This window comes from Ipomoea triloba, chromosome 4 (genome assembly GCF_003576645.1).
Source record: "Ipomoea triloba cultivar NCNSP0323 chromosome 4, ASM357664v1".
Classification (NCBI taxonomy): domain Eukaryota; kingdom Viridiplantae; phylum Streptophyta; class Magnoliopsida; order Solanales; family Convolvulaceae; genus Ipomoea; species Ipomoea triloba.
Genome location: NC_044919.1, coordinates 10,818,037 through 10,962,215, shown reverse-complemented (window position 1 = coordinate 10,962,215; position 144,179 = coordinate 10,818,037). Strand labels below are relative to the sequence as shown.

At 32.6% G+C, this 144,179-nt stretch overlaps 8 protein-coding genes, 1 long non-coding RNA gene and 1 pseudogene across 19 annotated transcripts; 7 read left to right on the top strand and 3 right to left on the bottom strand.

Annotated features, from left to right (window-relative positions):
• The first annotated feature begins 23,885 nt into the window (after positions 1–23,885).
• Positions 23,886–26,824, top strand: LOC116016508 (serine hydroxymethyltransferase 4). Of its 2 annotated transcripts, XM_031256811.1 has the most exons (4): positions 23,888–24,637; positions 25,480–25,870; positions 25,958–26,059; positions 26,264–26,824. In XM_031256811.1, exons 1-4 carry the CDS (start codon positions 23,960–23,962, stop codon positions 26,506–26,508), a joined length of 1,416 nt encoding a protein of 471 aa, XP_031112671.1. In that variant the 5' UTR covers positions 23,888–23,959; the 3' UTR covers positions 26,509–26,824. The 2 variants fall into 2 exon arrangements, with proteins under 2 accessions (XP_031112670.1, XP_031112671.1); XM_031256810.1 differs by having other exon boundaries at positions 23,886–24,637; positions 25,480–26,059.
• A 36,422-nt stretch (positions 26,825–63,246) lies between these two features.
• Positions 63,247–65,159, top strand: LOC116016719 (UDP-glucuronate 4-epimerase 6-like). The gene has a single exon (XM_031257094.1). It carries the CDS (start codon positions 63,357–63,359, stop codon positions 64,719–64,721), a length of 1,365 nt encoding a protein of 454 aa, XP_031112954.1. The 5' UTR covers positions 63,247–63,356; the 3' UTR covers positions 64,722–65,159.
• Positions 65,160–79,393: 14,234 nt separating this feature from the next.
• On the bottom strand, positions 79,394–84,134 carry LOC116017263. Of its 3 annotated transcripts, none has more exons than XR_004097866.1 (3): positions 83,948–84,134; positions 83,204–83,315; positions 79,394–80,312 (listed from the first exon to the last, which is right to left on the bottom strand). It is a non-coding gene; the product is annotated as an uncharacterized LOC116017263 (long non-coding RNA). The 3 variants fall into 3 exon arrangements; XR_004097864.1 differs by lacking the exon at positions 79,394–80,312 and adding an exon at positions 80,451–80,775; XR_004097865.1 differs by lacking the exon at positions 79,394–80,312 and adding an exon at positions 81,630–82,318.
• An 814-nt stretch (positions 84,135–84,948) lies between these two features.
• On the top strand, positions 84,949–90,050 carry LOC116016539 (putative pentatricopeptide repeat-containing protein At4g17915). Of its 7 annotated transcripts, none has more exons than XM_031256855.1 (4): positions 84,949–85,192; positions 85,873–85,982; positions 87,836–87,875; positions 88,477–90,050. In XM_031256855.1, exon 4 carries the CDS (start codon positions 88,501–88,503, stop codon positions 89,884–89,886), a length of 1,386 nt encoding a protein of 461 aa, XP_031112715.1. In that variant the 5' UTR covers positions 84,949–85,192; positions 85,873–85,982; positions 87,836–87,875; positions 88,477–88,500; the 3' UTR covers positions 89,887–90,050. The 7 variants fall into 7 exon arrangements, with proteins under 7 accessions (XP_031112715.1, XP_031112714.1, XP_031112713.1 ...); XM_031256854.1 differs by having other exon boundaries at positions 85,854–85,982; XM_031256853.1 differs by having other exon boundaries at positions 84,949–85,197.
• A 3,249-nt stretch (positions 90,051–93,299) lies between these two features.
• LOC116015782 (putative pentatricopeptide repeat-containing protein At4g17915) lies at positions 93,300–94,576 on the top strand. Its single transcript, XM_031255955.1, has 2 exons — positions 93,300–93,749; positions 94,478–94,576. Exons 1-2 carry the CDS (start codon positions 93,300–93,302, stop codon positions 94,574–94,576), a joined length of 549 nt encoding a protein of 182 aa, XP_031111815.1.
• LOC116016540 lies at positions 93,949–96,490 on the top strand (annotated as a pseudogene).
• A 2,058-nt stretch (positions 96,491–98,548) lies between these two features.
• LOC116015625 (putative pentatricopeptide repeat-containing protein At4g17915) lies at positions 98,549–100,419 on the bottom strand. Its single transcript, XM_031255748.1, has one exon. The coding sequence runs from the start codon at positions 100,096–100,098 to the stop codon at positions 98,713–98,715; it is 1,386 nt and encodes a 461-aa protein (XP_031111608.1). The 5' UTR covers positions 100,099–100,419; the 3' UTR covers positions 98,549–98,712.
• Positions 100,420–104,567: 4,148 nt separating this feature from the next.
• LOC116015337 (glycine-rich RNA-binding protein 4, mitochondrial-like) lies at positions 104,568–107,209 on the bottom strand. Its single transcript, XM_031255376.1, has 5 exons — positions 107,082–107,209; positions 106,210–106,350; positions 106,041–106,109; positions 105,082–105,188; positions 104,568–104,928 (listed from the first exon to the last, which is right to left on the bottom strand). Exons 2-5 carry the CDS (start codon positions 106,340–106,342, stop codon positions 104,779–104,781), a joined length of 459 nt encoding a protein of 152 aa, XP_031111236.1. The 5' UTR covers positions 106,343–106,350; positions 107,082–107,209; the 3' UTR covers positions 104,568–104,778.
• Positions 107,210–115,054: 7,845 nt separating this feature from the next.
• On the top strand, positions 115,055–116,321 carry LOC116015781. Its single transcript, XM_031255954.1, has 2 exons — positions 115,055–115,508; positions 115,618–116,321. The coding sequence occupies exons 1-2, from the start codon at positions 115,055–115,057 to the stop codon at positions 116,319–116,321; spliced, it is 1,158 nt and encodes a 385-aa protein (XP_031111814.1).
• Positions 116,322–125,849: 9,528 nt separating this feature from the next.
• On the top strand, positions 125,850–133,930 carry LOC116016401 (myb-like protein X). Of its 2 annotated transcripts, XM_031256647.1 has the most exons (5): positions 125,850–126,236; positions 126,542–126,728; positions 127,088–127,360; positions 131,287–132,529; positions 132,803–133,930. In XM_031256647.1, exons 3-5 carry the CDS (start codon positions 127,283–127,285, stop codon positions 133,432–133,434), a joined length of 1,953 nt encoding a protein of 650 aa, XP_031112507.1. In that variant the 5' UTR covers positions 125,850–126,236; positions 126,542–126,728; positions 127,088–127,282; the 3' UTR covers positions 133,435–133,930. The 2 variants fall into 2 exon arrangements, with proteins under 2 accessions (XP_031112507.1, XP_031112506.1); XM_031256646.1 differs by having other exon boundaries at positions 126,542–127,360.
• Positions 133,931–144,179: the final 10,249 nt, after the last annotated feature.

Genomic DNA, 144,179 nt, shown 5'->3' with positions numbered 1-144,179 from the left:
TTTGAAAAATAAATGCAAGTGTTCCAATGAAGAAAACATTTATCAATGCAATCTATACTACTATCACATTTTTTTTTTTAAATTTCAGTTAAGATTTAACTAGATTGGTTTTTAATATATTTGTATAGGGACCGTTCAAATGAAAACAAAGACAATGATGATTAATCTGATCCATCCATTTTGGTAGCAGATCAACACTTGAAGGTTGTTGAAAATAAGTGGAAAATGGGCAAAGTTAATTTTACAAATATTGTAAATTTGAAATTTTTTAATAATTATACAATTGACTTAGTACTTTTTTTTTTTTTTACTAAAACCATCAATCATTGATGAACCTTGATGGACGACAACGATCAATCCTAACTTTTACAAGAGAAGTTGTTCTCATATTCTCATACTTCCATGAGAATATGCAGACTAATCTCATATTCTCATCTGTTCATCTATAATTCTAATTCTATTACATTATATGTTTTTTAAATATTCCTAACTGACTCTGTATTCTATGATTGATCATTAATATACAACCAAAGTATTATCCGCTCTCATTGATCAAATACTGAAAAAAAAAAGTATGACATTTTCATAATTATTACAGTGCATTGAGAAACATTTGATAGTGCATATGCAAATAACTAATAATAAACACACTTGAATGCATTAGTTAACTTTTAAATATTTATACTTTTTGGCTCCTTTTATATTTAATTAGTAAGCAATTTTTTTTTTAAACAGTAAGTCTAATCAACCAATTCACAATAGCTACTGAATAAAAATAATTTTATGGCAATGTTTCGATGTTAATTAATATTAGATGGTAATATTGAGAGAAGAAAATAGTATTATTTATTTTTTAACCAATATTCAAGACACTAGTTAAAATAATAGTTAAGTTATTACTATCATGCATGTTATCTAGTGCAGTAGTGTCGGATCAAAAGATGAAAAAGTAATCTAGTCTTATAAGTTCTCTCTTTTTCTTTTTCTTTTTTTCTTTTTCATAATATAAGTCGAAAGAAATACAAATTTAGAAACCGAAAGATGTGTATGATACAATGATTAAACGGATAGGTTAAGGGTCAACATGAAAATAAGGTTGGTTGGTTAGTACTCCGTTTGTTTTTTTTCTTGTACACCTTAAATATTTTGAGATATTTGTTGTGCAGAATGTGGTTGGTAAGAGACGGGGACATCATCATTTTAAGTTTTAAAAAATCAAATAATGTGAAAAGTGCACTTGTAGTGGACTTCAATGTATATCTCTCTTCACCAACCATAAGATAATTAAAGAAGTGAATGGGAGAGCAGCGTGTAAACAGAAAATACTTGTTATTATTCGGGAGAAAGAAGAAAATAGTTGTTATTATTTGGGAGAAAATGACACTTTTTCTCCCTAAGTTATATGTTTATAGCAGTTTTTCCATTTGAATTGTTCAAGTATCTATATTTCCCTTAGTTATATTAAAAGTGACAATTTTTTCTCCTTTTATGATAGACAAACATTTTTACCCTTAAAACAAAGTATTTCATTTATTTTTCTTCTCTAACAAATTATTATTTATATATATATACGGATGACCATGGTTCGGTTCGACCTAATCGGACACTGTAGCAACCGAATCGAAACAGTAGGGACGGTTCTGATTACGATTCAGAATCGAAAAAAGTAAAATGTATTTATTTATTTATTTATTTATTTTTGTAAATTCTATTTCTTATTTTTAAAAAAATCTAGATTCAACAATTTATTTATTTTATTTTTTTCCTATTCTGAATCGTAACTAGAACCGTCCAACTATTTCGATTCTATTGCTACAATGTTCGGTTAGGTTCGATCCAAATGTCGTGTGGGAATTTTAGCATAAAATGACATGTATATATGTAGCTATTTTGTGGTATAAATATATGTGGGTCCATTTCCAATTTAGGTCAGGTCAAACTAGATTCGCACTCTTCCTCCAAAACTTGGATGGCCTTGCAGACTAAGTTGTGCTAATATTTCAAGTAGTAAATCCAAAGAGTAAACTTGTTTACCATTCGAACTAATTTTGTTAACTCTTCGGTTTGACCGAACAGTTGACTATTCGTACGTAACCTTTTGACAACTCTTCGTGGGTACTGCTCGAAGTACTCTTTGAAGTACTGTTCTGGACAGTATTAATTCTGATTCGTTAAAAATAATTTTGAATTAATTTCAATTTATATTTTAAATTATTAATTTTTTTCTTTCTGTTAGATTTTTTTTCTTTTTCTGCTCTTTTTTTCTCTCCCCCTCACCTCTCTACAAATTATTGTGTGAACCATGGTCCACATAGTTGTTTGTACCATTGATGTAATCTACACTTTTAATATACTAAAAGCACATTATTTGTGTACTGAATGTACATTATTTGATAATATATAAAAAATCATGTACTTTCAAATAATATGCTTTATGTATACAAATAATGTACTTTTAATATATTAAAAATGTACTTTTTATTTATGGTTCACAATGCACCATGCTCTATGGAATAATGATTGCTACTCTCCCAATTAGCCTACAAAAACCAAGAAAAATTATAATCCATTGAGAAGTAAAATCAACTAATTCATGAGCATCTTATTAAAAATTAATTTTAAACAGATATTAACTTGTGATATGCGAATAAAAAAAATTCAGAATCTCCATACCAATTAAACTATCACCATCTAAATCTTGGTACCGATTGAACTAACATGCATTCTCAAGTTATTTAAATGTGTGGTACACCAAGAAATGGATGATTATTCTTTTTCTTTTTCTTTTTCTTTTTTTTTGTTTAAAAAAAAATTGGGAAAGCGACCTTAAACCAGTGAGATTCGAGTTGGCAGTTGGTCAATAGACAAGCCCATGATCGCAAGGTGTGGCTTACCATTTCAATCTTTTCTACGTGCCTTAATTAATATATATATATGTGCACTCTTTTACATTACACTTTGGCTTTGATTTTTTTTTTTTTTAACTTATGTATTTACCTAACAATTTTGAACAACAATGGAAGCTTGGTATACTATATTTTAAATGCATACTAATTAATATAATAAATGTTTGGGGCCATTTGCAAATATAAGTAAAAAAAAAATGTTTTTTTTTATTCTTTCCATCTTGTATTGTGGCAGCGCTGGATTTTAGGGCGTACAAGATGTGCAACAGGACCCCAAAATTTTGGGGGCCCCTAGTCCAACCCTGACCTAATAGTTAGTATATGTATTTGTGATTATATTGGCCCAAAATTAAGTTTTTTGCATTTTTTTTCTTTGCAATTTTTCTTCAATTCGCATTTTATTTATACTTTGATAGGGCCTCATTTATTTACCAGCACAGGTTCACGCAAATAATAATAAAATAAAATAAAAAAAAAAAACAAAACAAAACCGGCCCTGTATTGTGGCTGATTCCGTCGTCACAACTAGAAAATCTCAAATTTTCATACAATTTCAGACAATTTTTTGTCTTCTTTACGACTATTGTCACAATATGTTTGAATTTGTATAAAAAATAACGTTAGATGAGAGATGCCATTCCACTAGTCCATGGTGAACAAAAAAATCTCAAGAAACAAAAATATCAAACAATTTCGAGTGGAAATTTTTTTATTTCTCTGACTGCGATCCCTTTCCTTCCATGTAAGTGGATGAATATTTGAAAATGAAGTCTGGCAAATTTTTGTAGATAAGTTCTGAAATATTTTAAAAAACATTGGTGTGTTCGATCTATATATACCATGTGGAAAATGAAGGAAAAGAAAAAGGAAGGAAAGGAATAAAAGAGAAAGGAGAAGAAGAATATTGAGGTGTTGGGTGCTGTTAATTGATTGGGTTAGTGGATTTAAGTAGTTGATAACATTACTGATTGTAAAAAGATGTTTGGTAATTAGTTGTTAGCCGATAGCTGATTACATGCAAAATGACTTTCTCAAAAAGTTAATCGAAAAAGCTACTTTGAGCGACTTTTTAATTGTTAGCATTTTGGAACAATAAGTTATTACAAAAAAATTTAATTAATCAAATACTCATATTGACTATTTAACCAAGTCAAACAACTAATTGTAGTCAAACAAGTCAAAACTGACTGATAAGTTAATTACGTTACCAAACAAGGCCATAATATATGTATTGGATTTTGGGTTTCTACTTTCAGAAAAGTTTTTATCAATATAATATTAATATAAGGGAAAATGGTCATATAAGCCTTCAAACTTCACCCAAAAGTGCAATTAATCCCTCCAAGATTTAAAAGGTTCAATTAAACACTCAAACTTGTTAAAATAGATCAAATAAATCATATTTACCGGTAACCAATAGGTTACCAGTTATTAACTGTCCAGAAAACTCAAATTACGGCCACTTTAGCCGGAAAAGCCACTGTCGGGAAGACCACCACCGGCGGCCGTCTTCTACGCAACGGCGACAGGAATGGTTGTCTTCTCCACTGGAGAAGACGACTACACTATCGCCTTCTCCATCGGAAAAGATGACCAGTACGGTCGTCTTCTCCATTGGAAAAGACGACCGTCTGTGTTTGTCTTCCCCATTGAGAAGACAAGCAGGCGCGGGTAGCATTGAGTTTGGAAGGCCGCCGGAATGAAGTTCGATTACCACCAGAAAATTAATGATCGGTTGTTTTGGGTAAACAACCGGTCATGTGGATTTAAATGCATTAAAATTACAAGTTTAAGTATTTAATTGAACTTTTTCAATGTTGGAGTGGTTAATTGCACTTTTGGGTGAAATTTGAAGGCTTATTTGACCCTTTTCACTTAATATAATGGTTGTCTAAAAATTTTCGGAGTAATCATGTTATTTATTTTAAAATTTATATCCATGGAAGTTTTTGTTAAAAAAAAAGAGTTAAATGTCAAATAATCAAGTTAAATTTCTATCCACTTTATGATTTATTGAAGTTTTCATCGATTTGCTTACCTCAAAAGTGGTGTTTTGTTTCGCTACCTAACCCTTGAGAAGCTTATATATGTTTGCACTAACTTATTCTAAATGACTCACACTTTGTATTCCTTTTGGGCGACTCACTCTAAACCTTATAATTTGCCCCTATGCTAAAATGATACTTAGATGAACCACGGTCTCATTTTGACAACTTTCACTTTTGTCCCTTTCTTGGTACCAAGTACTTCGTAGTTCTCTTCTTTGTATTTCTTTCCTATCATACATTGACTCTCAATGAAAACAATAAATGATAGACACTTAGATCAAAGATAAGAGCATGTCCCAAAATATTAGTTCAATATGTGAGAGATCTCATCCCAAGACTATGTTTGTTCAAGTTATATAACATTATCTAGGCAATGTAGCCTTATTTTGGTTAAGTTGTGTAGTTACCTTGGTAATCTTATATTACTGGAGCAAATTCCACTTTTAGTCCTCGACTATTAGGACACATTTAGTCATATTCTTTTAATTTTGTCATATTACATCCCTGACTTTGAACAACTCTCACTTTTAGTCCTCGACTATTATTGCATTATCACATTTAGTCCTATTCTTTTAATTTTGACATATTACATCTATGACTTTCATTTGATTGCCACCATTAATCTTCCATTAAAAAATTCATTATTTTACCGTTAGAATTGACAAATAACAAATGAAAAATCCTTACACATATCGTAACTCATATTTCAAACACATTAGAAACATCGTAAGTATCAAATGATGTAGTATCGTAACTCATAGAAATATGAGTTACAATATGTATAAGAATTTTTTTTATTTGTTATATGCCAATTTAAGGATATCACTATGTTTCAATATCGTAAATCATATTTCGAACATATTTCTAATGTGTTCGAAATATGAGTTACGATATGTATAAGAAATTTTCCTTTGTTATTTGTCAATTGTAACAGTAAAATAATTGAATTTTTAAGGGAAGATTAATGTTGGCAATCAAATTAAAGTCATAGATGTAATATGACAAAATTAAACGCATAGGACTAAATGTGGCAATGCCATAATACTCGAGGACTAAATGTGGAGGTTGCCCAAAGTAATGGATGTAATATGGCAAAATTCAAAATAATGGGACTAAATGTGGCAATGCTACAATAGTCAAGGACTAAAAGTGGAAGTTGTTCAAAGTCAGAGATGTAATATGGCAAAATTAAAAGAATATGACTAAATGTGGCAATGCCACAATAACCGAGGACTAAAAGTTGAATTCTTACATAAGGATGGTAATTTTAATCCACCATGTCGATATCTACTTGAATCCACCTTGCATGGATCAAGTTCTTTTGAATGATAGTGGGTGGTGGGTCGGGATAGGTCTTAAAAAATTAAACTCGCAATGGGTCAGGTTGGATGCAAATTTTATATACAAAAAAGATAGATTATTTTTTAGAATTTGATTTGCATCCACCTACGCCTAAGATAATGTCTATATACTATATAATTCAAACTTCTTAAATAAGAGAATTTTATATATAGTAGTGCAACCAAAGACTTTGTGGTCTAGTGGCACCCGATGTCTCAATTAACATTCCTACATGGATGATGGGAGTGAGTTTGAGCTTCAGTGGAGGCATAGGTTGAGAAAGTAGTTATGAACAGATACTACATTGTAACAGAGTCAGTAGTACTCAAAAAAAACATTTTGTGCGTATGGCTACTTACAAGCCTTCCTAACTCAAATGGTTACACTTTGAGAATCAATTTGTTATTCACACGTTATCCATTTTGTGCGTATAATATATCAAATTAAAATGCTCACTTAAGAGAATCCAAGTCAATTTGACCCTGATCCAAATTTGAAGTGAATTCAACTAAAAATTATACCACAATATGATCACTTTAAATGTCATTTTAAGTCAATTTTTAACAGTGAGTACCCATAATGGGAACTTACATTCAGTGGGGTGGGATAATTTTGAAAAAATCCACCCGCTACAGGACAAGGTAGCGGTGGGCGGAGAAAGTATAAAAAATTTCTTTTATATCCAATTCAAATGTCTAAAATACTCTTACATGCATAAATGTGAAGTTTGGTGAAATTTTGATGGCATTTCAATAATTTTGGACTAAATTTAAAACAATTAAAAATAGATAATAAAATACTCTTTTATGTCAAAATTAAAAGCTATTGAATATACTTGAAGTTGACACTCTACTCAATGATTTAAAAATAAAATATTGTTATTTCCTCTCATTAATTCATCTCATAAGTCATAATGTTTACCTATATTAGGTAATGAAAATTTGTGTATCCATCAATTCTTCATAAATTAATCACTTTTACCATGAATTTACAAAAATCACATCACTTAGTAATCAAATATAAAAAAAAAAAAAGAAAAAAAAAAAGAAAAGAGACAATCAATTAATATCATATAGAAAAGTAAATATTAGTGTTGAGCATATAATATATAAATATAAATGTGCAATCCAACTATCAATTAGTTGAGATAGTGCATATGCTTCAATTGGGTATTAGAGCCAACCCATACTAAAGGTCATAACATAAGTCAAAATAAAATTAAAATTATGTTATTTTCACCCCTAATGTGGTAGTAAAAATTTATTTTACTCAATGATTGTGAATTGATTGACCCACACCGAATTAGGAATTGTATTTACTTATTAATCAAATAAAAAAACTCATCACATATTACTATGTAAGAAATTAAAGTAAACATTAAGGGGGTGTTTGGTTGGATGGAAAATATTTTCCATGGAAAATGTTTTCCTAAAAGGGAAGGAAAATGTTGTTTGGTTGGATGAAAAACATTTTCCATTAGAAAATGAATTCCTTGCAAAGAGGTGAGATTTTGTTTTCCACAAGACTTGGGAAAAATAACATGCTTGGACTATTTTACCCTTATAAAAGTTTCTTAATTACATAGGCACCTATTTATTCATTCATCTTTTTAGGGGCATATTGGTCTTTATATTCATAAGTCTTTATCATTCGAAACCCAACCAAACAATGTAATTCATCTTCCAAGTAATTTCTTTTCCACCAACCAAACAATGAAATTTATTTTCCTGGTAATTTGTTTTTCATAGAATTTAAATTTCATTTCCTTCAAATATTTTCCAGTGAACTAATTAAACGGGCTGTAAAAAAGTAAAATCAAGAAGGAATATATACTAAGGATGACCCCAACCAAGTTAGTCAGACTATTGACTTAGTAATCGCAAGGTCAGAAGTTTGACTCTTTATGGGAGCAGTCTATTAACCTTTTTGCTTTGAGGATGTCAACCTAGTTTGCTTTACCTCCTTGTGATCCTTTGCTGTTAGAATCACAGAATGAAATTTACACAATATACACCTTCAAATAGTGGTTGCGTTCCTCTTCGGCACTCAAAAGAAGAAATATAGCAGCACTCATAAAATTAAACGTAATAATAAATTCTCTAATTATGGCCAAAAGCCTAAAACTGTAATTGTGCATATATGTTGTTGCACTATCATGTTTGGCATATGTGTTGCTGCCTTATGTGTGGTCCAGCGATCGACTATTCCATCTAACCCTTTTCATTTGCTAGCTAACTAATATGAACCACGTGTTTTTTTATTTATTTTTTATCTTTTATTTTTTTTATTTTAAGTAATGAAACCTATAGGTATACTCTTGCATAATAATCGGTAAATAAAAATATGCATTTCTTTAAAAAAAAATCAGTTTTAGTTCCCAGCTATTGAACTCTACTCACATATCATCTTGACTATTAAAATTGTCAATTTTGAGGCACGACTATGTAATTTTTGTCACATTTAACCCCGTCGATTAATTTGTCGGTCAAATCTCACCAAAATCTCATAAATAATATCACCTGAGACTTTTAAGATGACATTTATATCTTTTTAATCTTCTCGCATCCTAATCACCTTATTACTTATCAACATGCACTCTAGCTAGCATGCCTTTAACTTACATGGCTTGGAGCCCTGATCATCGGGAAACCTATGGCTATAATTTGTGTGCAAACACCGGTAAGCCACAATGAATACAAACAGGCAGATGCCATAGCTATGATCCAAACAATTGTCTCTGCCGCCTTCTTCGACTACAACTTAACCTCCATGTTGAAGGTAAATTCAGGGTGACGAGGTCTTTAAATTGCATTGCTGCAAAGCCCTTCATTTTTTTTGGCAAACAATGATGGGTGAAAACTTGAGAATATTGAGTTTGAAGAAGGCAACAAACCAATGATTTGATTGTACGAGACGGTGAAACTGTCTAGGGTCCGACAACTATCAAAATTCGAAAAAATAGTACTAATAAGACGATTATGCCACAAGTTAATGGGGATACTCATTTTATGAGATTAACAAGATAGAAATATATTCTTAAAAGTCTCAGGTGATACTCATTTATGAAATTCTATAGAGATTTGGCCTACAAATTGATCAACGAGACTAAACGTGACAAGAATTGCATAACCATACACCAAATTTAACAATTTTAATAGTCAATGATAAAATGTGAGTGAGTAATAATCAGGGTTTTAAAAGTCTAAAAGTTTTCTATTTCTTAACTCAAGGATCAAATGTGGGTGGTTAATAGTTAAGGTTTCGAAAGTTGAAAGTTTTCTATTTCTTAACTCTTAGGCTGACTGCAATCATGCAATTTCTTTGAATTGCAATACTATGTACGTGTAGTTGAGTAATAACATTTTTTTAAAATCAGCTTAGCAAATCAGTTTTGAAATATTACAACAAATGTAATTCTGACAAGTCAATTGTAAGTCAGATCAATTGCGGGTTATTTATTCACACTTTTTTTTTTTTGTAGCAATACATACAATATGATTGAGTAGAATATAGTCTCCAAATTTAACATAGTTTGTAAATGTGTGACTCATAGGTGGTAAGTAATCAAACACTCACTCAAGTAGAAGTAATGGTTTTGATCCGTTTTAAGCTTTATGATGTTCGTACTATACGCGGCGCATGGATTTATTGATCTGATGAACACCGCCGACAGCGCACGGTGGATGTTGGGCCACCACCGCCACATTGATTGTGTCGGTGGATTCGACCCCGCGATATAAAACGGCAAACCCAATAAAAAGCTCAGATCTTGATCGAAGCTGTTGGACGTGTTTAACGCTTTAACGGTGTTTATAGTGGGCCCCATGACAGAATTGCCTGAGCTAAAGCAGATCTGATCTGGTAGATGCTGCACTGCAAGTTGCTGAGGCTGTCGTATTGTGCAACCCACGACCAACTTATATAATTTTTAATTTAAATATTGAATACTCAATTTATGTGTTTAGTTTAATTAGCCAAATTTGATTGAAGTTATTTTTAATTTAAAATTTGATAATTCAAATTTATTATTATTAGTGTATATAATTTATATATTTATAAACTAAAGGAAAAAGTATTAAATAGACCACTAAACTTATCGCTTTTGTGCAATTGAGCCATTGAACTTAGAAAATGTGCAATTCAACCATCAAACAAGCAAAATTTGTGCAATGGGACCATTTTTACAAAAAATTTTAATTCAATTTGAGTTAAAAACATTTCAATATTGACTCCCAACTAGTATGGTAGAAGAAAATGCCACTCTTAATACATATATGTTAGTAATATAATTGGATTTTACTAGAAAATTTTTGCAAAAATGTTTCAATTGCACAAATTTTGCTTGTTTTATGGTTGAATTGCACACTTTTTAAGTTCAATGGTCCAATTGCACAAAAATGATAAGTTCAGTAGCCTATTTGACACTTTTTTAAAACTAAATTAAAAGTATAATTAAACACGAAAATTAAATTTAAAATATTAAAGAAAATAAGCAAAAAAGAAAGAATTGTTTGATCCATATGAATAGTAACATGACAGGTAAAATGAAAAAGACTGAGGGAGTAATAATTTTTGTTGCATTTGATTTCACAAGTTTGAAGACATTTCAGGACACAATGGTAAAAAGTGTCACTAATATAGTCGTCATGTATTATTTTTGATATTTTTTTCAACTCTTAGGTGATTTTGGCAATAAATAGGGTGAGGTTTTTTAAAATTTTTATCACATTACTTGTGAATAACTAAAGTTTATGAGTAAAAATAATATATTTTCTATAAGAGCATGTCACGCAAATGAATATTTTTGTCCAAATATTTAGTTATTCACCAATTATATAACAAGATTTAATAGATTTTCACTAAAAGGACTACGAATAGAATAAAATAAATGTGATGCATTTATAATAGCAATTTTTATACTCATACAAGAGTGGAATATGGAAATGACACCAAACTCGGAAACCAAAAATGATAATAATTATATTATATTATAACAAAATGCAACGATGAAATACCCATACGTTTTCTATTTATAGAAAGATGTACAAGGTATTGTAATAAAAGACATATGAAAACTTTTTGTAATATATTATAAAATGATGATTCATATATTATATATTATTATAGAATAAATGTATAATAATTTAAAATTTTTAAAACTTTAATAGAATTATCAATTATTATATTATGGAAAATTGAATATTTTTAAATGAAAATGATAGGATATCTAAGTTTGGAATTATGCCAAATAACATTTAAGATTAAATTCGTAAATGGTGTACAAAACAGATTGTTAGAGCCCGTACAGACAGCTTAATTAGTTTCTGAAACCAGAGCAGATATGCCTTGGAGCCGAAACTAGAGCAGTCCAAGATTGCTCTGGTTAATGGACCCTAAAGTGGTCGGAAGAATAAGGTCTGGAGCCGAAACCAAAAGAAGAAGGTGCGAACCCTAAAGTGGTTGGAAGAAGAAGGTCTTTTCTTTTTATTTTGTGTTTTTGTAGTACTGATGATTCTATTCCAATATAGTATTTGTTCACCCCCATTGAGATTCGAACATGTGACTTCCCATTTGGAAAAGTCACAGTTATGTCGTTGGAACACAAATTTTTTTTCTTCTTTCCTTTTCCTTTTTGTTTTTGTTTTTGTCCATCTCTTCATATCTTCTTTCTCCTCTTCACTATACATAAAAATTTTGAGAATAATTCAAATTTCGAATTGCTTATCAAAAGTTTCTGATCACCTATTACCTGTGGTAAAAAATTTCAACTACCACTGACGCTAACATCACGTTTATTTCACAGAATGAATTTAGAGAATATGAATGTTATTCCACAGGGAATGAAATAGGTAAGGAATAAAATATGAATTGTATTAATTCTAAAAATTCTTGGTCAAACCCAAGTCGTAGCCAATTTTAATTGCACCCCATGTGCGCGAGCGCGAAAAAGAGCATCTATTGCACATGGACCCAAATCGCTGCACCCCATGCGCGCGTGATGACATAAGTCAAGCCTTTTTCAACCATTTTTTTCGGATAACACAAGTCAAGTCTTTTTCAGGTTATGTTTACACCCCTTGCGCGCGAAAGAGAGCCTCTAAACTATACAATTCATACTCCCTTTAAAAGGGTATCGTATATATAGTGATGCAAATCTACTTCTTTTTCTAATGTAAGACAAAGCTACTTACAAGCATTTTTATCTTCATTTTCCAACTCAAATGGGTCTACGACTTTGAGAATCAATTTATCATTCGCATTCACCCATTATCCGTTTTGAGTGAACAATATATCGATCTTTTCGTCTCACTACAAAAAACTCGAATCACTTTGATCCGACCCAAATCAAATGGAAGTGGACCCCACATATATTTGTAGGCTATTTTTATCCAACAATGGCTGCTCTCATTGAAAGTCAAACTTGTAACCTTATAATATCAACTTAGCTAGGATTGCCCCTATCCATCCCTATTAGTAATTCACACTAGAGGATGTACATTTAATAAATCAATTGCAAATTCAATAATTTTAAAGGCTGTTAAAAATAGGAATAAGAGTCAAATAGACCACTCAACTATACACCAAACTGCAATTAGGCTATCGAACTAAAAAATACAATTGGATTCCTGAACAACACAAACTCATGCAATTCAACCCAAAATGACCTGTTTACTTGAAAATAAGCTGACGTGACGTTTACCGAATTTAAAAACAAAATTTTAAAATAATTATTTAAAATTAAAAAAAAAAACAAAAAAGAACCGTCGAAGACGGTCTCCATGGCGGGAGACGAAGGGATCGTCTCTGGCCATGGAGACGAAGAGATCTTCGTCTCCATGGCCAGGGGGACGAAGGAACCTTTGTCTCTTGGCCATGGAGACAAAGTTGGCCGAAGACAATTCGTCTCTGGCATTTTATTGTTTTTTTTCTTTAAATTAATTATTTTATTTAAAATTATTTTTAAATTTGGTAACCACCACATCAACATACTTTCAAGTAAACATGTCATTTTGAATTGAATTACATGAATTTGTGTTGTTCAAGGATCCAATTACATTTTTTAGTTCGATGGCCTAATTGCAGGAAATTGAGTGGCCTATTTGACCCTTATTCCTTAAAAGTATAAATAAAGATAAAGCATCTTTAAACAAGAAATACTAACATGACATTTAAAGATATATAATATATTGGGTCACACTTGTGTGAGACCGTCTCACGGATCTTAGATTTGTGAGACGGGTCGGGTCTTTTGTTATATGGATCAATCACATGCCACCTACAATCTCACGCTGCTCCCTACTTCACTTTCTGTTTCTGCCACATGCGATTTCTTCTTCAGAATCTATCAACCTTGGCCTTCATTCTTCGATCTCATCCTCTGGTTCCACTTCCTGCGATCGCATCTTCTGCCACCACTTCCTTCGACCTCATTGATCTTCTGAGCTTGTCCTCCTCCATCTCCTCCGACCTCATCGATCTTCTGCCTCCGACCTCATCCTCCGATTCCATCTCTTTTGAATTTCTCATCCTCCCATACCCTCCGCCTCCTCGTACCATGTTTCCGTAACAATGATGAAAGTGATGAAGCAAATCCTTTCCACAAACATTATTTTCATCATCTTCAATTCCTTGTTAGTAATGATGACTAAAATAGGACATTGAGATTACATTAAAACTCATCTAGCGTATCCTCACAATACAAATGTAAATTTTTAATACATTCATATTTAAACATTTTTATTACATTTTACATTTAGACTATACAGTATTGTGTTTAATATTTAAAGTATTAAATATATCTACCTTAAATAGTGTACTAGATTAGTTCTATAAAGTATTACATTTAGACTATAAAGTATTCTATTTAAGGCTTAAATTATTAAATATATCTACCTTCAACTGTGTACTAGATCATATTAGTGCTATAAGTATTACATTTCAGCTATAAAGTATTGTGTTTAAGGTTTAAAGTAATAAATATATCTACCTTAAACCGTGTACTAGATTAGTGCTATGAAGTATTACATTTAGTTTATAAAGTATTATTTTTAAGGCTTAAAGTATTAAATATATATTCACCTTAAACTGTATACTATATTTGAGCTATAAAGTATTACATTTAGGCTATAAAGTATTGCATTTAAGCTTTAAAGTATTGATTATATCTACCTTAAATTGTGTATTAGATTTATGATATAAAGTATTACATTTAGATTATAAAGTATTATTTTTAAGGCTTAAAGTATTAATTATGTCTACCTTAAACTATATACTAGATTATAGCTATGAAGTATTACATTTAGGCTATAAACTATTGTGTTTAAGGTTTAAAGTATTGATTATATCTACCTTAAATTGTGTATTAGATTTATGATATAAAGTATTACATTTAGGTTATAAAGTATTGTGTTTAAGGCTTAAAGTATTAAATATGTCTACCTTAAACTGTATACTAGATTATAGCTATGAAGTATTACATTTAGGCTATAAAGTACTGATTATATCTATTTTAAACTGTGTATTAGATTTCTGTTATGATGTTTTATTTATATTTAGGCTATAAAGTACTTCATGTGTTTAAGACTTAAAGTATTAAATATATCAACTGTGTATTAGATTTGTGCTATGAAGTATTACATTTAGACTATAAAGTATTGTGTTTCAGGCTTAAAGTATTAAATATATCTATCTTAAACTGTGTACTAGATAAGTGCTATGAAGTATTACAGTTAGACTATAAAGTATAATTTTTAAGGCTTAAAGTATTAAATATATCAACTGTGTATTAGATTTGTGCTATGAAGTATTACATTTAGACTAAAAAGTATTATGTTTAAGGCTTAAAGTATTAAACATATCTATCTTAAACTGTGTACTAGATTAGTGCTAAGAAGTATTACATTTGGGCTATAAAGTATTGTGTTTAAGGCTTAAAGTATTAAATATATCTACCTTAAACTGTGTACTAGATAAGTGCTATGAAGTATTACATTTAGACTATATAGTATTGTGTTTAAGGCTTAAAGTATTAAATATGTCTACCTTAAACTGTATACTAGATTATAGCTATGAAGTATTACATTTAGGCTATAAAGTAATGTGTTTAAGGTTTAAAGTATTGATTATATCTAGCTTAAATTGTGTATTAGATTTATGATAGGAATTATTACATTTGGGCTATAAAGTATTGTGTTTAAAGCTTAAAATATTAAATATATCTACCTTAAACTGTATACTAGATAAGTGCTATGAAGTATTACATTTAGACTATAAAGTATTGTTTTTAAGGCTTAAAGTATTAAATATATTCACCTTTTAAACTGTATACTGGATTTGAACTATAAAGTATTACATTTAGGCTATAAAGTAATGTGTTTAAGGTTTAAAGTATTGATTATATCTAGCTTAAATTGTGTATTAGATTTATGATATGAAGTATTACATTTAGGCTATAAAGTATTGTGTTTAAGGATTAAAGTATTAAATATATCTACCTTGAATTGTATACTAGATTAGAGCTATAACGTATTACATTTATGCTATAAAGTAGGGTATTTAAGACTTAAAGTATTGATTATACCATTAGAGCATAGCTTGTTGAAAAACCACGTCCTTGTTTGATTCTTCTTCATGATACACAAATAATCATAGGATTTTTATATGACAAGCTACGGCTGGTGCAAACCTATCTACAACAAGCTTAAGAACCAAAGGGAAAAAAGGTTTTGCATTTTGGAATCATAAATATTGCAATGAGTGAAGAAGATGAAATCGAGTACAAACTGGTGAAATTCATTTGGCGGCAACTCGTAACTAGCATAGTGAGGGTGAGGTAAAGTGCACAGAAGGAGTAGAGGCAACTTTTCAACATCTTCATCGGACCTTGCAACTAGTAGCAGAGGGTGAGGGGGATACTATAATTTCTTTTTATAATTTCTAACTAAACTTCATTTAGGATTGAGCCAGGGGAGGCTGGGGAACAAGCAAAATCACATTCATCTCAAAGCACTAATTATGAATCCTAAAATTTGCATTTCGGATGCACTACTGTACATGGATATAATCACATTGAAAGTTCTCACAATGATCAACCTCATGGAGCTCCAATAAAATTCAAACACACAAAGAAATGGAGACCAATTATCTCTCAAATCTACAACAACCCTCTACAATTAACCTCCAATGAAGAAATGCAGGAAAAAAAAAACTCGCAAAAACAACCGGCGCCATTGCATTTGAGAAATTACCGCGCAGAATTTGACAAAAACTCTTGTTGTTGTTGTTGTTTACCGGAGGAATTTGACAAAAACTCTTGTTGTTGTTGTTGTTTACCGGAGTTGAAGGATGCGGACTCTTGTTGTTGTTGTTGTTTACCGGAGTTGAAGGATGCGGAAAAAATGGAGGCGGAGTAGATGTGAGGAGGCGGAGAGCTTGAGCGGAAGAGATGGGAGGAAATGGAGAGGGCGAGCGGCGGAGATACGAGGAGGCAGAAAGCAGCGCAGATATGATGATATGGGAAATCAATCTTGCGGCAAAAACAAAGAGGGATAATCGATGAGGTAGAAAAAGCGGAGGGTGAGAAGCACATGGTGACCCGAATAATAAGCGACCCGACCCGTCTCACGGATCGAGATCCGTGAGACGGTCTCACACAAGTTTTTGCCTAATATATTTAATCTATATTTTTACATTATAAATTAAAGGTATTTTAAAACCAATGCCCTCTTAATATTATCCACTTATTTGGCAAATATTATTCTATATATATAATCGTCTTTTTTTTAAACACTCAAACGGTCAAACTAATTTTGATCGCTGTAAATGTAATTAAAAAAAAAAAAAAGTCTCAACGACTATTTCGGCTGTTGAGGCTAAATTTTATTTTATTTTAATTTAAAAATAAAGCAAAGGGTGCATGACAACTATCCCCGCCCGCAAATTATATCGTGGACCGCGCATTAAAACGACGTCGTTTTGATTAATGAAAACAGACGAATGAATTCGCGCCACTCACTTTCAGTTCATATACACTGTAGTTACATTTCAACATAACTGCAGTTACATTTCAAAACAACTGCAGTTATATTTTAATATAATTACAGTTTCATTCGATAAAATAAAAACACAAATGTGAAACTGTTATTCAGTATCAGTTCATATACACTGCAGTTACATTTCAACACAACTACAGTTACATTTTGATATAACTACAGTTTCATTCGATAATATAAAACACAAATGTGAAACTGTTATTCAGTATCAGTTCATATACACTGCAGATACATTTCAACACAACTACAGTTACATTTCGATATAACTACAGTTTCATTCGATAAAATAAAACACAAATGTGAAACTGTTATTCAGTATCAGTTCATATACACTGCAGATACATTTCAACACAACTACAGTTACATTTCGATATAACTACAGTTTCATTCGATAAAATAAAACACAAATGTGAAACTGTTATTCAGTATCAGTTCATATACACTGCAGATACATTTCAACACAACTACAGTTACATTTCGATATAACTACAGTTTCATTCGATAAAATAAAACACAAATGTGAAACTGTTATTCAGTATCAGTTCATATACACTGCAGATACATTTCAACACAACTACAGTTACATTTCGATATAACTACAGTTTCATTCGATAAAATAAAACACAAATGTGAAACTGTTATTCAGTATCAGTTCATATACACTGCAGATACATTTCAACACAACTACAGTTACATTTCGATATAACTACAGTTTCATTCGATAAAATAAAACACAAATGTGAAACTGTTATTCAGTATCAGTTCATATACACTGCAGTTACATTTCAACACAACTACAATTACATTTCGATATAACTACAGTTTCATTCGATAATATCAAAACAAATGTAAGACAGTATCTTTTGAGATGAACTATAGTGTCAATTACGGGTTCCGTCTCCCACTTACTGAAACGACGTCGTTTTGGAACCACGGTCCACGATATAAGAACTGATCCTGCCCGTGTGAGATTTTTTCGTACATTATCATCTCTCCAAAGAAACCCAACCTCCCCCAACTTTCTTCCCTTTAATTCTTCTCCCCTCCCCCTTTTTAATTCTTACCACAAAATTTCGATGCATTCTAGGTATTTTCTTATCGAAATTTCTTTTGTTTTGTTTTTGTTTTTTTGTTTTTTTTCAAATATCAAGCATGTATAATTAAAAGCAAGTAGTCCCAAGTAGTTGACCTATTAACGTATTTACCAACCACGAAGGCAGCAAGTCAGACCATCTCCTATAGACTTGGATTATTCCCATGGTTGGTAGTGTTTGGTAGAGGGCAACCACAAATACTTAGGAATACAACAATTCCCACCATTTTCTTTTCAGAAACACTATGGAATATATTCCAATCTACTAACTTCCTAACTAAAATTGTGTAAATCTCACTATTATTGTACTTTTATGTGAATTATGAATTTAGTTAGGTCATGCTGCGCTGCCTAGTCCATCTCTTGATATCCAAAACTCTTCCCACCACTATCTTTTTTAATTCTATAGTATCGCATATTTCAAATTTCACTGTTAATTTATGTAATAAGTTGTGCTTAGAACTATATGTAATGTTTAGGAGTCCAAAAATTAACATTTGGATTTCACATAGGCGCTAATAATAGTGTAAATTGACTCAATCAACTAGCCCAATTATGTACTTATGTGGGCATGGGCTAGACCACTAGTGGATAGTATACCTAGCAAACAAGCAAGAAGTATGGTTATAGTATAGTTGTTAGACCTGACAAGGAATGGTATATTCTATTATTAACGACAAGAGGAGGTATCAAGACCTTGTGGTCTAGTGGCACCCGATTGTACTCTCATATAAGAGGTTGTAGGTTTGAGCCTCAGTGAATGCGCCATTGACTTGTTGTGCTTAAAAAATAAAAACAACAACAAGAGGAGGTGTAGGTAAGATTAATGCGAAATAATATGAAAAATATCAATTTCATTCTTAAAAGTCTGTGGGGGTTGGTGACAACCAAAAGACAAAATTGCCCTTCAACAAACCATAAACCAACCCCCAAATTTGGTCCACTTTCACGGCTAATTTAACACCATGATGACATCTTCTGCTCCAAGCCAAGTTTTGTGCTTACCCTTTTTTTCTTTTAATAATTTTTTAAAATCCATAGATCCACCAACTTTTTGACAGTGTATGATTATTATATTATGATGTGACACATATGATATCATACTATTTTTCGTAGCACAATCCAACTTTGTTTCCATCTTAATATTAAAAATGCTACTCTTCAATTCTTGATCGAGAAAATAAACACTTTATATCATAATCTTTTGTCATATGTTGTGTAATGTGTAAATACTTTAACATAACGATTCTTATTAAGGAAAGTCTATGGTGTTGATTAAGCAAATTATTCTGTAGGCTCGAGTCCCTATACACAATTTACATACTAAATAGTAAATATTCATAATTTACCTTTTAAAAATTCACAATTTGTATACTACGAACACACAATGTTAACATATATGTAATTGATTACCATGTTTTGTATTTATAAATTCCTTTCGAATACTGCAGTCGATCCCAATACTTGAATTACACAATTTAATCTTTTTAAAATTTAGTACAACCGTTATATGTTTTGACTTAGAAACACAATTTATATTATGAAAGCTCACAATTCCAATACTAAAAAAATATACAATTCAACGTTATTTAGAACTAAGGTAGATCCTGATCCATGGTATAACACTTGTGTTGATTAATACCAATACCTCTTGCACTATATGCAACTTAAAAAAGTCTTGAAGAAAGCTTTAAGTTTCTATTAGGTACTATGGCTATAGATAATATATACTACAAACTCAAAACATTTTTCACACTTTTGTAGTTGCAATTGATATTTATAAGTGTTATAATTTTCTTTATTGTTTATGACCATGGGCTGACTTTGAAAAGAATAATATGCCAATATGGTGACAACACCTACCTTACATTTGTCTATAGTTGCTTATTGCAACATGCATGCCATTTGAATGTTTACAAATAATAATTTTTAATTTCGCATTTATGACAATATATGTGTATGTAGATGAAATAATGCTATATGCATTTCTAATCATTCAAATCAAATGTTATGGTTGAGGGCTCAAACCTCTCTACAAATTCACTAAATTTATTATGCCCCTTTGCATATATAATAGTTTATACTTGATCTAGCTTCTTTATAAATAAGATATCTGTTTCAATTTTGTATTTAATGAAGATTGAATTTTTAATGAAAAAAATATGGAAAATTCTCCTATGAGATCGTCTTAGGTCCTCATTCGTGAGATGAATGGAGTTTTTTTCATAAGTATTACATTTTTTTTTTACATAAGTAGTATTATAGTTTTCATCATAAGTAACTCTTCAATTCTTAATATTACATTTTGATTTAAAAGTATTACATTTTTTATCATAAGTATTACACTTTCTCTTATAAATAACAATTATACAATTTATCCATGATTAGTATTATTTTTGTTTTCTCAAAAGTAACTATTAAACTCTAAATATTACATTTCGATTTAAAAGTATTACATTTCACCCCCAAAAGTATAATACTTTTCCTTATAAGTAACAAATAATTTATTCCTGATTAATATTATATTTTTTCAACATAAGTATTATATTTTCATCATGACCCAAACTGTTCACTATATAAAAATATGTGAGACGGTTTCAAAGGAAACTTAGTCAAAAAATATTTTATGGTTATGATATCCAATGATCTCCATTATAAAGAGAGTTTATGAGACAAATTAAACAAATGCACTTGGTTTCGAACTTGGTTGAAGTGTACAACCCAAAGTCATTGTTCATTTGTTCATTCCTTTACATTTTCACAATTAAAAAAAATTATTATGAAAATCTATAAAAAAAAAAAAACTAAGATATTGTATCTAAAATTATACATGTACAAAAGAATATCATAACATTCTTTGAATTCGGCATGAAGAGAATTGCAAGAATAGATATTAAAAAGGGAATCCATTTACTCAAAATCATAACTTTTATGAGATTTACAAAAGTACTAATAGAAAATAGATCATTAGCAACCAAAGAATTACAAATGGCTATAAAAAGAATTGATCTATGTGAGTAAAAAGGTTAATAACATTGCTACGAGGGAATTAGAGGAAAAGTAATTGTAATTCCGTAAGAAAAGAATAAGGCGAAAATTAAAATTACATTATTTGGTAGGCAGAAATAAAATGACTAGGGATTGAAAACGAAGAAGTGTAAAGACTAAAAATCCTTATATAATACGGAATAATAATAATAAGGACAAAATAGTAATTCGTTGTTGAATTATAATTCCATAGAATTGCTGTTCCCATCAACCAAATCATTTTCCGTTAAGTCTGTCCACGTGGCGTTGAAATTGCCATGTCACAATTTTATGATGTGGTATAAAACTATAAAATTCGGCTCAAAATGAAGCAAGGTTTCCAACGCAAGACCTCTTGTCTAAACAAAGGACACACTACCACTACACCACACATTCCACTTGTTTTATATTTGTTTAATATATATAGTAATACTTTTCTTTGAAAGTACTAAAGTTTCAAAAAGGAAAATGGATTCACAGAATCAGGTCACAAAAGGTAAGATTTAGCATCCTCTTTTTTGTTTCTCTGGTACGAAATTACACAGAAACTCAACCTAAAAATTACAGGTGAGTGGCAATTTTAGTTTTCCAAACAAAGTGAATGTGCTCATAAGTTTTGTATAGCTTAACATTTTCTTTACTTATGATATAGGAAATAAAGCGTGAAAAAGCTAAGGGCAAACTACAGTCTTCAATTCGTGCAAGAGATTCTACACCATTTTCAGCCCAAGAAAGCATCAATTACTCATTGGATTCATGAATTATTTTTTCATTATTGTGTATTAGTATTTAATATGGTTTGGGTACATGTGTTTTTAGACTATCAAAAATTTGGTGTCTTGTTTAAAATCAGTACATTGTGATGCTATTTAAGATGTTATGTGATGAACGAAAAGATGACAAATTTGCAAGATAATTTAATTTGACTAATAATTGAAACACACCTATAGTAGCAATCTAACAAAGAGGGATATTAATCCTTATCTTCTGTGATCTGATTCTGTGAATCCATTTTCCTTTTTGAAACTTTAGTACTTTAAAAAGAAAGTATTACTATACATATTAAACAAATATAAAACAAGTGGAATGTGTGGTGTAGTGGTAGAGTGTTCTTTGTTTTGACAAGACATCTTAGGTTCGAAACCTTGCTTCATTTTGGGCCTAGTTTTATGCCACATCACAAAATTGTGACATGGACAGACTTAAAGTATAGGGATCAATTTGACCAAAATTGATGTACATGGACTAAATTGAACAAAACAAAACACTATATAGGGACCTCACAGGTAATATAAATTTCATGGAGTTTGGTAGGAATAGAATTACAATTCCATCTTACCAAACACCCCTTATAGTCTAAAAATTAGAAATAAAGTTTGTATTAATTACAATTAGTGACATACAATCTTTTGATAACATTAATACCATGCTTTAAAAAAAAATTTGAATTGAATACCTTAAATTTTTTTAAATCTGTAAAAATTAACCAAATTCTTCATAGTATTTGTTTTGGAAAAAATTTGTTTGAGTGTCTCACATATCCTTGTTCGTAAGACAGATCGGGAATTTGTGTGAGACTGTCTCATGTAATACTTGTACTGAAAAATGTAACACTAATCATGAATAAATTGTTTATTGTTTATATGGGAAAGTGTAATACTTTTGAATAAAAATGTAATACTTTTATATTTTGATTTAAAAGTATTACATTTTTTTCAAGTATTATATTTTCCCTTATAAGTAACAAACACTTGCCAACATTAATTATAAGATAAAATGTAATACTTTTATGTTTTATGTAAAAGTATTGCTTTTTCCTAAAAATATTACAGTTTACCTTATAAGTAACAAACATTTTATTCATTATTAGTATTATATTTTTCAATATAAGTATTAAATTTCAATATTAACACAACATGTCTTACGGATAAAGATCTATGAGATTGTCTCACACAAGTGTGCCCTTATATTTTTGGTGAGGTAAGAGAGGCTAAATTTTATAAATAATTTTTTAAAATTTTAATAAATAAAAACAAATTTTGTTTTTAAAAAATAAAATAAAATAAAAAGAACACGTGTCAACACGGCATAGATTTGATTTGCTAAACAAGTTAATTTGGACTTAATTGAACAATTTTATTGATTTATGAGACTTAATGAAGTTTTTTTTTACTTTAGAAGATCCAATTACACTATCCAATTGATTTAGGGGTCAATTTGACACTTTTTCATTTTTTAAGTGTTAATGTGTGAAAATGTGTAATTATACAAGAAAAGAGTGTCGATTTGATAATTTAAAAAACTCTGTTAATTTTGCCCAGTGGCAGGAGAGGAGTTGGTAAGATGACGAAGTGAAGGGCAACACAGTAATTTCCCACGACACTTCACTGGCTTTAAAGCTCCCACCTCGTCTTCCTCCACTTCCTGCGCTACTCTCAATCTCCACTCTTTCTCCGACTCATTTCCCAGCCTTAACCCCCAAAACCCTCCGCCATGGATCCCGTCTCAGACTGGGGAAACACTCCGCTCGCCGCAGTTGACCCGGAGATCCACGACCTGATCGAGAAGGAGAAGCGGCGCCAGTGCCGCGGGATCGAGCTGATCGCCTCCGAGAATTTCACCTCCTTCGCCGTCATCGAGGCCCTCGGGAGCGCCCTCACCAACAAGTACTCCGAGGGCATGCCGGGGAACCGCTACTACGGCGGCAACGAGTACATCGACGAAATCGAGAACCTCACCCGCAGCCGCGCGCTCCAGGCCTACCGCCTGGACCCCACCAAGTGGGGCGTCAACGTGCAGCCCTACTCCGGCAGCCCCGCCAACTTTGCGGCCTACACGGCCGTGCTCAACCCGCATGACCGGATCATGGGGCTCGATTTGCCCTCCGGCGGGCATTTGACTCACGGATACTATACCTCCGGCGGGAAGAAGATCTCCGCTACCTCGATTTACTTCGAGAGCTTGCCCTACAAGGTGAATTCCACCACCGGGTATATTGATTACGATAGATTGGAGGAGAAGGCCCTGGATTTCAGGCCGAAATTGATCATCTGTGGTGGCAGTGCTTACCCTAGAGATTGGGACTACAAGAGATTCAGAGAGATTGCTGATAAATGTGGGGCGCTTTTGCTCTGTGATATGGCTCACATTAGTGGCCTCGTTGCCGCTCAGGTATTAAATCAAACCTTGAACGCATGCATTCTCAATTTTGGTGTTGATTAGATCTGCATGTTTAGTTTGAATCATAGATCTACACGTGATCTGTGTTTTTATTGGATCTTACATTGCTACATTATTGTTCCTTTGCCGTCAATTCTGGATCAGTGTGCAAGGTAAGGTTTTGTTTCTTAATCAGATTAGATTTGAATGCATGTGAGTTTAAATCTGGGATTTGTGTTCTATAATGAGCTGCATTTTGTAGGGAAAATTGGTGTTATTTGATCTGATAATGGAAACTGGAACCTCACATTTGTATGTTCTGTTTGGTTTGATATTAATACAATAGTACTTCTGGTAATGGTGTCATCAAAGGCATGATCTCTTGTTACACTGTAAAACACTAATTTAATATGGATCTAGGATCTTGAATATTCCAGTGCAATATGTTGAGCATATAATATATTAAACATAAATCTGTAACAATCAGCTTTTCCATTCAATATTGTAAGAAAATTTTAAGGTTGCCCACACGGGTTTAGCTCACGAGTTCAGAACTCGGCAGTGGCAGCGTGGGGATTATGCCCAAAGTGGGCAGATCCCTTTTGCGCACCGGCATTTGGCCCTGCCTCAGCTATTGAGTTACCGTGATTTACATCCTGGCCCATGGTGTGGGGCCCTTGAGGTTGGAGATTCAACCTTTTGGGTGAAGAAAATTTTAAGGTTGCATACCTAGTATAGTGTTAGTGAAAATTTTAACATGATGTATTTGCAATGACATTTTGTGGTTTCCTTATCACTACTGTTATATTAGGCAACATCTGATCGGAACTTGTGGTTGTGATTTGTCTGTGTAGGAAGCAGCTGATCCTTTTGAGTACTGTGACATAGTCACCACCACAACTCACAAGAGCTTGAGGGGTCCTAGGGCTGGGATGATTTTTTACCGCAAGGGCCCCAAGCCACCGAAGAAGGGACAACCGGAGGGTGCAGTGTATGACTTTGAAGACAAGATCAACTTTGCGGTTTTCCCATCACTACAAGGCGGTCCCCACAACCACCAAATCGGTGCTTTGGCTGTTGCCCTCAAGCAGGCCATGTCTCCGGGCTTTAAGGCCTATGCTAAGCAAGTCAGGGCCAATGCAGTTGCTCTCGGAAACTACTTGATGAACAAAGGGTACAAGCTCGTCACTGGTGGAACTGAGAACCACCTTGTTCTATGGGACCTTCGTCCTCTTGGTTTGACTGGTAATGCAATTGGGCACTCAATCTTTCGGGACTCTGCATTCCGGGGATTAGCAATCATTGATGGGTGTATCTTGATTCTCTTTGCAGGTAACAAGGTCGAGAAACTCTGTGACCTGTGCAACATTACCGTGAACAAGAATGCTGTATTTGGTGACAGCAGCGCTCTTGCCCCTGGAGGAGTTCGCATTGGTAAGACTAATTGATTGTTGTTATATGCATCACTCTATACGAGATTTCTGGTTGATCTTCAGATAAATTTTGCTTGGCTATCCCTATTAAAACACTTACTAAGAAATGTAAGACGGTGATCATTTGGAGACTAGATTTCTTGTAGTATTTCCCCGCCCTGTTTTCCTTGTATGATATGAGTGAATGAGAATCTTGTGTGGTCAGGTGCTCCTGCCATGACATCAAGGGGTTTGGTCGAGAAGGACTTTGAGCAGATTGCCGAGTTCCTCCACAGGGCTGTGACCCTCACCTTGAGCATCCAAAAGGAGCACGGGAAACTCTTGAAGGACTTCAACAAGGGTCTCGTCAACAACAAGGAAATCGAGCAGCTCAAGGCCGATGTTGAGAAGTTCTCGGCCTCCTTTGACATGCCCGGATTCAAAACATCCGAAATGAAGTACAAGGACTAGGCAAAATCACACCTCAAGTTTTCGCGTTTGCAACATTTTCCTTATGTATGCATCATATGCTCCAAAGAAGAATTTCCCTTGTGTTAATTCAATTCATGGCTTATGCTGAAGAACAATAACGTTGGCACTGTATCATTCTACTTGATGTTTTAGGATTAGTGTTTGAATTGTCGCATGAAGTTGTAGTAGTTGCTCCAAAGTTGATAAAACTTTGAAATGATTTCCATGTCTCAAATGATTTTGTAAGTCATACTATTTTCTGTGTGTTTTACTAATTCAATCAAATATACAGTGATTGGCAAAAATGAAAACTACACTTCTCTGCCTCAATCAATTATTTGTTTTTAAAAAGATTACTTTTTTTTTTCATTATTCTTTATTGGAAAAAATGTAATTTTATAAGCGAAGTCAAATTAGCTTCTAAATTTTTGAAAGTTACAATTAAGCTCATCAATATGACTTGTCAACTTATGATGGCCTAATAAGTGACTTGTAATAATTGATCACTAACTCCTTTCGAGTGGAGGAGGAAACTTGTTGGTACCTTCATTCCGCCAAAGACCTTGTGGTCTAGTGACACCTGGTGTCCTGGAACTGTTGACTCTTTGTGCTTCAGGCTATGAACAGATACTACATTGTAACAGAGTCAGTAGTACTCAAAAAAAAAGGATACTACATTGTAACAGAGTCAGTAGTACTCAAAAAGAAAATCTCTAATTCATTTTTGAGTTCCGATACAAATATAGCATGCTGAAAAGTTCAATTACAACTTTTAAAAATTTAAGCTCTAGTAAGTTCAATTACAACTTTTAAAAATTTAGGAGTATAATTAACTTGTTCCGTAAAGTTTAGAGGGTTGAATCTGCTACTTTTCCCTTCTTTATTCTACCATTAAAATGATTTCAGAAATGACAACTAAGCCGCAATCGAGCTACCATTTCTTCCAAGATCCAAGTGGGGGCGTTTGGTCTTTGACTGACAACCATTTCGGCCCACATTTGCTAAGGATAATAAATGATTGTGAATGTTCAAACCCGTGTGGTACTCATTTGGATTTTGCACAAAAAAGTAGTTGTGGTCGGAGGCCCATTCTATGTTAATATAATTAGAGGCCCAATTTGATATTGACCAATAGACCCAGAAGTTATATCTAGGGCAAATTATTAGGTATACACAGCTGTGTGGACTACGGTACAAAAATGACGTCAATAAATTTTATGAGTTAAAATAATGTACTTTATGTGTTAAATAATGAAATTTTTAAAGTAGGATAATGTACTTTATGAATTAGAATAATGTATATTATGCGTTATAAAAATGTATAGATTGCAATGGGTAGTGTGAAAAGAAATTTGCACGAAATGATGTCAATTTTGGACCATGGTCCACAAAACTGTGGATCATGGTCCACGCAATACTATTGTTATATCTAGACTAAGGTACTGTAGACCATGTAATATTCAATTAACAAATTCTGTTACATTATGTTAATTGGAGATACAACAAATTTTAATTGCAAGTACATATGTGGACTAGGCTTTACAACGCCAATGGTCGACCATAGTCATGAGTCTCAATTCAAGGCTGGAGAATACAACTATCCTCATAAGGAAATGTTTTTCACATTTGAGATCTTATTTAACACAAATAAAATTAAAGAAAATTGTACTTTTCGTCCCTAAGTAAGAATTCATCCTTAAGTATTGATCGTGTTCACTTTTTGCCTCTAAGTTATCATTGGCATTCATCATTTTATTAACTTTTTGTGTTTATTTTTTGTCAATGAGGTATAGTAAATTTGCAAATTTTGTCCCTAATGTTTGTTAGTAAATGAATGAAAAGTGCAACAATAATTTATGGACGAAAAGTGATAATGACCCACACTTAAAAACGAATTTTAAAATCGTATAACTTAGGAAAGAAAAGTACAATTTTTCTTAAAATTAATGTACAACGTGTTATACGGAGGTACTAATATACTTGATTCTCAGACATCACTGTTTTTCTGTTTACCCTCGAATTAAACATGTGAATATGTGATACTAGGCTCTGTAATTCTGGCTCAACTAACAGTCATATCAGTGTCTGTCTGAACCATTATATTCTGCAGAAGAGAGAGAGAACGTGGGTAGTACTATGATGGAGCTGTACGTGCATGGCCACATGGTTTAGGACAAAACAATGTTTTATTTTGGGTGAAAACTCAGTACATACATACAAAACAGAGTAGATGATTGTCGTGAACTAACTAATGGAGTGCAGTCGGTCGGTGGATACTATTATCTTGCCCTCCTCTCCCCTAACCTATACCAATGTCAATACCAAAGAAGATCAATAAATGCTGCCCCGCCCACGGCTCAACTTATTGGAATTCATCAATTTAAACAGAACTTAGGATGTTTTTGTTCATGGTGTTAGATACAAAAAAAATGTTCGAGAATGAAAGTTATACATATTATTTGGCTGATGATAACTTTTTAAAATACATGTATGTGATTTAATTATCCATATAATTACAAGATCTATTACTTAATTTAAATTATGTATGTATTATTCCATTAATTTAGCATTATCCTTCCTCATTTCATGTCATGGCCTCCTCATTTCATCAACCTGACTGCATTGCTTACTTACTCGGTCGCCACTTTTAAGATCAATTGTCTTAATTTTGTATTTTTTAAAACCCTTATTTCGATTATAGATTCATATATAACCAAATATCAATATTGTCAATCATTACAATTCCACCCTATAACCAAACATGCAAAATACTTTCACAAAACTCATTCCAATTATCAAGTATTGATTCTCATTCTGATTCCGGAATCCCATGTTTAAACGAAACACACCCTTAAGATCTTCGTTTTTCTAATAATCACGTAGATAAAGCTAGTCTGATTCTAAGTACTTGATGGATGATGTACTAGGCCTGTGCCACATGGAATGGACCAAGAGATCGAGTAACTGAATCAAGAAAACCAAGAAGAAAACCCAGTACCGAGCTAGATCCATGATTCTTATTTTTTGTAGGGCTCTAGGCCCAAAATATGTATAAATAGAACCTCTCTACATAGAGAGGGGGAAGCAATTCTGAGAAATACAATGCATATATTCTCTCCATATATTTTCTTACCTTCTTCCTATATTCTCATTATTCTAATGATAGTGTTGACCTGCCATTGAGAACTTTTTCCTATATTCTCGCTATTCTAATGGTAGTGTTAGCCTGCCATTGAGAACTACTTGTAAACGACATTTAATTTACTTCTTATATTTAGAAAAAGGACATGTGATACTTTTGAGATTAGAATACAAGACAATGAGTGTTGTGTACTTGTGTGGACAAATGAGAGATGGAGTAGGGTGGGGGTACTCGGCCCCAACCAATTCAAGACAGACATTTAAGGGTACAAATTTTTAATCACAATGTCACGAGTTCATATCCTAGCATTTTTAGTTTGAGTTGGGAATAATCTAGACTTATTTACCTCTTAGTGATTTTTTGCCCACTAGCTAGTGTTACAAGACGGGATTTACTCAACACGCCTTTAGACAGTGGCTACGGGTAATCACCAAAAAAAGAGATGGAGGGTGTGCATGTGAGTGTGGGGCTTGTGTCTAATAAAAATTGTCTTTAAAACCCTATGTATCAATCACCCACCCACCCACATGCAGCTAGCTTTATGTGAGGGGTGATTAGTGATGAATTGCGTATTGGTAATGGATGGGAGCGTGACAACAACGTTTGGCAACGCTCCCGACCAGAGGTAGTTGCGATTTACATCACACTTTAATTATCTAAATTCATGAACCATTGCCTCATGGTTCGTTAAAACCTCTTCTCTTGTCTTCTAGCTTCTCTGCCACTGTTCTTTCATTTCAGGTATTTTAAGTTTTACGATAAAATCCATCCCTCATTACGTACGTCCCATTAGAGTTTCTAGAAACGGGACCTATATAAATGAACTTGTGATCTGATAGATTGACTTTTTCTAATGGGAGGTTAAGGGTTTGAGTTTTAGTGAGGGCAATATTGTCCCTTTATATAGTAATAACAATAGACACTACATTGTAACAGACAATTGGCATACACTGATACAAGGAATAGCTTCTTTTTTCTTTTTCTTTTTTTTTTTTTTAAATTTTATAATAAAAATATGAAAAATTTTATTTTCTAAAGTTTGAACCTTAAACCTAAAGGTCCTTCGTGTCCCTTGAGGAGTTTGTGAGAGAAGGTAAATCGTGTGCCGTGTCTCCGTGGCACAGTGGTTTAAGTATTTTCTTATTTCTCAATATAATATCTTATCCCATGCAGGGTTCGGGTATTTACATGCCACCACAGCCAATTTCGTTTTTCTAAACATATAATATATGTTGTTATATGTATGTGTATATGTATATATATATATATAGCAGTGAAGCCCCAAAAAGTGTCAGTGTTTTACAGCCCCAGTTGCCATATGCTGGACTGGCACGCCGGTTAGCTATGGATAGATTTCAGAACAAAAATTGAGTACTGTTCCGACCAAAATTTGAAGTTCAGAATTAAATATTGAAGCTCAAAATGATATGAGATTATCCATGGTTGATTTGAACTTGTTTTGGAAGTTATATATAACAAACTTCATTCTCTTTAACTTGCATGGAAATTTCATTTCATATAAGATAGATAGATAGATGAGGATGTATGCATAATGCGCATGCATGAAAGGCAGATCAAACTCTATTTTAATACTGAGAATCATGGTTACGTAAGTAACTTACATATTTTTTTTTTTTGTTTATTAAATGTTCATTTTTAGTAAAATGAAGATTCATTTATATATATTTTTTTACATAAAAGTAAAAATTCAATAAATTAAAAAGGGAAAAGAAGCAAATAAACCCTACAAGTCTACAACTATATACCAAAATGCAATTAAATCATCGAACAAAAAAATAACTTTCAAGTGAACCCTTAAATTTGTTAAAATTGTATAATTAACACATTTTGACTTGTAATAGTTTGTTACCCCTAAGCTAAGTCACCCGTCACAGAATTTCACGTAAATTATTATTATTTTTTAAAAATTCAAATCGACATGGACGAAGAAGTTTGGTAGGCTTCTCCATCCAGATCTGGATGGAGAAGTCCCCCGACTTCTTTGTCTAATCTAGATGAAGAAATCGATGGTGACATTATTTTTAATTATTTTTAGTTTTTTTTTTGAATAAGATGCCATATTAGATGTCATGCAAGTAAAATTAAACGGTTGATTTTTGGTAACCTATTAAAAAATATTTCAATTAGAATTTTCTTTTTAGTTTGAGAATTTAATTACATTTTGTTATATAGTTAAAGAGTCTATTTAATCATTATCAAAATTAAAAATAAATTTTCACTATACTAATAATTAACATTTGTCATTCAATTCGTCCATAATATAATTTGCCAAGTTTATAGTCCCCTTAGCTAAAATAAGATACTGGGCTAACCTTATTGTGTTTAACCTTGGGCCTTCATCTCCCTACTTAAAAAAAAATAAAAAATAAAAAATAAACTAACTGAAAAATATACTCCGTATATAATAATTTGTAATGAATTTTTTTTCTAATACTTTTTGGGGATTGTAGTAATATAGTTTTGTGAAACGGATAAGATTGCATTGACCATGACGTAGGATTACACGAACTTAATTAATTGTGTATACAAATTATTATTGTAGATTAAGAAAGTGACACACATTTAACTACTTAGTAATTAAGCCACTTGTAAAAAAAATTATATATATATTCCTATTTTTATTTTAGAAAAATTATAATTTGAGGTACAATATTTGAAATTTCAATACTTTTTAATGCTTGGAGTTTTATAAAATTAAAATAAAAAATTCCTTGGTCAACAAAAATAAGAACGCGCAATAAATCGTCGTCTTCTACCGACTAGATTGCTCCTCATGATGCTAGGCCAGCAATGAGTCCAAGATAACGAATTGTTTCAATCCTCGATTGTCTTATTTCATAGTTTGACCCATTTTATTTATTAAAATAAAAATCAGAAAATTTTGATTTAATAAAATAGAAATGAAATTATAGTCAATATTGTAATTTGGTAGCTAGGGCCGTGCATTACGCATTTTAAGGAGGAAGTTTGACAACAATTTTTTTTTTTAAAAAAAAAAAAGACAATTGAATTTAGCTATTAAAAAATTAGTGCATTATTTAATATTACATTTTTGAAATCCATCTCAAAATAAATGGTTAGACACATTTTATATTGAAAGAATTGAGATTTTTGACTAGTTGATAGCATTAGCTGATGGTAGAAAGATGTTTGGTGAATTAATTATTAGTTGATAGTTGATACATGCAAAATGACTTTCTCAAAAAGCTGATCGAAAAAGCTGCTTTGAGCAATTTTTTGAATTTTAACATTTTTGAGCTCACCTGTTACAAAAAATTAATTAATCAAGCACTTATATTAGTTGTTTATCCAAGTCAAACAACTAATAGTGGTCAAATAAGTCAAAATTAACTGATAAGTTAATTATGTTACCAAACAGATTCAATGTAAAAAATGAATAATTGAAATGTAGCAAGGGATCAAAAAGGTCAAATTGATAGTTAAAAATCAAAAGTGAAAAATCATTGTAGTTAAAGGAGTCAAAGTAAAATAATTTTTGTTACTTTTATTTCCATAACTATTACGCATTTCTTACATTTAGAGTAAGTTTTTTGGGGGTTTATGTCAGATTAAATACCACATGAAAGATAGAGAAAATAAAAGAGAGAAAGTTGTGGATCTTCTGCAAATGAAAGGGTATTTATATTCCCAAGAAAAAAATTAAATGAAGTAACAACGGCTGTGCACGCGCCTGCGGGACGCGTTAGATGCGCCTGACAGGTGTTTATTTTTTATTTTTTAAATCAGTTTGCGTGACTTTACTATTTTGTCAGTTTTGGTGTTTTTCTTTATTTCTATTTTTGGCCAATTATTGAGTCACTTGTGAAAACACTTAATAATCAAGTAAAAAATCACTATAATATATAAAAGAAATAAAAATAATTCAAAAAAATTATGAAAAGACATCATTGTTTATAAATTTATCATTATATATATAAAACTTCACATCCAAGTAACATTTCTCTCTTCAAATTTAATCTCAATCTCTATCAAAGAACCATGTTTTTCTTATGATTGACAAATGACAAGTTTACCATCACATATATAACAACTATACGATTTTAAAATGGGTGTATCAAGACGTATATATTTTTCAAAGACTTTGTAGTTAAACGGTATAACAGTGCTCTCCCAAATCGGAGGTCACATGTTTGAACTTCACTGGATGCATTGACTCTTTATTCTTTAATAGGTTGAAAAAATATGTATGAACAGATACTATATTATAAAAAGTCAATAGTACTCAAAAAATGTATATATATTTTAAAATAATAATAATTATTATTATTATTATTATAATAATTATTATTATTATATATACACTATTAAATACAGAAGAAGAAAGAAAGCGAAGGTGAAGATATTGTAAATAGGAAATGACAAAAAAGCCCCTGGTGTGTCACGTAATTACAGAAAGAGGGAGGGCTCTGCCGACAGATTTTTGGAAAGGGCTGAAAGGGAAAAGATAGGGAGGGACGTAGTGTGCATGAAATGGTGAAAACGACATCAATTTGCTGAGTGTTTTGTGCTAAAGAAAACGACATTTAGCTTCTACCCATGATGATGCATCATGCATGTAATAACCTCGTAATTTACAAATCATTTGGGGAGTAAAAAGTTTTCAAATTAAAAAAAAAAAACAAACAAAACAAGTGGAAAGTTGTTTCACTTTTATTTCTCAAATTATAGAGTATTCATTCTTGAGTTACTAACGAAGTGATGAGGCTTATATACTTTCATTATTAATTTTGAATTTATTAAAATTTACGTTATTCTTTAGAAATCATAATTAATTAGGACTATTAATCATAATTAAATGTCACCTTCTATTTATCTTTTCTCTGCATCTCTTTTCTCATCCCAAATCACACTCTAAACATATATAATTAATCATTTAGTGGCAATTCAAGAAATGTAAGTTACTGACCTTCTTTAAATTAATTCAAAAAAGTCCACACATCAATATGTGAGGGGGTGGTGATCTACGTTTTTGCATTTTTAACAACTAAATTGTGTTTTTCAAAAAAAAAAAATCAACTAAATTGTGAAGTTGGAGAACGGTTTAGAGGAGAGAAGATAAATAAGAGATAAAAATTTCATCATTAACATTAATCAACTAGGATTTTTTTAAAGAATAATAGTAGATTTTAATATAATCATTATGTTAGATGATAAAAATGACATTTTATTGATAATTCAAATATTAAAAGTGATGGGGTAATTCCAATTAAGTTGGTCAGACTGCTGAGGTTTACTCAATGTACATTTTCGGGTAATGATTGTGGATTTTCTCAGTCACTTAAAAAAAGGATTAACATTGATAGTATTTATAAAATGAGATTGAATATGCTATTACTCTATAACATGGGGAGTAAATGTGTAATATTTTCCAAATAGAAAAAAAGAACAAAACAAAGGTAAAATGAAAAACAGGATAAGCTTGACAAAATTAAAGTTTCCCCTTTTCTTTGGGCACATCGGATAAGTGGGGTAAAATTTTTATTCCCTTATAAGAAACAATCTTTTGTTTTGCTTTTGTTTGTTTGTTTGTTTTGTGTGTGTGTGTTTTGCTGTGTGGTGTTTTTTTTCTTTGTTTTAAGTAGCTTATAATTCGATGGCATCTCTGTAACTCTCCTAAATGAGAGGTCACATGTTCGAACTGCAGTGTGACATTGACTCTTTGTGTTTCAATATGTTGAGAAAATCTGTATAAATATATACTACATTGTAATAGATTCAGTAATACTCAAAAAAAAAAATACGTGAGTCACTTATCTTAGTGTACTTTATTACGAGATATACATTTTAATGTATTTGAGGAAAAGAAAAAAAAAAGGGACTATAACATGTCAATATCAACTTATTATATTTGATAATGTTAATTTAATTTTTATATGTATAAGTTAATTGGTTTCTTGTTGGAATTAGTGTTTTATGTTTAAGTTTTATACTCACAATCCATCTTATCTAATCTAAAAATATCTATAACATGCATTGAATCCATGTTAGTACCCCTGATTTATGTCTGTATTTCTATACTTATTAAGTTAAATTATTACATTGCACTATAATATTATATTATTATTTTTATCAAACGAAATTACCTTCACACCGTTAAATTTTTTACTTTAACAATTATTAATTATACGATAACTATTACCTAAATGTGATTGGAAAATAGCTTGACTTTAAATTCATCAAGACTTTAAATTTCTTACTTTAATGTGAGGATTAAAATAGATAAGAATACCATAATTAAGAATTTTATTAAATGAAATTAAAATTTATTAATTAAAGTGGTAAAATAAAAAATAACATTACACAAATAAATTATTATTAGATGTCAGAGGGCATGGTAATAACAAAAAAAAAAAAAAAAAAAAACAGCTAGATACCGTGTGCATTTCATCTCCAACAAGTGCAATGTATAGGTCAAATATAATAAATATTTAGTTAAACATTATAACAATATTATAGTACTAAATATATTTAGATAAAATCAATGAACTTTACAGTTGCAAATTCAACTAAATTTAATGAGTATATTCCACTCAAGTATACATACCACTGCTTTTCCTCAATCATTTAATTAAGTGAATACGAATACTCTATGTTTTAGGACAATTTAGGTGGTTCAATTCAACCTAGATAGCTAGCTAGATAGCTTTTGCGTGTAATCCCAAAATTACTTGACCAATGGAGAGATTGTTTAGCATGTAACATATAAACATAAATGTGATACTATCAGCTTAAGCTTAATAGAATTAAACAAATTAAAATATAACCTTCATTTAATTGACTGACTTTTAATTTACCCGCCAATTAAGTCCACTAAGACAACATATACATATGCACGTGACATATAAAATTTTAAAGGGTGTTAAAACTTTTCTCATAAATTTTAAGATAATTGCATTTTAAATTTCAAAACTAAATTTTTTGTTAAAACGAAAAAGACTTATGTCATGAAAGATTTTTCATTAAAAAAGTTAATTTAATAGTACATGGTGTTCCTTACCAAGGACAAATCAGCAATGAATTAAACAGTACGTATGTAGACCCATAGATAAAACGTATAGTAGAATATTAAAGTAAGGATAAACACATGGATCATAGTCAAAGCGTGTGGCTCCATTCACACCAGCCAAGAGCTTCTTTTTTTGTGGTAAGATGTTTCTCTCTCTAGAAAGATATTCTTCCATTTCTCTCTAGAGAGCTCCACCCAAAATGGGTCTTCGTCTTCTGTATTAATCCTTGGTTCATTCTGGGTTTTGGTATTACGTACTTGTGTTTTTCTCTACATTGATTTTAACTTCTGGCTTTGGTGTGGATGTTGGCTACTTGTTTTTGGATGCCGAGAGCCGGGTCAGGTATGCTCTACTCTTATCTGACCTTGTTAGTGTGAAGCCTATGGGCATCTATGCTTTGGTTTTTTTCCGTTGAATTTGTTTGTGGAAATCGTCTCTGCCTCTACGACGTATATCTTGTCAGTGGTTTCCGGCAGTTATCTTTCTCTTCTTAGAACCTTAGTAAGTATGGGAACGTATGGCCTCCCCTCTTCTCAAGGTTCTATTGACCTAAATATTGCTGCCAAAGATGTGGGTCTTATTTTATCACAAGAAATTCAGTTTGGAAGTCTAGTACCTGCTTTATCTAGAACTCATGAGTCAAGAGATTCTCTGTCTGATAATGGAGAAAATGGAGAAAGTGAGGGGAATGAGGTGGTTGATAAGAGAAATATGAAAGTGACCAAGAATCTTTTCTCCAACCAGAATAATAGTAGGCCTTCCTTCTCTATCCGAGAGCCTGAAGGAGATGATTGTTTATTGGAAATGTTAGAGTCGGATAGTGATATTATTGATCTGGGGGAGGATGAAGTCTTCAACATTGAAGAGGAAAAATTCTTTTGCTTGTTAGGAAGGTTTGCAGGAAGGTTTCCAGGAGCTTTTGCTATCTATCAACTTATTAATTACTGGAAAGTTAATTGTAAGTTGGAGAAAGTAGCGAATGGTCATGTTATCTTCTGGTTTAAGAATGAAGCAGATAGAGATAAAGTAGCAGGAGAAGGCCCCTACTTTGTTTATGGTAAAAGATTATTTCTTGATTTCCTTCCGGATGGTTTTGTGCTTAAAAATGAGGATTTTTGTGTGTTACCAATATGGATTCGTCTGCCTGGATTACCTAAAAAGTGTTGGCATGTCAAAGCTTTAAGTAAAATTGCAACCAGAATTGGTAAACCTATTTTTATGGACAGACACACGAAAGAAATGAAGAAATCTGATTTTGCTAGAATCCTTGTTGATGTGGATTGCTCGTTCAAGCCTTGTGACTCCATCACTTTCAGAATGCCAGATGGATCTTTATGGACTCAAAAAGTCTTTTATGAATACCTACCTCTATTCTGTTCTAGATGTGGAGGGGAAAAACATGTTAATGCTAGCTGTCCTTTGAGTCGAGTGGAAAGAAATTTGCTTCACAGAGAGAAAGATAAAGCCTTGCATAGTCCGGTAAAAGACGCCCAAAATCTGGAAGATGATGTGATACCATATGAAATTCAAAATAGTTTGAATATTCCAAGTGGAACTGATGCTCTAGAGATGAGACCTGAAAAGTCTGACTCAATCCCTCTTACCTTTGAAAAAGGAGAGACATCACATGCTAATCTTAAGGGTGTTTTTGGGGATAAGGAAAGCTTGTCTAATGAAGGTGAACATTGTTTAGTGGGAAATAGTGGTGAGGACCACGTGAATCAGCAAGGCCTTTGTGATAAAGACTCTAACATTTGCAATGAGGTGGCTGATCCTTTTGGAGTGCTTTGTGACTCGGACCATCTTAATTTGCCCCCAGATGGTCCAAATTATAAATCCTCAAAATATTCGAAAGATTTAGCCACTGGTGGGAATGTGAAGCAAAAGAGAAAGAAGAAAGAAAAGGACCAGCTTAATTCTCTTAAGGATTTCTTTGCTGACCTGGAAGATACTCCCGTGCCACCAAGGGACAATTTGGTGGCTGGCGGCGGTGGTAGGCGAGTACCCACCTCGGTTGACCAATGATTATTGGATGCTGGAATGTGAGGGGTATGAATGCCCCTCACAAAGCAGGGGGAGTGGCTGACTTCATCAAGCTTAATAAATTTGCTGTTTGTGCTCTGTTAGAAACAAAATTAAATCTTGACAGAGCTAGAAGATTTATGAACAATAGATTGAATGGTTGGAGTTTCTCTACTAATTTTCTTGAAACAAGAGGAGGTAGGATTTTTGTTGTTTGGGACAGTAATCTGGTTGACTGCATTATTTTGGACACAACCCCGCAATGCATCCATTGTTCCATTACCTGTAAAGTCTCTCAAAAGAGAATTCTTTGTACCTTTGTTTATGGTTTTTTCAATGTGCCGACTAGAAGACCTCTATGGAGCAAATTGGAGGATTATGGTACTCAAGCTATGGAGCCATGGTTGATTACAGGCGACTTTAACACTGTGCTTTCTTCTTTGGAAAGGAGGGGTAGTGTGGAGCCTTCTAGATATGATATTGGGGACTTTGAGTACTGCTGCATGAACTTGGGTCTTAGGGATGCTTTTTCAACTGGAAATCACTTCACGTGGAGTAATGGGTCTAAAGAAGCTAAACTGGACAGATGCCTGATCAATGAATATTGGTTACTAAACAATCTAGCTTGTCATGCAGAATTTAAGAACATGGTTAGCACGTCGGATCATTCCCAGATCATCATTAAAGTTTTTGGTCAACATAAGTCTGGCAACAGGCCGTTCAAATTCATGAATATGTGGCTCAAGCATCCTAATTTCAAGAAAGTGGTTGAAGATACTTGGTCTAATCCGGTGGAAGGTACTAAGCAGTTCATCCTTGCTTCCTATCTTAAAGCTTTAAAGGCACCGCTGAAATCTCTGAATAAAATGGAGTATGGATATATCTCTGAGAGGGTTAAGAGAGCAAATGAGGAGTTCACAATAGCTCATGAATCTTTGGATGTGATCTCTGCTACTGAGTTTGAGCGTGAGCAGGTGAGAATATTAAGGGAAAAAGCTCTATTCCTTATGGAAGCTGAAAGAATGTATTTCTCCCAAAAGCTGAATACAAAACACCTCTTGGAGTCGGATAGGAGTTCTCGTTATTTTCATAACCTAGTGAATAAAAGAAATTCAGCAAAGGTTATACCATCTATTTTGGATAATAATGGAGTGCCTACTACTTCTTTGGAGCAAGTAGGGGAGTTATTGGTGAAATACTACTCTAATATGATTGGTAAGGCTAAGGAACGAGTTCAAACCGTGGACTCGTATTTCAGCCAAGGTCCCTGTGTTTCTTCACAACAAGCAGATGATCTTTTAAAACCTATCTCTCAGGAGGAAATTATACAAGCTCTTTTTTCAATGGGAGATGAAAAAGCTCCGGGACCGGATGGATTCAATGCAGCTTTCTTCAAAGCTAATTGGGATATTACTGGTTCAATTGTATCAGGGGCAGTGAAGGAATTCTTCTCATCAGGGATGCTACTTAAAGAATGGAATAGCACGTGTCTGGCTCTCATTCCGAAGAAAACACATGATCTGAGAGTGGAGGATTTTCGGCCAATTGCTTGTTGTACGGTGTTCTACAAGATCATCACAAAAATCATTGCGACTAGGATGAGTTGTATTCTCCCGAAAATCGTAAGCTTGTCACAAGGTGCCTTTGTTGTAGGAAGAAGCATTTCTGACAACATCATGCTTGCTCAAGAAATCATCCGTGGGTATTCTCGAAAAAGAATTTCCCCAAGATGCACCATTATGGTCGATATATGTAAAGCCTACGACACAGTTGATTGGGGTTTTCTGAAAGAAGTTTTGATAGGACTAGGATTTCCGGGAAAATTTGTAGAGTGGATCATGGAATGTGTTCGGACTCCCTCTTTTTCGCTGTCAATTAATGGTGCTTTACATGGTTACTTCCAGGGTAAGAGGGGTCTGAGACAAGGAGACCCAATGTCTCCTATGCTTTTTACCCTCTGTATGGAATATCTGGCTAGGATGCTTATGGTTAAGACAGCGGATGTAAATTTCTCTTTCCACCCGAGGTGTAAAGGTACAAAATTAAGTCATTTGGCTTTTGCAGATGACTTAATGCTGTTCTGCAGGGGAGATGCCAAGTCTGTTAACATTATTATGAAGGCTCTTAATGAATTTGAGAAGACCGCTGGGTTAGCTATTAGCCCTAATAAATCAAAGATGTTTTGTGCAGGTGTTGTGGAGGATCTAAGTTTCTCTCGCATTCCAGTTGTATCTTTACCTGTAAAATATCTGGGAATTCCTCTGGATTCACAAAAACTTAAAGTGGATAAGTTTGCTCCACTTATTGATTCAATTAATAATTTCTTATCTGCTTGGAAAGGATCCTCCATGTCTTATGCAGGGAGACTGGAGCTGATTAGATCAGTGATTCAAGGTGTGGTGGCCTACTGGATACAGAATTTCCATATTCCAACAACAGTGATTGACCATATCAACTCACTGTGTAGGAATTTCCTTTGGAATGGTAAAAAAGCGTATGTAGCTTGGGATAAAATCTGCTTGCCTAAGGAGGAAGGGGGTCTTGGAATTAGAAGCTTACAAATGTGGAATGCAGCATTCTTGACTAAAGTTATCTGGGACATCCACAAAAACAAAAACTCTATGTGGATAAAATGGATTCATAACTTTTATTTGCAGGATAAAGATTTTTGGAGTTGGACACCAACAAGAAACGATTCAGCCCTTATGAGAAGTCTTACTCGTATTAGGGACTTGTTGGTCCGGAAGTGTGGCGGACAGTCAGAATGTATTCTATCTTTATCTAAATGCGTAGGCCCAGGTGGTTTGTCTTCGTCTGAGGTGTTTGAGATCATCCGACCTAGAGCTCATAAAAGCTTTGTATTCAAAACTATTTGGAGATGCTTTATTCCACCGAAATTTGCCTTTACTTCTTGGCTTTGTCTTAGGAATCGTCTTCCAACTAAAGACAACCTCAAATTCTTGGATATTGAGGATAAATGCACCTTATGTGGGAAGGAACCGGAGAATGTTAACCACCTCTTCTTCTCTTGTGATTTCTCAAAACAGGTTTGGGAAGAGATTAGAGCAAGACTTGGGATCACTAGAAAGACATGCTCAATCAAAGGGGCTATCAAGTGGGCATATAGAGATGCACGTGGATCTCGAATGCATTCAAAAATTGGTCTATTGGCTATTTTATGCTCTGTTTATTATATTTGGCAAGCCAGGAATGCAATGATTTTTGAGGGAAGCCAAGCTGTGGTGACAAAAACCATATCCATTATTCTTCTTCAGGTGTTCAAGATTTTTCATAATCTTGCTCCATGATCCTGAGATCACTCTTGAATGTTTCTGTTAGCAGAAGGGATCTTGGGGTGATATTTTTCTGCCAGTATTGTATTGTATCTCTTGTTTGTGGTCTTTGTGTTTTGAAAATTCCTATTTGGATGGGAGCAGATTTGTATTTTAGGCTCCTTTGCCTAAGTAGTTGCTTTTCAGATTTACTCAAGGGTTGTATTCAGATTACAACCATCATTGTTTTTTACTAGGGTATGCCCTAGTGTAGTTTGTACATTCTTGTTTCCTTTTTGGAATATATTTTCTCATTTACCCAAAAAAAAAAAAAAAAAAAAGAGCTTCTTTTTTTTTTTTTTTAAATTTAATTTTTGGGTGGGGTGGGGTGGGGGGATTGGCCAATGGCATTTGGAATATATAGGAAGTGCATATGGCCAAAGGGAAAACCATGACTAATCTGCTAGCTGCCCATTGTTTTGTACTATGCATGTGTGTTTAATTTGGGCACCTATAGTACTTCTTCTTCAATTCCTCACATCATTTGTCACATTGCATATCTCATTGGGAACTGTCACATTATATTATTATTATTGTATTCTTTAATTTCTCATTTATTACTTGCCATATGGACGACTCTCCTCTCATGTTGGCCCCTCAATTGGTTTACCCATTATTGACATTCCCCATCATCACTCTTCCCAATGAACAATAACATGATTGTAGAGAACATGGGAAGTATATAAATGCATGATAAGATATATACAAGAAGTAATAGTAATATGATAGCATAATTCAAGATAAGAATTATTTATGGTTTTGATCTCATCAGTCACTTTCATGCCTCTTTAAGTATCGGACAGAATTATATTTTTCGTCTCTAAGTTATAAGGTAATTGTAGAATTTATCCATAAATATTGGTCATGTTCACTTTGTCCCTAAATTAACATGACTTTGCACTTTTTGTTCTTTCGTGTTTACTTTTCGTCCCTAAGTTGTACTAAAGTTGTAAGTTTCATCCTAATATTTTATTAGTAAAGTAATGAAAAGTGCAACATTAATATAACTTAGGGACGAAAAGTAAGCATGACGAATACTTAGTGACAAAAAATGTAATTTTCTCCAAGTAGTATTGTCTTTATCACATTTGATATACAATTGTCTCGTTGGTCATTATCTTTCTTTTTTATTCACTAAAAATGTCTAAGTATTCTGGTACGGTGTATTTTAACATTTAAGTTTTTTCTCCTCAACGTGTAATATATGCATATTGACATAACATCCCCAATGTCTCATATTGGAATGCCCTATGATAATAACATATGTAATTGAGGATAACATGAAAGCAAATACGTACTCTGTAAGTCTATTATGTAATTTTTATATAGCTAAAGACCTTGTGGTCTAGTGGCATCCGGTGTCCCGGTTAACACTCCCACATGGATGATGGGTTTGAGCCTCAGTGGAGGCAACTGTTGACTCTTTGTGTTTCATTAGGTTACATTGTAACAGAGTCAGTAGTACTCAAAAAAAAATGTAATTTTTATATAAAAAAATCTTATTGTATTTTCAAAGATTTGTATTATGCCGTGATCTGATTAAAATTAAAGAATATATGTATGTGAGAGAGAGAGAGAGATCCCTTTGTTAGTAGTTGGGACTTGGGAGTGATAGAGTATGGGGGTAGCATAGGTATTTCAAGCTGGAAATAGATATAGCTAGGCATAGACCTTATGGTGATATTGATTGATGATTGGAATGATGATTAAAAATGAATATTTAAATATTTACATTTGAAAACATATTTTTATGCAAAGCACATCGTGCTCAGATGGCATGTAGTATTATCACATATTCATTTTTTGTCTTTTTTATTAGAACATATTCATTTGGTCTTAGTATTATCATGACATGACCAATTTTAGTCATCCAACAACAAAATAGTTGAAATATCATTAAATATAAAGATATTTCAATCTTTTTTTATACAAAGTAACTTGAACCGCTATATTTTTTTATGTTTATTTTTCTGAAAATATTCATAATTGAAGACCGAAATGTCCCTGTATTTAACGATATTTAAATTGATTTGTTGATAAAAAATCAAAAATAGTCAGACCACAATAATACTATGACCAAAAGTGAATGTTCTAATAAAAAAGGACTAAAAGTGGATTGTCACCCATAAATCTTTAATTAAAAATGGAATTAACTCTTCCTTAATATTACACTAATACATTTTTTTTTTTTTTGTAGTTCAAGTGAAAAAGGTTTAGCTCCAAATAAGATATGTCATATTTAATTTAAAATGAATCAAAGTATCAATGAAATGGCCAGCTTAGCTAGTCACAATGGTGAAATTTGGACAGAAAGATCAATGATCGAGTCTTACAAGCAGCAAAAAGCAAAGAGCAACTGTTCAGCTAAGTCAATTTCAAATGCTCCATCGGGCGATGTTTAAAACCGTTTGGTTCACTTAAAGAAAACTTTTATTTAAACATTGTAAATGATGAAATACAATATAATAGCCAATCAACTTCAAAGTAATCAAAACCAAACTACCAAATCAAGGGGTGTATGGTACCAAATAGCATAAAAAGGGAAAGGGGACCAAAGAATAAAGGAAAGGGAAAGTAAAGAAAAGAGGAGTTAGATGTTGAATATATAGTACTGTGGAAGAATCACTGTTTCTTTGTTGGATAAGGAAAATCTAAAGCACAAAGCCACAGCCAAAGACCTTGTGGTCTAGTAGCATCCGGTGTCCTGGTTTACACTCCTACATTGATGATGGGCACTCCCGGTCACATGGATGATGGGAGTGTGTTCGAGCCTCAGTGGAGGCAACTTGTGTTTCAGTAGGTTGAGAAAGTAGCTATGTATACTACATTGTAACGGAGTTAGTAGTACTCAAACACAAGCACAAAGCCACAAAGTATAAAATCAAGATTTAAAAAAAAAAAAAATTTGTTGTAGACATCTTGAGCCCACAAAGTCAACTCATCCTAATTCTTGCATATATTTCAACCACAACAATTAAAGAAATCTGAAGATATTTGATAATAAAATTGGCTAAATAAAAATGTATTTGCTTTAGAATAGACAAGAGGGAAATTGCATTGTTATTCAATATATGTTTGTTTTATAGTATTTATTAATTTATATATAATGAAATTTGATTCAATTAATGTATTTAAATTACTTGAAGTTGATGTGGTTTCATTTTTATTATATTGTTAGATTTATAGGATAAAATGGGCTTTATTATATTATGCCCTAGACTCTAGTGAAAAAAACAACGTGTAAGTCCCTTTCATATTGAAAAGTTTGGTAATGTGGGGTTTGTCCCTAACAATTTTATTTTTTTAAAAACAAATCTTTCTAACGTTTATATTTACAATGAATAGGACAACCATATTAAGAAAAAGTAAGCAAAATTAAATAAAAAATGGTCAAATAGAGAAAGTATATTGAACCGATACTACTTTGTAATAGAGTCGATAGTACTAAAAAAATAAAAAATTGTCAACTAAATCTTTTAATTATATACCAAAATTCAATTAGACGTACTCTTGAACTTAAAAAAAAATCCTAATAATTTAACTCTTAAACTTGTTAAAACAGCTTAAGTAACATTTTAAACATGTTACTAAAATGTAACCAATTAAATTTTACCTATTATCATGGTTGAAAAATAGCTAGGCATTCCTCGGGCACTCGGTGGCGCCTAGCGCCTGGGGTGTCTAGGTGGTGATTAATCGGCGATTAGGCGTCCGTGTATTTTTTATTTTATTTTATTTAAATCTGTTTAAAATTTTTAAATTTTTAAGACTTGATAATATAAATTATTTAACACTTTAATAGTTAATACTAAAATATTAAATATTAACCTAAAAACACCTAGAGTTTGAACAATTTAGAGTTATTTTGCTCAAAACGATGTCGTTTTGTGTGAAATAACCCATTTAAAAAATAAGGGAAGAATAGCTAATCGGCTGACTAGGCGACCTAGTCGGTTAGGCGGCCCGCCTAGACCACTAATTATGGTGATACGCTAGGCGGCCGGCCAGTGCTAAATCGGATTTTTGCAACAATGCCTATTATAGGTCAAAATGGGTTGATTACATTGTTTTAAAAAGTTTAAAGATTAAGTTTATTATACTAAAATAAATAACCCACACAAGTATCTACATTTTATTGACTATATACACTTCACGTTGGATGGGGTGAATGTAAATTTTTCTTTTTATATGTACAATGGGTTAAATGAGTAATAAATGTTTATAAAATGAGTAATAAATGTTTATAAGGCAGTTACTTTATATCTTACTCGCTAAATGAGTAATAAATGTTTATAAAATAAATCAAAATGGTGAGCAACAGGACAGTTCATACTTCATATTAAATCCCCCATCATCATCATCATTGATAATTGTTTCCCAAAATATCAATGGAGGACAGACCCTATCGCTCTCAATTTCTCCACCATAAGAAATGGAAGTCCATTTCAATCATATTCTTGTTTGCTGCTAAATCACATGGCATTTAATACACAACATTATTATGCTGTTCAATAATAATTTTTTTTATTAATTCTTTCCATTATTTTAAGGACGGTCCATATTTTTAAATTTGATCTCTCAATTGTTTAGAGTGTTGTTAATTTAAGGGAAAATCATAATTTTAGTTTATTATTAATTGCTATCGATTATGCAATTTGGCTCCCAAAAAAAATTAGTACGTTATTGTCAATTTAAAAAAAATCTATATTTGTCCCTCAATTGTTTGAATAGTTGTAAATGTAATCCCTCTACAAATAGAATTAATGAATAATGTTCAAAATTAGGATTTCTGTATTGCCGTTTAAAGGTTTTAGGAGTGAATAAACTGCTGTAAAATTGTGGATTTTAGGTGTTGTGACAATGAAATTTCAAAATAGCTCTTTAAAAATTCTAGTTTCAAACGGTTTCCGTGACTTTTGTTAGTAAGGTGATTGGATTTAAAACTCTTCAAACATTTGAGAGACTAAATTTTTTAAATTGACAATATATAATAGACTAAATTGCATAACTAACAATAGTTGGAGAATAAAAAATGTAAAATTTTCATAATTTAATAATTTATAACATAGTTCACTCAAAATCCGTTAGTAGTAAAATTTATAATAGAAAACCAGTATGGGAACATGTGTCCTAGTGAGTTTTGAAAAATATTACATTTTTAACAATTTAGGAACTAAATTTGTTCAAATTAAAATATAGTGACCAAATTTAATAAATGATAACAGTTGAGGGATTAATGGTAAATTTTATCTTAAATAAAAATTCACCAATATCTTTTTTTGACACTCATGATTTTTTAAAAGATAGTATCCGCCAAAAAAAACAACCACCATTTATAATGATAACAGATGCACCATCACAATACATGATAGTTCACAAATTCACCAATATCTAATTATTGTAAGAATGCCAACTAATATAAATAAAAAGGGAGTTCATGGCATTGTTGTAAATAAAATAATAATTTTATTTTTTTTGTATTTACAAAAATGCCACAATTCCTTTCTATTTATAATATAATAGTTATTCCGTAATATTCTTACTATTCATATTGTAAAAGTTTTTATTACATCTATTTTGAATGATCTTTTTTTGGATCATGAATGTTATTAATGTACTTTTGAATTTAAGAGTAGTAAATTGTTATCCGGTCCAATGTTGCCTCAACTTCTCATTTTTCAAACGTCAGCAACAAGTTGTGGCAAAAATTAATTGGATACATTAAGGCATTTAAGCCTAGTTAATATGATGTGATTCTATTGTGACCACTTATATGGAGTTAGCCTCATAAGTCAAAATCAGTTTTTATAGTGTTACTATAATTGACGTACATGCATGCATGTGTAGCTCTATCATTGATGTAGAACTATTTTTCTAAAGTGTAATTCGTTGTCCGTGCGTTTAGTCTCTAAAATTAATAATAAAGAAAAAAGAATAAAAAGACTTTGAGTTTATATCAAAATATATCAATAGTACTTGGTATAAATCTAAAACTCTTCAAAACTTTTTGATCTAGTATAAACCTAAAACTTTTCAAAAAATTTGACCGTTGTTGATCAACACAAAAATGTTTCCAAAACTTTTCACCCTACAAAATTCACTACATTTTAGTTACTCATTGACGTGGCAATTTTTGTATGGCTAGCTAGTTTTTCCACTTTTTTTTTTTTTTTTTTTAAATTTGAAACCTTAACTTATTAAAAACTATTGTGAGAGTGGCAAAAGTGTGAGAAAATGATCAAATAGACCCCTAAACTTTACAACAAAAGTTAATTAGGCACCTAAACTTTCAAAAAGTGCAATTAAACTCTCAAACATGCTATTTTTGGTCAAATAAGTCAAATTTATTGGTAACCAACATGTTACTGGTAAAAATTGCCAGAAAACATCACCATCAAGGAAAAGGCCTTTTCCGGCGAAGGAGACCTTTACTGGTCACCGTCGCCGGAGAAGGCGACTGGCGACGATTAGTTGCCGGAAATTGTTGATGGTCGCCGGACTGATACAAATGACCTGTAATAACAGGTCATTTACCTATTTTTGGACTTTATTGCCTCAATTTAGCATGTTTGAGGGTTTAATTGTACTTTTTCAAAGTTTAGGTGCCTAATTGACTTTTGGTCTAAAGTTTAGGGGCTTATTTGACCATTTTTATCAAAAGTGTTGTATTTTGTCGAGGCCTCTAGCATGGTACACACACGCACTGGTTTTGTTATATTTTACATCATTACATGTCATGTTTAATATTCATTAATTAAATAAATGCTTTCTTTTTTACTTTTTTTTTATTAAAATTTTCTCATTATTTATAAGTTCATTTTTTGTATTTAGTATTACTTTAATTGTAATTTCTAAATATATAAATTTTAAATGCTAATACTAATTTAATGTTATAAAAAATTGAATTGTAAATACTTTTGTTATAGTTTTGTTAACTGAACCAAATACATAAAATGAGATGCAGAGAGAGAGAGTGTGTGTGTGACTCTGTGTGTGTGTGTGTGTATATATATATATAGTGATCTAACGGCTATGAATGCAATTGCACAACAAAATGGGAGAAATGCACGACAATCACACTATAATAACTATAACAACTATATATATATATATATATATATATATATATATATATATATATAGTCCCCATCAGATGCGGCCAGTCTCCCCCGTGCGGCTCTGTGGCCTTATTTGCACCATTAGATCCCATGATCTAAGGCTTCATATTAATCCAAACAATACAGGCGTCGATCTTTAGCTACGCGAACGGGAAGGTTAATGTTGACAATTCACTACAATTTCAGAACCAAATCAGATCAGACGACGACGGAGACTTGAAGTCGACGAGCACTGAGCAACAAACACCAGACGAGCGTAGAAGGGACTACATCACCAGCAACGAGCGCTCCGTTCTGAACAAAACGCATAGGTCGACTCCAACAGAGAAACGAGAATGGAGTAATTCGCAATACTCTGTGCATTATCAACATTAATCTGGTTCATATTTGAGATAATGTTGGTGTAATTCGCAATAGTAAGTGTATTTGGTGTGTGGTGTGTTTTAATCTGAGAACTGATGCATTTTATAACATATAATGGTGTGTTTTAATTTTGTTGGTGCATTTGAATTGAGTGGTGTATTTCGGTATGGTGGGGAATGGTGTGTTTTAATTTGTCTAGTGGTGCATTTTATAACGTATAATGGTGTGTTTTAATTTTGTTGGTGCATTTGAGTTGAGTGGTGTATTTCAGTATGGTGGGGAATGGAGTGTTTTAATTTCTCTAGTGGTGCATTTTATAACGTAGAATGGTGTGTTTTAATACACATGGTGGTGAATTTTACGAGTAGTTGCATTTGGTGTGTGGTTCCGTAGTGGTTATGTGGTGTGTTTTAATTTAAGAACTGGTGCATTTTAGTATGTTGAATGGTGTGTTTTAATAATACGTTTGTTGGTGTATTCTGTACTCTAAAATTACCTTCCCACTTACAATTACCATAAAGCCCCCACTTAAGTTACGCGAATTAAACTTTCTAAATCTTAATATATAACCTCCACTGTCAGATCACCTCCATCCAGTGGCATATCTTGGGCCACGTGACCGCACCTAATGCACAGGCCGCATTTGATTAATTTTCTATATATATATATGAAATTCTTAGCTTGGGGGCGATGATGTGGGAACCCTTAAGGTGAGGAATTTTACCTTTTGTAAATAAGGAACTCTAAGCTTTGAATTCTTTTTTTTTTTTTTCAATAAATACTTCACAACTACTTTGAATGCAATTTTTTGAATTAAAGAATGGTAAATTGTTATCCAGTGTTGCCTCATCTTCTCATTTTTCAAACATGAGCAAATAGTCCTGGTAAATTTTAATTGGATAGATTAAGGTATTTAAGCCTAGTTAAAATGATGTGATTTTGTTGTGACCACCTATAAGGAGTTAGTCTCATACGTCAAAATCAGTGTTTGATAGTGTTCCTACTACTGATGTAAATGTATGGCTCTAACATGCATGACTCTGATAGATGATAGATCCGTCCGCTCGTTCAAAATGAAGATTGAGATTATATTATTTTACATCTTTTTTTTTAAATAGAAAATCTATTTTTACAAGGGTCATACTTGTGTGACACCGCCTCACGGATTCTTATTTGTGAGACGAGTCGTGCCAGGTTGAATCAACATGCAAATGTCATGCTTATATACGCAAATGTCATACTTATATTGCAAATGTCATACTTATATGCTCAAATATAATACTAATCAGGATTATTTATAAGAGAAAATGTAATACTTTTGAAGAAAAATGTATAGTAATAATTTTGTATTTTGATGTAAAAGTATTATATTTTCCATCAAAAGTCTTACATTTTTCATAATAAGTAATGTTCCCCTTACTTAAAAGGAAGAATATAATACGTTTGAGGAAAAAAATGTAATACTCTTATTCTCTTAAATCGAAATATAAAAGTATTACATTTTCCCTTAAAAGTATTACATTTACCATTATAAGTAACAAAAATTTTATTCATAATTAATATTATATTTGAGCATATAAGTATCACATTTTTACTTTGACCCGACTTGATTCGACCCGTCTCACGGTGAGACGGTTTCACACAAATTTTTGCCTTCTTACATTATTTTTAACTTCAAATATGCACGTACATGCGCATTCACATAATACAATTTGTTGCTTCTTTGGAGTTGAATAAATATCTTTAGGACCCTCTTTCTCAAATTTCAAAAAAAAAAAAAAAACACTTTTATGAGGGAGAAGAGGCCGCCAACCATAACTAAGGGGGTGTATTCAATCATGACTTTTGTAGATTTTTAAAAACTTTTAAAACGATAGATTTTAATAAACTTTTATTGATTTTCATAGAGTCTTTCAAAACTTTTTAAAACTTTGTAAGATTCTATAAAAGTCTGTATAAAAAACTTGCATAAACTTTTATCAACTCTTTTATTTTAAAAAGTTTACAAAAGTCATTAAAATTCTAAATTGAATACATCCTTACAAATTTTCATAAGCAATTCATAACAAATTAATAATATTAAACACTAAAATTTATAGTTATAGAATTGTTCAAATAAAATATTTAAAAATATAATTACTTTTTCTTGAGAAATTAATATTTAAAAAAATATATATATATATATATAATTACTAGTTGCATAAAATAAAAAAAATTAATAATATATATAAAAATTATATTTGATATACTGCTAGGTATCAAGAAAAGAGCTATTATTTGCAATAACAATATATGACTGCTAACAACAACAAGGTGCTTCTCTTTGTAGCCTCAAATTGCTATTGCGAACAATAGTTCACTATTCGTAATAACATGTTGTTAAAAAGAAAACAATAGTTCACTATTCGTAATAACATGTTGTTAAAAAGAAAAAAGAAAAAATATATTCGTAATAACATGTTGTTAAAAAGAAAAAAGAAAAAATATATTACGAATAAACATATGAATATTATGAAACATATAAAATATATTACGAATAAACATATGAATATTATGAAACATATAATAAAAGTTGACGGTGATAGATAAAAAAATTTACTTGTTCATGTATTTAGGAGAAAAAGTTTAGAAGTTAGGAATAAAAAGTTCATAGAAAAAAATCAAAATATACAAGTAACAATGAAATAAAAATAATATTATTTTGAATTTTTAGAGGAATATTGTAAAGTTTAGGAGAGAGAAAAAAATTGGTAGAGTTTAGGTATGTAGAAAATATAGGATAATGAAGAAAAAATAATTTATTGAATTTAGGTATAAGGTTTATAAAGTTTAAAATTTTAAATAAGGAGAAAAAAAATAGAGTTTAAATAGAGAGAGGGAGAAAAAAAAACTCTTCAGTGTTGGTAGAAAGAAAATTTTGAAATCTTGGGGTTGAGGGTTGGATTTCAACTATTTATATTTGAGAAGGAAAAGTATATAAAAGTCTACAAAAGTTCTAAAATTTAAAAATCTTTACAAATTCATATTGAATACCACGTGACTTTTAAAGATTCTTTAAAAGTTTTAATTGAATACCACATGACTTTTAAAAACTCTTTAAAAATCTTGATCGAATACCGCATGACTTTTAAATACTCTCTAAAAGTTTGAATTGAATACCTCCAAACTTTTAAAGTTTATAAAAGTCTTTAAAATTCTATGAAAGTCATGATTGAATACACCCACCTAAATTTTAAGCTTCCATGTTTTTTTTTTTTAAAACAAGAAAAAAAAATCTCGATAGCTATTTTGAATGCCAATTATTTTAGATCATAAATCAAGTTCATCAACCGTTAAGATTTTACCACTTTGATCCTCGACTATCAAAGTTGTTCAATTTAGTCCTTAACTATGCAACTTTTATCTAAAATGATCTATCGGCTATTAAGATTTCACTATTTTAGTCATCGACTGCCAAAGTTAGTTGCTCAATTTAGTCCCTAATAATATGAAATATTTGCCTAAAATAGTCACTTGACTATTAGGATTTTACTAATTTGGTCTTCGACTATTAGGATTTCACCACTTTGGTCATCTACTCTTCAAAAAAGTTCCCCAATGCACAATAAACTTACATTTTAGGTTAACATTTGCATATATAGTTGGGACTAAATTGAACAACTTTGATAGTCAAGGACCAAAGTGGTGAAATCCTAATAGTTGAGCGACCATTTTAGGTAAAAATTGCATAGTTAGTGACTAATAAATTGAGTAACTTTGGAAGTCGAGGGCCAAAGTGGTAAAATCTTAATAGTCGAGAGACCATTTTAAGTAAAAATACATAGTTAGGGACTAAATTGAGCAACTTTGGTAGTCAATGACCAAAATGGTGAAATCCTAATAGTCAAGGACCAAATTGTGTATTAACTCTAAATCAATTATTGATATAATTTATAATTGAAGAATAGTAAATTGTTATTAAATTGCCTCAACTTCTCATTTTACAAACATGTTCAAATAATCACGGCAATATTTGCCAAGGACCTTGTGGTCCAGTGGCGTCAAACCCTTCCCTTTATAACTGTATCCATTTTTAGTCTCTCTGTTATAAACGAAGTGGTGCATTTGGTCCCCGACCGTTAAAACTAACGGAAAAATTTAAAAATATTTAAAATTTGAGGGGTAAAGTAGGAAATTCACATTTTATTCTCCTTCTTATATAAAAACCAATTTCACAACATTATTTTTTACTTCTTAGCCTCTTATTTCAAGATTCTTAAATTCTAAAAGCATTTCAATAACTTTAATATGACTTGTTAGGAACATGACTCTCGTATAACAAACTTAAGACTTAGTACAAATAAAGAAACACTTGATCATTGTTTTCCGGCGTGTGAAACACACTATCCTAACAATTTTCAATTTTCTTCACTAAGCAACAAAGGTAATCAAATCAAAACTTTTGAGATGCATAATGATGTCAAATTTCTCAAGTTGCGTTTAATGAGAAATTCACTAACGGAATAACTTGAGATTTTTAGTATGTAAAGTTTTTTTCGTATGTATGCAGTAGTTTAGTCAATAATCATTTTTAGAAGTTACAAAAGTTTTTAGAATTTTCATAACTAAGTCTTATGTTTTTCATTCATTACTCTGATTTTTAAGAAGACAAAGGAGGTGATGGATATATATATATATATATATATATATATATATATATATATATATATATATATATATATATATATATATATAATATAATTTTTATATATTGTCAGGATATACGATTCTTGATTTAGTTACTGCAGAGCTTACGAAAGAATTTTACGTACTAAAAATCTCAAGTTACTTCCTTGATGAATTTAGAAAGGGAAGTCAGAAGCTTTTAGGATGGTGTGTTTCACATGCTTGAAGGCAATGATCAAATGTTCTCTTGTTTGTACTGAATCTCAAGTTTCTTATAGGAGACTCAGGTTACTAACAACTTAACAAGTCATACGAGGATTATTGAATTGCTTTAGGAATTGAAGAACATTGAAATAGAAAGCTAGTAAGTTGAAAATAATGGTGCAAAAGTGATTTCATTATAAGAAAGTGAATAAAATGTGCATTTTCTACTTTACTCTAAAATTTTAAATATTTTTAAAATTTTCCGTCAATTTTAACGATCGGAGAGACAGAGACCAAATGCGCCACTTCACTCGTAACTGGCGGACTAAAAATGGATATAGTCATAACTTAATGACTGAATCGTCACTATCATTATAACTCAGGGACCAAACTCACCATTTTCCTTTAAATTTATTCAAAATTATAAATGATTGAGTTAAACCATTTAAGATGTTACAAATGTTATATCTTATACCCACTAGGAGAGTTAGGTGTTATAAATTGAGTATGAAGCTTCTTTGATTCACACAAAAATTGATAGTCGCTATTCAAAAGTGCACTTTGAGTAAATCTCATCTTGTGATCATAGCCGATAAATGATCACAAGAAAGTAAACTAGTCTATGCTATATTGGCATATTGCTATCCATTAATTACTGGTTGAAACCATAAAGGCTAATAGGTTGAGTATGAAACTTGTGATACAGGTTGGAAAATTTCTTCAAATTTTCTGTTTCTATTTTTTTTTCCCACTTTTTTCAATTCTCCATTTTTATTCCATTCTCCAAAAGAAAGTGGTTCCCACTTGATTTTTTTTTTTTAAACATCACCAACTACTAAAATGGAAAGATAGACATCCCCTACGTACTATTCATCAGCCTTAAACCGAAATTCTTTTTCCAAAATTTTCAAATTTCTTATTAAAAAAAGAAAGAATTAAAAAAAAGCTAGTAAATATTTTCCATTTATTATATTATTTTTCCATTTCAATGCATTTTTTTTTTAATTTTCCTATGTTTCTTCTCTAATTTCTGAAAGAATGAACATGTTTTCAACTTCACGAGTGTGATTGTCCATCACATATCTATGGTGAAACTTCCATAAATAAAGTAATGAATAAACATGCACATAAATTTGGAGTTATGATATAGTTTTATGGGAAAATAGTCAAATTAGCCCTTAAACTATATTGTATAGTACAATTAGTTCCAGAACTTCAAAAAACTACATAAGACCCTCAAACTTACCTAAATGTGCATGCCTTTCAAATACGGGCCGCAGCTAACAGCTATTGCCCGGGAGCAGAGCACCGTCGTTGACACTCTTGCTTGATTATCTAAGCAATATTCAAAAGACATGCACATTTTGGTTCAACCACCTGATGAAGTTGTTAGGCTCTTGGAGGATGACCTGTTTTGCGCAATGTTTAGTTGTTTACACTAGGTCTGTGTTCATGTACTTAAACATATTGGGTACCCCTTCCATGCAAAAAAAAAAAAAAAAACCTACTTCATAACTAGATTATAATTTTTTTTTTTTTCTGATTTGGCAAGTTAATATGGACTCCACGTTTATTTTTAAAGTAATAATAATAATAATAATTATTATTATTATCATAAGTTTATTGTGACATCATATTAGCATACTTTATATATATATATATATATATATATATATATATATATATATATATATATATCATCTTACGTGACTGGTTAACATGATATTTACTTGCAATAGTAGGTAAGAAGGATTCAACTGTGTACCTTTTGGTGATTTTGATGGTCTAATTGATGGGTTTTGAAGTTCAAGAGTTTTTTTAGTACTGTTGACTTTGTTACATTGCAATATCTGCACAAAGAGTCACTCCACTAAGGCTAGAATTCATCCCTTTCATATGACAGTGCAACCGGGAGCCACTAGACCACAAGGTCTTGGCGAAGTTCAAGAGTTTAATTGCACAATAATCTAATATAATTTGAAATCTCATTTCATCATTTCTCATATTATTTTAATTAGTACTTTCTATCCGTCAAAATAAATGCCAAATATTAATACTTTATATTAAAATTTTAAATTTATTTAGATTTTAGATATTTATATTATTGTATAATAATAATAAGAAGAAGAAGAAGAATAATAATAATAATAATGTAAACCATTATATAAATTTATATTTATATTTATATTTTATAAATAACTTTTACACACACACACACACGTACATATACATACTATGCTATAAGATTTGTATTATATACAATATTTTCGTTAAAAATATCTATATCGTTATAACTCCCGTTATACTACGTATTTTTCAACTATTGTTACCATGCACATGCATCCAATATATATTTTTCTTATCATCTTCAATGATAATACTATAATAGTATATAGACATTATATTATAGTATTATCATTGAAGATGATAAAAAAATATATAGTGGATGCATGTGCATGGTAACAATAGTTGAAAAAGATAATGGAAGTTATAACGATATGAATATTCTTTACGAAAATATTGTATAATACAACTCTATAACATTATATATATATATATATAAACAAACATAAATGAAATGTGTACTCAAAAAGCATAAATGAAATGTATAATCTTTATTCACATCTATTACTTTTTAGAGTTGAAAATCTCATGGTTTTCTTAAGAATATTATTACTTGATTCCAAAATGTATTTATGAACAATATATTCTAATATATGCTCCCACACAATACCCAATTGTAAATTGAACTACATACCTCTTGCATGATTAGTGTTGGTCCACCACCTATGCATATATATAGGCCGGCATGATCCTACTACATAGAGCATTATTATTATTGTCCCTAAAATAATGAACAATCATAGATCACTCTAGAATCATGTAACTTAGCTTATTGTAATGAGTTAATTTCATTTTTTCCTATATTTATATGTATCAATCAATTTTTAGGTTTTTATATTTAAATATCTTTCTTTAGTCCTAGTATTATTGTGGCATGATCATTTTTTATCAACCGTCAACAAAATTGTTTAAATGGGGTTAAATACAATGAAATTTTGGTATCTATATATATATTCAATTCTAAGTGTTAAGTCATTTTCCTTTTGGTCCTATATTTATATGTTGCATTTTACTTTTAGTATTTTTTATCAAAACATCTCTGTTAGTCATAGTTTTATTGTAGCATGATCTTTTTTTGTCCTCCGTGAACAAATATGTTTAAATGACTTTTTTAACTACTCAAAATCCTCATTTTTTATTGGTAATAAAATTATTATCAATACATAAGTATATTGCAAAATCTAAAAAAGTACAATTGAAAAAAATCACAAGTCTACTTTATGGCAAACCTTAAGTCTAGTGCATAAGCTTACTTCATAAAAATTCACAAGATTTGTGATTCTATTACCATGAAGAAAGAATGAGGATTTTGAGTAGTTATAACATCATTTTAATGTCATTTAAACATATTTGTTGACGGATGCGGAAGACAAAAAATTGTCATGTCACAATAATGTTAAGACCAACAAGAATGTTTGAAAAAAAAATACTAAAAGTGGAATGACACATAAATCTAGGACAAAAAAAAAAAGAATTAACATTTAGAAATGAATAGACCAAAATGTCATTGTATTTAACACCGTTTAAACGATTTTATTAATGGAGAACTAAAAATAGTCATGCCACAATAATAGTAGGACCAAACGGAGATTGTTTTTCTTCTTAAGGTGCATTGTTTTCCTGCTTAAGGTGCGCCATTTTTTATAGTTTGTTTCTTTAATTGAATGACGCTTTTTTTTTTTTAAATAAAAAAAAATCATTGATTTGAGCTGTTGATCTAGATTTGATCAACGGCTCAGATCTAATCACATCTTTCACCTGGGAGCATCTATGCACTTGAACTGTCCCCTATATATATATATATATATATATATATATATATATATATATATATATATATATACACACACACATATATAATACAAAATTTTTAATAACATAATCCCTTCTTTTAAATAATTTGATACAATAAAAATATTCACTTCTTTTTAATTTCTAAAAAGAAATATTGAAATAAGATGCAATTCAAGAAAGAATTTAATCAACTTTTATTTATGTGTAACTAGCTTGGTTGGCGTGAGTGGCCGAGTATTCTTATCTCTTAAGAGAGGTTAGATGGAAAAATCAATTTGACCAGCACTTTGCCCCTTAATTGGGCCAGCTTAGGCTGAGTATGGTACGGGCTTAAAGTTGCCTCTTATGAGTTAAGGCCTGCTCAGGACACCGTATGGTCTAAAAAAAAAAACTTTTATTTATATGTATTTATTTATATAGGTGAGCTGAAGTATGATAGAGGGAAGCTTCGAGGAAGCATGGCTCCGACATTAATTTCCCGTCAAAGGCACCGACGAAGAAGGCACTGTTTTGGTCCCACTTTTGAGACCACCTTAACATGCATTCATGTGACTTTTCATATTCCTATTTAATGGATCGGAATATATTTTCCCATAAATTTAAGAAATGCAATTCTATTTCCATACGTACGTACAACTGGATCGATCTGCTTCTCACTTCTCACCTCCAATTGTGGTTATAGTGTTGCACTCACGCTTCTTAGTGCGCAAAATAATGGAAATTTCCCATTCAAATAATATATAATGATAGCTTATACTAACAAACATAAAATCCAAGTATAAGATATACTAATTAACACCCCTCATCATTAAGGCCACATCTATATACCAATGCTTCCTTTTTAACCTTTGTAACCCTTTTAACCATTAATCCTTCCCCCACCAACCCCACCTATATATCCCATGGCACACGCAGTTGCCTGACCAAAAAAAAAAAAGAAAGACTTTAGAGCAAAATTAGTAGTTTAAAATTTTGAGTTTTTTGTCCGATTACTTAGAGCGTCCATAATTGTGGTAGATTTGACACAATTAAAAAATCTGAGATGAAAATCAGAAAAAAGAAAAATAAAATAAAATAAAAAGTAGCAGTTAATGCGCCAACAGGATAGCACGTGCCCACTGGGCGCTCGCTGACACCCGTACACGGCTACTCTCTACTCTTTTTTTTTCTTTCTCAAATTGTGGGCCCCACAAAAATTTAGCTCTGGCCGGGAGAAGAAATGAGAAAAAATCATACTTCCACATCAGTTTAAAAACCAAGAACAATCTGAAAAAAATAATAATAAAAAACTCACATGTATGGATGCTCTTAGTTAGATGTAGAGAGAAAAAGAAAAAATAAATAAATAAGAAAGAAGAAAGGTTGTTGCCAATGGGTGATCACCAAACGCTCCCACTCGCTTTCAAGGCAACGAAGTTAGTGTGCACAACACACACCAATTGCATTTTTAGAAACTATTTTTAAAAATTTTGAGATAAATTAAAACCAACACTTATTGTATAATCTTATTTTTGGCTCTCCCCTCCCTCCTATATTCTCTCTCCTTCACATCATAAAAATTTTGACGAAAAACTTCTTTTCTAGAACCAATAAGGATGCTTTTTAACATGTTGTGATCACTTATGTACACATATTTTGGTCTTTGAGGGCCGTATGAAGTACATCTTGATTAATTTCATATTTTTTTCATCAAGTCTTCACGGTTGGAGGTGTAAGTCCGCGGGACTAAGGTGCAATTCTTTTATAAAATGATTTTTTTTCTCTCAAAATGCTAATTAAATCAATTTGATTAGGAGCCCAATAAATTAACTTGATTATATAATAAAATTATAAATATTTTTAATTAAAATATTAAATTATAAATCAAACTCTAAATAATAAATTGAAATTAACACCTACATATAATAATAGAGGTAGTCAAGAGTTGATTTTACCTAAAATTTTGATTGGACCAGAGTTCTCCTAAAGAGGAGTCGACCTAGATCACTAAGTCAAAATTAGTACCCCATAGTACAAATCTAAATCGACATAATGGCCACACTAAAGAATTGAAGGTTTAGGATGCAACGTAACCAGCGGGTTGAATCATTATTGACATAAAGATGAAACAAGTTGAAATCTTATTAATGTATATTAAAACTATTTAAAAAATTATGATATGTATAATTGTATAAATATACATCTTTCTTGCCACTCGATCTACTTACAAAATTTAAATTTCAAACATTATTTAAGATTAGTCAAACCCTTAACACGTTTACTTAATAAAATTAAAGTAAATTAATCAGTAGAATGATGCAGGGTTAAGAAGCTTTAAATGACAACATAATAAATAAAGAAGCTCAGTAGAATTGCCATGAAACATCGCAATTAAGAAGCATGATTCATAGTATGGCTGGCGGTTGCTTTTATATTCTGCCATTAACACCGACTTCAATTCCATGGGAATATAACCTATTATTATACTAAATAATTATTAAAATAAATTAATTATCAGTCTGAACTCTGAACTGATCTGAAGTAGATCTACTAAAATTAAGAGCCCTTGGAAATAGTATAGAATATCAGAGTCAAGGGTTGTCTTTTCTGTAAAACAATATGTCGACTGTCGGTGACAAAACTGTCTCTCACCTTAAACAAATGTTCGGAAACGGTAATTGTTGTTAATTATGCACTAAGCAAAAGTAATTAGTAATCATAAAATAATTGGAGGGGGGTGGGGTAGGGGTAAAAAGCTAAAGATAACGACACAATATATTTTTGGAATATATCTTTAAGCTCCATTTTGACCCATTTTACGTACGATGTTGTTTTTTCTGTTTTGGATTAATTTTTTTTTTGTTTAATTCTAAAACTCTAAAATACTTTTATTTTGAGAAAAATTAACCAAATTTTACTACACTAGACATTTTGATATAGTAATGCTATAAACTCTGTTTGTATTTTCCTTAAAAACTTCTCTCTCAACGTAGCATTATTTAATTGGTACTTTTTTTAAAAAAAAAAATTAGTGGTGGGATAAGACAATTCATTGGTCAAGCAATAGGAGAAAATCAGGAGGGAAAAAGAACATTTTTCTTTTGATAATTTGAGACTAAAAAGATGCAAAATTAAGTGACTAAAACCAACTTAACCAGAGGTCTCGAGTTCAAGTCTTGAGAATGCAGCTATTTTGTTGGTGGCACTGGCGACTGACGAGGGAAAATCCATAACTATTATCTGAAGGTGTACTTAGGGTAAACCATGTAATAGGAAATGTAGTTATTTTAAAACTTATAAGGGAGTGTTTTATTACTCTTTGAAGTCCTACTTTTTATTTGCGTGATTAGTTTTGGTGTGTTTGTAATTGACCGATTGAGAAAACTTTGTGATTAAATTAAACAAAAATTTAGTGATTAAATGCGAAATAAACTTGTGTTGGACACTTCTAATTTTACTCAATTTGGTTAAATTCCTTGCCTACAATTTTGTGTACCTTCTTAGTTAAATACAAATATCGTTCTTAGTAACCCTGCAGGATTTCCTAAGACATCTAATACCACTTGTTTCTTATATACGTTATACCATTTTCAGTTAAACTCAAATTACCATTCGATCTTATCCATAACAAATTCATTATTAACGTGTAAGTTAAGGTGTATCCAATTTTAATTCTTTAAGTTGTTTGTCTCTCAATTATTCCCTATATAAATATATACAATTTTGATCCCTGAATTCTTAACAAAATAGTAACTTTAGTACAAAAATAATCTGATCAAATGCTATAATCCTAACATTAGTACAAATTAAAATTAATCTAACCACATGTTTTTTGGCAAGGATCCGGATAAAATTTAATAGGGTGTTTCTAGCCTAAAGAGTTTGAACTTTTTTGAGAATTTAAAATGTGATAAAATTATTCTTATTACGGATTTACGGGGTGAGTGGCAATGCGTGTGTCTATATGTGTGTGTGTGTGTGTGTGTGAGGTTCAGTTGAGAACCACTTCTTGGGTGTGAACATGTGAACTTCTATGCACCATTGAGATGTGAGATTGGACGGTCAAGATCTAAGTAGTGGTGCATCTGGTGCAGTTCTGCAGTGGTGCAGCGATGTATATATATTTACAGGTCAAAATCATTATAAACCACAAGATCTTTATAAACCATACTACAAATGCACAAGGTTATACTACATGTGCACAAAAATGTTATCATTTATTTAGAGCCGTTGATTTGGACATATCAACGACCTTTAATAGTAAAAAACACTCCCTCATTAGTTTTAAGGTGAATTCATTCTTCAAACTCAAATATGAAACTTTTAATTAAAGAGATCCAAAATTTAATTCAATTAAAACAATATTTTGCATATACAATAAAAATTTGAATTGAAGTATAACTCAATCAACAAAATCTATACGGTCCACCGGAGCATGTTCACCAACAGATGCAAAAACAATGGCAAATCAGAATTATGCATACTTCCATATTAAACAGATGCTCTCCATGTCTTGTTATTACATGATGATGTTAAAGATTGTTTTGTATTTTTTTCAAATATGTGTATCTTATTTGCTAAACGATCAATGAATATGACTCTTCATGTTTTAAATAGGAAAGCTCTTTCTTTGTTTGATTGTAAGAAGTGACTTTTATCCACCTCTCCTTTAATATGTTGTCTTTGGAACTTAGGTTAGATGAAAAAAAAAAAAAAAAAAAAAAGTATACTACCTATAACTCAATCATCTTTGATATACAATTAAATTATACGAAGGGTGAAGTGACTTGAGTAGTTAAAATACTGCTACTTAAAGAAGAAAGTGGCCTCCAACCAATACCTCCCCAAAATTTCTTTCCCATTGGTCCACCTGGACCACCTGTTTTCCATTTTTGCCCCCGCCCTCCCTCCCTTCTCTCTGCTTTATAATCCCTTTCTTCTACTCCCTTCTTTTTCTCAGGGGATAGCTCTACGCCGATCAGCTTTCCTCGCTTTTCTTCTCCTCCTCTAATCTCTCAATACTTTCTTTCATCTCAAATCTTTCTTTCTTTCATCAATGGCGTTCCCGCCGGATTCCAGCAAGAACTCCAAGCTTGAGCGGTACAATAGTTATATAAGGAGAGTGAATAGCTCGAAGCTCATTGCGGCTTCGTCTAAGCTGCTTTTTAGAGCCACTCTTATGGTGGCTTTGATTCTAATCTTCTTTTTTACTATCAATTACCCGCCGCTCGCGGAGAGCTCCGGCGGGGGGCACCGCCGCGCGCTGCACACGACCAGTCATAATTTGCTGGCGTCGACGTTCTCCGGCGGCGGCGCGGCGTGGGAGAAGCAGGTGCAGCACTCCGCTACGCCGCGCCGGCCGAACGGGATGTCGGTGTTGGTTACCGGCGCGGCGGGGTTCGTGGGGTCCCATTGTTCACTGGCGCTGAAAAAGCGGGGGGATGGGGTGTTGGGGCTGGATAATTTCAACGCGTATTATGATCCGTCGTTGAAACGCGCCCGACAGAAGCTTCTGGAGAAGCACCAGATCTTCATCGTGGAGGGAGATTTGAACGACGCGCCGTTGCTGTCGAAGCTTTTCGACATTGTCCCCTTCACGCATATCCTCCACCTCGCCGCACAAGCCGGAGTCCGTTACGCAATGCAGAATCCTCTCTCTTACGTCAGCTCCAACATCGCCGGGTTCGTGAACCTTCTAGAAGTCGCCAAGAACGCCGACCCGCAGCCCGCGATTGTCTGGGCGAGTTCGAGCTCCGTATACGGGCTCAACACCAAAGTCCCCTTCTCCGAGAATCACCGCACCGATCAACCCGCGAGTCTCTACGCCGCCACTAAAAAAGCCGGCGAGGAGATTGCTCATACCTATAACCACATTTACGGTCTCTCCCTAACCGGGCTGAGATTCTTCACGGTCTACGGCCCGTGGGGTCGGCCCGACATGGCGTATTTCTTCTTCACGAAAGATATACTCCAGGGGAAACCGATCAACGTGTACGTGACGCAGGAGGACAAGGAGGTGGCGCGTGACTTCACGTACATCGACGACGTGGTAAAAGGGTGCGTGGGAGCGCTGGACACGGCGGAGAAGAGCACCGGCAGCGGCGGAAAGAAGAAAGGGCCGGCGCAGTTGAGGGTGTACAATTTAGGGAACACGTCGCCGGTGTCGGTGAGGAAGCTCGTGTCGATTCTTGAAAATCTGTTGAGCATCAAGGCTAAAAAGAACGTGGTCAAGATGCCCCGAAACGGCGACGTTCCGTTCACCCATGCTAACGTGAGCCTGGCGTACAAGGACTTCGGGTACAAGCCCACCACGGATCTATCCTCCGGGTTAAGAAAATTCGTCAAGTGGTACGTTAGTTATTACGGGATTCAATCAAGGGTAAAAAAGGAATTAGACCCTACCCAGCAGTCCGATGATTAAGCTATGTGGGGCCCAACAAGACGTGGTGCTGCCTTTCTGGCTTTCTTTTCCCCTTTTTTTTTTTTATAACTTATTTTTCCCACTCAAATATAATATATTTTTTAAAACTATTGTTCATGTATTTTGAATCTTATAGGGATAGAATTTTATGTACAAAATGAAAAAAAAATGTCATATCATATAAAGTAAGAAATATGAGAAGGAAAGGGGGAGCAAGTGTAGATTTGAAAAGTGGAGTGGCAAATAATGTGAATACACCTTAAATGAAGGGGTGTAAGGGTAATTTCAAATTTCAATTATACATAATTTTCTGTACAAAAAAGATGGTGCAGATGGACTACTTTTCATGTGAAATCTCAATGTTTGTAAGTTTCCTTTTGGTACACCAATGATTATTACAACAAGATTCTTCTCCCAATGTATTGCTATACTTCATTATTTTGAGTTGTTTAATTGGTTTTGTTTTTTTCCCCTTATAGAATAGGTACTTTGTTATTTATTTATTTATATATAAATGTTTTCTTGTGGGCAAATTTTAAAATAGTTTTTCCGTTTTGATTGCAACTTGCAAGTGGAGGCAATCACATCTTCACCTCACTTTTATAGATGCCTTCAATGATTGAGGACAATGGTGTTCGAAATTGGTAAATTTGTCAACAAATTTGAATGGAACTTCTAACGTCTATTTACATATACCAATTTATACACCGACAACAAATGATTGAGATAAAAATTAACTAAGGTTATAGTAATTTTTATTGGCCCTGCAGAAAAACAAAGAAAAAGAATAAACATGAGTTGTCGTGCGTTGGGATGGCTGCTAGTTGAGCGAATTAAAGTGCTCGCCAACTGCTAGTTGAGCGTATCAAGGTGCTCACCAACTAGTGACCACCGTTAAGATTTTTACTTTTTTCTTTTCTTTCCTTTTTCCTTTCCGGCCCACCAAAAAAAGGTTTGATTGTTAAGATTACTCTATTTTGACTTTCGTTCATTGAATGTCTATGAATTGTCTAACTCTTACCCATAACTCCATAAGAATAATGTATATTATTGCAAACAATCGAGTCATATATTATTCAATTAATTGGTAATACTTTTACACTAATCTTATAATCAAATAACTGTACACTTCTAAATATTAGAATTATTTATATTTCCATCTTTAATTTTATAATTTAAATATATACTGTAATAAAATTTGTATCTGTATATTGCACAAGTAATTTACTAGTCATATAATATATTATAATTAAAATTTAATATCAAGGGAAAATTTGAAAATATAGAAATATTTTTTAAGTTTATAAATGAAAGATTTATTTGGAAAAGGAATTTATTATCCATAACATTAAAAGACTCAAATAACTTTGAAACTAAAATTTCCTTTTCTTGAAAAAAGAATACCCCAAATGAGCATCTATTCTTACATTTTTATATAGTACTGTAGCTCTTAATCCTTATCCAAAATATGAATGAAGTTGCTAGCAAGTATAAGTGCTAGACGGTCTAGAACCTTTTGTGGTTGATGACACGTCTTGACATTGAGATGAAAGTGCCTTACATCTCTTTCTTAATTAATTATAATTTAATAATATATATAATTATAATGTCATGAAGTGTATCTTATACCCTCATAATCTTTTGGTATGAGAAGGATGTTTTACTTATTCAGTCATTTCTTTCGAGACTTTTGCAATATATTTTTGACAAATTTTAAGATATAAATTTATTTAGTTCAAAAAATTATTTTGTGCACTAATTTATTTTACCACTAATTCATGTTTATATAATAATAAAAAATTATTAATTTATATCTATATAACAATTAAAAATATAAAACTTAAAACATATTTAGTCCATATTTTCATTATAATAATGGCAATATCGCATTGTAAGTGCGCAAATTTCTTTTTGAGTTATTAGCCGAGTTCACAAGATGACAAGAACAACAATAACAAACTTAACCTATTATGAAATTTATATTTTAAAATATAAAATTATAACTGCGGATTTGGATTCGGTCAAAGTAGATTCTAAATCTCTTAATTGAGAGAATGAATTTGATATATTATTATAAGCACAAAATAGATAATACGTCAATGAAAAATTTTCTCATAGTGCATTGAACTGTGAAAAATGAAGTTTGAGATTTGACACTGTGATAGCAAGTCATTACATCATTTTCGATCAAAAACAACCGCCGGCGACTAGGGGTGTAAACGAATCGAATCGAGTCAAATACTTCAGTATTCGATTCGAATTCGATTATTTTGATGAGTATTCGAATTCGAATTCGTTTAGTGTTCGAATCCAAAATTCCGATTCGTATTCAATTCGACCAATTTATTCGAATATATTCGATTCGACTCGAATATTCGAATTCGAAATGACTATCTTAATTTTTTTTTTCTAAATTTTTCAATAAATTAAGATAAAATATAACAAAAATTTCGATTATTGGGAAGACTGAAGGGTGAAGCACTGAAGCGACTGCTCTCACTTTTATTTTAACTTAGGGGTTATGCCTTTACTAATTTAGTTTCTTTATATATATATATATATATATATATATATATATATATATATTCGAATATTCGAATACTATTCGAATCGAATCTATCCTGATTTGTATTTGGATTTGAATAACATTCGAATCAAAATGTGTATTCGAATTCGGATTCGTATTCAAAATATTCGAATTCGAATAATATAACTATTCGAATTCGAATCACGAATCGAATCAAAATTATTTGATTTGTTTACACCCCTACCGGCGACCAAAACTGGCCGCCTCTCCAGAGGAGGCGACCATTTTCTGGTCGCCTTCCCGGAGGAGGCGACTGGTCACCTCTTCTGGAGATGCAACCAGATTTGGTCGCTGGTCGCCTTCTCCGGCAACGGGTGTCGTCGCGACGGTTGTTTTTTATCAGAAATGATGCAAGGACATGCTATCACATGTCACTAACCTGTTTTTGGACTTTATTGTACAAAAATAAAATGTTAAAAGGTTTAATTGCACCTTTAAAAAATTTTGGTACCTAATTGACTTTTCAGATAAAGTTTGAGGACTTATTTGACCTTTTTCCTTACCATTTTTATTAAACCTCTACACATTTAAACCAAAATTTTTACAATTAAAGCATTACATACCATATTAATCATTGCAAGTGCAATTTATTCCAATTGTTATTTTATATTATTATATTTTTAATAACTCAGATTTTTCAATTTCGTTAGGCCATATCATGGACTCCATGAACCTGTCCTCAAGTCTATGAAGAGATAAATAATCGGGTCAATATAATTTCGAGGTTCAATACTAAACTGTACATTTTCATAAACAAGGAGTCCAACCCAAACCCATACCTCTAATATTTATGACAATTACGAATTGAACCTTTAATATTTAGAAGTAAATTTTAAGTGAAACTTTTCATTCACTAAATCAATAATGTCTTAGAGGATTAAAGGGTTATTTTGAAAACAACAAAAATATATAACGAAATGTTGTCTTAAACATCACCAAAATTCCCCATTTGCACAAACAACACAAAGTGTACACTTGAATTCAGTACTTTAGAGGTACAAGTCATTTTTACAAACACTTGGTGCATGTGTCACTTTATATGTTGTCAACTATTTATATATACATATATGTCACGGTTCATGTCCCTACCACGGCAATGTAAAATAAGACAAAATTAATATTATCATGTACGCTTTTGTAAACAAAATCATTAACACAGATAAGTAAAGTAGAATGGACTTAAGATTACGGCAAAGAAGACGCCACATTTTAATCTCCAAATGATGATGTTGCCTTCTTAATCATTTTTTAGAATGGACTTTAACACGTACATGTCTTCTTTTACTAAAGAAGAAGTAATAAATTGCGATAATTTATGACATGTCGACTAATTCATATTCAACTAGTAATAAATATGAAAAAGAAATGTTATTATCACAAAAAGAAAAAAGAAAAAAAAGTATCCATGTAAAAGTAGAGAAAGATCAGCTTTTCATATGACAATGCTTCATATGACAATGAATTAACTAACTTCACTATAGTAAAGTAATAAAATGTAGTCTCTCTTAGTAAGCATGTAGAAATTAATTTGTATGTATACATAATATTAATTAATCAAATAAAAAGTGTTTTTTTTGGTGAAATTAGTTAATTTTCTAAGAACATAACAACTTGTAAGACCATTCTAATTAATGTCAAATACCTTGTGCTTTGATGTCATCATTGTTGCTTTTCATATGGAGCTATGGAATGTCTCAGGTTCGAGTCCCAACTCAATAAAAGATATTTTTATTGTTTTATATTTCATGCTTAACAATGCATTCCTTTACACATTTCACCCTACAAGGTTAATATATACTTATAGGTAAAGTGTTGAATTTTGCTTTCCATTTGTTCTCTCTCTCTCTCTCTTTTTCTTTTTTTTCTTTTTTTTTCCAACGGTCTTTATATCTGTGTAGTAGCTAGTCATAATATATATCAAATTAAACAGTGTAAAGGCTAACCTACATTAAATGAGAACCAATAGCCTTGTGAGAATGTACAGACAAATCGTATCCGTCCATACAAGAAGATCAACATATGAAAATTAAGAAATAAATGCGATGATACTTTTATAATTATGAAGAGTATTTGAAGATAACCGATAGTTCAATTCACTCATTATCTATCTATAATATAATAGTGCATTCACATGTATGTGTGTGCACTATAAGTTATTCATCAATGTATTATCAAGTGTTTCTCAATGTACATTTATAATTAAAGAAATGCCACCACATTTTTCTCATTTTTCCTTGATTTTCAATCATTGATCATCCTAAATAGACAGATGAGATTAGCTTACATGTTATCATGAGGCTAATAGTTTTATATATATATATATATATATATATATATATATATATATATATATATATATATGACATTGTATTTTCTTCTTAGGGTTTATACATCTAAAATAAGTGAAACACCTAATTACACATTGATGGACATTTCCTTCTCTAGTCATTTAAATTACTGGTCGTTGAATTAACTAATATCAGTATATATCTTTTATTAATTTATATTTGTGTATGTGGATGCTAGTCAAGTTCATCAAATCCTCTGTTCGTATAGAATGTCAGGATCAAATATTTAATATTACGTCAAAAGTTATAATTAGTAATAAAAGTGCATGCAACATTATTTTATTATACTTGAATTGCGTAGTAAGAGGCTAAGAGCATCCTCAATAGCAAAGTTTTGCATAAATTTTTAGATGCCAAATAGGAGAGGAGAGAGAGAAAAATAAATAAATAAATAAATAACAAAAACCAAGAGTTGTCATAAAAAGAAAAAAAAAACTATGGTTAACACTTCCAGCGGGCGCGTGTCTGTGCAGCTCACGCAATTGAGTAGCAGTTTTTCTTTGTAAAAAGAAGAGTTCAGGTAAAAAGATTTCGCCCATATTCATTTTCGGCCCACTTTTGGAGACAAAAATCTAGTCTTTCTGCAAGAATCTCAAACATTCTCTCTCCTTCTCTCTTCTTCACTTCAGCAAAAACCTTCCCGATCAAAAACCATCTCAAAAACTCTATTGTGGATGGTCTAACATACACTATATTCTACATATATATCAACGACAGGATGTTGTACTTGACTCTCCAAACCTCGGCCCAACATATGTATTTTATATTGTTAAATAATTAATTAAGTTGAATTGGGAAGTCATATCTCTAAACCCACAATAATCACATTTGCCAGCAGAAGTTACCTTACCAGGCTGGCATGTAAGTTGATGTGAACAATATAATGTCACGCGTGCAGATATCAAGTCAAATGCTTATTTTGCATGTATATATACAATTAGGCAATACTAAATGTAAACAAAGTTTCAAAAGTAACTAATAAATATAATTCATAGTTAACAAAATCACATCAATATGCATAAATTTGTATATATAATTTTGTGTATAATATTTTTCCTGTGATATAATCTAAACATCATATTTTTCGACCATGAGTGTGTGGAGCATAATTTTTGTATCTAAAGATCACGAATTCGATTTTTATCCAACATCTTCTCTGATTTGTAAAGTCAATTGTATAAGGTCTTTCTAGTGTACTTTATTTTTTTAGTACAGTGTGATTTGCAAGTTATTATGCAGAACGAGGTTTATACAAGAGGCAACAACTAACAAGAACAAATGTGAGAGTAACGAATGGTTCATAATTTTGTATGAACTACGCAACGTTCACATGGGGATGTAAATCTTGACGTTGACTTTCTAAAATGTAATTAATTATATTACATATGTATGTATTTGCCAAAGTTTGCATGCTGTTTTTACTAATGGTGTTGTGTTTCTTCATTGTCGGGAAATTAAAATTAAAGTAACCAACGATCGAGAAGATTGATTATCCGAGATTAGCGTCGTAGGTTGCTGTCGCAGTAATCTTGGAGGTAGATAGGGTTAATGAGAAACCAAGGCTTTATTTAGCTTGTACATCAAAACTTAATTTACTTTACATATCTTACACGTGATACTATTAGATTTCGATAATGTTGTACATAATAAATTTGTACACATAAAACTTTTGTACACATCCTGTTGTAAATTGACTTAAAATGTGTGGGCTCCAGTATTTGGTGTAATTTATTAAATTGGTACATACGTTCTATTTCTTTTAATTATATAATGAATTTGAATTTGAATAATCTTGTCATCCTTAGTATGTATTGTATTATTTAGATGTACGTAAAAATAAGTAACTCAATTTTATTAATTCATATTGTACAAGAGAATGAAGATTATTATCAAAAAAAAAAAAAAAGAGAATGAAGATTATTTGGGCAAACAATCACTTGAGAGACTAAGATTTTGGAGAATTCAATTCACCTGACGGGATTAATGAGCTTCTTCATGTTGATGCATGAGGAACAAGATTTAGAAGGATTAGATAGTTGATGCCTGGGCGGTACGTTTCTCACAAAAAAAAACATGGAGAAATTAGGTTCAATTCAAACCAAACTTACAAGTTTAATTTGATTACCCACTTTCGTGGTTCAAGCTGGTAAACACAAAAAATACTCATTTTTGTAAGTTAACTCGTGTAAATATGTTTCACTAAATATATTACTAACAACACAAATTAAAGATCCATATATACTACAATAAAATATATAAAATTAAAACAAAAAAAAAAAAAACACCTTAGGGTTTAAGAATACTTCAAACGTACACAATTGCTTAAAAAAAATAATATTGTGGCATTATTATCTATGATACCGGCCAAGAAGCAACCCTACATCTTCTTCAAAGATATTAACAAGACGTATGAATGAATTTATATGGCCATATATTTTGGACGTAAAAACAAAAGACATGTGGACAATATTTCAATGATAGAGGCAATAATATATAAATCATTAAAGCAATATATGTTAAGACATTATTGAATCAGTTCTTCTGTTTTTTTTTAAATAAAAATAATATTAAAACAACAAAGGTAATTAGTGTTGCTGATGCTGCCTTCTATGTTCCATTAACCTTATTTTTTACAGAAGAAAATTGTGAAATTGCCGCGTAATCAATTATTGGGCCGACAACAAGATCAACGTTTGATTTCGAGCTTAGCGGTTCTTCAATAATTCGATGCCAAGAGGAATATTTGTTTTGAATATAGTACAAGTAGGATAGGCCATAGTGTCAAATAAAATATTGAGTTATTTTATTTTACACAATTTTTATTAGAAAAATTGAGCTTAAAACATTTGTGGACGCAACGAAGTGTCAAGATTACGTACTAACAGCCATATATTGAATAGTGTAATTTAAGTGGTCTACAGATCTTAAACCATTGACACATTGGATTCATTCATGTGTCTGTGTATTAGTGCATGTGTATATCTATTATTTGAATTGCCTTTTCAATTATTTTCCAAGCAAATAACTCTCTTTATCTTTAATTTATTCATAAATGAGTGTATTTGTTACCCAAAAGGTTGAACTCCCTACCCAAACTCGATAAAGTATTTGGAAGAATGTAAATAAATCACGATAACTCAGTGGCTCAATTGACAGGGTGAAAATGATAGTAAGCTTCGGGCATAATTCCTATTGTCGTTGTCAATTTTCAAATCCTGATCTTTTGTCCCAAATACTGCTTCCTGAACTAGTGAGCTAAGTCTGTGTGGGCAAAATGAATGTATTCCTTATGTGTTTAGGTTTGTTTCAATTCAGATTATCAACTATTGCATTTTTTATGATTGATTATTAAGTTTAAAATTGTTCAAATTTAACCCTAATAATTTTTAAAAGTGAATGCCACTTTACTATTATAAAACAATGTCGTCATCACACTCCTTTGAACCAAACAAAAGCGTGCATATAACATTTCAAGAATAATATATAGTTTGCCCGAACAGCTTAATTGATTCATGAGTGACAGATTGTGGGCATTGAAAAAAATTATATATATAATATAATTGATTCAATAAATTCCCCTGGAGTTCAATTAATTAACTTCATTAATTATAAACAATTTTGTATAAAATATTTAAATCTCTTGGTATGGATTATAGAAGGGCCGGAGTATGAGTTATATCTCTGCAATACGTATGAAATATTTGGTTCAATTTTAAAAGGATTCATTATTTATTAATTAAATAATGCGTATCTTTTCATGGATACAAATGTACGTAGCTCAAATAATGGATTTTAAAGATTTTATATGATCTAATAATTAAAGGTTCGAAGCACGACCGTGTCGACTCTGACTGGGTTGACCTTTTATTATTATTATTATTATTTTAAAAAAAAAGAAGATATTTTCCCACTTGCAGTATATTTTGAAATGTGGTTTTATTTAAGCCGACCATATTTTCTTATATTTTAATAATTTTAGCTAAATTCCGTACGTCGTTGTCACTATTATTATTATTCATTTTTGGTTTGATGTAAAGAAAAAAAAAAATTGGAGCAATATAATAGCTTTAATTGACGAACAATATCAAAGCTCTAGTTTTGGTTCTTGTGACCATTGCATGTGGTTTTTAAAGAAATGATTAACCGGAACTAAATTCAACAAGCAATATATATATGCATTTGAGCATGATGGATGGTGCAAATTGACTCACTCATCAACAAAAGCTAGGTAAACGCTTCCGTAGATTAGGGTTTTGAGTACTATTACGAACAAGTATTGCCTTTGTGTATTAGCTTAGTATAAGTGAGATTCGAATCTTGGCCATGGGAAGTCTTCAATTTCAATATATGGTAGATGGTATATAGAAATATAGAATGATTAGTATATGGGAATATTTATATTAGTGTTGGTCTACGAGTTACATTATGGTACCCAGTAAATATCAGGTAAACTGATGTGACATTTTTTAATTGGCCATGGCAAACAGTGCAACGAAGTGATATGGCTAGCAATGTTATAGCGTGGTAGTAGGTTAAGTGTTAGAGGGCTATTGGCGTCTCATAATGACACTTTGTAAGTTTACAAATTATGTTGTCTTCTTGAGTCTGACCTACTAAGTTAAAGAGATTGTTAGCATCAAATTTGGCTGAATGGAGAGTTGATGGCGCTAAAGTGGAGTTCACCATATCGGCATTATACCCAACCTAATTGCCCTTGGTCACTAGGTCATGAGTGGATTGTTACGTTGCAGATAACCTTAGTACCACGTATGTTTGCAGAAATCTGGTATTTCACTCCCGAATGAGCACCTTGCACTTGATTATTTCTTCGTTCGTGAACAAGTCATGAGTGGGTCGTTACGTGTTGCGCATATACCCTCTTCTACTCAGGTTGCTGACTTGCTTACGAAATTGCTTGGGCGAAGACTGTTCACGCTTTTCAGAGACAAGATTGGAGTCTTTAATTTAATGGTGCCTCCTTCTTGCGGGGGCATATTAAAGATCCTTATGGTGTCCGACCTTTTCTTTAGATTTAATTGTTGTATCATAGACTATTTCTATTTTTGTTATAATTGTAGTCTATTTCATTGGAATTTTGTACAATATATTGTAATAATTCTCCTGAGCAATGTACATAAGAGTTTTTGTTCCTCTTCCATATGTGTGAACTACTCTTTTCTCTAGTGAGAGTTAAGGTCGGTTGTCCATGATTAGCCAAATACATCTTAAATGATGATAAGATAAACTTTTTTTTTATTATAAATTAGTTGGAAATCAAATTAGCTATAAAAGACCGAGATTTACTAAACAATGTAATAAAAATAATTTGTTGTAATTTTCATCATCATGTGGAATAATTCACATATATGGATATAATGTGTGGTGAGTAATAAAAAGCATATATGGCATATTACTTAACCCAATGGCAATGGGAATGAGAGAATGCCTAGTATGAATAGTTTTCAATTCCAGCTGTGAAGGAGATTCATCCAACCACGCCACCGGCCACATTATTCTTCTCTTTTATCCACCAAGAATATATTCTCTCTCTCACTCTTTCTCTCTTAGATTAGTCCCTTAATTTGACTTAATAGCATAATGTTAAGGTAGATTGATTGATTTCATATTCATTTGAAACTTAATTGAAAGTCAAAGAATCCAGAAGAGATATTGGAAGAATTTTAATTTGGAGGGATTAAGATTATTCAACACTACTCCAGCTAATAATTAAACAAGTTAATTAATTTACTATCACACATATATGTACGTACGATGTAACCATTTGGATCCTTGGTATAGTATCGAAGGTTGACCTTAACGTCCAACACGCCAAGTAGTTGAGGATTAGATCAGAATCCATGGCGGATATATTGCTTTTTTCTCAAAGATGTCCATTTGTGGAACTATGAGTTTTCATGAGCTATTACCTTTATTTATTCATCTTCGTGAATGAAACTTTCATGCGCATTATATTATATTGTACCTAATGTACGGAGCAATAGGGCCGGTTTTTTGATTTGCGTGGCCCTGTGCTGGTAAATAAGTGAGGCCCTATCAAAGCATAAATAAACTGCGAATTGAAGAAAAATGCAAAAAACCTAATTTTGGGCCAATATAATCACAAATACATATACTAACAATTAGGCCAGGACTGGACTAGGGGCCCCCAAATTTTTGGGGCCCTGTGCTGTTGCCCATCTTGCACGCCCTAAAATCCGGCCCTGCGGAGCAACCTCAATAGATGGAGATTTTAGTTGGTTTTTATGAAGGTGATTAGGAGAAAGAACATGAGAGAGGTAAAGGACGAAAAAAAATGTAATAGAACTAATGAGCCCAACATGTATGTGCATTCGCGAGTAACACGCAACTGATGAGAAAGACGCTGTTTTTTTTTTTGGGACAGTGGGTCCCACAAAAAATCAAGTCTTCTAAGGAGGAACTCAACATTCTCTCTTCAAGCTTCTCTCTTCCACATGGATATAAAAGCTACAAAAATCATAGAAAATTCTGCTATTGGGGAATTAAATTACACACTTCTTTTATTTTCCTTTTAAAGAAAAAATTATAGTTTTAAGGCGGGTGTCTCTAATTAATATGAAGTTGCAATAGAACCCCAATTAGTCACTAAGGTGACGTATTTAGTCATTGGTGTGATGGGTGGATTATTTTGGATGAAGACCTAAACAACACTAATCTAGAAATGGTAAAATAATATATTTAGTGCATGATTTTCTTGGACTAAAACCTAAACAAGACGAAAATTACACTTGTCTTTTAATTTTCCTCTTTTTTTCTTTAATTCTTCTTTCTCTAATAAAATTCAGATATTAGACAAGAATAAAGTATATTAAAACTTCAATAATTGTTAGTGATATTATTAATCATTCAATTGTTATTTGGTTGCAATATATGATATGCTTATTATATTGAGAGAAATATTAATGTGTAGTACAGAATACATTTTATCGTGAATTTTTCTTTTTATTAGATTGTAAGAAACTGGGAGAATACACTAGTTATGTCACTTGTGTGTCATAACCTATGCATATATGTTGATCATGTAAAAATGTAGGACTACTGTCTCAATTAAAAATTTTGAACTTATTCATCTATTCCTTTAATTACAATATAAAATCTCATATATAACCTTCAAAACTCCCCTTTTCTTCTTCTCTATATATAGTTTTAGAATCTAATAATTAAAAATAATCATTAAAGTGAACCAGAATAATATATATTGTATAGTGTGAAGTTAATTAGACACTGTTAATTAAACTTTTGCACTTTAATTATATGAGGAAACATATGACAGTCTCTGCCAGCTGCTGTCACTCTCTTTATAACACAATTTGCAAATTAAATCAGTGCTGGCCTGCCTTGCAACCTTTACAAATCAAATCAATTAAGTTGAATTGATGAATGGTTGGCTGGAAAGGGAAGTGGGATATTATATATATTGCCTTCAAGCTGGACTCATAATAATCTCTTCACATTAGCTGGACAATACAGTTTCTTGTCCTTAATTCACTGCAAACTACAACAATAAATAATTCTCTTTAAAGCCAGTTTAAAGGGAATAGGATGAGGATTATTCAACCTAATCGAGTCCTATATAGGTAATTTTCTTTTTACTAATAATACTTAATTTAGTCTTCGGCTGTAGTAATTTTGTCCATATTAATCTTCGATTGTACTATAGTGGTTAATACTCAATTAAATTCTCGACTATAGCAGTTTTTGTTGATTTAGTCTTTGATTTTAACAATCGAGGACTCAATTAGGATTAAAACCATCAAACTTTATGATCTAATTAAGTATAAAAGTACATTTAATACTAATTTGAAAAAATAACTATAGTTAAAGACTAAATTGGATATTAACTTGTGTAAATGAATACATATAAAGTGAAAAGAGGGCACAAGATTTTTACTTGGAAGTATTATGGGGAAAATACAAGTGACTAGAGGGCTGATGTTTTTTAACTAGTAGGGCGAAAAGGAGGAGTAATTAACTTTCTTGATACATTTGTTTTCTTTATATTTTTATTTTTATTTTTATTTTTATTTTTTTATGTCAAGTTAATGTCGTATCATATTTAGAATATAATTTTGTGTCTACATCCTAAGTTTGTGGTGACTTGCTAACATGGACCTGTAGGCCCATAGGCCCATAGGACCAAAGTCTCTGCTTCCTGCCTTCCACCGTTTTTATCAATCGTTATACCCTGCACCACGGTGCACATAGCAATGTGCACCACATACGTAAAACGACGTCGTTTCGGTGTTAGTAGACGCGGACGCGAATGACTCAGGGAATTCATTATCTATAATACACATAATCATCATCTATAATACACAGAATGTTTGCCCAGAAATGCCAGAATACACAGAATATTGACACAAAATACACAGATGTTAGTGGACGCGAATGACTCCAGGGAATTCATTATCTATAATACACATAATCATTATATAGAATACACAGAACGTTTGCCTAGAATACACAAAATGTTTGCCCATAATACACAGAATATTGACGCAAAATACACAGAACTCATCCTCCTAAAATTCGAATGCACAAACACATCACAACTTGTGTTAATAACATGAATACACATAATATTTACACAAAATACACATGACAGAACTCATCCTCCTAAACATTCGAATGCACAAACACATCACAACATGTGTTACTAACATGAAATCACAACATGTGTTACTAACATGAATACACATAACAGTTGCCTATAATACACAGAAAGGTTGCCTAGAATACACAGAATGATTGCCTGGAATACACAGAATATTAACATAAATACAGAGACCGGCCGAAACGGGAAACGTGATTTCCAAAAAAAACGGACGATTAGTTTACAATGCTCAAAACGACGTCGTTTTGGTACGTGGTGCACATTGCTATGTGCACCGTGGTGCACAGTATAATTTGCCCGTGTTTATCGCAAATTTTACTGTGGACCACAGTACACAATGCATGATAGTTCAGACATCAAAATAGTGTCGTTTTGATTAATAAAAAGAAATGGCACCTGTTCCGCAAAAAGTAACTCTGTGTGTATAACATATTCAGTTTCGTTTTATATACACTGCAATTTCCTTTCAACACAACTATAGTTTCTTTTCGATATAACTACAGTTTCATTCGACATGCATTATACACTCAAATATGTGAAATTGTTATTAAGTTTCATTTTATATACACTATAGTTTCATTACAACACAACTACAGTATCATTTCGATATAACTACAGTTTCATTGGACAATATACACTCAAATATGTGAAACTATAGCATACTAAAAATGATATTGTAGTGTTTGTTAGATGAAACTAAAAGGTGCATATAATGAAACTGAGTAGGTGGTGTCATATATTGTTGGGTATAATTTCTATTGAAATCGTAATGTAGTTAAAATTTACGGTCCACAGTAAAATTTGCGACATGCAACAAATAGGGTTATAAAACATATATATTATTTCATAACATGCAAGAAAATATGATAATTTATCTAACTTCATTGTGAAAGTGATAGGGTGGCATGCCTCCAACATAATTGTTACCTTCATTGTAGGGTTGTCTCAAGAACTACAATACAAGGAGTTAAACATACTTGTCTACCACTTAATCTCATGTGCAACTTGCCAACTAGATGGTGTAGTAATGTAGTATGAACTGTAACAAGAGAGTAATGGGAGGATCGTGCTTAAAGAGCCTTTGTGCTATCATTATAGGCTATTAATTGTAATGAAAATCGTTATTTCAGTTACAAACTTAATGTTACAACTTAATAGCCACAATAACTTGCACCACAACTATATGCATGTCTTAATGAAAAATGTTGCACATGCAGTATGCATCCATTGTTATATGAAAGAGCACTCTATAGTGTTGCAAAAATATACTTTAAAATTCTTCTAAAAAGTACACTTTGTAGTGTTGGTAAGTGCATGTTTTAAGTTTATGTGATATCACACTTAACAACACTACATAATGCATTTAATTTGCAAAGTGTACTTTGTAGGGTTGGGTAATGAAATACTACCACTTTTTTTTTTTCTATATTCTCATGGGCAAAAACTTGTGTGATCGAGATCGTCCCACGAGTCTCAATCCGAAAGATGGGTCAGATTTTTGATTAATGAGGTTAAAGATCTGATACATTCATCAAAGATCTGACCCGTCTGACGGATTGAGACCCGTGAGATACTAATTAGTGATTGAAGCTTCAAAAAGTGTCTTGTAACGTTTCTTGAAGTCTACGATCGAAAAGTCCTCAAAAAGATCCAAAAAACGAGCTTAAATACTTCATTCATGCGTCATACATTGACCGTGACTTGTCCACAAAACATGGTTGTGTCATGGACCTGTATACTTCTGCATAGAAAAGGCGCCCATGCGACATACATGGGCGTGTCACCGTCGTGTCGCTAGCTTGACGCATCGAACTTCGGGTTTAATTTTAGACGTGTTGCGTTTCAAATTTGAGAAAACTTTTATCATAAAAAGTTATAGAACACTCACTTAATCTCTTAGCTTTCTGTAGCGGCTTGAATCACCTCAACTGGACATCGTATGAGAGAAATCTTTATATATAATAAAGCAAAACCCAAATGGCCACAAATTTTGGCGCCAATTCCTGCCAACCAAAGCTACGACGTTTTGGTATATAATAATTTAATAATTTAGATAATTTAGTCTGCGTTAATGGGTTCGACAATCAAATTAAATTTAGCAGCCTGTTGGAATCGTTCAACCAGTTCACGAAACGGTATTAATAAATGGTTGCTTTAAGTTTTTTAATCTCAATCGTTATTATCTCTTTGTTATCTGAAAGGATAACATTAAATAACAGATATATACACTACTTGCATTCTACCTATAAATAAAGATGATGCTTCAATCTCGGATAACAATTACAGATTTTAGAGATTGGTTAGAATACAAATACTATACATTCCTAAGATATGCACAATTTAGAAAACATGCCAGCAGTGTGATCCCTTTGAAGACCATCAGTGCTATGAAGCTGCATTGTGTGCGCACATACGAGTGATGTAATCAAATGCAGATAGTGAGTATTTCATGACCTTGAGGTATGCCTGACAATTTACTTCCAATATTAATTCCAAAACATGTTGTAAATAGATTTTTATAGATTTATAGATATATAAACAAATATTTATATGGCTTTTTTTAAATCGTTTTCACCATTTTCATTATGATTTTATCTTCATGTGTAATCTATTACTATATTTTTTATTTGGTATATTTTCTGAGGAGATTTATCTGCCCAGAACTGCTTGAAGTTCAAAATTGTAGTCCAAAGAGCAAGATCTCGATTTCTTAGAGGTATTGATCCTAACCTCAATGACTATTTAATATAAGGAGTTTATTACCGAAACAGTCCCTCGACTATTGTGAAATTACCATTTGGTCATCGACAATTTTTCGTGCTCAATTAAGTCTCTCAACTTTGAAATTTTTAACTGATTTGGTCCTCCGTTTATTTTGCAATTAAACATCCGTCAAATTGGGACCAAATTGGCAATTTTGCTATAGTCAAGGGGCCAAATTGGTAATTAATTTTTCACTGGAATGGTCCCTTAATAAACTCTAATATAAGTTTATTGTATACTCATAAATCCTTTTTAAGACTTCTTATTGCAGGAATTTGTTTCAGAAGGAGAGGTGAAAAGCCAGGTTGGTTGAAATATTTACTGCATATGTATAACTTATGCACTCCTTCTAATCTAATTATCATGTGTACTCAAAAATTCAACAAAATGCATTTAGATTTCTTTTTGTAATTTAATATTACATACTTTATAAAGAAGCTCATATGAATTGTTTTAATAGCCTGATTGTTGCCACCTTATTGAAATCCAAATCTTATCTTTGACAAAATATCCTGTTTTGAACTCAGTTAGTGTATATAAAATGCAGACAGATAGTATTCAAATGAGTCTCTAAATTCGAATTTAAATCAGATAATATGTACCAATTTGAACAAAAGTATCATGGTTTTAAAAATCAGTTTCTGACTTACTAATAAAAAAATGAGTAAATTGCCATTTTGGTCCAATGACTATTGTAGTACTGTTAATTACTATCCGCGACTTTCAAAAATGTTAATTACGTACCATGACTATGCTTTTTTTCTCAATTTTGGTCCAGCCGGCCAAATTGCCAGCCAAAAATGGCCGGAAAACATTAAACCCACGCTAATCCTTAATTGAGAGGGTAAAAAAGTCTTTTCCTATGTTTATTATTTGGCCTTTGACTGTATCCGAATTGACCGAACTCAATTTCCCCAAATCGATCTATTCAAACCTAAAACCTAATTAAGCAAGCAATGGTGTTGGATCGAAGCAGCGAACAAAATGCGGCGTTGCTGGTGAAGAAAATGGCGACGCTGGCGGCGGCAAGATCGAGCGCGAATGATCTTTTCAAGGCTTCAAAGTTTGCAGAAGCGGCGTCTATGAACACTCAAGGATTGGGACACGATCCATGCAATTCAGTTCTGCTGTATAACAGAGCGGCTTGCAGGTTCAAGCTGGGATTGTTCGAGAAGGCGCTTGAGGATTGCACCGCCGCGCTTAATCTCCGGCCGTCGTACCGAAAGGCAAGAACACGGCAAGCTGACTGTAATAAACATAGGAAAAGACTTTTTTACCCCTCTCAATTAAGGATTAACGTGGGTTTAATGTTTTCCGGCCGTTTTTGGCCGGCAATTTGGCCGGCTGGACCAAAATTGAGAAAAAAAGCATAGTCATGGTACGTAATTAACATTTTTGAAAGTCGCGGATAGCAATTAACAGTACTACAATAGTCATTGGACCAAAATGGCAATTTTCTCTAAAAAAATCTATTAACATAAAGTTTCACATTTTAGTCCTTCTAAATGCAGTTTAGTTTCACATTCTGAATTACATCGAATTACTTTTATGAATAATAGATTAATACACATGCAGTCATGTGAAATCCAATTTAAATATGAAAAATATATTAATACAGTCACCTTTTCCTAATATTATGTAAGAAAGGAAAGAGGAGAAAATGCTTTTTTGAGATAGGAATCATCTAATGAATTGAATGGTTTGACTTTTGAATATAAATGATAGAAAGAAAAGAGGGGATGAGGCATCCTTAGCCAAATGATAAAAAGAAATGAGGATATGGAAAAATCGGTTTGGAAATTTATTGAAGGATAACTTTCAAATTCAGAAATTAAAAAAAGGGCAATCCTTAGCCAAATCCTATTTTCCGAACACAAACAAGAAGTTCAGAAAAAAAAGAATAGGTGCAGAGACCCAATTTTATTAAGTTGATTTATACATGAAAAGTCCCATCATTTAGTAATGAATTCATTCACCTTATAGTCACATAACACTTGAATATCTTAATATGCATATAACTTGAAATTTAGAAAAATAAAATTATGAGTAAAATCTGACAGAAAGCTTAAAAACTAAATTAGTAGAAGATTAATGATAAAAAAAAAAAAAAAAAAAACAAAATTTGAGTTACCGTCATCAATGGTTAGAGAGTTAACCGGTTGCCTTCATCAATGCCTAGAGAGTTAACCGGTTGCCTTCATTTGTTGGAGAGCTCTTCTCTGATGAAAATCCAACGACATCAGCTGCTGCCAAATCAGTGTTAGAATAAACAAATTTTAACAATCTAACCTACCAAACATAGATAGGATCTCAGATGCACAACGGTGGTCCTAGGAATCAACCGATTAGTGAAAAACCTATCTAAGTTTGTTGAGAAAAAACAAACCAAAATTTGTAGGTAATTAGGTAGTAATCTCTTTTTCATCCTATCCCTACTTCAATAAGAGGGTACGGTTGTTAGGTGAAATATAAAAATTAGCTTTATTGCACAATTCTTCCTAGAAATTGAACCAAATTTGTAGCAAATCGGAGATTAAATCAACGAATCCAACAAATATACTAACAACTACTGATTAAGATACCACCTCGATATGAAATTCTTATTCTAAAATGTAATGCATGTGCTTTCGAATTAACAATTTAGGAAGATCTATACTTGAATCGGACTTAGGCAAATTGTTGAATCTACATTTGCATTATACAGTTAGGGTTTTGCAAATATTAAAAGCAGGTCATTTGTATGATAGAATATAAATTTCCTGAAAGATATAGCACGCAAGTTGCCTTTTATGCAAGATTCAACCTAGAAATTGAAGGGAACTGCTTACGATCTACACACATCTCAGATGGGTATTGAAAAAGAAGGGAAACTAACCCATACGACCATACGTTCTTGCGCTTCACTAGAATAATCGTTGAGCTGTGATATATGGACTATTCGAGCTAAAATGCTTCAAACTTGCGAAACAGAAAGCGCAGTGATGGGGAAGCTGTTGGAAATGGATGGATTCTTTGAACAGTGAATACGGAGATGGAAAAGGGGTAAGAGTATACCCCGCATACCCAGTTGTAGTTTTTAAAATTTAAAGTAGTAATAATATTATTATTAGTAATGATAATAATATTTTTAGTAAGAGTATTGTGGTCCAAATGTGTTAATAATATTATTCGTATTAATGTGTTAATAAAATATTACTCCGCATTATTTTATTAGTGTCAATTAGTGTATCATGTTCAAATGTTAAAAAAGGCAATTTTCTTTAATGTTGTCATATGCAATGACAATTAACAAGAGTCAAAGTCAAACACTTATACATATTTGGTTACTTTTAAGAAACCCGTATTTGTTTGAAACCCGTATTTGTTTATGGCCAATTGTAGCTTCCAGAGTGAGCAATCTTAATGGGTTGAAAATATTAATATGTAATGACATTAATAATGTTAGTACTTCAACTACTAACGTAGTGTACCATGAAGTGTTCAATAATGTATAACATTCTATTTTACAAGTCACAATAGTTATAATACATATCCGTGCATCGCACGGGACAATACTAGTATGATTAAAACATTAACAACACGGTGCATATTTTTATTTTTTTTAAAAAATTCTTATGTAATAATATATAAATATTGTATGTTTTGAGTTGTATACTTCTATTAAATTTACTCATTTTTTTTTAAAGACATATCAAGAAATATTTAAATTTTAAATATGATCACAAGGATACAATACTATTTCTATATATTTAGATAGGATTAATTTTAAACTTTTTATAGAAAGGTATTAATAAATAAAATATTAATGGTGAGAAATGATTAACTGGAAAAAGGAAAAAAGTTAGCAAGCTCTTCTAAAAATCTAAATCACAAAACATTTTAGCTCAAGACAGCCAACGCTAGTTCCAAGCTTTCATCCCATATCGCGCGACGCCGACTGGCGACTGGCTGCTAGGCGTGCGAGCGACGCCGACGGCGAGAGGCGAGAGCAGCTGAGGCGCTGAGCTGACTGCTGACCGGCGAGACGGCAGACGTGAGGAAGCCGACGGGCGACAGACCACGGAGGCACAGAGCACCGGCATTCCAGATTTCAATTTCCGATTGGGGATTCCGGATTCCAGTCAGGTTTCAATTTCCAATTGTCAATTACATATTTACATAAGGTTGAATTGTGTGATTATATTTGAAGGTTTTGATTTTGATGAATAGAGAAGTTAGATTGTGCACATGAATGTGCAGTTGTGTTCAGTGTTATTTTGGATCAGATTTCACTGTGATTCTTATGGAAATGAGATTTTTGTATTGAGTGAGTTTTGCACTTAACTATGCTTGGGAATAGTAAACCATAATCCACCTGTAGCATTTTCTTCGTTTCCCTGAAATCTTTGAAATTTTTTGTATTCATGGGATTAAATTTCATTTCTTTATCTGAGTGATGGAGTGATTAAATTTGTTTTAGATTTTTCTAATTGAATTCATTGAGGAATTGTGGTGACCTTTTTTATGGATAGTTTGTGCTACAAACAAATGCAATGACACCAAAATGTGCATCTCACCAAAATTGTTAGAACACTTCTGTTTTGTTGGTCTGCAATGTGTTAGAATGCTACTTCACCTGCCTGTCAAAGAATCCTAGAAGGACATCTCTTTTTAAATAAAAGATCTATAGTTTGCATTATGTTAGAATTTTCTTTATATTAAACAAAGTTTGAATTTGTTTTAGCATTTTTACATTTTTCTGCAATTTTCCTTCAATTCGCAATTTATTTATACTTTGATAGGGCCTCACTTATTTACCAGCACAGAGCCACTCAAATAAAAAAAACCGGCCCTGCCGCTGTTGCTCACACCCCGGTCTTCGCAGCCATCGGTATTTCAGATTTCGACAACAAGTCCAGCAACGACAACAAGTAATTCTTTTTAAAATCCTTATTTTATTTACTTAATTAGGTTTATTTGTTTAGGGTTTAATTAGATTTATTTGTTTTGGGTGAGATTGTGAGAATTCGGTGGGTGATTGGACGATCGAAATGAGCTCTAGTGTAAGTTGGGTTTTTTTTGCCGGCTAACTGTAGGTACTGGAGGCTTGTGAAAATCTTGCTGTTTCCCATTCTAATTAATAGAAATAATATAGTTAAAATGGCTTTTTTATTGTTTCTGAAAGTAAGCTAGTAAAAATTGCTTTATTCTTTAATTTGTATGTTGAATCATTGAATTACAAAATATGCATCCTCTCTTTCCATTTCATTTTCATGTCTTTCATATTTCTCTCTCTCTCTTTTTTTTTCTTTTCTATACAACAAGGAAACAGAAAAACTTACATAAAAACGTAGTAAGATCACACTAATACTGTCCACATTCAATAGCTGTGGTAATCCATTAGGAGGGACTTCAATCACATAGAGAGTAAACTATAAGTCCTCAAAATTAGTTGCCATTAATCACATAGAGGTTAAGTTCAAATCCAATTGTCATTTAGTCAGTACACTGCGCGAGGTTTGGCTCTTATTTGATGACTTTACAGTTGCATTAAAGTCTGATGTGGAGTTTGGCTCTAACTTAATCACTTTACAAATTACAATTGCATTGGAGTCTAGCTTACCAACTGATCCAAAGTGTTGAGTTAATCATATTTCTCGAAAAATAAAATCGATAAGGTTAATCAAAGCAAATAGTCACAATAGGTTTGGTTTGCACAATAAAATTAAGAGCACAGGGTTTAGGCTTAGGGTGGTTGGAGGTGATTATACGTAAGTGAATTTTGGTAAGACTATTTTATTTTTCAAAGTAAATTAAGACCATGCAATTTCAAAAGTACTTCTTAATGCTTTGGAACAACCTGGTTCTTTACTTAATTGTGCACACCTAAAAATTTTCACCTAAAATTTAAGCCGACCTTTGGTAAAATTCTTTTTTTAACAGATTTGTGGTCCAATTGCACAATTAAGTATCATTCAGCTAGTAAAACATGTGTGCATTCTGACTGATATATGTCAAAAGTTCAAATCATATCATTCTTCCGCAATAATTTTTACTATTTTTTGGCAGTAATATTACTGAATTATGATCGTAGTATAGCCTCATAGGTGTAGATTGGGATAATAGGTGTGAAGTTCTCTCTCTTTGTTCATTTTTCCATACTCCTTCTTTGTTTAGCCACTCACCCTTAGCCCCATTACAAGCCAAATAAAGACCTATTTGATCTTAACATGCATGTGCATGAATTAGGTAATATTAGGTTGTGATGCATTATACATGAATAGAATACATGTGTGCATTCTGACTGATATATTAGTAGTATAAATATTATCCTTCAATTTTTAAAATATGATATATATTATCCCTCTCCTAATAGGAAGAAGGAGAAACATTATTGTTGGCAGAAAGAGAACAAACTAAAAAAGAAAGATGAAGAGAAAATGTATTCGAATAGAAAAAATGCCGGATAATTACATTTACACCATTAATAATTCAGAAAAAGTACAATATATATTACGTTTTGAAAATTAAAAGACAGCATTTACACTACTAATAATTAAAAAATAACATTAATAATTGACATATTTGAGGTTTAAATTACAATTTTTCCTAATTTCTTCCTCTTTAAACTCGCCGGGCAACGAAAAAGGGCTAAATTTTGTTTTTCTTCCCTCAAAATTTTGGTATATCATAAAATAATTTCTTTTTTTTTAAGTTTTAATCCTATTTTTGCCGATCCCTTCCCGGAGAAAGTTTAACATTTTAATTCTTTTCTCGCCGGCAGCACCGGTCACCGTTGATTCCTGCTTGGAGAAGTTGCAAAGGTGAAACCTTTATCCCTTTCAGTAGCACAACTCTGTAGTTCTAATTCTAAATTTCCATTTTGATTCTGCAGCTTATGTTATAGTAATGGAATTTCATTGTTTTTAGCTTGCTTTGTCGAAAAATCACTTTCAAGCTGTAAATTTGCCATATCAAGAATGGGCATCTGCTACTCTGCTAAATTTGCCATACTACTCTGCTGGTTAAAGTATAAACAAGAGAGGATTTTGTGCTTGAGCTGTTCAAAAAGTGAAAGCTAAAATCTGGGTCTTTTAGTACCTAAATCAGCACAGATTGTTCATAGTTAACTGACTCAAACCAAGAAAACCAATAGGTCACCGGCTGAGAGCCAAAGTTGTAACTTTGGGGCTACTAAGTTTCCAACTTAGCTGGGGTTGTCCCAACATGCATTTACGTTTGAATCAGCAATTGCATGTCTTGATTCTTGATGCTGCGTTGCTTTCCCTGCATTCCAACTGTCTGGTGCGGGTTATGATGAGATTCCTAGGATTTATTTGGGTTTTTCTTAGTATAATTGTGTGTTTTATACATGTAGATTGGGAATGAAGAGTACATTTGATGTTTGCATTCAATGTGTTATAGGTTGGGTTCTTCTTGTTGGAATTGATGTGGAGAACTAAAGGTGGATTATCAACAAAGTTACTAAATATAAGTGTAGTGTGTTTCTGTAAAGCCAAGCAACTGGAGAAAGCAGAAGCAGTGATAATCGATGGTGTAAAGGTAGGAGTAGAAGCGGACGTGGTGACTTATAATACTCTGATTACAGCATATTGTCAATTTGTTGGGATTCACGAAGGTTATTCCGTTCTTCGTAGAATGAAAGAAGCTGGGGTTATACCGGATGTTGTCACGTATAATTCTTTGATAGCTGGTGCGACCAAGCACGGCTTGTTATCTCGGTGCCTTGATCTGTTCGAAGAGATGCTAGATTTGGGCATTTTTCCCAATGTTTGGAGCTACAACACTCTGATGCATTGCTTCTTCAAGTCTGGAAAACCAGACGAGGGCTACAGGGTTTTCCGGGACATTCTTTTACAAGGGATTCCCCCTTGTCCTACCACGTTTAATATCCTAATCAACGGTCTCTGCAAAAATGGGTATACGGAGAATGCTATGATGCTATTTAGGTACTTAAAGCGTCATGCTTTTGCTCCTCAGTTGGTAACATACAATATTCTCATCCACGGGCTTTGCAAGTCGGGGCGGCCAGCACCTGCAAGAAGGCTTCTGAAAGAGCTCGTGGAAAAAGGTCATATCCCGGACACTGTAACGTATACTACAGTGATGAAATGCTGCTTTAGTTTAAGACGTTTCGAAGAAGGGCTTCAAGTCCTGGCGGATATGAGAAGCAAAGGGTATATATTTGATTCTCACGCGTACTGTACAGTCATTAGTTGTTTACTTAAGGCAGGTAGGACGAAGGACGCTCATCAGTGTCTGGAGAATATGATCATGAATGGCGTTAACCTTGACATAGTGGCGTACAACACCCTTATTAATCTATACTGCAAGAACAGGAAGCTAGAATACGCCTACTTTTTGGTGGAAGATGCCGAGAAAAGAGGGTTGGTTCACGACGTATACACACATACTATCTTAATCGATGGCCTATGCAAGACCGGAGATATAAAAGGGGCGGAACACCACTTGGAGTGCATGAACAAGATGGGTTTTGTACCGAATTTGGTTGCTTTCAACTGCTTTATCAATGGGTTGTGTAAAGCTGGCCAAATCGACCATGCATTGCACGTGTTTAAATGGATGGATGAGAAGGATTGTTTTACCTATTCATCAATGGTGCACGGTCTTTGTAGGACCGGGAGATTTCGCGAAGCATCTAAGCTATTGCTTTCGTGTATTAGAGGTGGTATGAAAATTCTGAAGTCGGATAAAGAAGCAGTCATCAATGGTCTTCGTCGTTCTGGCTTCTTGAATGAAGCCCGAAAACTGCAGTCAAGAATCCGTGTAGCAAAGCTATTGCATTACCATTGAGTTGATAGTGTCTACTACTTGACATTTCATGTAAAGCATAGGCAAAAATATGATTTTTTTTTGGCATCATAATTTCGATTAATTCGCGGGAAAAATATTATTGCAACTTTGCAAGCCAATAAAGGCACAACAAAGCAAGCACATGTTATGTTGGTGAGTAGGAAACAATTGAAATTTAACATCTGTCATGTCGAAAGTTGAAATATAACACCCTAAGCCTAAACCCTGTGCTCTTAATTTACTTTGAAATTGTGCAAATACTATCAAAGATCTACATACACACCAGTATGTAGATCTTTGATACTTAATTGTGCAATTTGACCATTTTTACAATGCGCTTAGATCAATTTTTTTTGCAACATGTCCCTTCTTTCAAGACAAAGTTTACATTACATTTCATGGGTAACAAAGTGAATCCGTAAACAATTAGTTTTACAGATATGTAGAAATATATATAGAAAATTCAATAGTAGCGGAAACCCGGTCCATTTGCGTCTTAGATGTGGAATATACTGACCGCCGCGACGAGGACGGAAATGACAACGTTAACAGTAACAATGGGGTTGAGAAAAAGACGGAAGAGGGCAGTGTTGAGAAGGGTGATGAGGATATTGAGGAAGGAAGAGAAGGGGTAGAAATGGAAATGGGGAATAAGGATGTGAAACCGGCCGGGTTTATGCTTTTTGGGGTGCAAATTATTTAAGCTGAAGCTGGGTTATAACTAATTGGTATTTAGAGACTATAATTATTATTATTATTATAATGTCCTAATTGTCTAATTAATTTATACACCTTTTATTACAGTGTCATGTAACTCTCTGCCTTGTTCTAAACAAAAGTTGTGCTTTTAGTTTTTCTTTTTAACATTTGAGGCTAAATACATTGACTCATATAATAGAGTCATAGCACATTTAATTCACACACTTATTCGTTTCTCTATGCATATGTGACCTGCCTTTAAGTGCGGACGTCCTATTTACGCTTCTTTTTTAATTTGTAACGTGTTTATTATTTTTTGTTCTCACGATTAATTTAATCATTTTGTTTTCAAAAAAAAAAATTTAATCATTTTTAATCTCTTGACATTTTTAAATCAACAAAGGTCTGTTTAAAAATTTAGAAAATGATTTTTGAAAAATGGCTTATTATTTTATGTTTTGGTCATATTCATGAAAATAAACATAATAATAATAATAATAATAATAATAATAATAATAATAAGTGGTATGCTGCTAGTGGTTGCTAGTGGTGGTGTATCAGTATGGTGGTGGTTGGGAGTAATAATAATCGAGACACTAAGTTGAAAAGACATGAAAGAGATGATAAATACGAAAAAAATAAAGAATTTGAAAAAAAAAATTCAACTAAAAATCTAGTAAGTCATTTTTTGTCAAATTGAACAATTTTTTTTTCATGACCATAATGAATATTTTCTTCTTAAAAGTCATTTTTCGAACCTTTAAGTTCAATAAAAATGATGTTTGGTGAAAATAAGTATATCTTAAATATTTTGAATTGAATTTGGTCCATTTGAATAATTAGAGAAGATCTACCAAATTAAATAGTCAAATTATTGGTAAAAGACAAAAATTAAAAATATTACTATATATAGTTGAATTATCAAAATGGTATCATCTCTTTTAAGGAATAAAGTTCAAATAAGGCAGATACTACATTGTACTCGAAAAAAAAAAAAGACAGATACTACATTATAATAGAGTCAATAGTATTAAAAAAAAGTTCAAATAAGACATTCAACTTCTCTTTTTTTTTTTTTTTTTTGAAAACAGACATTCAACTTTTATGAAAAGTGCAATTAAGTCATCAAACTCGAAAATGTTCCAAATAAGCCATTGAACTTGAAAATATGATACAATTAGACCCTTTTTAATTTTATTTTTTTTAATCTCCTATAGCAAGTTAACAATAGGTTATAGCTGATTTAGGGGTAACCGTGGTTCTACTTTTGAACCGATTGTTCTCGGTTTAAGAAAATAGTGAATCAGCAATTATGAGAGAATTAAGAGGTGGGGGGGGGGGGTATGAAATTCNAATAATAAGGTATTCACCCTAAAAATCTCATATTAAAGAATAACATTATAAGTAATAACAATAACGTCGTCAATAAATATTATCCTTCAATTTTTAAAATATGATATATATTATCCCTCTCCTAATAGGAAGAAGGAGAAACATTATTGTTGGCAGAAAGAGAACAAACGAAAAAAGAAAGATGAAGAGAAAATGTGATATTCGAATAGAAAAAATGCCGGATAATTACATTTACACCATTAATAATTCAGAAAAAGTACAATATATATTACGTTTTGAAAATTAAAAGATAGCATTTACACTACTAATAATTAAAAAATAACATTAATAATTGACATATTTGAGGTTTAAATTACAATTTTTCCTAATTTCTTCCTCTTTAAACTCGCCGGGCAACGAAAAAGGGCTAAATTTTGTTTTTCTTCCCTCAAAATTTTGGTATATCATAAAATAATTTCTTTTTTTTTTTTAAGTTTTAATCCTATTTTTGCCGATCCCTTCCCGGAGAAAGTTTAACATTTTAATTCTTTTCTCGCCGGCGGCACCGGTCGCCGTTGATTCCTGCTTGGAGAAGTTGCAAAGGTGAAACCTTTATCCCTTTCAGTAGCACAACTCTGTAGTTCTAATTCTAAATTTCCATTTTGATTCTGCAGCTTATGTTATAGTAATGGAATTTCATTGTTTTTAGCTTGCTTTGTCGAAAAATCACTTTCAAGCTGTAAATTTGCCATATCAAGAATGGGCATCTGCTACTCTGCTAAATTTGCCATACTACTCTGCTGGTTAAAGTATAAACAAGAGAGGATTTTGTGCTTGAGCTGTTCAAAAAGTGAAAGCTAAAATCTGGGTCTTTTAGTACCTAAATCAGCACAGATTGTTCATAGTTAACTGACTCAAACCAAGAAAACCAATAGGTCACCGGCTGAGAGCCAAAGTTGTAACTTTGGGGCTACTAAGTTTCCAACTTAGCTGGGGTTGTCCCAACATGCATTTACGTTTGAATCAGCAATTGCATGTCTTGATTCTTGATGCTGTGTTGCTTTCCCTGCATTCCAACTGTCTGGTGCGGGTTATGATGAGATTCCTAGGATTTATTTGGGTTTTTCTTAGTATAATTGTGTGTTTTATACATGTAGATTGGGAATGAAGAGTACATTTGATGTTTGCATTCAATGTGTTATAGGTTGGGTTCTTCTTGTTGGAATTGATGTGGAGAACTAAAGGTGGATTATCAACAAAGTTACTAAATATAAGTGTAGTGTGTTTCTGTAAAGCCAAGCAACTGGAGAAAGCAGAAGCAGTGATAATCGATGGTGTAAAGGTAGGAGTAGAAGCGGACGTGGTGACTTATAATACTCTGAATGAAAGAAGCTGGGGTTATACCGGATGTTGTCACGTATAATTCTTTGATAGCTGGTGCGACCAAGCACGGCTTGTTATCTCGGTGCCTTGATCTGTTCGAAGAGATGCTAGATTTGGGCATTTTTCCCGATGTTTGGAGCTACAACACTCTGATGCATTGCTTCTTCAAGTCTGGAAAACCAGACGAGGGCTACAGGGTTTTCCGGGACATTCTTTTACAAGGGATTCCCCCTTGTCCTACCACGTTTAATATCCTAATCAACGGTCTCTGCAAAAATGGGTATACGGAGAATGCTATGATGCTATTTAGGTACTTAAAGCGTCATGCTTTTGCTCCTCAGTTGGTAACATACAATATTCTCATCCACGGGCTTTGCAAGTCGGGGCGGCCAGCACCTGCAAGAAGGCTTCTGAAAGAGCTCGTGGAAACAGGTCATATCCCGGACACTGTAACGTATACTACAGTGATGNATTGTAATTCCGTAGGAAAATAATAAGGTATTCACCCTAAAAATCTCATATTAAAGAATAACATTATAAGTAATAACAATAACGTCGTCAATAAATATTATCCTTCAATTTTTAAAATATGATATATATTATCCCTCTCCTAATAGGAAGAAGGAGAAACATTATTGTTGGCAGAAAGAGAACAAACGAAAAAAGAAAGATGAAGAGAAAATGTGATATTCGAATAGAAAAAATGCCGGATAATTACATTTACACCATTAATAATTCAGAAAAAGTACAATATATATTACGTTTTGAAAATTAAAAGATAGCATTTACACTACTAATAATTAAAAAATAACATTAATAATTGACATATTTGAGGTTTAAATTACAATTTTTCCTAATTTCTTCCTCTTTAAACTCGCCGGGCAACGAAAAAGGGCTAAATTTTGTTTTTCTTCCCTCAAAATTTTGGTATATCATAAAATAATTTCTTTTTTTTTTTTAAGTTTTAATCCTATTTTTGCCGATCCCTTCCCGGAGAAAGTTTAACATTTTAATTCTTTTCTCGCCGGCGGCACCGGTCGCCGTTGATTCCTGCTTGGAGAAGTTGCAAAGGTGAAACCTTTATCCCTTTCAGTAGCACAACTCTGTAGTTCTAATTCTAAATTTCCATTTTGATTCTGCAGCTTATGTTATAGTAATGGAATTTCATTGTTTTTAGCTTGCTTTGTCGAAAAATCACTTTCAAGCTGTAAATTTGCCATATCAAGAATGGGCATCTGCTACTCTGCTAAATTTGCCATACTACTCTGCTGGTTAAAGTATAAACAAGAGAGGATTTTGTGCTTGAGCTGTTCAAAAAGTGAAAGCTAAAATCTGGGTCTTTTAGTACCTAAATCAGCACAGATTGTTCATAGTTAACTGACTCAAACCAAGAAAACCAATAGGTCACCGGCTGAGAGCCAAAGTTGTAACTTTGGGGCTACTAAGTTTCCAACTTAGCTGGGGTTGTCCCAACATGCATTTACGTTTGAATCAGCAATTGCATGTCTTGATTCTTGATGCTGTGTTGCTTTCCCTGCATTCCAACTGTCTGGTGCGGGTTATGATGAGATTCCTAGGATTTATTTGGGTTTTTCTTAGTATAATTGTGTGTTTTATACATGTAGATTGGGAATGAAGAGTACATTTGATGTTTGCATTCAATGTGTTATAGGTTGGGTTCTTCTTGTTGGAATTGATGTGGAGAACTAAAGGTGGATTATCAACAAAGTTACTAAATATAAGTGTAGTGTGTTTCTGTAAAGCCAAGCAACTGGAGAAAGCAGAAGCAGTGATAATCGATGGTGTAAAGGTAGGAGTAGAAGCGGACGTGGTGACTTATAATACTCTGAATGAAAGAAGCTGGGGTTATACCGGATGTTGTCACGTATAATTCTTTGATAGCTGGTGCGACCAAGCACGGCTTGTTATCTCGGTGCCTTGATCTGTTCGAAGAGATGCTAGATTTGGGCATTTTTCCCGATGTTTGGAGCTACAACACTCTGATGCATTGCTTCTTCAAGTCTGGAAAACCAGACGAGGGCTACAGGGTTTTCCGGGACATTCTTTTACAAGGGATTCCCCCTTGTCCTACCACGTTTAATATCCTAATCAACGGTCTCTGCAAAAATGGGTATACGGAGAATGCTATGATGCTATTTAGGTACTTAAAGCGTCATGCTTTTGCTCCTCAGTTGGTAACATACAATATTCTCATCCACGGGCTTTGCAAGTCGGGGCGGCCAGCACCTGCAAGAAGGCTTCTGAAAGAGCTCGTGGAAACAGGTCATATCCCGGACACTGTAACGTATACTACAGTGATGAAATGCTGCTTTAGTTCAAGACGTTTCGAAGAAGGGCTTCAAGTCCTGGCGGATATGAGAAGCAAAGGGTATATATTTGATTCTCACGCGTACTGTACAGTCATTAGTTGTTTACTTAAGGCAGGTAGGACGAAGGACGCTCATCAGTGTCTGGAGAATATGATCATGAATGGCGTTAACCTTGACATAGTGGCGTACAACACCCTTATTAATCTATACTGCAAGAACGGGAAGCTAGAATACGCCTACTTTTTGGTGGAAGATGCCGAGAAAAGAGGGTTGGTTCACGACGTATACACACATACTATCTTAATCGATGGCCTATGCAAGACCGGAGATATAAAAGGGGCGGAACACCACTTGGAGTGCATGAACAAGATGGGTTTTGTACCGAATTTGGTTGCTTTCAACTGCTTTATCAATGGGTTGTGTAAAGCTGGCCAAATCGACCATGCATTGCACGTGTTTAAATGGATGGATGAGAAGGATTGTTTTACCTATTCATCAATGGTGCACGGTCTTTGTAGGACCGGGAGATTTCGCGAAGCATCTAAGCTATTGCTTTCGTGTATTAGAGGTGGTATGAAAATTCTGAAGTCGGATAAAGAAGCAGTCATCAATGGTCTTCGTCGTTCTGGCTTCTTGAATGAAGCCCGAAAACTGCAGTCAAGAATCCGTGTAGCAAAGCTATTGCATTACCATTGAGTTGATAGTGTCTACTACTTGACATTTCATGTAAAGCATAGGCAAAAATATGATTTTTTTTTGGCATCATAATTTCGATTAATTCGCGGGAAAAATATTATTGCAACTTTGCAAGCCAATAAAGGCACAACAAAGCAAGCACATGTTATGTTGGTGAGTAGGAAACAATTGAAATTTAACATCTGTCATGTCGAAAGTTGAAATATAACACCCTAAGCCTAAACCCTGTGCTCTTAATTTACTTTGAAATTGTGCAAATACTATCAAAGATCTACATACACACCAGTATGTAGATCTTTGATACTTAATTGTGCAATTGGACCATTTTTACAATGCGCTTAGATCAATTTTTTATTAACCATATCTGTAAAGTATTTTACTAATTCAATTTTCTAGGATCATATCTGTAAAACTAATTGCACAATCGGGAACGGGCTCACCGTCCGAAGACGAATCACCCCTAGAAGAGGTCCTTGCCGCCGTGACATCCAAGGAAAATCCCAAGGAAAAGGTGAGTTGTGACGCCCCTAATGCAACTTTACTAGACGAAGTCCGCACCGGCCTCGACCACGACCCGGTGGCTCGCCAAATAAGGGGCGGGGCCCGTGTGGACTCGTTTCGACCAGGGTCGTCTAGGTCCTTGTGATGCGGTTTGAGGACGCTGGCGTGAAAGATGGGGTGTATCTTCAGATTGGGCGGCAATTCAACCCTATAGGATACTTTTCCGACCTTTTCTAAGACGGGGTATGGTCCCACGTATTTGCGGAGGAGTCCGGGGTGTAAACTCCGGAGGGCCTTGAATTGTCGTGGTTGAAGCTTAACCATCACCGTGTCCCCGATGCCATACTCCTTGGGTCTTCTCCCTTTGTCTGCCCATTTCTTCATTTTCTTGGCTGCTTTGGCGAGATTGGCCCGCGCTAGGTCAGCTTGTTCCCCCCATGTTTTCGCAAGAACATAGGAGCCCGGGCTGCATCCTTTATAAGACGTGGCCAAGGAGGCCGGAGTTAAGGGCTGACGTCCCGTGGCTAGTTCGAACGGGGTGTGGCCTGTTGCCTCGCTTTTCTGCAAGTTGTACGAGAATTGCGCGGCATCCATCATTTTGACCCAATCTCTCTGATTAGCGCTCACGAAGTGTCGGAGGTAGCATTCTAGTAGCGCGTTGACCCTTTCGGTTTGTCCATCGGACTGGGGGTGGAAACTTGTTGAGAAGTGGAGGTCGGAACCCATTAATTGAAATAATTCTTTCCACATCTTCCCGGTGAATCTCGGGTCCCGGTCGCTAATGATATGTCTCGGAAGTCCCCAATACTTTACGACGTGTTTGAAGAACAACCGAGCCGTCTCGGCCGCGCTACAATCCTTGGGGGCTGGGATGAAGGTCCCGTATTTTGAGAATCGATCCACAACGACAAAGATTGATCCGCATCCGTCGGCCTTTGGCAATGCGTTTATAAAATCCATCATGATGCTGTCCCATGGCCCTTCGGCAATTGGTAAGGGCTCCAAAAGTCCAGTGGGCGCCTTTGCTTCAATTTTATCTTGCTGGCAGACAAGGCACGTCCGTACGTAGCTTTCGATTATGTCGCGCATTTGGGGCCAGTAGTATGTCCTCTCGATGAGGGCTTGAGTTCGTTTTTGTCCAGGGTGCCCCGCCCAACGTGAGTCATGGCACTCCTGCATGATTTTGCGACGCAACTCCTTCCATTTCGGGACGTAAACCCGTCGTCCCGTTGTGACCAAGAGGCCATCTTCGATCCAAAACTTCTTTGTCTTGCCTTCTATTGCGGCCTGCTTGATTTGGCGAGCCACCGGGTCGTGGTCGAGGCCGGTGCGGACTTCGTCTAGTAAAGTTGCATTAGGGGCGTCACAACTTACCTTTTCCTTGGGATTTTCCTCGGATGTCACGGCGGCAAGGACCTCTTCTAGGGGTGATTCGTCTTCGGACGGTGATCCCGTTCCCGATTGTGCAATTAGTTTTACAGATATGATCCTAGAAAATTGAATTAGTAGAATACTTTACAGATATGGTTAATAAAAAATTGATCTAAGCGCATTGTAAAAATGGTCCAATTGCACAATTAAGTATCAAAGATCTACATACTGGTGTGTATGTAGATCTTTGATAGTATTTGCACAATTTCAAAGTAAATTAAGAGCACAGGGTTTAGGCTTAGGGTGTTATATTTCAACTTTCGACATGACAGATGTTAAATTTCAATTGTTTCCTACTCACCAACATAACATGTGCTTGCTTTGTTGTGCCTTTATTGGCTTGCAAAGTTGCAATAATATTTTTCCCGCGAATTAATCGAAATTATGATGCCAAAAAAAAATCATATTTTTGCCTATGCTTTACATGAAATGTCAAGTAGTAGACACTATCAACTCAATGGTAATGCAATAGCTTTGCTACACGGATTCTTGACTGCAGTTTTCGGGCTTCATTCAAGAAGCCAGAACGACGAAGACCATTGATGACTGCTTCTTTATCCGACTTCAGAATTTTCATACCACCTCTAATACACGAAAGCAATAGCTTAGATGCTTCGCGAAATCTCCCGGTCCTACAAAGACCGTGCACCATTGATGAATAGGTAAAACAATCCTTCTCATCCATCCATTTAAACACGTGCAATGCATGGTCGATTTGGCCAGCTTTACACAACCCATTGATAAAGCAATTGAAAGCAACCAAATTCGGTACAAAACCCATCTTGTTCATGCACTCCAAGTGGTTTTCCGCCCCTTTTATATCTCCGGTCTTGCATAGGCCATCGATTAAGATAGTATGTGTGTATACGTCGTGAACCAACCCTCTTTTCTCGGCATCTTCCACCAAAAAGTAGGCGTATTCTAGCTTCCTGTTCTTGCAGTATAGATTAATAAGGGTGTTGTACGCCACTATGTCAAGGTTAACGCCATTCATGATCATATTCTCCAGACACTGATGAGCGTCCTTCGTCCTACCTGCCTTAAGTAAACAACTAATGACTGTACAGTACGCGTGAGAATCAAATATATACCCTTTGCTTCTCATATCCGCCAGGACTTGAAGCCCTTCTTCGAAACGTCTTGAACTAAAGCAGCATTTCATCACTGTAGTATACGTTACAGTGTCCGGGATATGACCTGTTTCCACGAGCTCTTTCAGAAGCCTTCTTGCAGGTGCTGGCCGCCCCGACTTGCAAAGCCCGTGGATGAGAATATTGTATGTTACCAACTGAGGAGCAAAAGCATGACGCTTTAAGTACCTAAATAGCATCATAGCATTCTCCGTATACCCATTTTTGCAGAGACCGTTGATTAGGATATTAAACGTGGTAGGACAAGGGGGAATCCCTTGTAAAAGAATGTCCCAGAAAACCCTGTAGCCCTCGTCTGGTTTTCCAGACTTGAAGAAGCAATGCATCAGAGTGTTGTAGCTCCAAACATCGGGAAAAATTCCCAAATCTAGCATCTCTTCGAACAGATCAAGGCACCGAGATAACAAGCCGTGCTTGGTCGCACCAGCTATCAAAGAATTATACGTGACAACATCCGGTATAACCCCAGCTTCTTTCATTCTACGAAGAACGGAATAACCTTCGTGAATCCCAACAAATTGACAATATGCTGTAATCAGAGTATTATAAGTCACCACGTCCGCTTCTACTCCTACCTTTACACCATCGATTATCACTGCTTCTGCTTTCTCCAGTTGCTTGGCTTTACAGAAACACACTACACTTATATTTAGTAACTTTGTTGATAATCCACCTTTAGTTCTCCACATCAATTCCAACAAGAAGAACCCAACCTATAACACATTGAATGCAAACATCAAATGTACTCTTCATTCCCAATCTACATGTATAAAACACACAATTATACTAAGAAAAACCCAAATAAATCCTAGGAATCTCATCATAACCCGCACCAGACAGTTGGAATGCAGGGAAAGCAACACAGCATCAAGAATCAAGACATGCAATTGCTGATTCAAACGTAAATGCATGTTGGGACAACCCCAGCTAAGTTGGAAACTTAGTAGCCCCAAAGTTACAACTTTGGCTCTCAGCCGGTGACCTATTGGTTTTCTTGGTTTGAGTCAGTTAACTATGAACAGTAGTATGTCCTCTCGATGAGGGCTTGAGTTCGTTTTTGTCCAGGGTGCCCCGCCCAACGTGAGTCATGGCACTCCTGCATGATTTTGCGACGCAACTCCTTCCATTTCGGGACGTAAACTCGTCGTCCCGTTGTGACCAAGAGGCCATCTTCGATCCAAAACTTCTTTGTCTTGCTTTCTATTGCGGCCTGCTTGATTTGGCGAGCCACCGGGTCGTGGTCGAGGCCGGTGCGGACTTCGTCTAGTAAAGTTGCATTAGGGGCGTCACAACTTACCTTTTCCTTGGGATTTTCCTCGGATGTCACGGCGGCAAGGACCTCTTCTAGGGGTGATTCGTCTTCGAACGGTGAGCCCGTTCCCGATTGTGCAATTTGCCTAACTGTAATTTTCTATATACATTTCTACATATCTGTAAAACTAATGTGTGTAAAATTCTTTACTCTGCGGCGGTCAGCATTGTTTACGGATTGTGCAATTGGACCATTTCTACATACCTTCCTAAAAATTGAACAACCAGTATATACTTTAAAATTCTTCTAAAAAGTACACTTTGTAGTGTTGGTAAGTGCATGTTTTAAGTTTATGTGATATCACACTTAACAACACTACATAATGCATTTAATTTGCAAAGTGTACTTTGTAGGGTTGGGTAATGAAATACTACCACTTTTTTTTTTCTATATTCTCATGGGCAAAAACTTGTGTGATCGAGATCGTCCCACGAGTCTCAATCCGAAAGATGGGTCAGATTTTTGATTAATGAGGTTAAAGATCTGATACATTCATCAAAGATCTGACCCGTCTGACGGATTGAGACCCGTGAGATGGTCTCACACAGGTGCTATCCATTCTCTTGTTTTTATTTATTTATTTTTGACAAAAACTTATGTAAGACCGTCTCACAGGTATAGTCCGTAAAATGAGTTGGATCTTTGATTAATGAGGTCAAAGATCCGACTCATTAATAAATAAAAAAAAAATCTATCCATTTCACAGATTAAGATCCGTGAAGAAGTTAAGTAGATAAACATGAAGAGAACGGTATAGTTGGAATTTTTAGTTAACACCCAAGTGGAATGAATTAGCAAACTATATTACCTTTAATTTAAGGATATTATTTTGTTTTACTGTAAAATAATGCAGAGTTTGTTCCGGAATCATCGGTGAGGATAACTAAGAAAACAAAAATTGAACATCAAGAAAAGAAAAAAGATTCCTGGTACGAAATGCATCTTTGTTCTTTTCCTTCCTATAATATTGAATCTACATCGTCCAATATAATTATCCAATCCGAGTGAAGTTACAAGTCTTTGGTAGCTATGGGCAATTGTTTTATATGAGCTAATTTTTCTAGGTCAAGCACAAGATGATCAGATCAGATTCCAACCCAATTTATGGATGGCTAATTTCACTTGTCTTGGGCTTTAGCAATTTCAATATTGATATGTTTGATGAGTTTATGAAACGTGCAAAAATTATAATTAGTACCCAAAAAAAAAAAAGTGTTTAGGTTCGATTATTTTAGTATTTAATATTGATAATAATTGACACTAGATATTTATGTAATGGTTTGGAAAATTGTTCCTACGTAGATCACAGAGAATAAACTATTGTTACGTTACTTTTTTCAAATTGTCGAAATAATTGATGCTAGATACCAGCGAATATCTAGTGTTGGCTATAACCGATATTAAGTAATTTACATTGTAATTGTTATAGAAGTTTTCATCGCCAGCTATAGCCAACATTTAATTGAAACATATCTAGTGTCAGCTACAATCAACACTAAAATCTCTTCTCTTTTTTTATGAAAAAAAAAAAGGTAAAATCGTAATATGTTTTGGCTAGTACACTGGTCGTACAAGTAGTATAGTATGAGAGCATCCTCTCAAAATGAGGAGGGCTTCATGTGCGCACTGAGCACAAATCTAACATCTGATCAGTTGAGTCACTATGATTTACACATCCAATACACACAACTGTCGGGTCAGGGTGTTGGGACGCTTGGGGTGGACGATTTCACTTTCTGTCACAAGTATAGGAGTTGGGTCCTGCCCCAGAAGGATTGATTTGAATGATTATTAAAATAATGAAATTTAAATTTTAAAGGCAAAGGAAATAAAAATATAAAGATTTAATTACTACTAAAATTAGATCTTAGAGATGTAAAGTAATATATAGAGAGTAAAAATAAAAATTGTTGTTCAAAGTGCTTTCTTTCTCCAGGTAAATCAAGCATATCTCCAATTATTAACCTAACCTAACTCCAATTATTAACCTAACTATATTATTATATGAATATAGATTTAAATAATTAAAGATGTATTAAGCTCTGTGGAAAATTTTAGGTTCAACAAGAATTTGTTTAACATTCCCGCATGAGTTACATTTGTATCTCTTGATATTTTGTTCAACTCACAACATGTGTTATTATAAGATACTATTACATGGAATGACTTCTAATCTGAATCTCATCCATTTACATCAAATCAATTAAAAAGGCAATCAAGCTTTTTAAGGCATTAAAAACAATAACGCATACTCTTCATGGAATAAATTAAAAATATTAAACTTAATAAAAACATGGATTAAAAATTATACGTAATTTAAATGATTACACCATAGCTCTAGCAACAAATAATTAGTTCATAGCGAAAGAATAAAGAATATAAAATCTAAAACAAGTTGAAATCAAACTTGTCGTGTCAATTTCTTCTCTTCTTTTTCCTTTTACCCTTAAGCTCATTTCTCTTTGACCACGATCCGCATAATAATTTGCTCAATCTTCAGGGGTTGGGCTTGTTTAATTTAAATAGATGTATTTATATTTATGAATGAATAACGAAAATAGTAAGTTGAATCCTGAACTAATAAAAAAAACATTTTTTTTAAAATGAAAAGTAAGACAAGTAATGTTAACTACTTTAATAGTCCAACATATGTGGTATTTAATGTTGATTGTTGAAGTTCCCTCGTTATTTGTGGTCAGTCCACCTCTATATATGATATTTATAATTTACCTTAGCATTGATTGGAAATATTTTGATGTTTGGTCATTGTCTTTTAGGTCTTTTCCTGATTTTTAGGCAGACACGTCAAATGCTTCTCAAAGTTGTTACCCAATAGCAAGGAAAGACAGGCTATCAAATGAATATTTGATCATTATTTTTTGGCACGTGAATTTAACTTAGTGGGATAGATAAAGATGTCCCAACTAACTTACCAAAACCATGCATTATAAAGTCGATATTTCTACATAAAAAGTTGATGAGCATATATAGTATTATATTATTAGGAGTAAAAATGTAAAATTTTTAGTGGAGAAATGTTGTTTGACAATAACTTTAAATTTTTGTAGTATTATATTGACTTATGAAATGTGTTGCAATTCTTGATTTCATTAGTTGTTAGTGTATTATGTAATTTTGCCACAAATTAATAATATGACATACGAGGTTCAAAATTCAGGGTATGACTCATGTAGTAGTGAGTGTATTTAATTTGCTTCATTATTTGTGCATATTTTTTTTTTGAATATTTAGCTGTATATTTAATACGATTGTGCATATTTAGTTGTATTGTTGTAATTACTTGTGCTTCGCTATAGTTGATATAGAATTATTGTAATTGAATTGTTATATTCTTTTTCTTTTTGAATGACGAGCGAAGGAAAATATACTGCTAATATTAATTGAACATTAGGCTATTATAATATTCACAATCGAGTTACAACAAAATTAAATAATATGCCTAAGGCCCAATAGGGTCCAAGCCCAAGAATTAGTCAACTTGACAATAGGTCAAGGCCCAAAGACACACCTATTGCTAGATTCCAACACTAGTTGTAATGATTGGACAAGGGAGAGGGAGAGAGAGATGAGTGTTCAGGGTATGAAGGACCATTTGTAAAGGCCCAATTATCAAATTATTTGTTTAGTTAACTATAAATGCAGAATGTGTTAACTTAAGGTACAAAATTTTTGTATCAAAGTTCACAATGCAATATGAATCCTAATTCATGGTACAACAATTGGGTTTAATTTAGTTAATTTGTTTCAAATAATTGTATGGGTATTTATTGCACCTATTAAAATTTCTATTAAATTGTATAATAAATCTAGTAGGCAAAGGCAATCTGAACAATACAATACAAAAATTAAAATATTTAATAAATATCCTGAAGCTGTATAGAAACAAGCTTCATATTTGATGCAGTTTAAAACTGTTTAGGAGAACAATAAGAACATCAACCATTCTATCTAAATTATCCCCAACCACAAGCAAAGTTTCCACAAAACTTAAAATGCCATATGCCCTTATAGACAATTGACCAATCTAAACATAGACTTAGTATTCTTCAGAATTGCGCCCATACCTTCCACCGCCAAAACCCCCATCACGAGGACCTGACCTTGACCCGCCAAAACCCCCTTCACGAGGACCTGACCCGGACCTCTCTTGGGCGTAAGACACCCGAATGTTTCTTCCTTGCAGTTGCTGCAACGAAGAGTCGAAGATCAAGGCCATTTAAAACAACGAACGTAAAGCATGAACAAAAAATTAGCACCTCTAGTCAAGTCACCAGGTTTAAGTATGTTGCATTCGGTGTTTTCTATATTTCATAGACTTGTGTTTCTATTAGGTTCTTACCTGTCCATCCATAGCCGAGAGAGCCTCATTTGCCGATTCAGCCTCTGTGAAATTCACAAACCCAAATCCTCTTGATCTCCCGGAATCTCTGTCAGTAATCACTCTTGCTGTACCACAAAACAATACAAGTATATTAAAACAAGCAAAACTGGGCAACAAAATCATGTAAAACCAGATTGAAAGAAACAGTACTACCCAACATTCTCATCCAGATAGATTACGAGAACTCAAACTATTAATAATGCAATTTTCAACACTACAAGCACATGAAAGAAAACCAGTTAATTGGAATTACCCGAGTCCATTAACTACTTATTCAACCATGCAGAGTTCTCTAAAAGCGATTTTACCATAGAATGAACCCATTTACTCACTCCTTTTGTCCTTAGAAAAGAAGTTTCATAGAGGGAAAATATATGCATATTAAGATTTATAATTAGTATAATTATGAAGATAGAAAACCTCAAGTCTAAGCAGAAGAACAAGACCATATACATAGAGTTTTGTTATAAGTAAATATCCTCAGCCCCCCATTTCAATTAGAGAGAGAGGCAACGAGTAAAGATAATTACCACAAAGACACATGCAACAGCATACAAATAGGAGGCAAAACCCATTATTAAAATGAAATAATTTTCAAGGTAACTAAAATTGCAAGAATAACAGAAATACAAGCTGTCAGAAATACAAGGTAGTAATGGTTAAGAACATGATCAGAAAATATGTTATCTGATGTTCAAAGATACGCTTAAATCATTTAAATGCAATACATATAGGTGTATGAACACAGATAAACAAAGAGTGTTGGCCTTTATCTTTTAGTTGATATACAACTCACTAATTTGCACATACAAAACACAGCTATGGAACATATAACATCATATACCCCTAAACTGGCAATTACAAGAATTAAAATCAAGATAATATACTATTAAAACAAATAAATAAAAACAGCTCACCTTCCACAACCTCACCAAAGCTGGAGAATGCTTCCTTCAGGGAACAGTCATCCGTACCATAAGAAAGGCCTATCAGATCATAGATAAACACATATTATTCAACTTCTCACAAAAATGATATAAATCCCAAAAAAAAAAAAAAAAGCCTCAAGAGTTAAGCATTGCCTACCACCAATGAAAAGCTTTGTGGACATGCAGCGCAAAGCATTAAACATGGAAGCCATTGGAACTTGAGCAGTTGATGCATTGTTAGTAGAAACACTTCGCCTAACCAGACTCCCAAGTTTATTGCAGAAAGCCATTACTACAGCTGAACACATAATATTCACATGCACAAATGTCAATAACAATCAATAGATTTAAAACCATCAGCAAATTATCTTAAACATATCAAAATTTACAGAGTAAAATTTAAAGGTATCAAAATAGATTAGACAAATCACTAAGAACTCAAAGGACATATGAAAGAATAATTCATAAATTGGCAATCAAGAAATACAGAGTTAGAGACTTAGAGCTTAATACAGGTAACAACTAGTCCATAAAATATTTTTTCAGTGTTGAATGCTTCGAACCAAACAACGTAGTTAGGGAATTCATTGAATTAAAATTCAATGACCCCTAAACTACAATCAACCAAACAGGCCATTAGTACAACATCCTTCAGAATATCTGTTTCTATCTAGTTTCATCACACTGTACAACCAAAATCAACATCATTGAAATTTCTGATAGTCAGTGAAGACATTTAAGAAAGCAAAAAAATATCATTCAGTCCCTCCAGCTAACTTCATACAACAGACTTTCAAATTTTTCAAGTCCTGAAACGAAACACACATCTGACTAGAACCCAGAAATCTACTAAAAGATGCAGAGGGCAATACTAATCCGCAAAGACGCAAAACCGTTGCAGAAAACAAATTGAAAAACCAGAAAATAAACTAATGAAAATCTTTCAATATCGTTAATGATCCAAGAATATGAATCAAACCCGTCGAATTACAGAGACCCAATATAGTGAAAGGAGAAGAAAACGCATACCTGTGATAAAGAAGAGGTTTTGGGTTTAAGGAAGAAGCTGAAGGCAAGAGAGCGGCTAGGGTTTAACAGCCTCTACGGGATATATAGGAGGAAAGCGGTGGCTGACTAAAGTGAGAAAATATCTACGAGCCTTAAGCCCTTTTAGTTTTTACGGTCATTTGGTTGTAATCGGATTAGAGAAAAAAAAAAAAAAAAAAAAATTGGGGAGTACTATTTTATCGGTGAGAAATAGAAGAAAAATAAAGTTTAAAATTTTAAAATTTATTATTTGGTTTATAGAATAGAATTATTTGAAATAATATTATTTTATTTTTTTCTAAGAACTTTTCTCCCTAACTTCTAAACTTTACCTAAATACTTTTTATCCCTAAATACATGAACAAAGAAAAAAATTTCAATCACCTTCAAATTTTACTATATGTTTCATAATATTCATATAAATATTTATATATTTTAATTTTTATTCTTTTTATGTTTATACTCGTAATGTTTTTTGTTCGCTACTATGAATAGTCGAATAGCGAACTACTATTCGCAACAACAATTTGAAGTTGCAAATAGTAGCACCTTGTTATTGTTTGCAGTCCCAATTTGCTATTGCAAATAATAACTCTTTGCTTGATGCCTAGCAGTACGTCAAGTATAATTTTTTATATATATCATTAATATTATATTTTTAATTTTTTTTATTTTATGTAACTAGTAATTATATTTTTAAATATTTTATTTAAACAATTCTATTACTATATATTTTAGTGTTCAATATTGTTATGAATTTCTTAAAAAATAATTTTTTTTGCTGATGCTTATTAATACTCCCTTTGTCTAATTTTACCTGTCCTATTTACTATTCATTGGTCAAACCAACTCTTTCTTCATTGCTTATTTTCTTTAGTAATTTTTTATTATTTTTAAATTTAATTTTTTGTGTTTAATAGTACTTTTAATGTAGTTTCTAAATATATAAATTTTATATATTAATGCTAAACTTAATATTATGAAAAATTGGATTAAAAATAACTTCAGTCAAGCCTCGTTAAACGAATCAGACATCCAAAATGAGACGGAGGTAGTACTATATAAGTAATTAGCATATAAGTTTCACTATACTATGGATAAAAATAATAATGTTGAGAATGTTGATGGGGTGAAAAACTATATAATAAGAATAATTTTATAATATATTATAGACAAAAACTTGTGTGAGACCGTCTCACCGTAAGACGAGTCGGGTGAAGATGTAAATGTAACACTTATACACACAAATGTCATACTTATATGCTCAAATGTAATACTAATCAGGAATAAAAATTTTGTTACTTAGAAGAGTAAAAGTATTACCTTTTCCATAATAAATAATATTGACAAGTTTTCCTTTCTTGGTTAGTTGTTATGAGTGGTGTGCCTGTAGCATGATAGGCGACACAACATCTTGGTAAGTGTCAATTGGTGACTTATGATGATGCCTTCCATACCTAAATGTTAGGCTAAGCTATTTAATTTTCTCGAGACAAATATTGATCACGACCTAAAGAACTCTAGGTCAAGATTTTTCAATGGGTTTTTAGACTTAAAGTCTTGGCCCTCTTGTAGTATATTATATTTCACCCAATAACCCTAACAAATATTTTTCATGAAAACAAGCTAGCAACATGAATAGTTAATTAACACAATATTAAAATGTCACATACACGATTCAAAACATATCTTAACTTGTTGAAAAATAAACTTAAACTATTCAAACTTTATCCAAGTGACCCTCTAGTCTCTACACTACAAATAATTGTAGAGTCAAAGACATGCCCTAAAAAAAAGGTTAAAGTACAGGAGTGAAGACAAGTAGACAACCCTATCTGCCATTGAATTGCTAAGACAAAACCTTTGTATGTATAGTAAGTATATGTAACATGCAATTAGTGTTGAAACTGGCCTCCACGTACACTTTTGTTTTTCGTCTTCCCTTTTGTGGAGTGTCCCAAAAGTAATACATTATATTGACATCCATATATGCAAATTGATTATGCTCTAGCCTAACTAATCTAAATGATTATTAACGATTTGATTCATTTAGGTCAACACCTGCGGCACACATGTCTGTACTATACTTTCACATCATTCTTTTAAGTGTAGCTCTTACCACATATGTAATTCGTCTTACCAACTCATAATAATAAATATATTTTTCATATTTCATCATGTCATAATAAATAAACACGACAACACATGTATATCTTACCAATAACAACAATAGTTGTAAAAACATATATAATACAATCACAGTTGATCAGGTTGTTGACTTGGTAACCATAAGATTATTACAAATTTGACTCCCAACAAGAGTCTGGATATACCCCGTGTGCACTCTGAAATAGTATACAAACAACTATTATTTTATTATTATTGATTAATTTGTGGGAAACTAAGAAAGAAAAAAATGTATTGGCAAGATGGAATATCTTTTATGACAGACAAAACTTAATTATTCAATAAATCCAACAAAAGAGTGTCCAATACAAAGGTAGGGGGAGTGGTATACCACTCACCAAGGTTAGACATAGAAACAACTTGCCTAGCCAAAGCATGGGCAGCCCGATTCACAGACATTTTAATGAAATTGAAGCTAATTAACATTGCTAAAATAATGTTTTCAAGCTTCTTTAATATAATATCAGAAATAATAATACCAAATTCAAAATTAAAACAAGTAGCATGTAACGCAGTAATAACCATTTGAGCATATGTTTCAACGTCCACTTAATCAATATTCATGTCCTTAATCCAACTTAATGCTTCCCGGACACTAACAGCGTCCAATCCGCCACCTTTGATGAGTAACACCCCAGCCACGGAACAGATTTAGCGGCTATTAATGAGCCCACACTATCTCGTAGAATCCACCCAAACCCCATGCGACAATTTCCTTCGTCAATAGCTGCATCAACATTCAACTTCATATGGAATATCTTTTATGCAATGGACTAATAATATAATGTTCCACAAGAATAACCCTTTTGCTTTTTAATGTTATGTTGTGCTTTATTAGGCAACCTGTCTTTCATTGGCTTGTTATAGGATTCCAGGCTACTAAATGTTACGCCGTGCGTATTTCAATGGTCATTAATTATAAGCATTAATTAACATTAAAATTAATATTAATAATTAACAATTTATTGGTAAAAATTGCCCAGAGAAGGAAAACTTAGTACTTAAGCATTGGTGGGAGATTCTCCCAAGTTTGTCATATATTCTGACTAAAAGCAAGTGAAAATTCAAAGACAATCCTGTGTTTTATTGTATTTTTATTTAATGTGTGGGGAATCATATGTGGGAGGAATAAGATTAAATTGTTACATGTGCAAACTGTGCTGTGAATTGAAATAGAATTGAAACCATAATAATCAGTATATACTGTAATATAAAACTGGCCGGGTCACGTATTAATAGCTAGTTTAATTTGTACTGTTAAGAATAAACAAGGTCGATTCTAAAAAACCAAAAGGGGCGTATCTAATGATTCAATTTGGAGGGTTACATATGCATACAATGAAATTTCTATGTTGCGGATCAATATCAATGCTAACTAAAATGAGCTGACATGTAGGGACGGAGTCAGAAAATTTATATTAAGGGACAGAATAAATACCAGTACTGATAATACATGATATCATTATATATTATTATATTGTATTATAAAACCGAATTGATTATGTACAACTATTCCTAAACTATGATATAGAAGTTTAGACCTATTCATCTATAGTACTTACTTTAATTCAAACCTTGATTTAGGGGTCTCCTCTTGGCACTAAACAAAGAGGTCATCAACGGTACATAAAACTTGTAAGATCACAAAATTTGTTGAATTGACAAAACATGAAATCTCTTACATGATATTAAGGATCAATCTTTATTGTATGTAATTTAGTCTATTCGTTAATAAAAAAAAAAGGTCTAATATGTTATTACCCTATTAATTAGAGCAAATTACACTTTTAGTCATCAACTATTATGATGTTACCACATTTATCCTCTTCTTTTAATTTTTGTCACATTGCATCCTTGATTTTTATTTGTTTATCATAAGAGTAAATTTCACTTTTAGTTTTCAACTATTGTGACATTGTCACATTCAGCCATGCTCTTTTAATTTTGTCATATTACATCCATAACTTTGAACAACTTTCACTTTTAGTCTTATTATTTTAATTTTGTCATTACATCTATGACTTTAATTTGATTGCCACCTTAGACGTTTGTTAAAATTTCTATTAATATACCGTTAAAATTGATAAATGACAAAAAAAAAATCTTTACACATATCGTAAGTTCGTAACTCATATTTTTAACATAGTAGAAATATCGTAAATATAAAGGATGTAATTATATATGGGTCATGTATGCTAGATAGCATGCCCCCAACTTTTTCATTCATTCGGATGTTGGAGGCTATAGGTTGATTGACTCTAAATTCCTAAAAGGGCAAAAGCATCAAGCATATCCAAAAAGATAAAGCAATTCTTCTTGAGATTGAGTTGGATTCTCAAATTGCTTTGCTTGCTTGCTTCAAAAGCAAGCAAATCTTGCGTGGAAAATTCAAATTAAGCAGACATATTTCGTCAATAATAATGTTATAACTACTTATAGTATTCATCATTTAATTAGGTTTCTAGTTGCTTTAGTATATATATCTTATGGTCTAGTTACATTATTACATCATTATTTGTATTTTATTAAATTTCATTACTGAAAAATTATTGATCTGTTTTCAACCACCATTATCAAATGACTATTGTACATATGACGTGAGGTTACAAAATTTCTTAGCCTAGTAAAAAAAACTTAATTTCAATCCACTTTAAGTAGGTGGTTACAAATTTCAACCGTTTTTTTCAGTAATCAAAAAGTTTTGGAAACCAATTCAAAATTTGAAAACTTATACTGATCTTTTTATATATATTTAATTAGGAAAAGTAAAGACATTCTGATCAAGCGATAAAGTGACTCTCCCAAATAAGAAGTCACAGGTCTGATATTATATTGTATCAGGGACAATAGTACTAAGCGCGTGCATTTTACAGGAAATATAGATTATTATATCATTAAGTGTTATAAATTGAATATTAATTAATGTATACTACTAGTAATATATTTGAATGTTTAGAAAAGTATTATAATAGAAATACTAATTATTAAACGTAAAAAGGCGTAGAGGAAAGAGGAAAGCTAAGAAAAGTGATTTCTTGCTTTCAAATAGCTTAGAAAGGGGATTGGGAGTTGGGACTCATTTCTTTGTTATTTCATTTTGATTCCTGATTACAATGACCTCCATTTCTATTTCTACATTATATACTCACCAACCATGTTAGATATTCATATATTACGTGAAAAATTACTTAAAACTTTCATATATACTACTAAGGCTAGGGATGGCAACGGAACGGGGAGTATACTCCTTGCCTCCTCCCCGTAACCTCGACAGAAAATTCAAAATACTCTTCGTCTCAGTCTCCGATCCGTCGGTGATTAGGTGGGGACGAAAATTCCCCATTCCCGATCAATTCTTAATCAAAGTGTTAAAATTAGAGTTAATTTAAATTAAAATTATATATATATATATATATATATATATATATATATATATATATATATATATATATTCAGGGATGGGGCGGGAGGGCCCTCCCTACCTAAGGCCCTTCATACCCCGCGGTATCCCGTCCCCGACAAGAAATTACACACATTTTTCATCTCCTTTTCGGTTCCTAAAAAAAAAAATTCATCTTCGTTTTCGTTGGGACAAGGATCGGAGATTCCTGTCCAGGACGGGCAAATTGCCCTCCCTACCTAAGGCACGCTTTATAATATGATAGTTTTGAATTGAATGTTGTGGAGTGATAAAACTTTCATTTAATCTTGGAACGACATTAATTTAACAAATCTGAAAATAACATAGAACCAAATGGCAACACCAAATTAAAGGGTTCAGGATAGGTGTAAGGCTTCAATATCTGTCTAGTGAATGATCGAATATACTTGTTGACATATATATTTCAACATCAAATGGTCAATTGAAATTTGTGACTCCGGTAACCCATCCAAGTTGGTTAGGTATACAAACTTATAACCACAATATCACGAGTTTGAATTCAATTTCCTTGATTTGAGCCGGTCAACTATAAGCAACTTAGGTTGGTTTATCTCATTATGGTCCTTTGTCGGTTAGGGTTCTAAGATGGTGTTTACTCAGTGCATATCCTCGGGTAATGTTTATGGGCTTCCCGTCATTATTGTAAAATTAAAAATTAATTTGATCATAATGATAAAATACGTTTTAATGTTGGTTCAATATTAAAGGAAAAGCAATATAAACTACAGTACATATTCCTGAGCTAATATATAGAAGTATAAATCTCTTTTCCAATTATTAATTTAGACTTTTAGTAAAGACGAATCACACTTTTCAATTAATTTAGTATAAAAAATAGACATAGCAAAGAGTCATGGGCTCTATAGTCCATGTATTACTTGAAAGTTGAAACTCATTAAAAAGTAATCAGTATATACACATGATGAGAGGCAAAACACATCTTTTAATTTTGAGTTTAAAATAAGAGAAAATTACATTTTTCGTCCTTAAGTTATACGATAATTGTAGAATTTGTCGTTAATTATTGGTTATGCTCACTTTTCGTCTCTAAGCTATCATTGGCGTTGCACTTTTCATCGCTTTACTAACAAAACATTAGAGACAAAATTTACCACTTTAATATAACTTAGGGACGAAAAGTGAGTACGAAAAGTCCAACGCTAGTATTATAGTTTAGGGGCAAAAAGTGAGCACGATCAACACTTAAGGACAAATTCTACAATTACCTTATAACTTAGGGACAAAAATGTAAATTTTGCTTAAAATAATTATGATTTAATAAAATTGCCACTTATTTGAAATTGTCTAAATTTAATTAGTGATTATTAAAATGTGTTCATTTTAGCAATTGATAGGACTAAAAATTGTATATTTTTAATAATCATAAATCAAGTTTAATTAATTTAAATTCAAAACTCAAAAAGTAAAAAATATAAAATTGATTAAAGACATGGAATAGGTCAAATATTCTCCAGTAGAGTAATTTATAGGCAGCTCCTCCCCTCACATGGACAGCAATAATCAAAGTTTAAAGAGGGATGGAAGTGATACTGTGACACGTGTATGGATGGGTAAATACTAAAATATAGGCGGAGGTGCCACGTGGAGGGCCAGCATTTCCGTTATTATGAATGGCAAAAGAGAACCAACCCACATGTGCATGATCAAATGTCTTTCCTGACTTCTGACTGATGCATACTACATGCGAAGAACCTTTTTACATCCACGACACCATTTAGCTTACGCGCCACTCTCTCCGCTTGCTGTCACCCCAACTTCCCTCCTCATTTTCACTCCCTTCCTCTACAAGCAAAATTATCTTCTCCGGCCTCTGGAAACTTAGTATAGTTGGTTCGTCGCTTGTACTTAAAAATCATGATTGGAAGTGGTAGTGTAGAGTTCAAATTCAACTAAAAAAATGTATAGAAAAAAGGTCCAAGAATAATAGAAATTATGAATTGGATTTCTTATACACACATGAAGACAAGGAAATGAATGATATGATTAGTGGACTGATTGCGCAACTCGCGGTCTTAATGAGTCGAATATTGTCCTTATTCCCAAGAATAATAACCTGGAAGTGGTGGCTGACCTTAGACCTATTGCCTTGTGTAACGTCTTGTATAAAATTATTGCTAAGGTAATATCTAATAATAGGTTTTGTGATGTGATTTCTGAGTCCCAAAATGCTTTCATTCTTGACAGACTCATCACTGATAATATTTTAATTGCTGCTAAGGTGGGCATTTTTTGAACAAAAAGCAATTAGGTAAAGTGGGTTGGGGTGCACTGAAACTAGATATGGTCATCTAAAGCCTATGATAGAATGGAGTGGCCTTTTCTGAGGAAGATGTTGGTGGCGTTGGGCTTTGCATATGGGTGGGTTAAGTTAATCATAGAATGTGTTACCACAATATCTTATAACATTATGATTAATGGTGTGAATGGTGGACATGTTATCCCATCTAGAGGACTGAGGCATAGAGATATCCTTTCTCCTTACCTGTTTATTATCTATGTTGAGGGCCTCTCTCTTCTATTACAGCAGGCTCAATATTTGGGTTCCATTCATGGATGTCGAGTTGCTAGGGGTGCCCTAGCAATCTCACATTTATTTTTTGTAGATGATAGCTTGCTTTTCTTTAAAGCCAATGCCCTGGAGGCTGGAGTGATTAAGCAGTGCTTTCATACTTATGAATGCTTATCTGGTCAAACTGTCAATTTTCATAAATCCAATCTGCTTGGCGTCTCTAAAGCAACGAATTTTGGAAAATATTTGGGTTTGTCATCTTTCATGGGAAGGAATAAACGTGTTGTGTTTTCTTACATTGAAGACAAAGTTAAACAAAAAAATTGAATCTTGGAATAAGAAGCTGCTTACACGGGCAGGTAAAGAGGTTCTTCTTAAGAGTGTAGTTCAGGCTATGCCCACTTTTTCTATGAGTGTCTTTTTGTTGCCTGACTCATTGTGTAAAGTATTAGAGCGTGTTATGAATCGATTTTGGTGGGGTTCAGGAGGATCTACTAAGAGGGGTATCCATTGGATGGCTTGGGATCGCTTGTGTATCCCGAAAAAGTTTGGTAGCCTGGGGTTCAAGGATCTCTGTGCGTTTAATCTAGCTATGTTGTGGAAACAAGGATGGAGATTTCTCACGAAGCCTCAGTCTCTTGCATCCCGTATTTATAAAGCACGGTATTTTCTTAATTCTTCTTTTATTGATGCTACATTGGGGAATCGTCCTAGTTTTTGTTGGAGGAGTATCATGGCCTCCCATACCCTTATCTATAGTGGGGTCAGATGTAGAATTGACAATGGGACCTCAAACTTGGTATGGGGTGATCCGTGGTTGTCGGGTGATCCTAACCCTATGGTCCAATCCTTAATGCCACCTCATCTTAGCGGCACCACAGTAGCTGGCTTGATTGACCAGATTGTTCAGACCTATGATGTTCCTTTACTTCATGAGATTTTCTTGCCCACTGATATTGGCCGCATCTTACGTTTGCCTCTAAGTCCCACTTATGAAGATTCATGGTTTTGGTATGGGGACCCTAAAGGCTGCTATTCTGTCATAATCTTTGTCACAATTTGACCTCGTCTATTACTGGATTCAAATCTTATATTGATATTCCCACCTCTGAGTGCAAAAGTCTTATGGCTTCTTTTATTTCTTGATTTATTAGTTTTATCCCTCACTCGTCTAATTCTTTAGCACATTATTTAACTTATGCTACCTATTCTCAGGCTAGCCCTTTGTTTTGGGACTTTGTTCCCTCTGACTTTGTTTCTGCTATTTTGAATTAATATATCGTCTCTGATTTGGTTTTCAATAAATAAAAAAAGATTAGATAAGGTAATAAAAAAGTATACATTTTAAATCATATTAATAAAGAAATACAATTTACCTTTAAAGTGAACAACTGTAATGTAGTCCAAAGATATTAAGGGGTAGTTTCCCGCTTCAATTTATTGGGTTATTTGAATGTCTTCTTTGTCAATAAATCATCCCCAAATAATTAATATGATTGGGTTATTGGGTTATATGTACGAAATGCGGGGTTATTTAAGGGAAGAAAAATAATATAATACAAGGTAAAGAAGGAAAATCATAAAAAATATATATTAAAATTAAAATAATGAACCATTAATAATTTGACAGACAATTTTTATAGGCCTAACTTTATTGGCTCTTATTAGTATAATAGATATAGATTAGCAAAATGTTTTAAATCTATTAGCTTTCATTTTGTTAAACGATCTGTGAACATGGTAATTCATCTTCTTGCTAGAGATGTCATTTTTAAGAGACTTAGCTATAGATTCATTCAAAAGTCTCTAAGTTGGAAGAAAGAAAAATATTATTTTTAACAAGTAGCATCTCTACCATGGGCCGATAGAGCATGAGAGAGGATAGTAGCACAAAGTTGTGAAATCCTGATGAGAGCTCAATGTTGGCTTTGTGATCAAGGCACTCAATATGTGGATTTGTGATTAGTGTTATGTTGGCTCTGTGATCAAGGCACTAGGTCACTAATTCATTGTATCTTGTATCAGAGTGGTGGATATAGTGAATTCTTCCGGGAGATATGAGTAGAGTGGAGTAGAAGGATTACATACACCTTCGAACCACTATAATTGTTGTGTTCCTTATTGCTTTACTTTACTCTATTTTATTTATATCTTACATATCACACCACACGTAAATTACACCATACACAATCACTACACAAGTTTTAAATTTCGTTGTGTACAAGACACTAATAATTTTATCAAATGTTTTAAATTTTTTAAAGTCTAACAAATTTCGAATTATTTATAAAAGTCTATTCACCCTCTAGACTTTTACTATATTCTTTTAATTTGGGACCTACAGAAAGTAATTTATATATTGGTAATTTGGTATAAGAAAATAATTGTGAAGAGAAAATAACATTTATTGAGAAAAAATAATAATTTTTTAATGTAGCGTGAAATTGGGATTCACTTTTGAAAGTTGGTTGAAGTTATAGGGATGTAGAGAAAACAGTGAAAGAATTACAAATTTGATGATATATAAATAAAACTTATTTTTAAAAGTGAGAAAGTATTACATAGATAAATAAATATAGCCTTAGCTTGATGAAATCATGACACCTCATTAAAAATAAATACTCCGTATAAATTTAAAAGGATCTTTTTAAAAAAATAAATAAATTTATTTAATCTAATCTAAAAACATAATAAGTCTCAATCAAAGTTATATCCCTCATTTATGTCAATGTTTTTAGTGCTAACCATTTTGTCCAGTGTGCTTTTAGAGTTGTACTATACAATTTTTTGGACAAAAATACCTTATTGTTATAACTTCTGTTATCTTTTTCATGCATACTCATCCGTCATATCTACAATGATTATAAATAAATTGTTAAATTTTAATTAATAAGAATTTATTAGTTATTTTTTAAAATATAAATATTAGGCAGCGCATCATACATAGAAAAGACTAGTATATAAATAAATATATTAACTTGTTGCCTAAGCTTTTGAAAGGGTTTCCAATGACGCAATGTGGATTCTTTTATAATAGTTGTGGGGGATGTGATGCAAGATTTATGCCATGCCCAAGTTGCAATGCTAGTCAAAAAGTGTTCAAAATCGTGGAAAGAATTATAGTTGTGGAGGTGTGATGCTCTGATTGCAATGAAAAACTTTTATTCCTCGTAAGCTTTTGTTGACTAACTTGATTTTTTATTATTTTTTTTATGATATATTTTCTTTTTTCATATAAGAGAAAGAGAAAATGATTACATAAATTTAGCCCAAGTAATTCCAACTAAATCAACAACAACAAAATGATAAGTGTTGGGGGGTATAAGAATATGACCCATTCCCCTTAAGGCCATTAGGACCTAACACGAATGAGTCTCAAATCCTTCTACTTAATCCTCAACCCTGTGACAAAGATTATATATATATATATATATATATATATATATATATATATATATATATATATATATATTGACGTTAGAATTCCATTCCCACTTAATTATATTTTATAAAGGCAAGCAAATTCCACCTTACAACCAATTGCCCTGTTACTGTATGTTTAACACGAGAATTTTGAATATACATAGTTTTTGCAGGTTCCCCATGATCGCCAATAGACAGTTATTATAAGAAGGTTTCAAACTCCATCCTGACCTCTCTTAAGGAATGAGAGTGTATAACCACTTACGCCAACCAACTTTGTTAGATTTAAATAAATTGTAATTATCTAGATTGATCTCACATTGAATTAATAAAGAGTTTATGTAATACTAAGGGTGTGTTTGGTTGGTGGGTTTAGGCATAAGGAATGTGTATGAAAGTGATTGTTTGTGTTTGGTTGATAGGTTTTGTGAATGCTACTATGGGTTTGGAATATCTCATTAATGACAAAACCCATACCCTTATTACATAAGGGTTTCATCTCCCTTCCTCCTTTCTTCCTCACTATTAATAATCATTCACATTCCACCCAATTACCAAACATGTTAAATACTTTCACCAAAATCTATTACCATTACCTAGTATTTGATACCCATTCCGATTCCGATTCCCATGTGCGAACCAAACGCACCCTAAATATATTTAAAAAATTTAACAGAAAAATAACATATCACATAAAATATTACATATTGTGTTTTTTGTCAAGAAATATAACACTTTGAGATATTGCTACTCTGATCCATCTCTTTAAGACAAAGCATGAAAGCTATTTATGGAAGCAAATTAACAGCTAATTAGCTATTATTAAGTTTCCAGTATCCCATGTACTAATCCAAACTCCAGAGTAGGGGTGTAAACGAGCCGAGTCGAGTTCGAGCATAGGGTGGCTCGGGCTCGAGCTCGTTAAGGAAGGCTCGGCTCGAGTTCGAGTTCGAGCTCAAGAACTGATGCTCGAGCTCGAGCTTACCAATTTTCGAATTGTGAATATTATTGTCACTTTAGGATATGAATATAAGAACATTAGGAGAGAAAAATAGCATTATTCTAATCCAAATTGTTAATAAAGAGATTTTTATCAAAAGAATACTTGAAAACTCCATGTTGTTAAGTATCAATGTCAAATATAGTTATTCTACTTCTAGTTCAAAAGATAGTTCAGTAAGGTAGGTTGTTAAGTCTCATTGTACTAGTTTTAGATCGAGTATGTACTAGATGATTATATAGTTCAGAACTTAGTTTAGAAGACTCGAAGACTTGAAAACGTGAATCTGAACCAGGAATGAGAGTTGTTCAAAAGGAAATTCAAAACAGTTACTCAGTTACGTACAACAGAATCTGTTCTCATCAGATATAAAAAGAGCTTATCATTCTTCCAAAGGTTTTTGGCTGGATTAACAAAGAATTATTACAGAGCAAGTCTAATAGCGTTAAACAAAAAACTTGACAAAGAATATCTTTGATTCAAGTTGAAATTCTCTGAAGGGAATTCGAGCAAGTATTCACTCTGATGAAAGGCATGGCGTGCTGCTGTTGAAGGGAGCCTTAATACAAGAGATCAGGAGATCAAAACTGACAACTCTTCAAGCAAGAACTCTATGGATCATATCCAAGAAGTTCTTCATTTGTATTCTATTCAATTGTTGTTACAATCTTTAGTTTGAATTCAATGACGAGTTGGGCTAATCAGAGTGATGCCTCCCAGATGTAGGAATGTTATTCCGAACTAGGTTAACAAACTGCTGAGTACTTTTATTGATTTGAAGTCTTTATTTACGTTTCTCAGTCGTTTGAATGTTGAACTACGAACCGAACTACTATAAGTATAGTTCACTGAGTATTGTAGAGTTAGATTGACTAGTTGGTGTTTGTGGAACTTAGCCATTAAGTTCATCCCACAAGAACTTGACTAGGTGTGTTAATAGGTACAATCACACTCAGAAACAATGATGTTTATTATTGGGGAAGCCTTAATTTGATTTGAGAGTCAATCTATGTTCATTAATTTTTTATTTTTTTAACTTCAAGTTCATTCCACTTTCATTCATTTAAGTATAATGTCATTTTGCCCGTAAGGGCAGCTCAAGTGGTAAGAGAGTTACACCTGCAGCCGAGAGGTCGTGGGTTCGAACCTCAAGCCCTTGAGTTTGTGCCGGTCAGCTATGGGTAACCTAGGCTGATTTACCTCCTTGTGGCTCTTTGCCGGCTAGGGTCACAGGGCGAGGGCTTTACCCACATACTCACATAGTGAGGAGTGGGGTTTACCTCGTTAATAAATAAAAAGTATAATGTCATTTTTACTTTTGGTTCACAATTTTTATTTATTTCACTTTTAGTATTGGACTTTAAAATTGTTTCATTTATAGTCCAAGATATATAAAATAATTTCATTTTATGAAAAATGCATACTTCACCCTACTTAAGTATTTTATTTATGGTAAATTAAAAATAATGAATTTCCAAAAATTGAGAATTAAAGATAGAACAGATCCAAATCGTGTGCTCAAAATAAAATGTTACTAGGTTAAGGGACCAAAAATGTAATAAACTCAAAAAACTTCAACCTTTTACTTTTGCTAACGATTGCGATGACATTTTTCATATATATACGCAGATCTAGCAACATGGAGAACAAAGTTAACAATTGAGGCTTTAGTTTACAGGTTTTAAATCTTATTATCGGGTTTTAATTCAATTGTTATATTTGTTTTACTACGTTTTGTGTCTTGGAATAATATTCAAATTATTAAAGAATGAAAAAAAATTATTATTTTATAAATACTTACTCTTTTTTTTTTGTGATGAAAAAATTTGTAACCACTATCCAAAGGTTTGCGATGGATAAACTTCTCTTCTACGGAGTATGTAATAACTTGCAACGTACATAAGAGGTTTCATTTTTATTTCTTGGAGTGAAAAATAATAAATAACCAAATATTTGATTTCAATTCAAATTTTCCAACCAAATGCCCCCAGTGTATTCCTAATAATTTATACTCCGATCCATATTTAACTACATTTAGTTTGCTGCATGTTTGGTTCACATAATAAATTTTAAAGGAATAAGATGTTATTTCATAAGGAATATACTATAATTCTATTCCATTGTGTGGTTTACTAAAGTAATAGAGTTCATAAATTATATTATGGTGTTTGATTAGTTTAATAAATAAAAATGAAATAAGTATTAAAATGACATAAATATTCTTTATACTGAATGTTATATATGTGTATATGAGAGTGAGAGAGATACAGATAGAATAACAATAACAATAATTATTATTTTATTATTTTTATTATTATTAATATTGTAATAATTATTATTATAAAAGCACCTTTGTTACAAGAGCTATTCGGACATAAATAAATATATTTGTGTGTGTGTGTGTATATATATATGTATGTATATATATATATATATATATATATATGTATGTATATATATATATGTATGTATATATATATATGTGTGTGTATATATATATATATATATATATATATATATATATATATATATATATATATAATCCTAATAATATGAGAACCACTTCCAAGTGAGAACTTGTTGAAAAATGTGAACTATTGATTTGTAAGATTTGATAGATAGAAATCAAGTAAAAAATGAGTGGAGTCATATCATTTTCATAAATATTACGAAGTTTTGTTTATTTTCAGCTGTTATAACTACTAGATCAATTATTGGATTTGTTCACATGGTTCTCATTTAGGGCATGGTTCTCACCTGATTATGGACTCACACATATATTATATATATAGTTCGGTTCAAATGATAACCCATCTCCAGGTGAGAACGTGTGGTCTAATCTAGTACGTTTATTTAATTAAATTAATGATTGTGATTTGTTGTTTGATAAGCAATAACCATGCATAAAGAAACTATAAAAAATTACTCTAATGCCCATGGTGCATTAAATAATTAAAACAAGTATTTAATTATAAAAAAAAAATCCTATCCTTTAGATCAAGTCAAATGGACAATTCAAATTAGACAACACGTTCTCACGTGGGGATGAGTTTTCATGGGAAATTTGAGTCGTTGATCTGTTCAGATCAACGACTTAAAAAAGATTACCCTTCTAATCTATTATCTTTGCATTCTGTTCAAATCCTGGAAGGCACAACAATGTGCACTGGAAGACTCAACAATATTCACTAGAAGACACAAAATGTTCATTCATCTTCAGGGGATTATTAAACCCGTTTCTTGAACCACGTGAGTATTAAACCTGTTTCTTGAGGTCGTCACGCCCTTTCCATCTTTCACAGGCCTTAGCAACAGGAGGTATGTTAAACCTATTAAACTAGTCTGTTAACAACGTGCACTGAAAAGCTATTCTCATGAGAAAAAAGTTCAGACAAATAATAAAATATATAGGTCTATTTCTTGGAATGTTATTCTATTCTTGACATATATTGCATGAACCAAATATCTACTATACTATATATATATATATACTAATAAGAGCCAAAGAGAGTTAGACCTAAAATGGGTAGAAAAAATGGCGGTCAAATTATTTAATCAAATGGATGGTTCAGATAAATTATTTAATCAAATAGATGGTTAAGATAATTCAGATTAATATTATTAATAGAGATTACCTAATTTAACCTTACTTTTATGATTATCCGTTAAGTTTTCCGTTAAATATTCTCTTCTCCGTCAATATTCCGTTAACTTTTTAACTTACCCATTAATTTCTATAAGAAAGATCTTAGGTTCGAACCCCATCTCAATCAAATTTGACATAATTAAGTTTCTCATTCTATTTACTCTTATTAAATTAAATAAATTAGTAGCTACAACAAAAAATGATACATATGTATTTTTTTAATTTAGAATTATGTGTCTACAATACCTTTATTTGAAAAAATTATTCATTATCAAAGAATTAAATTAAATAAGAGAAATAATTTCATTAGTTATATTGTCTTTATTTTCTCTCATGCAAAGATTCTTTACATTCAAATTTATCAATTGATATTCATTACATTGTCCATTATCTTATTTTTACAATATCTTGTAATTAAATATCAAAGTTATAGTACAAAATAATGTTATATATTTATTTACCAAGTATTTTATTAATACTATGAAAAAAAAATTTAAAATAATTTGAAGCTAATTATATTAACTACTTGGGGATTGGTTGACAAAGAGAGTACTCAAATAACCCAACAAATTGAAGCGGAATCGCTCTATTTTACTCTTATTAAATTAAATAAATTAGTAGCTACACAAAAAAAATGATACATATGTATTTCTTTAATACCATGAAAAAAAAGAAAGAATAGTTTGAAACCAATCATATTAACTAATTGGGGGATTTGTTGACAATGAAAGTACTCAAATAACCCATTACCCAGCAAATTGAAGCGAGAAACTACCTTTTAATATCTTTGGAATATATAATATTTTAAAATTTCAAATTTTTATTAATTTATTTAATCTTTTTTCTTAAACTAGGGATTTCTTTGTCCACAATAACTCATTCAACAATAATGGTTGAACCAAATGAACCCCAAGCAGAACACCTAAAGGAAAGTCCATAGCTCCTATATTATAATCTCATTGCATGACGTTGTCATCTATGCTACCAACAATAACCGAATTGCAAATAACACACTACCAACAAAAAGGAAGAGAACAAATAGTAAAGATGAAGACAATGGCAATGTTACTCAAAATAGAATTAAGAACACTTAGAAAAATTCAAATGAAAAATAGTATTTATTTAGACTATCATTTTTAGACCAAATATTTAGACTAGCGATTTTACAAGGTTGCAAACATTTAATTTAGTAATAATTATAATGAATTTTCTATATTATCTTGGATTCATATACTTTGAGTTAGATATTTAAATAAAAAAATTCGACATTCAATTACCCATGCATAAACTTCTCCTATATAATCTTGCATTTGATATACTTTCAAATATTTATTTAAATATAAACATTGGGCCCTAACCGCGTATAAAACTAGCTAGTACTGTTAATAAATGTGAGGTATTACAACATTCTTGTGGCCGGGCACGGTATTACAACATTCTACGTACATTAATGATCACTAAAGATATATATTTTTACCACCCAAAAAAAATCTATTTAATAAGGATAAAAACTTAATTACATTATCATTCCTAATTTGTTCGCACAATGTGTTTTTTTTGACGTAGAAATCACATCAGCAATGGTTGGACTGGTTAGCAGATGATTCCCCCGGTTGTCTACCATGTAGTTCTGAATGATAAGGTTGGTATCCCTTAGACTAAGAGGATTCTAACGAAAGATTATTGATCATAGTATATGAGTTCCCCTTTTCTTAAACCTTTTTGACCTATTATAACTTTATATAGTTAAACTATAATTTAACATTTTACTCATTTTCTCAAGTTTGGATTGGATCAAGTTGGCTATTAAGATATTCTTAGGTGAAGATTAAATTGTGTATTAAAGACACGAAGTTAGAAAACTCAATTAAAGATTGTGCTTATTATCTCACAAAAAATGTTTGTTGGGGATGCTAGTGAGTGGTGATGGCCAATTCCAGCACTCAACTCCTCGAAAATATGGTGGCGGTGTATATAAGGAAATAAAGTTGCACTTTTGATGTGAGTTATAGCTTTTGGTATAGTGGTAAGCGTTTGGTCCTAACTAGTGTTATTGAAGTCAGGTCACAGGTTCGAAGTTGCGCCTTCGTTGTGAGTTATAGCCTTTGACATAGTGGTAAGCGTTTGGTCATACGAGCTTAGTGTAGTGGTTTGTCACCTCACTTGACGTCACGATTGAAGGTAATAGTGTGGGGTACAGGTAGGATGATTGCGCCACTCGTGACTCTAGGGGCCGGGTCTTCTGGGCTGACAATTAATCCGACGAAATTTGAATCACTTAAGACCTTAAGTATAAAAATAATATAATATTAACTATTTGGATGACATTTTTCTTATAAGAGTTAAAATATATTTATTTTCATTAATTGATTTTATGATGAGATTTCATACAATAAATATGATCATATGTTAAAAGATTGAAAATTAGATGATGAGTATAGTATGACTTCAAATTTATTTTAGTCAAAGTTAAGGGATGTCCATATATTTATCGCTTGGCGTAGAGAGAGAGAGAGGGAGGGAGGGGGAGAGAGAGAGAGAGAGTTCATCAATGATCAAACGGTCACAAGAGCGAGAGGGGGATTTGTGATTTCTCTCTCTTCTCTGTGAATATATGTGAGGCTTAGGCCCATTTCTCTGGCTTTCCTTCCCATTTCGCGTGCATTTCCCGAACCCTCAAAACCAGACATCGACGAACAACCAAAAAACCCACTTCTTCAAACCCTTCTTCCCTCCCTCCCATTTATCAAGAAAAAAAAAGTGATTAATCGAGTGTGAAGCACACACAAACCCGATTGATTATTGCCATTGTTTCCGATAATTATATGTATATTTATTGTATTTACTTTGAATGCTCTAACTGAGATCTTGTCCTTTCCTACAATGTTCTTCACTTTGTAGCGGACAAGGTATATAAAAATCAATTAAAATTCAATTTTCTGGATTTAATTTCAGCTTAGTTTCATCACCATTTCTTTCCCTGGATTTAATTGGTTTTTTTTGGGGTAACAAAAAAAAAAAGAAGAATAATTTTCAGGAAAGTGTTGAATTTTCACTTTGATTCCGTTACTTTTCTATTTTCCCATTTTGTATTTTCTAAAAATTGTGGGTTTTTTTTCCGAACTCTTTTTTGGTTCTTATATTTGGGTACTGAGAGATTGCTGCTCATGCTGGCTTTTTGATGGAATTTTTATTTTATTCTTTTGGTTTTTAGGGTTCTTGAATCGGATCAGAATTTCCGACTGAGTTAGGGTTTTGATCAGCAATTCCGAACTTGGCCGTTTAATTCGGATTATTCGGTGGTGCTTAGTGGTTATTTACCGGCCACAGTTTCATTGATGGATCGCCCCATTAATGGGAGTGTTATATGATCTTCCTGGGCTTCAAGCTGAAAATTGGAGGTGAATTTGGCTCTTCTGAATGCTAATAAATGAATAATACTAGTATTCTATTTTGCTTGTTCTGAAAGGGCATGGAAGAGGACTGTAGATACAAGTAGAACTGTGTAGTGGGAGTGAAGAGAAAAGTTAAAGAAAAAAAAATTGAGAACACTTTGAAGTGTTTCTACGGAAAACATCAAAATCAGATTGGGATATTTTCTTCTGAAAAAACCTGTTAGATTGACTTAGTTTTAGTGGGAGCTTTTGCTATATAGAGTGATTATAGTGCTTTATCTAGTGCTATTGGTGATTACCATTGGTTTTGTTTTTCCATTGAGTTTTGAATAATACTGTTGGAACTTCTGGTGCATCTGGAGTAGAAGGCTTTGGAGGAGTGATTCAATGGGGAGCTGAAATGGAGGCCTACTAAGCTGGAAAGGAATGTGGGGTCATGGTGCATGGACAAGAATATAGTGGCTCGTTTGTTCCCTTACTGGAACATTGTTTTGAGAAAGTGATTGGAGGATACTGGTTTTCCAACAGCACTCTTTTTGCCTGTTGTATAATTGTGTGCAATGTCTCGCTGCTTTCCATTTCCACCACCGGGATATGAAAACAAGGCTAGATCAGAAGATGCAGACTTGCTAAAAGAGGTTTGTAAAATACTGTTATCATGGCATCTCTTACTTGCATAGTTCCATGAACTTATAACAATACTATGAGAGGTAGCTTTTGGACAATTTGACTGGTTCTTTTGGGCAGCAAAAAATGTTTATGAAGGGTTATTTTGATTTGTATGATCTCAGGGAACATGGGATGCATAACTTAGTTTATTGCTTTCTTGTCCTTAGCTCTGTTGAATGCATATACCTCCCCTACTCTTCCCACTTAAAAGTTTCAAAGCTTTTGTTGAAATGGTAGGTAATACTCTCTGGAGTATTGCTGATGCATGCTTGTTTAATGCATATGGGAGAAAGACAGAGTGCAATACTCATCTTTTCTTTAGCATATATCCAGAAGATCAGACAATGACGTAATTGTAACATTATGAGTTCATGACACTGATATAATTAATGTCTGTTTACCTGTATTTTCAAGTTGGATGTGATTTCCTTGATTCATGAATGTAGTGCATATTGGTCAATCTCTGTTATAAGGATTTTTGATGCAGATACAATCTTATAGCACTGTGATTTGGCAGTAATATTATTTAGTCCTTTGAGTAAAAACCATTTTCAGTACTTTTCTAAGGAGGAAGCTTTCCACATGCCTTTTGAAGGCATTAGAGTTGTACATTCTGATATGGTTGCATTTATTTGATTAATCAGCTGTTGCAACTGGTTATTGTTTGGGGTGATGAATTGTTAGACAATGTTTAGCTTGCCAAACTTAAAGTAATGTTTCATGACATTCCTGCTTTTCCCAAGCAATATCATTTTAATGAGCCAGTCAGCATAAAGTCCACAGGGGAATATACATTGACCAATGTGCTAATGCCGTGCAGTTTTTGGTTGATATTGCCTTTTGGTTGCACTTTGGTGCTATACTGTTGGAATTTGAAGGAGCATCTTGCATATAAGCTCCTATATGTTTTTGTTATAAGTTTTGGCTGAATACTGAATTATTATGATGACTATGAATTATGAATTAATCATCCTCCTGTTGCTATCGATTCCACTTTGTTTTAAATTTACTCAGAATTAGAAAGAATGACAGTGTGGATCATATGAGTCATAGACGAACATCACATAGTACCTTCTAATTTCAACCATAGAATTGATGAACTCCTCGGAATCAACCTGTCTAATGGAATGGCTTTCTCCTGAAATTCTTTATTTCTCCTGTTACGTATTAATGTGCTCTGCTAATATCTTAAAATTTGTTGACATAGTACCTTATACTTTCAACCTTAGAATTGATGAACTCCTTAGAATCAACCTTTTCCCCTGTTTTTACATGCATATTTGTTCACCAAGTTTATACCGTAAGTTTTTTATGTTATTTTGGTGATATTTAACTGCTAGCCTCTCTCTAACAATCTTGAAACTAGTTGTTAATTTAAATTGAAGTGGACAAATTTCAGAGGGCCAAGGATAAAAAAAAAAGTGCCTTTGGAATTAGTTGCTAAGTTGGTGAGAGTTTTGATCTTTTCTAATCTAAATAATTTATGCAAGCCATAGGCCTATAATATTTCACTTGTGAGGTTTATCAAGAACTTATGATATTTCAGTAATTTTTTATTTAAATAGGGAGAGAAGTATGCTAGTTTTAGTAGAGTTCTTTGGACCAATGCTTTATTTAACATAGGATGCTCAATAATTTAGTTTCTACATATCTGATATAAGAATGCGATGAGGGTCATAGAAAGTTCTTTGGAAAAGACACAGCAATGGAGTTACACATATGAAACATTGCTTGAAAGTCATAGAAACTTCTTAGGTGAAATGCTTAATGTGGCATAAAACACTAAAAGTCTTTTTTAAAGCTCCTTAGGAAAAAGTGAATCCATTTTACCTTAACCAGAGTTGACAGAAACATATTTTAGAGGGTTGTGTTAGGATATGATCTCTGAGTAGTTGGTGGGTAGTCTTGGTTTTATGCATACGGAGATTCTCTCTCTAGCAGGGAAACGCTTAATGTGGCATGAAACACTAAAGGTCTTTATTAAAGCTCCATATGAAAAAGTGAATCCATTTTACCATCACAGAGTTGGCAGAAACAATATTTAGATTTTAGAACAAAACTTAAGATTGTGTTATGATATGATCTTTGAGAGGGTAGTTTTAGTTTTATGCATCCAGATATTTTCTCTCTAACATGGAAATTTACTACAGTTCAACCATGAGGGCTAAAAGGATTTCAAAATTTAATCTGCATTTACTTTGAAGATATATTGCTTCCTCATTAATCCCTTTCCTTTTTGGGGTTAGGGGATTGGAAGTGGGCAAGGAGGCCAATATAAAGCATTCTTGTCAATGTGGATTCTTACCTTAGTTGATACTCTTGCTCATAAATTCTTAGTTGCTATGTATATATATATATATATATACATATTTTATATTAGTCTCAAGTATTATCATGTTCGTGCCTTGTCATTAAGCTCATCTCCTATCCCTCCATGATAGGCATGCTGATGTGTCAACGTAGTGGGGGAATTATTTTATCTGAAAATTGTTGCTAGAAGTTTTAATCTCAATGCTTGCATCTTTCATACATGTCTAATTTCTTAAATTGCTCACTTAGCAATTATGGATATACTCATTTAGTCAGGTTTAAAAACGCATTTTTGAGGTGCGCCTTAGCCTGAGGCAAGTGCAATTAGCACGGGGCGTGCACCATTGTCACAGAACAAAGTGTGTATGCACTGTGCAGAAAGGGGCGAAGGGCACATGCCTTGGTGTGCGCCCTTGAGGCTTGGCGCAGTGGTGTGAGGGCACTTCGAACACTAGGCCGAGGGGATTTCAGCCCTAGGCAGTTTTTAGTCAGTCAATTGACTAGGCGCCCAACTCGGCTGAGTGGTTGTTTTCTTTAATTCCCTTGCCTGTACATTGTCACCTGCTCGACTACTCTTCCATATTCCTCCAGCTAGTTACTCAACTAACAGTCTAACAGCTCACAGCCCATTGTCTTTTTTTTTTCTTTTTTTTTTTTTTTTAAATAATTACTCAGGCACTAGCCCCCACCCCACCCACTAGTGTTCTTGAAGAAATGCTTTTGACTATCCACCCATGAGATTTTTGAAGTGCATTTGGCTATCCACCCATGAGATTTTTGAAGTGCATTTGACTTTCCCTCTTGACCTGATATATTCATTTTTATTGTCACTTTGTATATTTTGATCAGGGTGGAAGTGTAAATATAGTAAATTCCTAGTTTGATGACTGCTTTGAGAAATAAAAAAATCCTTTCTTTCACATTATTTATGCATGTAAACCCTGATGTCTAAATGCAAACCACTCGTGTCACATTAACGTGAAGGTGAATGGATGATGTGCCGTGTCAGGACTCATGCTGTGAAGAGTTTATTTGATACATGGAGCACACCTTGAGGAAATCAAATAATAGGAATAATAACAATGAGAGTTACATCCAATAGTAATTTAATTTATGACCTTTTTAGATTTTATTACTACTGCTATTATGATTGATTTTTGAATTAGGTTTGATTGTTCATTCTTTTGCAACATTACACAGACGTGTATATATTATTTTTATCTATTTATCTAGTGTAAGTGAACCCATGGCCTTGATGTTCATACAGGCTAGGAGTCTCACATGGATTACTGTAAAGCCTCTATTGTTATGTAGCTTTCTTGTGGCATGTTGTTGCTACCTCTATTTCAGATAGGGATGGCTATTTTCATGTTCGGTTTTTATTTCCACATGAATTCTGGAATTTTTCATTTGGGTTTTAAAATGCAAGATACATGAATTGTTTTGCCATATATGTATCCATCTCAGTGAAGTGCATGTGGTAATTTCCCCATTTTGTGTTTCATTTTGGACTTCGGTTTGTACCTTTAGCTTCTCACTGTTATATACGTTGCTTTAACTATGTGTCTATTTGGTTCTGTTTCAGGAAAAACGCAAAGAAAAAAAACATAAAAAGGAGAAGAAAGACAAAGAGAAGGGAGAAGGTAAAGAGAAAAGGGAGAAAGATAGAAGTGATGGGAAACATAGAGAAAAGAAAGACAAAAAAGATAAACACAAGGAGAAGGACAAGGACAAGAAGGAAAAGAATAGGGACAAGAAAAGGGACAAAGATAAAAGCAAAGATAAAGATAAGAAAAGCATTTCCGAGGAAGCGAAAGCTGCTGGGCAACCTGGTACTTCTAGTACAGAAACTGATAAGAAAAATGAACATTTTAAGAACATCAATTCTGAGGAAAAGAAAAACAATGTTCAGTTACAAGTCCAGCATGGACAGAAGGCAATTCATGGTAGTGGTCCTGATGGAGAGACAGAGGAATCAAAATTTGTGCAGGAGTTGGGTAGGAGGATCAGAGATGAAGAGAATGGAAAAGGGATCCAGTTGGCAGGAAGATTCTCTGCCGAGTGGAAGAGGGATGAAAGGATGGACAGGGTTGGGGTCAAGGTTGGTAGTAGTTTGGCTGAAGACAAGGGAACTAACATGGAGAGGAGTATTGATAACAAGAAGATGGATGTGCAGGCTACCAGGAATATTGATAACAAGAAGATGGATGTGCAGGCTACCAGGAATGAATCTAGATTTAGTGGTAATGCAATTGCCCCTAGCATCATTGGGGCCAGCAAAAACAAAATTGAAGGAATGCCTAGGGTTGGGGTCAAGGATTCTGGGAATTTTACCGAAAATAAGGAGACACATGTTGAGAAGAGCCTTGATAATAGGAAGATGGATGTACATGCAATCAGGAATGAATCAAAATTTAGTGGAAATTTGGCTGTCCCTAACATCACAGGGTTCAGCAAAAGTAAAGTTGAAGGAATGGGCAGACCACTGGAAGAGAATAATGAAAGGAAAGAAGAAAAAGAGAAAACTAAAGAAAGAGGTGATGGAAAACTGGGAAATAAGAACAAGGATAAAAATGGAGATAAGAAAAGGCACAAGAAGGATAAAGGCCAGGAAAAGGAGAAGAAAAAGGAGAAATCAAAGGAGAAATCAAAGGAGAAAAGTGAACACAAGGGAATTGAGAAAGATAGATTACAGGACATCAACAAAAATGAATTCTCTGCAGTTAGCAGTAATAAAGCTCCAGCACTTTCAAGGGACACCAATGCTGGTACTGCTTTTGATGTAAATCTCAAAAAGAGAAAACTTGTGACAAATGGTTCTCTTTCTGGTGAGTTCTGTTGCATAAAACATACAACATTCAAACTTGATACTTATTCACTAGCTCTTAACATAAATGATTCATGGAAAGCTTTGGTGGCAAGTCCGTTCTGCTTCTGGCCCGAATTCCTATGTTACATTTCCTGCTAGAAGTTCTTAGCCAGCATTTTTCTATATTTATCCTATGCATTTCAATGAGCATATTCAGATGTACTTGACCTCTTGGTTGGCTGACTGGTTGTGTTGCTTTTTGTGTGTTTGTTTTTTTAATCCTGTCTTGCAGAGAATGAAACTAGGCCTGTTAAAATGCCTAGGCCTGCTTCTCATGAGCCAATACAGAATGGAAATAAAGTTGAAACTCTCCAAGTACCCCTCCTTACATCAAATAGGCAAGAAGGTGCTTCTGAGCTTAAGGTGGTTAATAAGGAGCACAGGATTAATGGAGCAATACATGGTCTGCCATTGTCTGTTCCTAGACCAAAGCCTTTGCTGTCAACTACTGGTTCTGGTCAAATTCCTGAAACATCTAAGAAGCCTACTCAGGCTGATCAAATCACCGAAGCATTTAGAAAAACCCCTCATACTGATCAAATTGCCGAGGTGTCTAGGAAACCCCGTGCTAATCCAATTGCTGAAGCATCGAAGAAACCTCCTCATACTGATCTAATTATTGAAGCAGCTAAGAAAGCCCCCCATCCAGATTCCAAGTATTTGAGCCAGATACTCACCGTTCCCAAAATGGAAGAGTGGATTGAAAGTGACGACAATGAATGGTTGTTTGGAAGCAAAAATCCTTCGGATAGGAAGCCAGGGGTGGGTTCCAATGGGGTCAATGAGGAACTACAGGTATGGTCTGAAGCTCGGTATATAGAATCTACAGATGTTTATGCTCTGCCATATGTTATTCCTTATTGAATGTTGGGAGTTGGGTGCAATCTTATTGGGGAGGTCATCAAATGGTGGTGGCTTGTCAGTCATCCAGAAGAATATCAGGCTTGGACATGAATATGCTGGGCTCTCTTGGTTGCATTATTTTGCTTCTGTTGCAGTTATGTGGTCAGCTGCACTTGTGTGTCCAATGTCTGAGAATTTATGCCCTAAATTGAACAGCAAAGTGGAATTTTTCCCGAGGTCCCGGTTGGCGCCATTAGAGTGTTCACTGATATCCACAAGCTTATGCAAATTTATTCCATTAGTTGAAGGCTGAGGGGGTTTCTTTCTAATTGAGTGTGAGAGAAAGTTGAGCTGTGGTCTTTACACCTCCACTAAAAATTTTGATTTGTAACATAGAACTTTATAGATGTAAAATAGAGGGAAAAGAAAGAAGTAGTTTCAATTGATTTAATTTAGTTTTCAAGTTTTTATTTTTAATTTAATGAAAGCAGTAGTCTGAAGTTTTCAAGTTCTAAAACCATCTTTTTTCATTGTACATTGCTTTTAGTCTTTTTTCATATGCATTGCCAGTATTGGAACTATAAAGTGGTTTGATGTATAGTTTTGGCCAATGCTTATTTTGAGTAGCTACTAGTCTACTACCCACAGGCTTATGATGGATGATTGATTCATCATAGTCCTCTCCATCTTGGTTTTATCTTAAAATGTTTTTATCCTAAAGAGAGATCACCAAGAATTTCCCAAAGGGGATCACCAGAATCTCTTATGGTTTGATGTTATGAATAAATATTTAATGTGTGGTAGCATATAATTTTTTTAATGGGGTATATTAATTGATTGATGGTGAATTATAAGTTGTGATATTGGTATCGCATGAAGAATTGAAGATGCCTCTTTGGGGGTTTAGGGAGGGAGGGGTTCAGCTTGATCAAAGACGTATTACGTATAAAGATTTTAGGAACATAGAGATCTTAAAATTTAAGTGTAAATCCTTCGATAAAAGCTCCAATATGTTTATGAAACTAAATCTAAGCTTAATCTAAATTAAAAATGAAAAGAAGTGAACGAAAGTAACTAGGATTTGTCTAGGGATTGGAAACATGGAAAAACTTTTCAAATCATGCTTAAATACTATACAGAGTAGGACTACATGGGCATACGCCAATCATTATTGCATGGACCATGGTTCACGCATCTGTGTGGACCATAAATTAAAAGGTATATTATTTTTGTACTAAAGGTACATTATTTTTGTACTGACCTTCAGTACAAAAATAATTTACCTTATATTTTTGATCCACACAGCTGTGTGGACCATGGTCTATGCAATAATTTGCCGGCATATGCACGACCAAATGCAAGGCAGTGCAACTCTAGGAAAGAATTCTACCCGGCCCGGGTGCATGGATGGGCGCACACTCGTGCACTTTCTTGTGTGTTTTCACTTTCATAACTTTGGAATTAGACTTGATAGTATGCATGAAAGTTGTAATTAATCGAGTTAACTTTTCAATGGTTCAAGATTTACTCAATTTGAATATTTCCACCATGAGTTATGACTAAAATACTAAGAAGTGGTAATTTTGAATAAAAATTTCAACTTCATGCCCTTATGCTCCACTTTTGCCTTGATTTGCCTTTATGATAAAGACCATCCAGATAACTACCTTTTAGCTATCTAAGAATTGTTGTATTCATCTCCTTGGCTTTTCTTTGGCCTCCATTGACTTTAATCCATCCAAAATGCTCTAAAAACATTTAAGGTGTGTTTGGTTTGCAAAGGGAACCGGAATTGGAATGAGAATCAAATACTTAGTATGGTAATGGGTTTTGGTGAAAATATTTTGCATGTTTGGTAGTAGGGTGGAATTGGAATTATTACCAATATTGATGACTTGATGTTTGATTATGTATGACCATATATTGGAAATAAAGGTTTTAAAAAATGCAAAAATAAAAAATTAAGGAAATTGATCCTAATATAATGACATCCAAAGCACAAATATTTAAAAAAAAATCTAAAATCACTAATCCACACTTAAAAATCAAATTACCAATAAAATAGAATGATACCCGTTTTTAATTAGGGAGTGAGGTTTTAATAAAAGGGGTAGTCAAATCTCATAGTTGTCCTTTAAAAAAATTCTCATAGTTGTGTTTTAAAAAGTTGTTAACCAAACACTAACTATGATTTTAATGGAGTCAATAGTACTAAAAAAAACACTAACTATGATTTTGATTCTCATTCCTAGTGCGTGAACCCATCAACCAAACACAACCTTAATTTTCTCCAATTGAATAATTTGTGCACATAAAAATTTAAACAAAGGAATTAAGGTGCATTTTGAAAGCAAAGCATTCATAATTCAAAATGAGTCTAAAGGGTGAAAACATATACAATTATACATTTATCAAGAGCCTGTCGATATATGTCTCTTGATTCACCGTAGTAATAATCATTAGTGTTTAATTAATTATTATCAAATATATTTTGATTAGTTATTGTTAATTAGTTAGTTTGATAAGATTTATAAATGTGGTATTTGGTTATTGTGTCATAATTTACTTTGAAAGGGGAGGTTGAAGATTATGGGTGCCATTCGACGCTTATTAAGGACTGCAAGTTCTTGTTTTATTGTTTTGATCAGATGACTCTCCAGCACATTCTTAGAGAGAGGAACAAATGTGCTGATCATCTCGCAAATATTGGGCAGCTAGGAGAGTGGGAACCTTCGTCTTGGACTCGCCTCCTGCTAGTATAGACATGTTTCTTGCTGTTGATGCCGCTGGTGTCAATTCTTTTAGAGTTTGGTAACTACTGCATCTCCCGTCTTTGACGTGGCAAACCCACAAAAAGAATTACTTTAATTTATGTAGGGATTTTCTTATATAAATTGTTTAAAATGTATAGTATAATCTAAAGGGTTACACTTGTGTGAGACCAATTCGTGAGGCAAATGGGGTCGGGTCGGTTCAATATGCGAATGTAATACTTATACTAGTAAATGTAATACTAATTAGGAATAAAGTATTTGTTCTTTTAACGAGGTTTTCTTCTCGCCCTGTGACCCTAGCCGGCAAAGGACCACAAGAAGGTAAATCAGTCCAGGTTACCCATAGTTGACCGGCTCAAACCCAGGGGTTTGAGGATTGTTACTTATAAGGGAAAACATAATACTTTTGATTAGAAAAAAGTATTATACTTTTGATTAAAAATATTACATTTGTCATCAAAAGTATGATATTTTTTCTTATAAGTAATTGATCGGGGCCGGTGATAACAACCTCCTTTTTGGCTGGTGATAAGAGCATCCTTATCAATGGAGTTTTTTCGTGGTTATTGAGGAGTTTTTGTGAGTGTGATTAAGAAAAAGAAAATTGGATGGAAGAAAAAAACACAAATATAATTTAAAAAAAAATTAATAAATAGTGACTCGCCTGACGCTCCCACCTGGCGCGTGCATTGCACGCGCCAGTGTGGGCAGTGCTGTGCGCGTCGAGGATTATTAAAATAAAATGTCAGAGTTTGCTCTTCCATGAACCTTTATTTGCAGGAGGCCTCTTTCCTTTCTCTTTGCCTTCCTCTCTCTGCCAACTGGACATCACATCTGACATTATCTTCAGAAAAACCCACCGATAAGGGTGACCTAACTATTTGAGTTTTTTTTTTTTTAGTGATCCTGATTCCTGACTAGGTGTTTGGATCTAGATTACTTTAGCATTGTCAATTAATCAAAGATAATCAGCCTATAATCTGCCAAATGACTTGCATACTAGTAACTGTCAAATGACTTAACTCCGGAAGACTTATCACATCCAATCCAATATGACCTGGGTAATAACTCTATTAATTATATATTTGAGTTAATTTATTTATGGTCCTAAATTTATATGGGCAGCCAATTTTTAGTCCTTTTTTATCAGAACATTCACATTTGTTCCTAGTATTATTTTGACATGATCATTTTTTGTCATTTATCAATAAAAAAGTTTTAACGCCGTTAAATACAAAGACATTTCACTATTCAATTACAGATTTTTTTTCAAAAAAAATAAACATAAAAATATAGCGGGGTCAACTCACTTTGTATAAAAATGATCGAAGTGCTTTTGTATTTAACAATATTTTAATGATTTTGTTGATGGATGACAAAAAAATGGTCATGCCAAAATAATACTAAGACAAAATGTAGATACTATGATAAAACGGACTAAAAGTGGACTGCCACCTATAAAAATTTAGGACAAAAAATAAAATTAACTCTTATATATTTACTCACTGATTCAATTAATTAAAAAAACTGAACACTTACAGGGCGTTTGGTTGGGAGGAGGGAATTAGGGGGGAAAAGAATTGTAATTCGGTCGAATTGCAATTCAATGAATAAAGTAGGAATTGAAATTACAGTGTTTGGTATGCAGAAATAGGAGTACAGAGAATTGAAAGGTAAGAAGTGACAAAATGAGTAAAAAATGCCCTTATGTTGTGGTACATGTTGTAGTAATAGTAGTAGTAGTAATAATAATAATAATAATAATAATAATAATTCTTTTAAAATAATAATAACAATAATAAGTGTAATAATAATAATAATAATAATAATAATAATTCTTTCAAATTTAAAAAAAAAAAAAAAAAAAAAAAAAGGGTATGGGAGGAGGGGCAAAATTGTCTTTACACCAACAAATTGTCCCTCCTCTCCACCGAATTGCAATTCATGGGGGTACCCCATGAATTGCAATTCGGTGGAGAGGAGGGACAATTTGTTGGTGTAAAGACAATTTTGCCCCTCCTCCCATACCTTTTGTTTTTTTTTTTTTAAATTTGAAAGAATTATTATTATTATTACTCTTATTATTATTATTACTCTTATTATTATTATTACTCTTATTATTATTATTACTCTTATTATTATTATTACTCTTATTATTATTATTACTCTTATTATTATTATTACTCTTATTATTATTATTACTCTTATTATTATTATTACTCTTATTATTATTATTACTCTTATTATTATTATTACTCTTATTATTATTATTACTCTTATTATTATTATTACTCTTATTATTATTATTACTCTTATTATTATTATTACTCTTATTATTATTATTACTCTTATTATTATTATTACTCTTATTATTATTATTACTCTTATTATTATTATTACTCTTATTATTATTATTACTCTTATTATTATTATTACTCTTATTATTATTATTATTTCAAATTTAAAAAAAAAAAAAAAAAAAAAGAAGACAAAGGGTATGGGAGGAGGGGCAAAATTGTCTTTACACCAACAAATTGTCCCTCCTCTCCACCGAATTGCAATTCATGGGGGTACCCCATTAATTGCAATTCATCATTTGGAGGGAATTGCAATTCCCTCCAACCAAACACTGTAGTTTGGAAATTCACTGAATTACAATTCAATAAATTGTAATTCCTCCCAAACTACATCCAACCAAACATGCCATTAATCTTAAATCTTTTGTTATTAACCTTTTGTTGGGTTAGTTGGGCTGGTATTTACTCTGTTGTGGGATGAGATGGGAAACCAATTTATTTTGGACCCATTTTTAGGTTAAAGGTTTAACGAATTGTTATATTATGGACCGGACTTTGTATATTATGGACTGGGTCCACATAATATTATAGACTCTGAATTGAAATGACGAGGTACAAAATTCACACTCATAAAGTACATAATTTCATAATACAAGACATAAAAAATTACAATACAAGACACATACATATATTATATATTTACTTATTTTTCAAATCTAATTTAGATATATAATTTGTGTTCATAGGTACAGAATTTCATAATACAATAGACAAAAATTCATAACATAAGACATCTTTACTAATTTGTTTCAGCTATAGAATTCATACTCTTAAGGTACAAAATTTCATAACACAAGATACAAAAACTCATAACATAAGATATATACACACATGCACCAGGATCCATAGTGCATTGTGAACCCTGGTCCATGGTATAAGGGTTGGTCATATGCATGGTGGATCATGTGCAGATCATGTACATACAGTTAACATATTGTTAATAATCTGAATGTCATTTTGAACCAAGATTCAAAATGCAATGTGAAACTTGCTTCATGGTATAATTTGTGAGGTTTAACTACAATAAAAAATCATGTAGGAAGATTTTTGCAGTGACAAGTAGGAAAGATAGGGAAGAGAAGAGGAAAAAAGAGGGAAAAAAATTCTGACAAAAGAAATTTAAAAAATAAATATAGCAATATTACGTGCCCAACGGGCAAATGCACCTTACGCACACCTACACAACCTTTTATATTTTTATTATCATTTAATGAGTCCCACAAAAAACTTCATAGAATCACCTCCAAATTTTATTTCTAAAAAATTACTCCAAAAATCCCTCTTGGGATGTCCTAAGATCACTGAGGAAATCCTTTGACTTTTATGGTGACTAAGTTCACATAAAAAAAAAACATAAATTCTAGATTGGAATCTCATTCTGCATACAGTCAAAGGATTTTGTTTCAGCCAGGGATTGGATCTGTTTTCAAATCTCAAAATTACAAAATAGGACTGTCCTCTAATTATTAATTTTGTGATTATTACAGATGATAATTGGCTAATTGCATGTTTTGTGGGTGTCTCCAGTATGGGTTTTTGCAAATAATAAAGCCAAATTATATAAGGGAATAATTTATCAAAATGGACTATATTTGAATACGTTATTAAGACTTGTAGATTTAATATTTGCACTGATTTGTCATCTTTCCATTCCTCACCCATATAAATATGATAAGTAATTTAAATAAATAAAAATTTAAAAGTAATATTTTTTCCTACTAAAATCACTACATTATATATTTATTATATGTACTCCCTAAGATTTCATAAAACATTTTATTTTTATTGACTACTCATGAATTTGTCAATCTCATTAGAAGGTAACAAATAATTCATGTAATAATAAAATATTAAATGCAATAAGTGTTGCAAATATTTCGCTTAGGCGCCGCCCGACCGCCTAGCTTATCACCATAATCGTCGGTAGTCTAGGTGACCGATTAGGCCGCTTAGGCGCTGATCATCTAGACCTCCTAGGCATTGACTAGGCCGCCTAGTTGGTCAATTAGCTATTTTTTTAAGTGAGTTATTTTACTCAAAACGACATCATTTCGAACGAAATAACCCTAAATTGTTCAAAATTTAGATTTTTAAGGTTAATATTTAATATGTTAGTATTAACTATTAATATGTTAGTATTAACTATTAAAGTATAAAATAATTTATAATCTTTATTCTTAAAAAAATACAAAATTTTAAACAAACTTTAACAAAAAAATAAAAAAAATACACAGGCACCTAAGCCCTGATTAATTGCCGTCTAGGCGCCCGAGGAGCGCCTATCAACCATGAATTTAATAATGACAAGTGAATATCTGAGAACAATATAATTTGTGCATAGGAAACATAGAATTTTCCTAAAACAATTACCAAGTACGTACAATCACTTTTAAGAGAAAAAAAATATTTTTTATATGTTGAAATAAAAGGAAAATTTTATTAGTGAAATAATTATTTTTGGTATGCCACTGGGGTAAAAGATTAAAGAATGGGACATATATGGAAGGGGATTCTGCTTCCATATGAAGTTTAGGAAAGTTGCATAAATTACGAACTGATTTATAAATCAGGGAATACTTACTAAAATAAAAGATACCGTATTATTTTTGGTTGTGGTTATTGATATTGAATTTCTCACGTTATATTATATGAAGACTCGAAAACTTTGTTGGAAGGTTTTGTAGGGAAAATACTGTCTGCGCATGATGGACCCAAAGCTTCAACTTGGTCTCCCAGGTACAAACATCATCTCTTGTATCTTTCATGAATTTTTATAGAATTTGTCGAGTAGAAGAAAGAAAGAAAGAAAAAACAAAAACAACAAAAAAAAAAAAAAACCGAATATGATGTGTGAATGTTTTTTTTTTTTTTTTTAAANAACCGAATATGATGTGTGAATGTTTTTTTTTTTTTTTTTAAATTTTATTTTTATAATTCTAGAGTGATCAAGTTGTTAGGTTTGTTGAGTTTATTAGCGTTTGTGTAGTCAATTATGTTCGTCGAGATAGTAATCCCTGCTCACTCCATTGCTAAGGCCAAAGGAGCTAGGGTATGCCGTACTTTGTGGATGTTCCCTTGTCCTTTTAGCCTCTGTGCTTGATTGATTAATGAATTGTCATTTTCTTGCTTAAAAAGAGTCGTTAGATTTGTTAATTTGTAAATAGTTGGACACCTACTATTTTATGTTTTCAAATATGACGATCGCGGCAGTATATATGTTATAGGAAATGTTGTAAAAATTGTGCTTAGTTGGCGCCCGGTCGCCTCAAATAACGTCGGAATCTATCTTCTCCATGACCTAGCCGGCCAAATAATAATTGTGCACAAATTTTTTTGTTTATAAAAATGTTAGGGCTATTTGCTCAGAACAATGTTGTTTTGAGCGAATAACCCTAAAAAAATTGCCTTGTTCTTTCACTTTGTCTCCAAACTCCAGTGCTGCACTGCCGTCGCGGCTCCCTGTTGCAACATTTAATATTTTAAAATTTTACTAATTTAGTATTAAACTATTAACGTATAATAATTGGACGCCTAACGATTTTTTCAACCTTGGTTATAGGTAGAAATTTTTATTTCAAAACAATTAGGGTTTTGAAAAATTAAAGTAAAAAAAGTAAAAATTTGAAATTAATAATACACACACAATTAGAGTTATCGGCATGGTGTTTTGTTACTTATTTTATCAACAAAATTAAATATTATTTGCATACATCTTATATAATGTTTGGGAATATTTAATATTCTTGTTAAATGATTGAATATATGTTAAATCAGTAAATCTGTATTCTATCAATCTATCTTTAATTAGGTAGAATTTTGTTGTATTTCAAAATAAGTAGAATTTTGTTGTGTAGTAAATGCATTATAACAAAACTTGTGTAGCATGCTGTAAGAATTGAAATTCTTATATGTGCTTATTACCACATGAATCTCTCCAAATATCATAGTATTTTGGTTTATATATAAGGTTTCAATGAAACCCTTAAAATAGTGCACACTTTTAACTCTTTTTATGTATCTATATTGTACATTTTTTTTAAGAAAGCAAGAAAAATAAAAAGAAAAAAAAAACGAATTTGATGTATGGATGTTGTTATTGACATACTTTTTTTTAAACAAAGATTTTTATTTTTATTTTTATTTTTTGACTCTAGAGTGACTAATCAAGTTGTTAGATTTGTTGAGTCTATTAGCGGTTGTGTAGTCAGTTATGTTTGTCGAGATAGTAATCGCCCTACCCACTTCCTTGCTAAGTCGAAGAAGCTAGGGTAAACCGTACTTTGTGTATGTTCTAATTCCCCTATCTTTCTAGCCTCTGTGCGCAATTGATTAATGAATAGTCATTTTTTTTTGCTTAAAAAGGTTGTTAGATTTGTTAATTTGTAAATAGTTGGACACGTAGCTAGTATTTCATGTTTTAAATATAATTATTGCGGCGGCGGTATGTTATAGGTATTAGTTTTTATTTTAAAACAATTAGGGTTTTGAAAAAATAAAGAAAAAAAGTAAAAATTTGAAATTAATAATACACACACAATTAGAGTTATCGGCATGGTGTTTTGTTAATTATTTTATCAACAATATTAAATATTATTTGTATACATCTTATATATAATGTTTGGGAATATTTAATATTCTTGTTAAATGATTGAATATATGTTAAATCAATAAATCTGTATTCTATCAATCTATCTTTAATTAGGTAGAATTTTGTTGTATTTCAAAATAAGTAGAATTTTTTTGTGTAGTAAATGCATTATAATAAAACTTGTGTAGCATTCTGTAAGAAGTGAAATTCTTATATCAGTATATGTGCTTATTACCACATGAATCTCTCCAAATATCATAGTATTTTGGTTTATATATAAGGTTTCAATGAACAGTACACGTACACTTTTAACTCTTTTTATGTATCTATATTGCACATTTTTTAAGCTTACAATATGTATGGAGTAATAATGTATAGTAGTCTTTGTTTCTTATTATCTTCTTCTAATTGACATAATTTAGGTCTTGTTTGGTAAAATAGTTAGTTATCAGTTAATTTTGACTTATCAATTAGCTTTTTGAGAAAATAAATTATACCAAACAACTATTAGTTAATAGCTAATTTACCAAACACCTCAGTTAATGTTATTAACTAGTCATACCCTATAACTCAATTAGCTAATAGCTATCCGCTAATAAGATCCATTTACCAAAAGAGGGCTTTAATTGTTTGGTCCCGCAGTGGACCTTTGCCCAAATTATATTATGGATCATGGTCGTCCAAATCGAATTATGTACTAAACTTATGTATATAAATATGTACATAGTAATATGTTAACTATACGTATATAATATATATTAATTGTACTAGGTATATAATAAATCAATTGGAAGGTTTTGGTATGCATTATTATATAAAATTATTTTTTGAATGAAGATTTTTAATTTTTTTTAAGTGTGTTTATTGGATAATTTGGATTTACTGCTTAAATAATTATGATAAACATGATGCAAGGATTTGCTGAATTTAACTTTAGAATAGTTGCATGCATTCTTCTTGTTGATATGATCCTGCATGCAACTGGAAATAATGATTTGTTGCATTATTACAAAATTGTTTTGTTTTAATTGTTTGCATTATCTCTCA

Excerpts from the sequence above, each read along its gene's own strand:
- LOC116016508 (XM_031256810.1), top strand. The coding sequence starts at position 23,960 with ATGGATCCCGTCTCAGACTGGGGAAACACTCCGCTCGCCGCAGTTGAC. Across the intron at positions 24,638-25,479 it reads GTGGCCTCGTTGCCGCTCAG|GAAGCAGCTGATCCTTTTGA; the intron begins GTATTAAATCAA and ends TTGTCTGTGTAG. Across the intron at positions 26,060-26,263 it reads CCCTGGAGGAGTTCGCATTG|GTGCTCCTGCCATGACATCA; the intron begins GTAAGACTAATT and ends TTGTGTGGTCAG.
- LOC116016719 (XM_031257094.1), top strand. The coding sequence starts at position 63,357 with ATGGCGTTCCCGCCGGATTCCAGCAAGAACTCCAAGCTTGAGCGGTAC.
- LOC116016539 (XM_031256855.1), top strand. The coding sequence starts at position 88,501 with ATGTGGAGAACTAAAGGTGGATTATCAACAAAGTTACTAAATATAAGT.
- LOC116015782 (XM_031255955.1), top strand. The coding sequence starts at position 93,300 with ATGAAAGAAGCTGGGGTTATACCGGATGTTGTCACGTATAATTCTTTG. Across the intron at positions 93,750-94,477 it reads CAGGTCATATCCCGGACACT|CTTGCTTTGTCGAAAAATCA; the intron begins GTAACGTATACT and ends CATTGTTTTTAG.
- LOC116015625 (XM_031255748.1), bottom strand. The coding sequence starts at position 100,098 with ATGTGGAGAACTAAAGGTGGATTATCAACAAAGTTACTAAATATAAGT.
- LOC116015337 (XM_031255376.1), bottom strand. The coding sequence starts at position 106,342 with ATGGCTTTCTGCAATAAACTTGGGAGTCTGGTTAGGCGAAGTGTTTCT. Across the intron at positions 105,189-106,040 it reads CTTTGGTGAGGTTGTGGAAG|CAAGAGTGATTACTGACAGA; the intron begins GTGAGCTGTTTT and ends TTTGTGGTACAG. Across the intron at positions 104,929-105,081 it reads TCTCGGCTATGGATGGACAG|CAACTGCAAGGAAGAAACAT; the intron begins GTAAGAACCTAA and ends TCTTCGTTGCAG.
- LOC116015781 (XM_031255954.1), top strand. The coding sequence starts at position 115,055 with ATGGAGTGGCCTTTTCTGAGGAAGATGTTGGTGGCGTTGGGCTTTGCA. Across the intron at positions 115,509-115,617 it reads GAATTTTGGAAAATATTTGG|GTAAAGAGGTTCTTCTTAAG; the intron begins GTTTGTCATCTT and ends TTACACGGGCAG.
- LOC116016401 (XM_031256647.1), top strand. The coding sequence starts at position 127,283 with ATGTCTCGCTGCTTTCCATTTCCACCACCGGGATATGAAAACAAGGCT. Across the intron at positions 127,361-131,286 it reads ATGCAGACTTGCTAAAAGAG|GAAAAACGCAAAGAAAAAAA; the intron begins GTTTGTAAAATA and ends GTTCTGTTTCAG. Across the intron at positions 132,530-132,802 it reads GACAAATGGTTCTCTTTCTG|AGAATGAAACTAGGCCTGTT; the intron begins GTGAGTTCTGTT and ends CCTGTCTTGCAG.